This window comes from Hylobates moloch, unplaced genomic scaffold (genome assembly GCF_009828535.3).
Source record: "Hylobates moloch isolate HMO894 unplaced genomic scaffold, HMol_V3 SCAFFOLD_20, whole genome shotgun sequence".
Taxonomy (NCBI): Eukaryota; Metazoa; Chordata; class Mammalia; order Primates; family Hylobatidae; genus Hylobates; species Hylobates moloch.
The window spans coordinates 41301362-41436627 of NW_026652295.1; the positions used below are offsets into that span (position 1 = coordinate 41301362).

The 135266-nt window shown below is 51.0% G+C and overlaps 9 protein-coding genes across 20 annotated transcripts; 5 read left to right on the plus strand and 4 right to left on the minus strand.

Annotated features, from left to right (window-relative positions):
* The first annotated feature begins 20909 nt into the window (after nucleotides 1–20909).
* On the plus strand, nucleotides 20910–24138 carry GNMT (glycine N-methyltransferase). 2 transcript variants are annotated; one of them, XM_032141664.2, is made up of 6 exons: nucleotides 20910–21372; nucleotides 22609–22736; nucleotides 23158–23274; nucleotides 23469–23611; nucleotides 23707–23828; nucleotides 23914–24138. In XM_032141664.2, exons 1-6 carry the CDS (start codon nucleotides 21167–21169, stop codon nucleotides 24083–24085), a joined length of 888 nt encoding a protein of 295 aa, XP_031997555.1. In that variant the 5' UTR covers nucleotides 20910–21166; the 3' UTR covers nucleotides 24086–24138. The 2 variants fall into 2 exon arrangements, with proteins under 2 accessions (XP_031997555.1, XP_031997552.1); XM_032141661.2 differs by having other exon boundaries at nucleotides 21255–22736.
* Nucleotides 24139–24356: 218 nt separating this feature from the next.
* On the minus strand, nucleotides 24357–40259 carry PEX6 (peroxisomal biogenesis factor 6). 3 transcript variants are annotated; one of them, XM_058432556.1, is made up of 18 exons: nucleotides 39154–40256; nucleotides 35537–35700; nucleotides 34664–34747; nucleotides 30235–30337; nucleotides 30017–30150; nucleotides 29221–29332; nucleotides 28637–28845; nucleotides 27725–27920; nucleotides 27153–27229; nucleotides 26896–27028; nucleotides 26613–26818; nucleotides 26415–26476; nucleotides 26052–26160; nucleotides 25624–25740; nucleotides 25447–25524; nucleotides 25164–25303; nucleotides 24669–24846; nucleotides 24357–24581 (listed from the first exon to the last, which is right to left on the minus strand). In XM_058432556.1, exons 1-17 carry the CDS (start codon nucleotides 40033–40035, stop codon nucleotides 24710–24712), a joined length of 2943 nt encoding a protein of 980 aa, XP_058288539.1. In that variant the 5' UTR covers nucleotides 40036–40256; the 3' UTR covers nucleotides 24357–24581; nucleotides 24669–24709. The 3 variants fall into 3 exon arrangements, 2 of the variants coding, with proteins under 2 accessions (XP_058288539.1, XP_058288540.1); XR_009211365.1 differs by lacking the exon at nucleotides 24357–24581 and having other exon boundaries at nucleotides 24834–24846; nucleotides 25451–25524; nucleotides 39154–40259; XM_058432557.1 differs by lacking the exon at nucleotides 35537–35700 and having other exon boundaries at nucleotides 24358–24846; nucleotides 39154–39291.
* Nucleotides 40260–46195: 5936 nt separating this feature from the next.
* On the plus strand, nucleotides 46196–73794 carry PPP2R5D (protein phosphatase 2 regulatory subunit B'delta). Of its 2 annotated transcripts, none has more exons than XM_032141658.2 (16): nucleotides 46196–46331; nucleotides 51233–51310; nucleotides 68179–68395; nucleotides 68617–68816; nucleotides 68900–69010; nucleotides 69118–69210; nucleotides 69644–69774; nucleotides 69910–69969; nucleotides 70076–70184; nucleotides 70398–70451; nucleotides 70765–70935; nucleotides 71033–71160; nucleotides 72165–72266; nucleotides 72361–72433; nucleotides 72578–72694; nucleotides 72846–73794. In XM_032141658.2, the coding sequence occupies exons 1-16, from the start codon at nucleotides 46305–46307 to the stop codon at nucleotides 72981–72983; spliced, it is 1809 nt and encodes a 602-aa protein (XP_031997549.1). In that variant the 5' UTR covers nucleotides 46196–46304; the 3' UTR covers nucleotides 72984–73794. The 2 variants fall into 2 exon arrangements, with proteins under 2 accessions (XP_031997549.1, XP_058288541.1); XM_058432558.1 differs by having other exon boundaries at nucleotides 46209–46331; nucleotides 68179–68320; nucleotides 68638–68816.
* On the minus strand, nucleotides 73788–75733 carry MEA1 (male-enhanced antigen 1). Of its 2 annotated transcripts, none has more exons than XM_032141671.2 (4): nucleotides 75483–75643; nucleotides 74809–75086; nucleotides 74620–74722; nucleotides 73788–74315 (listed from the first exon to the last, which is right to left on the minus strand). In XM_032141671.2, exons 1-4 carry the CDS (start codon nucleotides 75508–75510, stop codon nucleotides 74164–74166), a joined length of 561 nt encoding a protein of 186 aa, XP_031997562.1. In that variant the 5' UTR covers nucleotides 75511–75643; the 3' UTR covers nucleotides 73788–74163. The 2 variants fall into 2 exon arrangements, with proteins under 2 accessions (XP_031997562.1, XP_031997563.1); XM_032141672.2 differs by having other exon boundaries at nucleotides 73921–74315; nucleotides 75594–75733.
* Nucleotides 75734–75917: 184 nt separating this feature from the next.
* KLHDC3 (kelch domain containing 3) lies at nucleotides 75918–83601 on the plus strand. Its single transcript, XM_032141674.2, has 11 exons — nucleotides 75918–76044; nucleotides 78833–79045; nucleotides 79218–79394; nucleotides 79552–79667; nucleotides 79842–79913; nucleotides 80040–80253; nucleotides 80612–80698; nucleotides 80842–80950; nucleotides 81071–81144; nucleotides 81267–81345; nucleotides 82975–83601. The coding sequence occupies exons 2-11, from the start codon at nucleotides 78892–78894 to the stop codon at nucleotides 83039–83041; spliced, it is 1149 nt and encodes a 382-aa protein (XP_031997565.1). The 5' UTR covers nucleotides 75918–76044; nucleotides 78833–78891; the 3' UTR covers nucleotides 83042–83601.
* Nucleotides 83602–83889: 288 nt separating this feature from the next.
* On the plus strand, nucleotides 83890–91181 carry RRP36 (ribosomal RNA processing 36). Its single transcript, XM_032141675.2, has 7 exons — nucleotides 83890–84061; nucleotides 86741–86888; nucleotides 87019–87085; nucleotides 87793–87897; nucleotides 88892–88966; nucleotides 89064–89181; nucleotides 90668–91181. The coding sequence occupies exons 1-7, from the start codon at nucleotides 83962–83964 to the stop codon at nucleotides 90802–90804; spliced, it is 750 nt and encodes a 249-aa protein (XP_031997566.1). The 5' UTR covers nucleotides 83890–83961; the 3' UTR covers nucleotides 90805–91181.
* A 6463-nt stretch (nucleotides 91182–97644) lies between these two features.
* On the minus strand, nucleotides 97645–114676 carry CUL7 (cullin 7). 5 transcript variants are annotated; one of them, XM_058432059.1, is made up of 26 exons: nucleotides 114271–114676; nucleotides 112600–113283; nucleotides 112100–112251; nucleotides 111458–111958; nucleotides 110774–110912; nucleotides 110477–110673; nucleotides 109921–110176; nucleotides 108951–109188; nucleotides 108767–108872; nucleotides 107506–107733; nucleotides 107137–107227; nucleotides 106862–107033; nucleotides 106611–106716; nucleotides 106201–106296; nucleotides 105838–106013; nucleotides 105360–105493; nucleotides 103742–103924; nucleotides 103368–103474; nucleotides 103096–103278; nucleotides 100968–101128; nucleotides 100583–100799; nucleotides 100219–100480; nucleotides 98899–99044; nucleotides 98623–98749; nucleotides 98324–98529; nucleotides 97645–98068 (listed from the first exon to the last, which is right to left on the minus strand). In XM_058432059.1, exons 1-26 carry the CDS (start codon nucleotides 114344–114346, stop codon nucleotides 97745–97747), a joined length of 5268 nt encoding a protein of 1755 aa, XP_058288042.1. In that variant the 5' UTR covers nucleotides 114347–114676; the 3' UTR covers nucleotides 97645–97744. The 5 variants fall into 5 exon arrangements, with proteins under 5 accessions (XP_058288042.1, XP_058288043.1, XP_031997570.1 ...); XM_058432060.1 differs by having other exon boundaries at nucleotides 114193–114676; XM_032141679.2 differs by lacking the exon at nucleotides 114271–114676 and adding an exon at nucleotides 114104–114190.
* A 22-nt stretch (nucleotides 114677–114698) lies between these two features.
* MRPL2 (mitochondrial ribosomal protein L2) lies at nucleotides 114699–119985 on the minus strand. Of its 2 annotated transcripts, XM_032141686.2 has the most exons (7): nucleotides 119773–119985; nucleotides 118555–118723; nucleotides 116798–116936; nucleotides 116572–116687; nucleotides 116388–116498; nucleotides 116044–116117; nucleotides 114699–114948 (listed from the first exon to the last, which is right to left on the minus strand). In XM_032141686.2, exons 1-7 carry the CDS (start codon nucleotides 119866–119868, stop codon nucleotides 114736–114738), a joined length of 918 nt encoding a protein of 305 aa, XP_031997577.1. In that variant the 5' UTR covers nucleotides 119869–119985; the 3' UTR covers nucleotides 114699–114735. The 2 variants fall into 2 exon arrangements, with proteins under 2 accessions (XP_031997577.1, XP_031997578.1); XM_032141687.2 differs by lacking the exon at nucleotides 116044–116117.
* A 7-nt stretch (nucleotides 119986–119992) lies between these two features.
* KLC4 (kinesin light chain 4) lies at nucleotides 119993–135165 on the plus strand. 2 transcript variants are annotated; one of them, XM_032141683.2, is made up of 17 exons: nucleotides 119993–120183; nucleotides 121257–121308; nucleotides 121811–122093; nucleotides 123419–123649; nucleotides 126143–126224; nucleotides 126817–127036; nucleotides 127500–127587; nucleotides 130459–130560; nucleotides 130797–130970; nucleotides 131355–131454; nucleotides 131647–131699; nucleotides 131933–132003; nucleotides 132226–132334; nucleotides 132903–133043; nucleotides 133302–133417; nucleotides 133981–134044; nucleotides 134699–135165. In XM_032141683.2, the coding sequence occupies exons 2-17, from the start codon at nucleotides 121298–121300 to the stop codon at nucleotides 134747–134749; spliced, it is 1896 nt and encodes a 631-aa protein (XP_031997574.1). In that variant the 5' UTR covers nucleotides 119993–120183; nucleotides 121257–121297; the 3' UTR covers nucleotides 134750–135165. The 2 variants fall into 2 exon arrangements, with proteins under 2 accessions (XP_031997574.1, XP_031997575.1); XM_032141684.2 differs by lacking the exon at nucleotides 121257–121308.
* Nucleotides 135166–135266: the final 101 nt, after the last annotated feature.

The window sequence follows — 135266 nt, forward strand, 5'->3', positions numbered from 1 at the left end:
TTGTATCGAACTGGTTTGGTTTCTTGGCCTTAACCTGTCACCACCACTAAGATTCTTTTTTTTTTGTCCTGTTTTGTTTTTGAGACGGAGTCTCATTCAGTTGCCCAGGCTGGAGTGCAGTGGTGCGATCTCGGCTCACTGCAACGTCTGCCTCCCGGGTTCAAGCAATTCTCTGCCTTAGCCTCTCGAGTAGCTGGGATTACAGGCGCCTGCCACCATGCTCGGCTAATTTTTTGTATTTTTCGTAGAGACGGGGTTTCACCATCTTGGCCAGGATAGTCTTGAACTCCTGACCCGTGATCCATCCGCCTCGGCTTCCCAAAGTGTTGGGATTACAGGTGGGAGCCACTGCGCCTGGCCTAACCACCACCAAGATTCCTAAAAGGCAAATAGGAAGCAGCTGTGACTTATTGGGAGGAAAGAATGGCAGCAAGTCCTGGGGGAGCTGTGCCTGCACCAGATCTCCCGTGAGCACCCACACTGCAACCCTACCTCACACTTCCAGGCCAGGCCCAGTGGGTAGGAGGGATACACTGCTGAAGCCTCCCTGCGTCCATTGCAGCGGCTCTGGGGGCCGAACTGGGAGTGAGGGGCCCTCTCATAGCCTGGTCCCAGCCTCTCTCCCTCTACCAGGTTAGGGCAGCCAAGGCCATAGAGAGTGGAACAGAATGGAATCTGTCTCTCCTTAGGCTATTGAGGATGACGCCAGGTCCTGGGAAAATGATACTGTCTTGGTCCAGCCTCCACCTCTGCGTCTCCAGAACTGATGTTCCCCCTGTTAAAGGAGCTGGTGAGCAGTGAGATTCCAGTCTAGATGCAGGTCTTGTCCTGGACTTTGTTCTGAGCATAGAAGATGGCTGGGGGTGAGGTGGAGGGGCTGGCACCCAGGGCAGGGATCTGTTTCCTGCCCCCTGAACTGTCTAGGATTTGGTAGCCACTTTCTGATTCCCGCATTCTATCACTAACAGCATTTCAAGGCCTGGCTTGCTTCTGTCCCCAGAGCTTCATTGATTTTTTTTTGTTTTTTTGTTTTGTTTTGGGTCTCTTTTTTTTTTTTTTTTTTTTTTTTTTGAGACAGTCTCACTCTGTTGCCCAGGTTGGAGTGCAGTGTCACAACCTCAGCTCACTGCAACCTCCGCCTCCTGGGTTCAAGTAATTCTCTGCTTCAGCCTCCCAAGTAGCTGGGATTACAGGTACCCGCCACCACACCCGGCTAATTTTTGTATTTTCAGTAGAGACAGGGTTTCGCCATGTTGGCCAGGCTGTTCTCGAACTCCTGACCTCGAGTGATCCACCTGCCTTGGCCTCCCAAAGTGCTGGGATTACAGGCAGGAGCTACCATGGCTGGCCCTTTCCCCCACCTTTCTTTTTTGGAACAGGATCTCCCTTTGTCACCCAGGCTGGAGTGCAGTGGTGTGATCATGACTCACTGCAAGCCTCAACCTCTCAGGCGCAAGTGATCCTCCTGAATAGTTGGGACCATAGGTATGTGCCACTGTACCTGGCTAATTTAAACATTTTGTTTTTTTTGTATACCACGTGTGGAGGCTCATACCTGTAATCCCAGCACTTTGGGAGACCAAGGCTGGAGGATCGCTCGAACCCAGGAGTTTGAGACTAGCCTAGGCAACATAGTGAGACCATGAGTCTAAAAAAAGAAATAATTATTTAAATACTTTTTTATTTGTTTGCAAGGGTCTCTCTCTGTCACCCAGGCTGGAGTGCACTGGCACAATCTTGGCTCACTGCAACCTCTCCCTCCCGGGTTCAAGTGATTCTCCTGCGTCAGCCTCCTGAGTAGCTGGGGTTATAGGCACACACAACCATGTCTGGCTAATTTTTTATTTGTAATAGAGACAGGGTTTCACCATGATGGCCAGGCTGGTCTCGAACTCCTCACCTCAGATGATCCACCCACCTCGGCCTCCCAGAGTGCTAGGATTACAGGTATGAGCCACCGTACCCGGCCAATAATTTTTTTAATTTATTTTTTGGGCCTGGTGTGATTTCAGCCTCTTATTCGGGAGGCTGAGGCAGGAGAATTGCTTGAAACCAGGAGGCGGAGGTTGCAGTGAGCCGAGATTGCACCACTGCACTCCAGCCTGGGCGACAGAGTGACTCCATCCCCCGCAACCAAAAAAAAAAAAAAATTTGTAGCAACAGGGTCTCCACATGTTGGCCAGGCTGGTCTCAAACTCCTGGACTCAAGCAATCCTCCCATCTCGGCCTCCCAAAGTGCTGGGATTACAGGTGTGAGCCACCATGCCTGGCCTCATTAATTTTTAAAGTAGGACAAGGTAAAGATCGAACCCCTAAGCCAGGCGTGGTGGCTCACGGCTGTAATCCCAGCACTTTGGGAGGCCGAGATGGGCAGATCACCTGAGGTCAGGAGTTCGAGACCAGCCTGACCAATATCGAGAAACCCTGTCTCTACTAAAAATACAAAATTAGCTGGGCGTGGTGGTGCATGCCTGTAATACCAGCTACTTGGGAGGCTGAGGCAGGAGAATCCTTGAACCCAGGAGGTGGAGGTTGCAGTGAGCCAAGATCACACCACTTCACTCCAGCCTGGGTGACAGAGGGGGACTCCATCTCAAAAACAAACAAAAACAAAAACAAAAAAAAAACTCCTTACTGAGGTGTTGGCCCAGTGGCCCAATCCCAGGCCCTGGCCCAGACGAGGGCAGGCAGTGTTGTCACTGCTTTGCCCTTTGACCTGTGGTTACTGCCTCCCAAGGGCCAGGCTTGTTGCATACTCACTAGCTTTCACTCAGCCCACCCAGCAGCAGCTTACACTGGCCCTGCCTAGAAAGGCGGAATGCAGGAAACCTGGTTTTCTGGGTTTTTTCTTTCCCTTTTTTTTTTTTTTTTTTTTGAGATGTAGTCTCGCTCTATCGCCCAGGCTGGAGTGCAGTGGCATAATCTCGGCTCACTGCAAGCTCCACCTCCCAGGTTCGCACTATTCTCCTGCCTCAGCCTCCTGAGTAGCTGGGACTACAGGCGCTTGCCACCACGCTCAGCTAATTTTTTGTATCCGATCTTTCGTGCTCGACCATAGTAGTGGTGGGGTTTCACTGTGTTAGCCAGGATGGTTTCGATCTCCTGACAACGTGATCCACTTGCCTTGGCCTCCCAAAGTGCTGAGATTACAGGTGTGAGCCACCACGCCTGGCTTTTTTTTTTTTTTTTTTGAGACAGGGTCTCCCTCTGTTGCTCAGGCTGCAATGTCGTGGCATGATCATGACTCAGTGCAACTTCAACCTCCCAGACTCAAGCGATCCTCCTACCTTAGCCTTCCGACTAGCTGGGACTGCAGGTGCAGAGGCGCACGCTACCATGTGCAGCTAATTTTTTCTGTTTTTTTTTCTGCTGCTTTTTTTTTTGAGATGGAGTCTCGCTCTGCCACCCAGGCTGGAGTGCAGTGACGTGATCTTGGCTCACTGCAACCTCCACCTCCCGGGTTCAGGCAATTCTGTCTCAGCCTCCCGAGTAGCTGGGACTACAGGCGTGTGCCACCACGCCTGGCTAATTTTTAGTAGACACAGGGTTTCACCATATTGGTCAGGCTGGTCTCAAACTTCTGACCTCAGTTGATCCACCCGCCTTGGCCTCCTAAAATGCTGGGATTACAGGCATGAGCCACCACGCCCAGCCTATTTTTTCTGTTTGTTTTTTTTTTAATAGAGATGGGGTTTTGCCATGTTGCCCAGGCTGGTCTCACACTCCTGAGCTCAAACAGTCCTCCCACCTCGGCCTCCCAAAGTTTTGGAATTACAGGTGTGTGGCTCTGCGCCCAGCCCAGGTTTTCTTCTCCCCACCACACAAGCCTTTCCGAACTTGGGCATTGCCTCCCACTTTCCTATACCCCTTCCTATCCATGGCTTGTTTTTGTTTTGATTCAGAATAGGCAGAAATTAATCTACCTGATATACACAAATTTATATAGATGAATTTCTACCTGTTCTGAATCAAAACACAAGCCATGTGCAGTGCATGCCTGTAGTCCCAGCTACTTGGGAGGTGGCTTGAGAGGATTGCTTGAGCCCAGGAGTTCCAGTCCAGCCTGAGCAACACAGTGAGACCTTCATCTCTAAAAAGCGAATAAAAACAAAAAAACACCAAAACAACCAGGATGTCTCCCATTTGCACTCCCCTTAAGTGTGGAGACTTAGGCTGATCATATCACTGCACTCCAGCATGAGTAACAGACTGAGACCCTGTCTCAAAAAACAAAATGAAACAAAAAACCTGCTCGTAATAAAGTGTGAAATTGTAAAAAGAACCTCTGTTTTTAAAAGTTTTCTATTTGTATAAATTTATAGGGCACAAGTATAATCAGGTAAGGGTACTGCCTGCACTCAAGTTAACCTGATTTCCGTCCTCCTGTCAGAAGCCTCATTAGAACAAGATTCTAAACTTAACTCACCTGGACATGAGAGTCGCCTAGAATACTTGCTAAACATACAGATGTCTGGGCTTGCCTCAGACTTGCTGGGTTGAGACCTGGGAGTCTGCATGCTTAGCAAACACCTCTCACGGTCCTTAAGAGGAGGCAGCTAGAACTCACTTCACCTAGATAAACCCAGGATGTTGTCCTAAGAGGGGGCAGGACATCAGTGAATTTACATTGGGTCAATGTCTTGTCCTCAGAAACACAAACAGCAGAATGGCTCCATCTCTGTTGGAGACTTCCATCAACTAGAACCACGAGGACTGATGGACAGACCACAAGGCCAGTTTGTTCCAGTTCAATGATTAAAAGAACCACAGATGACCAGACACGATGACTCAACGCCTGTAATCCCAGCACTTTGGGAGCCCAAGGTTGGTGGATCACGAGATCAGGAGTTCGAGACCAGCCTGGCCAATATGGTGAAACCCTGTCTCTACTAAAGGTACAAAAAATTAGCCAGGCGTGGTGGTGCAGGGCTGAGGCAGAAGAATGACTCAGGAGGCAGAGGTTGCAGTGAGCTGAGATCATGCCATTGCACTCCAGCCTGGGCAACAGGCAAGACTCTTGTCTGAAACAAAACAACAACAACAACAAAACATCCTCAGACAGTAAAATCTCACGAGTGCTGCATCAGGGCTTCCATATTCATTTGAAAGGGCAGGTCCTAGGAGGCAGGCTCCTCTCCTTACTTTGAGACTGCTGGGTGGCATTTCCATAGATCTTTATGCAAGTTAGGAAAAGGTGCTCTTCACACCTTTAACTTAACATCTGTCAGAAAATTGTTTTGCCAGGTGTGGGGGCTCACATCTGTAATCCCATCTCTGGGAGGCTGAGGCGGGTGGATCACCTGAGGTCAGGAGTTCAAGACCAGCCTGGCCAACTTGGTGAAACCCTGTCTCTACTAAAATACAAAAATTAGCCTGGTGTGGGGGCATGTGCCTGTAATCCCAGCTACTTGGGAGGCTGAGGCAGGAGAATTGCTTGAACATCCTGCTACTGCACTCCAGCCTGGGTGACAGAGTGAGACTCTGTCTCCAAAAAAAAAAAAAAGAAAATTGTTTTAATTACATTTGTTAGAAAAAGACACTTGACTGAATGCCTGCCAGAAAATTATCATCATAAATCTGTAAACCCATGAGGTTTGTCCTGTGAATGGGAGCCCCACACTCCCCTCTAGTGTGGAGACTTATGGTGTCCAGATGTTGACCGCAGCCCTGCATCACTATAGTTCCCAAGTATCAACAAAATTCCCCTTATTTTTTGATCTTGAAAGAAAAGCCTGTTTTTTATGACAGATACATGGGTCCATGCTAAGTCACTCGTTTCAATGAGATGGACCCTACTGCCAGCTCTGGTAGTAGCAACATGTATTAGCACCAACTGCCCGTAAGTGGAAAAGATTGCCCAAAAAAGAAAAAAAAAAAAAGACATTAAAAAGCCATATTGACCGGGCATGGTGGCTCACGCCTGTAATCCCAGCACTTTGGGAGGCTGAGGCGGGCGGATCACGAGGTCAGGAGATCGAGACCATCCTGGCTAACATGGTGAAACTCCGTCTCTACTAAAAATACCAAAAAAAAAAAAAAAATTAGCCGGGCGTGGTGGTGGGCTCCTGTATTCCCAGCTGCTCCGGAGGCTGAGGCAGGAGAATGGCGTGAACCCGGGAGGCGGATCTTGCAGTGAGCCGAGATCGCACCACTGCACTCCAGCCTGGGCGACAGAGCGAGACTCCGTCTCAAAAAAAAAAGCTACAGAAAAAACGTTACTAAGAAGGTCATAAGAAAAATATATTTACTGTTTGTTAAGTGGAAGTGGATCATCTTAAGGTCTTCATCCTTCTCATCTTGGGAGAAGCTGATTTTGATGTCTCAGGGTGGCAGAGACGGGAGAAAATCCACATATATGTGGGCCCACATAGTTCAGCTCCATGTTGTGTGTGTGAGGGTCAATGGCGATCTGGCTTTTTTTTTTTTTTTTTTTTTTGAGACGGAGTCTTGCTCTGTCTCCCAGGCTGGAGTGCAGTGGCACGTTCTCAGCTCACTGCAAGCTCCCCGTCCCGGGTTCACGCCATTCTCCTGCCTCAGCCTCCCGAGTAGCTGAGACTACAGGCGCCCGCCACCACGCCCAGCTAATTTTTTGTATTTTCAGTAGAGACAGGTTTCACCATGTTAGCCAGGATGGTCTCGGTCTCCTGACCTTGTGATCCGCCCGCCTCAGCCTCCTAAAGTGCTGGGATTACAGACGTGAGCCACCGCGCCCAGCCTCTATAGCTTTGATGTAAGATTACACTATATAATACGCATACAAGGTACATGTTATTGGCCTGGCGTGGTAGCTCACCCCTGTAATCCCAGCACTTTGGGAAGCTGAGGCGGATAGATCACCTGAGGTCAGGAGTTCAAGACTAGCCTGGCCAACATGGTGAAACCCCGTCTCTACTAAAAATACAAAAATTAGCCTATGTGCTGGTGCATACCTGTAATCCCAGCTACTCAGGAGGCTGAGGCAGAAGAATCGCTTGAACCCGGGAGGCAGGGGCTGCAGTAAGCCGAGATCACACCACTGCACTCCAGCCTGGGCAACAGTGAGACTTGGTCTGTCTCTCAAAAAAAAGATATGTATTATCAACTTTATGTTATAGGTAAGGGTTCTGGTCCGTAGTAGGTTATTAGTAATCAAGTTTTTAGGGAGTCAGAAGTTATACATGGGGGCCAGGCACAGTGGGTCACGCTTGTAGTCCCAGCATTTTGAAAGGCTGAGGCAGGCAGATTGCTTGAACTCAGGAGTTTGAGACCAGCCTGGGCAACATGGCGAAACCCCATCTCTACAAAAAAATAGAAAAATTAGCCAGGCACGGTGGTGCATTCCTGTGGTGTCAGCTACTTGGGAGGCTGAGATGGGAGGATCACTTGAGCACAGGAGGCGGAGGTTTCAGTGAGCTGAGATCATGCCATTGCAGCCCAGCCTGGTTAACAGAGCGAGACCCTGTCTCAAAAAAAAAAAAAAAATTACACATGGATTTTCAACTGTGTGGGGAGTCAGGGCCTCTAACCCCCAAGTTGTTCAAGGGTAACCTGGACTCACCAACCCAGTCTTGGTGTTTTAGATGTAATGGCGTGTGCTACATCACCTGTTTCAATAAGCAATGCTTAGCCTGTTATCAGGGCCTGAAATAGCATATCATATTTATGTTGAATAATAATAGCTCAGTGAACAGATCTGTGTGTACTGAAGAGATCTTACTGGAGGTTAGCACTCCTTAAAACCGCCTTTTTTTTTTTTTTTTTTCCTTTTGAGATGGAGTCTCACTCTGTCACTTAGGCTGGAGTGTAGTGGCACGATCTAGGCTCTCTGCAACCTCCGCCTACCAAGTAGCTGAGACCTACAGGCACGCACCACCATGCCTGGCTAATTTTTGTATTTTTTAGTAGAGATGGGGTTTCATCATATTGGCCAGGCTGGTCTCGAACTCCTGACTTCGTGATCCACCCGCCTCAGCCTCCCAAAGTGCTGGGATTACAGGCGTGAGCCACTGTGCCTGGCTAAAACTGCTTTTAACAGCCAGGTACAGTAACTCACACCTGTATTCCCAGTAGTTTGGGACCAGCCTGGGCAGCATAGTGAGACCTCATCTCTACTAAAAAAAAAAAAAAAAAATTAGCCATGTGTGATCCCAGCTACTCAGGAGGCTGAGGTGGGAGGATCACTTGAGCCTGGGAGGTCGAGGCTGCAGTGAGCATCTGTGATCACACCACTGCACTCCAGCCTGTTTTTTGAGACCCTGTCTCAAAAAACAAAAGAAAAAACCCTGCTTTTTTTTTTTTTTGAGACGGAGTCTCGCTCCGTCGCCCAGGCTGGAGTGCAGTGGTGCGATCTTGGCTCACTGCAAGCTCCGCCTCCTGGGTTCACGCCATTCTCCTTCCTCAGCCTCCTGAGTAGCTGGGACTACAGGCGCCTGCCACCACTCCCAGCTAATTTTTTGTATTTTTAGTAGAGACGGAGTTTCACTGTGTTAGCCAGGATGGTGTCGATCTCCTGACCTCGTGATCAGCCCGCCTTGGCCTCCCAAAGTGCTAGGATTACAGACTTGAGCCACTGCGCCCAGCCAAAACCCTGCTTTTAATAAAGTGTGAAATGGTGAAAAGAACCTTTTTTTTAAAGTTTTCTATTTGTATAAATGTATAGGGCACAAGTATCGTTTTGTTACCTGCATAGAGTGTGTAGTGGTGAATTCAGGGCTTTTTGGGAGAACCTCTCTTCTTACACATCAGTGGAGTACTCATTGATAACACTAAACTTAATAGTAATGTCGCCACCATTATTAGTGTTAACGACCCACTGATATAGAGACCTCTTTCACACTTAACTAACAGGACTTTCTTAAAAGTCCAAAAAAGGATCTGCTTTGATAATTCTGCTAGGAGATCCAAGTGGGTGGGTGGATCTGCTAGCACCACTCCTCAAGTGTTTCAGTGTTCAGTCTGGGGTAGATCCAATTAGCAGAGAAGAGTTTTATGCAATGGCTTGGACTAGAGTTTGGAATTTGGCAGTCATCACTGGAAAAATGAATTTCTACCTGTTCTAAATCAAAACAAAAACAAGCCATGTGCAGTGCACACCTGTAGTCCCAGCTACTTGGGAAGTGACTTGAGAGGATCACTTGAGCCCAGGAGTTCCAGTCCAGCCTGAGCAACACAGTGAGACCCTCATCTCTAAAAAGCAAATAAAAATAAAAAACACCAAAACAACCAGGATGTCTCCCATTTGCAGTTATTGTATCTACATAATTCACAATTGCAGGATTTTAATGTGTCCTCAAATAGAACTTGGAGTTTATCCAGTTACAGCCACATTCCCAAGATGAAGTCTTTTTGCAAACATGTCACACATTTGGGAATGAAGAATTTAGTCTTTTCAGCCAATTCCAAATAATGTGTCCCACATTTAAAATATCACCTGTTCTTCTTTTCTTTTTTCTTTCTTTTTTTTTTTTTTTTTTTTTGAGATGGAGTGTCACTCTGTTGCCCAGGGAAGTGCAGTGGCGTGATCTTGGCTCACTGCCACCTCCACCTCCCAGGTTCAAGTGATTCTCCTGCCTCAGCTTCCCAAGTAGCTGATTACAGGTGTGCGCCACCACACCCGGCTAATTTTTGTATTTTTAGTAGAGACGGGATTTCACCATGTTGGCCAGGCTGGACCTGTTCTTATTTTCAATGAAGTCAAACAGTAAATTGATTTATATTCTGTGATCTTTTCCATGGCCCAGGGCATCTAAAATTTACAGAGAGATGGCCAGGCATGGTGGTCATGCCTGTAATCCCAGTACTTTGGGAAACCGAGGCAGGTGGATTGCTTGAGCCCAGGAGTTTGAGACCAGCCTGGATAACAAAGTGAGACTGTCTTTACAAAAATAAAACTTACGGAGATGAATTAAATAAAAAGCAGTTTTAATATATTTTAGTGGGCAGGACATGGACAATTTGTAGATGAAGGATTGCAATTATTTGGTACATTTTGGCAGTAATTAAGATATAATAGATATAATTAGATACAATATTCTACCTAATGAAATATCAACGAATAATATGTAAAGAAGAGTTCAAACGTGCCAGGTGAGATGGTTTATACCTGTAATCCCAGCACTTTGGGAGGCCGAGGCAAGAGGATTGCTTGAGCCCAGGAGTTTGAGACAAGCTTGGGTGACACAGACATACCCAAAAAAAAAAAAAAATTAGCCAGGCATGGTGGTGCACCCCCGTAATGGCAGCTACTCAGGAGGCTGAGGTGGGAAGATCTCTTGAGCCTGCAAGTTCGAGGCTGCAGTGAGCTATGATCACACCACTGTGTTCCAGCCTAGGCGACAAAGCAAGACCCTGTTTAAAAAAAAAACAAAACTAAATTTTAAAAAGGAGTGACCCTACTACCTCCTTCAGCATTCCTTTCCCACACAAAGCAAATGGAAAAGAAAGTAATAATAAAGGGAAAAATAATAAACTGCCATAAGCCACTTAACATTTCAAATATTGTATATATATAGCCAATCTATTTGTAGACAGTGACAAAGAAATTATTCCTGTATCATCTTGGTTATTATTCCAATTTAATATCAGTCTTCATTCTCCAGACTTTTTTTCTTTTTGTTTTTTTTTTTTTTTTTTTTTTGAGGCAGAGTCTCCCTCAGTCATCCAGGCTGGAGTACAATGGCACAATCTTGGCTCACTGCAACCTCTTCCTCCTGGGTTCAAGCGATTCTCCTGCCTCAGCCTCCCAAGTAGTTGGGATTACAGGCGCCTGCCACCACGCCCAGCTAATTTTTGTCTTTTCAGTAGAGACAGGGTTTCACCATGTTGGCCAGGCTGGTCTCCCAACTCCTGACCTCAAGTGATCCACCCACCTCAGCCCCTAAAAGTGCTGGGATTACAGGTGTGAGCCACCGCTCCCAACCAAGAATGCACTTTTAAGGCCGGGCAAGGTGGCTCAAGCCTGTAATCCCAGCACTTTGGGAAGCGAGGCAGGTGGATCACGAGGTCAGGAGTTCGAGACCAGCCTGGCCAACATGGTGAAACGCCACCTCTACTGAAAATACAAAAAAATTAGCTGAGTGTGTTGGCACATGCCTGTAATCCCAGCTACTTAGGAGGCTGAGGCAGGAGAATCACTTGACAGAATCCCACTCTGTCGCCCAGGCTGCAGTGCAGTGGCTTGATATCTGCTCACTGTAACCTCTGCCGCCTCAGTTCAAGCGATTCTTGTGCCTCACCCTCCCAAGTAGCTGGGACTACAGGCGCGTGCCACCATGCCCAGCTAATTTTTTTGTAGTTTTAGTAGAGACAGGGCTTTGCCATGTTGGCCAGGGTGGTCTGGAACTCCTGACCTCAAGTGATGTGCCCCCCTCGGCCTCCCAAAGTGCTGGGATTACGGGTATGAGCCACCACGCCCAGACATGATAATTAACATGAGATTTAAAAAAAAAAAAAAATCTAAGGGTAGTGGAGTAAATTTTCCGCAGAATATTCTGTAAAATAAAGAGTGGATTTACTTACAATTCTCCAGTTCAGGCTTTTTTTTAGACAGAGTCTCACTCTGTCACCTAGGCTGGAGTGCAGTGGCACGATCTCAGCTCACTGCAACCTCTGCTTCCCAGATTCAAGCAAATCTCCCTGCCTTAGCCTTCTGAGTAGCTAGGATTACAGGTGCCTGCTACCATGCCCAGCTAATTTTTGTATTTTTTAGTAGAGATGATGTTTCACCATGTTGGCCAGGCTGGTCTCAAACTCCTGACCTCAGGTGATCCGTCTGCCTCAGCCTCCCAAAATACTGGGATTACAGGCATGAGCCACCATGCCCGGCCCCAATCCAGGCTTTCTAAACCTGTTGCCAAAGATGCATCTGTAGGATCAGAGTGAGCCCAAGGTTTCATTACTTGGGTATGGACAGCCCCATTTGAGGCAGTCTGTGTGCTAAAAATAAACAGTTAAGAATGATTACACATCTTTAGGGTTCTTCCAGCTCTGAGATTCTATAGACAATAAAAGGGTTTGTGGAGAGGAAGCTCCTTTGTTCTAAATTCCCTAATTCACTTTTTGATGCCAGAACAGAGATGGTCAGGGTACGGAGAGGTTGGGTGGCCATCTACCTGAATCCACTTCTGTCCAGGGTCTTATCTTTGGGAGAGAAATCTGGGAGGGGAAATTGTCTCCTCTGGTGGACATACACTAACCAAACCAAACAATGAATTTATGATGTGATGGTGAGCCATAGAATAGCAAGGACAAGGACGGGTGTGGTGGCTCACGCCTGTAATCCCAGCACTGTGGGAGGCCGAGGTGGGCAGATCACCTGAGGTTGGGAGTTTGAGACCAGCCTGACCAACATGGTGAAACCTTGGGCTCACTCTGATCCTACAGATACAAAAAAAATTAGCCGGGCGTGGTAGTGCATGCCTGTAATCCCAGCTACTCGGGAGGCTGAGGCAGGAGAATCGCTTGAACCCAGGAGGTGGAGTTCGCAGTGAGCCAAGATCGTGCCATTGCACTCCAGCCTGGGCAACAAGAGCAAAACTCCATCTCAAAAAAAAAAAGAAAGAATAGCAAGGACAACAAGCACCCCCATTCCCGGCCCTGGACTTTGTCCATGTGTTAACGGTGGAGGGTGTCCACGTTCTTGGCATCTTGAACAAACACTTGGACAAAATGCACAAACAAATCAAGGAAGGAATGAAGGGTTTTATTGAAAATGAGCCAGGTGCAGTGGCTCATGCCTGTAATCCCAGCACTTTGGGAGGCTGAGGCAGGCAGATCATGAGGTCAGGAGATTGAGACCATCTTGGCTAACATGGTGAAACCCCATCTCTACTAAAAATACAAAAAAATTAGCCAGGCGTGGTGGTGGGCACCTGTAGTCCCAGCTACTCTGGAGGCTGAGGCAGGAGAATGGTGTGAACCCAGGAGGTGGAGGTTGCAGTGAGCCAAGATTGTGCCACTGCACTCCAGCCTGGGCGACAGGGCGAGACTCCATCTCAAAAAAAAAAAAAAAGACAATGAAAGTACACTCCACAGCCTGGGAGCGAGAATGAGCACAGGGGCTCAAAGGCCCTGTTAACAAAATTTTTGTGAGTTTAAATAAACCCTCTACTTGGGGAATGCCCTATGTAAATGAAGAAGATGAAGTAAAGTTAAAATTGCAAAGTTATTAACGATGTATGCCCTAAGGAGAGGATATTTCCTGTTATAGCTGAAGTGTGAATTGGCCTTAGGTTACCTGCCCCCAGACCCTATTTTGCTGCCTCATCTGCCCCCTGAGATGTGATCCCCATAAATCTTTATGGGAGGCAGAGGGACGGATGGTCTTTTTTCTGTAACTGCTTCATGCTGGCTTGGGGGATGGTCCCCACCTATTAGGGATCATGGAACTCTCACCCTGCTCTGTCTAGTGGAGGCAGGGTAGCTTTTTGATGGCCAGGGGTGGTGTCATCACCTGGAACTGGCTGGAACCTTTGTTGCATGATAGCTGAAGCTTGATGGTCTCTAGGCAAGAAGAAATGAATTTGGTTAAAACATTTAATGGGAACTGCAGGGGGTGGATACCTATGCTGTTAGAAATGTTTGTTATATCGACCAGGCGCAGTGACTTACACCTGTAATCCCAGCACTTTGGGAGGCTGAGGCGGGCGGATCACGAGGTCAGGAGTTCCAGATCAGCCTGGCCAACATAGTGAAACCCTGTCTCTACTAAATAGAAAAAAATTAGCTGGGCGGGGTGGCGCAAGCCTGTAATCCTAGCTACTCAGGAGGCTGAGGCAGGAGAATTGCTTGAACCTGGGAGGTGGAGGTTGCAGTGAGCTGAGATTGAGCCACTCCACTCCAGTCTGGGGGCGAGGGAGTGAGATTCCGTCTCAGAAAAAAAAAAAAGAAAGGTTTGTCATAGAGATTTGCGGGAGAAAAAAACAAAACCTGGTCTGTTTTAGAATCTATGTGTTTCCTTAAAGTCCTAGCATGAGCGACTCCATTTTGGTTTGGTTTGTTGAGGCCTAGTGCATGAGCCTAGTCCAAAACAGTGGCCTCCCATAATTTTGCTTAAAAAATTCCCCCTTTTTGGTTAGGCTGTCATTTAAGTGAGAGTGTGACCAAGCCTTAGGGCCTTAGCGCCACTCTCAGTTACCATCATTTTGGGTTTCCTATCTCAGCACATCATTTATAGCTTACGGTGTCCTTATGGTGGCACATTTTTTTAGCTCCTGTTATTCCAGTTGAAGAGAGACCATTTGACATTCTAGAGATAGCTGCATGCAAGCATTTAAAACCTTTGAGAGAATACAGCGCACCAGGGAGACTATTATTATGACTATTGGGAGGATGATACCAAGAGTTTGGAGTATGCTCCTTACCCAGGTTCCCCATAAACCAAACCACCTAAAATCACATAGATCAAAGAATGAGCTAGATAGAGTTTACTCATGGCCGGGCGTGGTGGCTCACGTCTGTAATCCCAGCACTTTGGGAGGCCGAGGCGGGCAGATCACCTGAGGTTGGGAGTTTGAGACCAGCCTGAGCAACATGGAGAAACCCCATCTCTACTAAAAATACAAAATTAGCCAGGCGTGGTGGTGCATGCCTGTAGTCCCAGCTACTCGGGAGGCTGAGGCAGGAGAATTGCTTGAACCCGGGAGGCAGAGGTTGCAGTGAGCCGAGATCGTGCCATTGCACTCCAGCCTGGGCAACAAGAGCAAAATTCCGTCTCAAAAAAAAAAAAAAGTTTACTCACTTGGCTAAGCAGTCTCTTTGTTAATCCCCTACCACTAAATTTCTATAGTCTTCATGTGATGTATTTCTCCATAGGCCACAAGTGCCAGCAGCTGCACAGATACTTCTCTGTTTAGCCAATTGTATCATAACTTTCACAAGAGAATTAAAAGTCTATTGTATAACTGTAGCCTTTACAGTAGAATTTGCTGTGGAACCCATCATGAGGGATACTTTTTTTTTTTTTTTTTTGAGACGAAGTTTCGCTCTTGTTGCCCAGGCTGGAGTGCAATGGCACCATCTTGGCTCACTGCAACCTCTCCCTCCTGGGTTCAAGTGATTCTCATGCCTCAGCCTCCCGAGTAGCTGGGATTACAGGTGCCAACACCACGCCCAGCTAATTTTTATGTATATATTTTTTAGTAGAGACGAGGTTTCACCACATTGGCTAGGCTGGTCTCAACCTCCTGACTTCAGGTGATCCGCCTGCCTCGACCTCCCAAAGTGCTGGGATTACAGGCGTGAGCACCGTGCCCAGCCCCATTAAAGTTTTTTACCTGCACTGGGCCTTCATTTTTTATCTATTAAAGTATAAAGTTATCCATGTATAAGGTTGGCTTCAAACTACTTCACAAATAAAAGTACATCCCATTAGTGCACATAACAGATGCCTTTTCCACTTTTATTGTTCATAGAGGCACAAGCAAGAACAAATATTCAAAGATAAGAGTTTTATGACAGTAGAAGTCTTAATCTGTGAATTTGGGAAAAGCTTATTCACATCAAAGATGCCATCCTCGGCCAGGCGCGGTGGCTCATGTCTGTGCTCCCAGCACTTTGGGAGGCTGAGGCGGGCGGATCACCTGAGGTCAGGAGTTAGATAACAGCTTGGCCAACATGGTGAAACCCCGTCTCTACTAAAAATATAAAAATTAGCCGGGTGTGGTGACGAGCACCTGTATGCTCGGGAGGCTGAGGTAGGAGAATCGCTATTATAAAAAGTAGAGGTTCCTCTTCAAAGACTTTCCTCCCCATCTAATTAGGAATAAATAGTAACTTCTCTTAGAAGCAAAATTTATTCAAAGACCTGTGGTAACATTGTTAAATATCTGCTAGCCATAATAAAGAAATCAATGTACTTTATGTTCTTAGCTCCCACAATTTAGCCTAAATATTTGCCCTGGCATGCTTATACTGGTCCAAGCAAACATTAGGTGATAGCCTGTTCCTCATCCTTATTTGAAGGTGTTTTTACCTTTCTCAGCATTCCACAAGTTACTTCCTCCTTCCTTTGTTCTCCTCTGCCTTTGCCTCTTTTAAAAGTTCTAAGTTGCTAGCCAATTGGGAAAAATACAAAATGTGATGTCCCGTTCCAGCCAGTGGAAACCGGACACGGCAGTAGGGTGGACGCGTCAGGTTATAAATGACCCTGTCTCCTTTGTTCAGTGTACTCTCATGGCAAAACTGCTGGCGAGGGTACCCTTTCTGCAGAAAGTAAAAATGGCCTTGCTGAGGAAATTGAATTTATGTTCAAGTGCTATTTCTTTACAGCACCGGGGAACAAGCATTTCTTTTTTATTTATTTATTTATTTTTTTATTTTTTTGAGATGGAGTCTCGCTCTGTCACCCAGGCTGGAGTGCAGTGGCGCAATCTCGGCTCACTGCAAGCTCCGCCTCCCGGGTTCACGCATTCTCCTGCCTCAGCCTCTCCAAGTAGCTGGGACTACAGGTGCCCGCCACCATGCCCAGCTAATTTTTTGTATTTTTTAGTAGAGACGGGGTTTCACCGTGGTCTTGGTCTCGATCTCCTGACCTCGTGATCCGCCCGCCTCGGCCTCCCAAAGTGCTGGGATTACAAGCGTGAGCCACCGCACCCGGCCTAGTAAAGTTATACTTAAGTGGACTTGAAAATTGCTTAGACGTATTTACTTAATTACTTAAGCCCTTTTTTTTTTTTTTTTTTTTGAGACAAGAGTCTTGCTCCGTCGCCCAGGCTGGAGTGCAGTGGCGCGACCTCGGCTCACTGCAACCTCCACCTCCTGAGTTCAAGCAATTCTCCTGCCTCAGTCTCCCGAGTAGTTGGGATTACCGGTGCCCACCACAACGCCCGGCTAATTTTTGTATTTTTAGTAGAGACAGGGTTTCGCCATGTTGGTCAGGCTGGTCTCGAATTCCCTAGCTCGTGATCCACCTCAGCCTCCCAAAGTACTGGGATTACAGGCGTGAGCCACTGCGCCTGGCTGAGCCCTCTTTTACTTATAAGTCAATTTGGTAGACACAACATATAGCAGTAAGTGTACATGTAAGTAAATACATCTAGACATGTATACGCACACATAAACGATGACCTGGAACGTTAGCCACGAGATAGCAGTACAAGCTTGAAGGTTTTACTTTGCCGTAGCGGATAATCCAAGGAAGGCTGTGAACCAAACTTTTGGGTAAAGCAGTCTCCATGGCAGTTTTATTTATGTTTATATTTATTTATTTTTTGAGACAGAGTTTCTCTCGTTGCCCAGGCTGGAGTGCAATGGCGCAATCTTGGTTCATCGCAACCTCTGCCTCCCAGATTCAAGTGATTCTCCTGCCTCAGCCTCTCAAATAGCTGGGATTACAGGCATGCACCACCATGCCTGGCTAATTTTGTATTTTTAGTAGAGATGGGGTTTCTCCGTGTTGGTCAGGCTAGTCTTGAACTCTCGACCTCAGGTGGTCCTCCTGCCTCAGCCTCCCAAAGTGTTGGGATTACAGGTGTGAGCCACTGTGCCTGGCCAAAGTAGTTTGATTGATTGATTTTTGTTTTGAGACGGAGTCTTGCTCTGTTGCCCAGGCTGGAGTGCAGTGGCGCAATCTTAGCTCACTGCAACCTCTGCCACCTGGGTTCAAGCGATTCTCCTGGCTCAGCCTCCCAAGTAGCTGGGATTGTGGGCACGTGCCATCATGCCTGGCTAATTTTTGTATTTTTAGTAGAGACAGGGTTTTAGCATCTTGGCCAGGCTGAGCTTGAACTCCTGACCACGTGATCCACCTGTCTTGGCTTCGCAAAGTTCTGGACAGTTTGATTTTTAAAGGCTAAACCTCCCCAGGCTCCAAGGAGCACTGGGGACAAACAGTACCAAAGGAGAGCATCAACCGTTAACCAGGCCCCCTGCTCAGAACAGTAGCACAGACCGGGCGCCATGGCTCACGCCTGTAATCCCAGCACTTTGGGAGGCCGAGGCGGGCGGATCACGAGGTCAGGAGATCGAGACCATCCTGGCTAACATTGTGAAACCCCATCTCTACTAAAAATACAAAAAAATTAGCCGTGTGTGGTGGCGAGCGCCTGTAGTCCCAGCTACTCGGGAGGCTGAGGCAGGAGAATGGCGTGAACCCAGGAGGTGGAGCTTGCAGTGAGCCGAGATCGCGCCACTGCACTCTAGCCTGGGCGACAGAGCGAGACTCCGTCTCAAAAAAAAGAAGAAAGAACAGTAGCACAAAAGCCTGGATGCATGCAATGGCATCCCACTTTCCCATTAGACAGTAAACTTCAGATTCTAAACAATTTGGGGGCCAAGCAGCATAGCAACTGTGAGAAAATTCTAAGGAGAGTGTTTTTTTTGTTTGTTTTTGAGATGGAGTCTAGCTCTGTCAGGCTGGAGTGCAGTGGCGCAGTCTCGGCTCATTGCAACCTCTGCCTTCCGGGTTCAAGCGATTCTCCTGCCTCAGCCTCCTGAGTAGGTGGGACTACAGGCGCGTGCCACCACACCTGGCTAATTTTTGTATTTTTAGTAGAGTCGGGGTTTCACCATGTTAGCCAGGATGGTCTCGATCTCCTGACCTCGTGATCCGCCTGCCTCAGCCTCCCAAAGTGCTGGGATGACAGGTGTGAGCCACTGCACCCAGCCCAGGAGGGTTTAATACTAGACTTCAAAACCCCGGCCAAGGGCATCCCCTTTGGCGAGTTTGAGGTCCCAAGGAGCAGGACCAACAGAGCGTCCCACTAGGGGGTCCAATCTTAGAGCTCCAGACGTCTCTGGTGTTACTTAGATGGGCACTGGTGTCACTTTGCTTGCGTTCCCTCCAGAACCTGCTATGAACTAAGTGTAGTAAGAGCTGGATGCGGGTGGGCCCTTTTGTTCTGTAGCCAGTAGAGTTTGATAAGGGAAGAACTTAGCATAAGAAAAGGTTTAAATCCCCTGAAACAAGTGCGAGTTTGCTCGGAGCTGCACTGCAGGTAGGATTCAGGTACCAAGTGAGGAAATGTTTAAAAAAAAAAAAAATTACTATGCAGAGTTGGAGCGAGGAGAAGGCTGAACCAGAGGTCGGAGATGCAAGATCCGAAACCGCTCTACACAACACGGAAAAAAAAAAAAAAAAAAAAAAAAAGTCCTTACCCCTTCAGGGCAGGGCGATTATTCCCATTTGTTCCTAGGCCTTAAGGCAATACTGGGGACTGACCCCAGCCAATTGGCCTCAATTTCCAAGGTGCTGCTAGGAAATAGCCGCTCTAAGACTGAAAAAGAAAGAGGAAAAAAAATAAGACCCAGATTCCTTAAGCGAACCGGGCAGTGGCAGTTAGGTTTCTCCACATGGAAACCCCTAGTTTCACTGGCTATGACCAGAAACCTGCAGTTGCAGGCCGGGTGCGGTGGCTCACACCTGTCATCCCAGCACTTTGGGAGGCCGAGGCGGGTGGATCATGAGGTCAGGAGTTTGAGACCAGCCTGACCAACATGGTGAAACCCTGCCTCTTCTAAAAATACAAAAATTAGCCATGCGTGGTGGCGCGCACCTGTAATCCCAGCTACTCAGGAGGCTGAGGCAGGAGAATTGCTTGAATCTGGGAGGCAGAGGTTGCAGTGAGCTGAGATTGAGCCACGGCACTCCGGCCTGGCGACAGAGTGAGACTCTGTCTCAAAAAAAGACAAAAAGAAAAAAACAAAAAAACCTGCAGTTGCTTCCATGTTTAGGTGCTGCCCACCACGGGTCCCAAGTTGGAAAGGAAGGAGGAGAGAGAGAGAGAGGGGCAGAGAGAGAGAAGCGCGAGAGCGCCCCTGTAATTGAGCAGAAAGGAAAGGGAGAAAAATGAATCCCAAACTTTGGGCTTACCTCTTTCTGCTGGCTGGCTCGCCAAAATATGTTAACAGTAGAGGGTGTCCAGGTTCTTGGCATCTTGAACAAACGATTGGACAAAATGCACAAACAAAGCAAGAAAGGAATGAAGGATTTTATTGAAAATGAAAGTACACTCCACAGTGTGGGAGTGAGCATGAGCATAGGGGCTCAAACGCCCTGTTACAGAGTTTTTGTGAGTTTAAATACCCTCTACTTGTGGTACGCTCTATGTAAATGAAGAGGATGAAGTAAAGTTACAGTTACAAAGTTATTAATGGCGGGCATATGCCCTATGGAGAGGATATTTCCCATTATAACTGAAGTGTGAATTGGCCTTATCTTCCCTTTCTCTAGACCCTATTTTCCTGCCTCCTGTGAAAGCAGAGGGATTTTTTTTGTTTTTTGTTTTTTGAGACGGAGTCTTGCTGTGTTGCCCAGGCTGGAGTACAGTGGTGCGCTCTGCTCACTGCAACTTCCACCTTCCCGGGTTCAAGCGATTCTCCTGGCTCAGCCTCCCAAGTAGCTAGGACTACAGGCGGGTGTCACCATGGCCCGGCTAATTTTTCCGTATTTTTAGTAGAGACGTGTTAGCCAGGTTTCACCGTGTTACCCAGGATGGGCTCGAACTCCGGACCTCAGGTGATTCACTGGCCTTGGCCTCCCAAAGGGTGAGATTACAGGCGTGAGCCACCGCGCCTGGCCAGGAGAGGGTCTCTAGAAGGGTTCTTAGTGGTCCAGAAATTGGAAGCAAGGCCCAACTTACACCTTAGGAGGCTCAGGGAAAAGCCTGATGGTCACCTACACGACAGAGGCACATCGGCTTCCAGGTGGGCGGGGAGCATTCTTCCAGCCCGGCTCCGCCCGTGGGCTTCGGTGGACAGACAAGCTTTACCTCCAGAGACTCCCCGTCTTCCTTGCGCTGGCTGACTAGACCTACACACTTCAGCTGCACATTCTTTGTTTAGATATGCTGATGCCTGCCTTCGCTGGGAACGGTCCAGTCCTGCCCGCCTGACGCTCAGCTCTGTGGATCTCAGGGGATGGAGTGGCAATCTCATTGCTCCCGCCTCTCCTGGCCCCTCTCGCCTTCTCCTCGAGACCCAGGTTAAGTGGGCAGAGGGCTCCGAGGGTCCCCTCCCGCCGTGGGATTGCTCAGAGGGCTGGGTCCGCAGGCTGGCTAAAAGGACCTAGCCCAGGATTGGGAGGCAGCGCCCTCCCCGCAGCTGGACAGACTCCAAAGCTGGACGCGCCCAAGGCCCAGCAGGGGCGTGTCCGTGCGCTCACCTGCCATTGGCCAGGTGGGGCCGTCGGCTGCCAGCAGTGCTTGTGCTTTAAGTGCGGAGCGGGTGGCTGCGGAGCCAGGCGCTGCGCAGGATGGTGGACAGCGTGTACCGGACCCGCTCCCTGGGGGTGGCAGCCGAAGGGCTCCCCGACCAGTATGCGGACGGGGAGGCGGCGCGCGTGTGGCAGCTGTACATCGGGGACACCCGCAGCCGCACCGCCGAATACAAGGCATGGCTGCTCGGGCTGCTGCGCCAGCACGGCTGCCAGCGGGTGCTCGACGTGGCCTGTGGCACCGGGTGAGCCCAGGCCGGGGCCGGGGGCGTTGCATGAGATCGGGGTCTGGCTCAGCCTGTACCGCGTGGCCGCAGAACCACAGGGCCGGGCACGTCAGGGCGGCCTTTGCCAGCCTGGAACGGGTGGGACACGAGGGCCAGGAGTAGGTACCTGCCCGGCAGAACAGGCACTGCGAGTGCCCCTTGAGGCCAGGGGTCCGGGTAGCGGTGCGCAGGGAGAGGCCCCGGAGAAGGGAGACTGAGTGTGAGTGAGGGTGTGGGCAGAAAAAGTGAGCGTTCCTGAGGCTTTGGAGCCAGAGCCACAGACTGCAAATATTCCTCCTGTGATGGCCTTGGGCAGTGTTAACAGTTAACATTGCTCAACATTCGCATCTGCCAAGTCCAGTGCTAGGAGCTTTTGATAAATCAGTTTTTCAAACCGTCACAAAGCCCCATGAAGTTAAGCAGTGATATTCTCTCATTTACTACTGGGGAAGTAAGGCCTCAGCAAAGTAAAAGTCCCTCATACATCATCCAGTGAAAAGGAGCTAACAGGCCCGGGGCCCGGGTTGGTTAAGGTCTGTCCTGTGCTCTTTCTTTTCTTTCTTTTTTTTTTTTTGAGACGGAGTCGTGCCCTGTCGCCCAGGCTGGAGTGCAGTGGTTCCATCTCGGCTCACTGCAAGCTCCGCCTCCTGAGTTCACGCCATTCTCTTGCCTCAGCCTCCCGAGTAGCTGGGACTAACTACAGGCGCCCGCCACCACGCCCGGCTAATTTTTTGTATTTTTAGTAGAGACGGGGTTTCGCCGTGTTAGCTAGGATAGTCTTGATCTCCTGACCTCGTGATCCGCCCTCCTCGGCCTCCCAAAGTGCTGGGATTACAGGCATGAGCCACCGCGCCCGGACTTGTCCTGTGCTCTAAACCACCATGTTCTACTGCCTTTTGTGTACACGTATTTTAACTTCGAGGAGCCTCAGCTTGTCTGTCTCTCAAATGGGAATGACACTATTTACTTCTCAGGATTGCCATGAGAATTAATGCATATTTGTAGAGTGCCTGGATCTGAAGAGGTGCTTTTAAAAAAAAAGTTGCCTTGTGGTGATAGGAAACAGCTTTGTGAGGTCAGTGGAGAGGGCCTGGGGAGAGGAGGCAGAGGAATGGACTCTGAGAAGTGGACACAAAAGTGGTGCAGGGTCTCCTCCTGGCCCTCCCAGGCTCCCCTGACTGCCTCTCTCTGCCTCTCCTCGCTGGCCCTACTCAGGGTGGACTCTATTATGCTGGTGGAAGAGGGCTTCAGTGTGACGAGTGTGGATGCCAGTGACAAGATGCTGAAGTATGCGCTTAAGGAGCGCTGGAACCGGCGGCACGAGCCCGCCTTCGACAAGTGGGGTATGCAGGTCCAGCCAGGTACCCCCCAGCCCAGTCACCAGGAACACTGTTCATTCTGCCTGGGGCTCCTTTAAGTGGGGGCGGGGGTGGAGTGTTGTGTTTTCCTCGGGGAGACAGAAAAATTACTGTCATTTCTCTGAAAAGCAAGTCTTAAGCTCCAGAATGAGACACCGGGTGTGAAGAGCTGGTTTTAACTGTGTTTGTGGCATCTTGTCCCTCCCCTCAAAGAAAAACCCATAAGCACAGAGCCCTCCTTCCCAACCAGGGTTCCTTCTCCCTTGATCCCTTTTCTCCTCCCCCTAACTGAACAGGGAGCTTGTGTGTCTTAAGAAGAAACCCAGGCAGGACTGCACTTGGTGGAGGTGGCTGCTACTGGTACCATCGTGCCTCCCTGATTCCTCTTTCCTTTCCTGACCCTCAGTCATCGAAGAAGCCAACTGGATGACTCTGGACAAAGATGTGCCCCAGTCAGCAGAGGGTGGCTTTGATGCTGTCATCTGCCTTGGAAACAGTTTCGCTCACTTGCCAGACTGCAAAGGTGAGAGAGAGTGTGGCTTTGGGCATGGCCTCCGCCTTGAGGCCCCCTTCCACATACTTCTGGGCACCTGCTCTCCTGCCAAAGCAGACTCTCTGCCTTGGCTCTGGCACCCCTGAGGAGGGGAGAGATGGGAGGGAGACTGGTGCTGGGGGCCCTGAGCAGATGGAGCCTTTCTGCCCCTGCCTGGAGCTCAGGGGACCAGAGTGAGCACCGGCTGGCGCTGAAAAACATAGCGAGCATGGTGCGGGCAGGGGGCCTGCTGGTCATTGATCATCGCAACTACGACCACATCCTCAGCACAGGCTGTGCACCCCCAGGGAAGAACATCTACTATAAGGTGGGGCCCTCTGGGGTGGGGGTGGGGTGGAGGGAGGGTCCAGTGGCCCCAAGGTGGGTTACAGAGGCTAACGAAGGTTGCCCCACCATCTACAGAGTGACTTGACCAAGGACGTCACAACATCAGTGCTGACAGTGAACAACAAGGCCCACATGGTGACCCTGGACTATACAGTGCAGGTGCCGGGGGCTGGCCAGGATGGCTCTCCTGGCTTGAGGTACCACTTGGCTCAGTGGGGGTGAGGTGGTAGTTGGGGGTGCTGAGGTCACCAGTCCTCATGGTTGCTGGGGGCTCTGTTACAGTAAGTTCCGGCTCTCCTACTATCCACACTGTCTGGCATCCTTCACGAAGTTGCTCCAAGCAGCCTTCGGGGGCAAGTGCCAGCACAGCGTCCTGGGTGACTTCAAGCCTTACAAGCCAGGCCAAGCCTACGTTCCCTGCTACTTCATCCATGTGCTCAAGAGGACAGACTGAGTGTGGCCTCAGCTCCCACAAGCCTCCACCCAGGCACTGCTAGGTTGTGTCTGGAAGATGGGGACCAGCAGCCCCACACCAGGGCCAACCTCTAGAGCAGACTACAGCTGGGGTGCAGGGATGTGGGTTCCACAGATGGAAGGGTAAACAATATAGTCTTTTTCAGTTCCTGCATGCCTAGTGTTTATGTCAGAAGGATCAGGCTCCCATGATGCCCACCACCCCACCCTCTCCCGGGGCTTACTCCTCCCACAACCCTGCTCTTTCTCACTCTAACCTTTCATGCCACAACACCAGTAGGGGGCGGGACACACTTTATTTTCAGCCACAGAACTAGCCCTCTCAGGGCCCAATCCCCAGAACCCAAGGCCCTGGCCCTCCTCCTGAGCAGACAGGCCTTTCTCTTAGAGCCGGCCTGGAAGGAGGGGCAAGTAGGCAGGAGATGTCTCTTGAGCTGTTGCTGCTGTCTCAATGCCACTTTGCACCCCGGGATCTCCTGGAGGGAGGTGGCCTCCAGGTGGGTTGGCAGCAGCCTGAGGAGGAGCCCTTCCCTCCCAGATCTCTCTGTGGGCTATCGAGGTACCTGCAGCCATGCTGAGCGGGGTCCCAGACCCTGGGGGGCTCCTAGCAGGCAGCAAACTTGCGCTGGATGCGCTTGTACCGGAGCAGCTCCTGCTCACTGACTGAGGGTTGCAGCCGGGCGGCAGCCTGCAGCAAATCCTCCATGGTGAGCATCAGTGCTGAGCTCCCTGGCTCCAGCCCTGGAGATGACAAGGTGGGGAGGCTGTGGTCTGTGCCCAGGCAGGGGAGAGCCCTGGGAAGGTGCCTTCCCGCTTAGGGTCTCCTAGATGTCAATGATCTTCCCTCTGGAATCCAGGACTAGGTTTGTCTCCCACTAGTTTTTTTTTCCCTTAAACATTTTTTTTAGAGTTTGGGTCTCTCTGTGTTGCCCAGGCTGGCCTCAACCTGCTGGCCTCAAGTGATCCTCCCACCTCAGCCTCTCAAGTAGCTGGGACTCAGGTGCACCCAGCTCCCCACTAGCTTTTTGGTTGACCTCTCAGGCCGGCAAGTGGCTCACCTTCCTCCAGGTCATGAACCCTGCGTTTGAGGGCAGCTGTCATGGCATCAGAGCAGAGAGAGTAGAGGTCCGCACCCGTCAGCTGGGGAGGGCAGCAATCTAGCACGTTTACCAGGCTCACAGATGGCTCTAGCTTGAATCTGTTGTGGGATACGGGAAGAAACAGTTGGCATCACCTCCTCCCTCGAAAGCCAGTGCTGACCAGCTCATCCTGCATGTTGCACACATCCCCTAAGCATCCCAAGGCCCAAGCCCTTCGCAGTCTTCCTCTAACAGAGCATACTTGCGTGTGATGGCACTTAGAACACGTAGCTGGGAGGCCCGGTCCTCGTTTGCCCCCACAAACACCAGCTTGTCAAATCTTTAGGGAGATAGGCAGGTATAAGTTTCAGGGAGCTCAGCTATGAGGAGTGAAGGAGGCACAGAATGAGGGTGGAGATGAACAGTACAAGGGGCCCACCTGCCAGGCCGCAGAAGGGCAGGGTCCAGGAGATCTGGTCTGTTGGTGGCTCCGATCACAAACACATCCTGAGTGCTATGCAGCCCATCTAGCTCGGAAAGGAGCTGAGACACCACCCTGGAGAGAAGGGAGCAAGGGCAAGAGTCCTTAGTGTCCCCCTTAGACTCTGCCCCTGCCTGTGGTACCTCTCCTTACAGGCAGTCTCAACAGGGCCCTCCACCCAGCTGTGCCCAGTGTGCCCCACCAGGTAGGCCCCCATTCTCCTCAGTGGCCCCTGCCCAATTTCATGGCCCCTTTCAGCTTCCATTATATTATTTCAGAATGGAAACAGCAGGAACTTCTATCTCTGGACTCTGAAGACTGCTGTGAGCTTTCTCATATCCTTCCCACCCTGGACCCCTCAGCTTCCATTCCACTCAGACCCCTACCTGTCCATCACTCCTCCAGAATCTCCACTTCGCCCCCGGCTTGGGGCCAAAGAGTCCAGTTCATCAAAGAAGATAATGCATGGAGCTGCAGCCCTGGCCCTGGCAAACACTGAAGAGAGAGAGGGACCCACAGGAGGGCGAAGCTCAGCTTGTTGGGGGTTGAAGTTAGGCGAGAGCAGGGAGGGAAACTGGGGTCTGACAATACAGCACTGGCACCCCAGGTACTAGACCCAGCTGGGCAGGAACCTGACTTGTAGAAAGAAGGATTAGGAATGACCATGAGTAGCCTGGGAGTAGGGGGTGGCTTGGGGGCCATCAGGGTTTGGGAAGCATGGGATGCCCTGCCCCTCCCTGCTCACTCACCTTCCCGCACATTCTCCTCACTTTGGCCCACATACATGTTAATGAGCTCTGGCCCCTTCACGCTGAGTGAGAGGATGTGAGAAGGTGAGACCCGTCAGATGCACATACACACAATTGACCTCTTGGGCAGCCCCTCCTGCTCCCCAGCCTGCTGTAGCCCCTGATCCACCCGCCATCCCTTCCGGGCCCCCTGGCCACCTGAGGAAGGTAAGGCTGCACTCAGTGGCTACTGCCTTGGCCAGAAGGGTCTTGCCGGTGCCAGGGGGCCCATGAAGCAGAAGGCCTGAGCGTCTCAGGCCCAGGCTCAGTAGCTCAGGGTGCTCCAGGGGGAGCTGAATGGTCTCCAGGATCTCCTTCTTCACCTCTTGCAGCCCACCCACATCATGCCAGGACACTGAGGGGATCTAGGAGACGGAAAGTGCACAGTTGGGATATGCTCTTGGAGGGGCTCCTGTCCCACCTCCAAGGACTTGGTCTCCACCTTGGGGGCTCCGACGGCCTGGGAGTGAGCTGTCTGCAGTTGCTCCAGTGCCTGCCCAAAGTCCTCAGCCAGGAGAGGAAAGCCGGCAGCACACAGCTCCCCCTCATCCTCCTCAGTCAAGCCACCTGCCAAACTGCAAAGAGGAACACAGGGAGGCCTCCTCCCCATCAGCCTCCCATTCCCTTCTCCCTTCCTCACCACCCACCCATCTACATCCATTTCCTCTTTCCGCCTTTCCTGTGCCCAAGTCCTCTTACCCTGAGTTCTTGATCCTGGTGCAGGCTGCCCGGCTGCTGTGGGTCAGAAGGGCATAGAGATCCCCTACCACAAAGCCCTAGGGAACCACAGGAAAGGACACATGAGCAGGGCACAGTAGGCAGGAACCTTCAGGGACCGTCCCCCAGCTGGAGCAGAGACCCTCGGTTGATGCCTTAGGTTTTTTTTTTTTTGAGACAGTTTTGTTTGCTCTTGTTGCTCAGGCTGGAGTGCAATGGCGTGATCCTGGCTCACCGCAACCTCCACCCGGATTCAAGCGATTATCCCACCTCAGCCTCCCGAGTAGCTGGGATTATAGGCATGCACCACCACACCTGGCTAGTTTTGTATTTTTAGTAGACACAGGGTTTCTCCACATTGGCCAGGCTGGTCTCAAACTCCTGACCTTAGGTGATCCGCCCACCTCGGCCTCCCAAAGTGCTGGGATCACAGGCGTGAGCCACGGCGCCCAGGCTGGGTTTTCTACTCTCACTCACAAGGCAACAGGACTGAGTTCTTGTAACAAAAGCCAGGGACCTCCTAGGGAGGGCCAGTACTCTCCCTTGATACTCACTGCACACCGCCGTGCTAGCTGTGCCAAGTTCACCTCCTGGCCCAGGGGAAGGTGGGCAGTGAGGGCCCGCAGGATGCTGAGCCGCTGCCCCTCTGACAGAGCAGGCACCTCGAGCTCATGAGGAAATGCTGTCTGCACATCAGCAGGCAGGACCTGGGCCTGGCTTGTGGTGGCCACAACCATGAGGGGAGGGCAGCTGTAGACAGAGGAGTGGGCACTGAGGGTGAGAATGTGGCTGGCAGCTCTTGTGCACTGCCTTGTCCCAAAGTCGGCACAGAAGGGCAGGGAAGTGAGGTGGGTGCTAAAATGGGGTAGGGAGGTGAGCACCTACCCCAGTTCCTAGATGGGGGAACTGTGTTTCCCCCATCACATTGAGGGCAGAGGCTTTTTCTTTAACTGAGTGTTCCCCAAGAAATGCTAGACCAGACTCCTCCCTCTGGATCCCTCTAAGACACTGAGCTCAGGGCTGTCTAGAGGGCAGCCAAATGGATGGGAGATGACTGAGAAGCCACTGAGGGGTGAGAGAAGGGAGGACTGAAAGGCTGAAAAGTAGGAGGGCTGGCCCCCCACACCCGGTTTTTTTTTTTTAGGACTGAGTCTTGCTCTTGTCGCCCAGGCTGGAGTGCAATGGTGCGATTTTGGCTCACTGCAACCTCCGCCTCCTGGGCTCAAGCGATTCTCCTGCCTCAGCCTCCCAAGTAGCTTGGATTACAGGCGCCCGCCACCACACCCAGCTAATTTTTGTATTTTTAGTAGAGACAGGGATTCACCATGTTGGCCAGACTGGTCTTGAACTCCTGACCTCAGGTGATCCACCTGCCTTGGCCTCCCAAAGTGCTGGAATTACAAGTGTGAGCCACCGCGCCCAGCTGGCCCCCCCACGCTTTGACAGGCCCAGCTCTGTGTAAGTACCTGTTGAGGGGGTCCTCATCGAGGAGGAGGTGACGCAGCACAGCCACCACACGGGCATCTTCACCCAGCCCATCACGGCCCCGGCCCAGAAGGTCCACAGCTGTGAGCAACAGGACTGCAGGCCGGCAACGGCGGGCCCGGGAGAAGATGGCCTGCAGTTTTGTCTCCACAGCCCCACTACTGTCTGCGCAGAGGCTGGAGCAAGGCACCTGGGGAGGGGATCCCAATGGGTCTGTGAGCAAGGGGCAAGCATGACAAGGGCAGGAGAATCAGGGGAGAAGGAGTTGGAAGATGTGGGCCATCTTTTTCTCTGGAGGGCAGGGATGGGGAAGGTACCCTGGCCAAGTCCTACCTCTTTTTTACCCTATCCCATTCCCTGGACTGTCCACCAGTATCTTGCAACTCCCTCCTCCTTGAAAGTACCTCTCCATAGCTGAGCATCATGGGAATATGCCTGACCCACTGGGCTGAAGTGTTAGGGCCTGTGAGTAGACAGAGGAGGGAGGGGAGAGGAAGCAGCAGAGAGGGAGAACATGAGCTGGGGAGGGGAAGTAGCTGGGGTTCTACTCTCCAGAGACCCTCACCTTCAGTAAGTGGAGCCCAAGGTGACTACAGGCAGCAGCAACTACTGTGGTCTTCCCACAGCCTGGGGGGCCCCGTAGAAGGACACTGCTAGTTCCTGTCAGCAGGGCACCCCTGCAACCAGAGAACAGACATTTGTCTCCTTCATTTTGCCCAAACTTTAGAGTCCCCAGTAAAACAGGGTCCCTTGGATCTAGAAAGCAGATACCCTGTTTTTCTCTCCTTGAGCCTCCCCGACCCCAAGCCAGGGCTGTCCCCATGTAGTGAGGCTGTGTCTCCCACACCACTTGTGGTGCCCTGGCCGGGGCATCCAGCATATCCAACAGCCAAAGACTAATTCATTCCCTCTGGCATTGCTGTGCTGCCAATAACACCTCAACTGTTATGACTGGTCTGAACGGTATTGAGAGACATTGCGGTGGCATTGAGGTGGGGATCTGCGTCCACACCTGGGCCACTGGTATGAGGAGTTGTGTCCTTCAGGGCCAGGGCAGTAAAGCACAGGATGGCCAATGAGCTCCCCAAGGGGAAGGGCAGTCTCAGAAACAGATGCCCCTGCTGGAGATTATTCCTCCAGAGCCAACCCTGGAGGACAGAGGTTATCCCAGGAAAGGAGCCTGGGAATTGGCTTACAGAAAGGAGTGGGCTGGTGGCCTGGTGTAGGACATAACTGGTTTGAGGAAGGTCCTCCCAGTCCCACTCTGGCCAGTTCATTAGGAACTACCCATCTGGCTGCTGCTCCTCCAGGGATGTTCTAAGCAGGCTTTTCTCACACCCTGGGGTGATGACCTCACTCACCCTGGCTGGAGGCGAGGCTTCAGGACAGCACAGAGTTCAGACACCAAGGCCTCCAGGCCTGGAGGAGACAAACTGCTCCAGAGAGTGGATTCCTCTGAATGGAGCCATGGAACAGGGCTCAGGGTGGAACCCACCTGTGAAAGGTAGGAAAAAGCTTTCGTTTCTAAAAATCGTTTCTACCCCCTGCGCTGGTCTACACCCATCCTTGGGGGCCTCACCATGTACAAGGAGGTATGGGTGGTGTCGGCCAAGTAGGCGCTGGCTGGCCCATCTGGAGCTTCCCCAACTGTTTTCTTCACTTTAAAAAACATTTCCCGCCACCTGCAGGAAAAAGGCCCAATGAACCCCAGATCCAAAGTCCAAAAACCCCCTCCTCAAGGACAAAGTTTCTCAATCACAGAGGACAAACAAGAGCACCACAAGTGCGTGTCCCAGTCATGGTGGGGAAAAGGAATGCAGATGGTCTTTCTCATCTTCCTGACAGACCATACACACCTTGAGGGCAAGAGCTATGCCTGTCCCTCTGCATCCCCCATGACAGCCATGAGAGCTCTGAGGGGGTGTGTTTCTCCAGGCATGTGGCCTACCCACCCACACCAATGGGAGAAGCCACTGCTGCACTAAGCAATGGATCATCTGATTACTTCTACTGGCTTCAGTCTCCCCCTCAAATACACAGCCATCCAGGCCCCAAAAACCCCAGGGGGAAGGGTTCCTTGGCTCTTACTCAATAATCCACAAAATCTCATTGCAGGCGGAGTCCTTAATAATGCCATCTGATGAATAATGGTTCTGTATTCTGGCTGCACATTAGAATTATCTGTGTAACTTTAAAAACTAAACATTTCTCACATATTATATGATTCCATTCAGTAGATCAGCAGTTGCCATTGGCTAGCAGGGAAGCTACAGGGAATGACTGCTAATGGGTGCAGAGTTTCTTTTTGAGATGTTGAAAATGTTCTGGAATTAAACAGTGATGTTGGTTGTACAACCTTATGAATAAAAAAATTGAATTGTATACTTTAAAAGTATGGTTTTATGGTGTGTGAATTTTATCTGTTTTTAAAATTAACCTTTCTCCTTCCTTTGTGAAGGAAAAAAAGCACAGGCTCCAGCCTCACCCTGATTCTGCTCCAATAGATCTGGGGTGGGGCTTAGGCACCTGTATTTTTTGAAAGCTTCCCCAGCAATTCTGATGCATAACCAGGGCTGCGCAGTAGTTGGCGAGTGTCATAGTGAGTTAGGGTTATTCAACCTACTAACGGGGAAGAGGATGGGTAGCAGGAACAGCTACTAACCCAATTTTCCAGATAACGAAATCATGAACTACTTCCCTCTTTAATCCTCAGGCAGCAAGGCAATGACAGAGCCAGGCTATAACCTAGTCCTCTTTACGGTCCAATCAGGCTGCAAATTCCTCTGCTCACACTGCCCCACAGTCTCAAAGCTGCTCTCTCTAGTAGCAAAGGGGTGTGAGAGTGCAGCAAGGTGGAGGGGGAAGCATACCAGGTTAGTATTATGAAACTCTTCTAAGTACTACAGTAAACCTAGAACATCAGGAAGCCTGAATCTGCCTATAATTAATTATAAATAGGTGACAGTGAGCCTCTAACCTAGGATCTCGATCAAGCTCAACAGCTGAGTCATGGTGTGTATGACTCACCATGGAAGCCCTGCATAGGAATGAGATGGGGGACAGCACTGTGGCGTAGGAAGAGACCACCTTCTTCAGTGGAGGGTGGTTGGACCACCTCAGTGAATAGAAAGGCCAGAGCTCTGGAACCTATATGGACACTGCTAAGGAACACTGAGCTGTGCTCCAGCCAGCCAGATAGGTGATAGTGGAGCTGGCTCCCATGCAGCCTGGTTTGGGGAAGTGGAGCACCAGGGAAAGGATGAAGAGGTTATACCAACAGTGGAATTCCTTTCCAGGGCTCATAGGAACTTCTGCAGGGCTTCCCTTCTCAAGCCCAGTGCAGCTTAAAACACTCATCTGTATCTGTCCTTGGACCCATTGGGCCACTCACTCCAACCCTGCTTTCCTTGGGGGGAAAAGAACTATGTGCTCAGCACTCAGGAGGAAAGCAGGGTTCTACAGAGTTGAGACAATAGAAGTTCAGGAACAGAACTGGCTTGCCAGCCTGTCTCATGAGGTACTAGTGCCTATTTTCCTTTGAGAGTACAAAGAGTGGGCATTCTTTTTTTTTTTTGAGATGGAGTCTCGCTCTGTCGCCCAGGCTGGAGTGCAGTGGCGCAGTCTCGGCTCACTGCAAGCTCTGCCTCCCCGGTTCACGCCATTCTCCTGCCTCAGCCTCTCCGAGTAGCTGGGACTACAGGTGCCCGCCACCACGCCCGGCTAATTTTTTTGTATTTTTAGTAGAGACGGGGTTTCACTGTGGTCTCGATCTCCTGACCTCGTGATCCGCCCGCCTCGGCCTCCCAAAGTGCTGGGATTACAGGCTTGAGCCACCGCGCCTGGCTCAAAGAGTGGGCATTCTGTAGTTTTCCTACTGAAAGCTAGCTCAAAGAGGTTTGCTAAATTTATGATAGGAGAGAGAGGTGGGAAGTGACTGCTAAGTGCCAGCCTGGCATTTTCCACCAGACTCATGGACTTAATCTGGAAAACCTTGAAGAGGTGACATGGAGCCTAAATGGGGTTCCACAGGGCACCACCACCCTGAGATTGGGGGTACTGAGCACTGGCCAGAACCAAGCACTGGATATTGACCAGGGATGAATTAGGCACTCCAGACAAGGACTCCCTCTCCTGGCAGAGGACCCAGGCTGGCTATGCCACAGACCTTGGACATGAAGGCTCTTATGCATGAGTTAGTGCATCTATCAGCTGTGCTCTCCTTCTAGTAAATTGCTACAGGAAATGAGTTCAGAATACAGGGAATGCTGGGATACAGGGCTATACATTTTCCTCCCTACACATAAGGCTAAAGCAGTGTCTCAATTCTTTGCCTCACCATTTTACATGGAACCTCTGTGGTCAGAGTCAACAGGAGGAGAAAAGCTGGATTCTTTATTTTGGGTTCTTGGCTCGGTTATGCTCTATTTCTCATTCTCTGTTGACAGGACAGGGTAGCCCTCTCAAAAACAATAGAAATCCCTGGCGGCGGGGGGGTGGGGGCGGGGTGGCTCACGCCTGTAATCCCAGCACTTTGGGAGAACGAGGCGGGCGGATCACAAGGTCAGGAGATCAAGACCATCCTGGTTAATACGGTGAAACCCCGTCTCTACTAAAAATACAAAAAATTAGCCAGGCGTGGTGGCGGGCACCTATAGTTCCAGCTACTTGGGAGGCTGAGGCAGGAGAATGGCGTGAACCCAGGAGGCGGAGCTTGCAGTGAGCCGAGATTGCGCCACTGCACTCCAGCCTGGGTGACAGAGCAAGACTCTGTCTCAAAAAAAAAAAAGAAAAAAAAATAGAAATCCCTCTTTCCCGTTTTCAGAGATAGGATTGAGAAGTAGCTTGTGCACACTCCATAGTTAAGGCAGAAATCAGAGCCTGTATATCCTTACGTTGAGATATGGATGGTATGGCCCAAGTCTTGGTCCAAACAACACCAAGGCTGAGAATGGAAAGGAAGGAATCCCATCTTGGTCTAGGCCATTAAACTCTTTAAAAAAAATTTTTTTTTTAATTTTACCTATTTATTTATTTTTTGAGATGGAGTCTTGCTGTGTCACCCAGGCTGGAGAGCAGTGACACGATCTGGGCTCACTGCAACCTCTGCCTCCCAGGTTCAAGTGATTCTCCTACCTCAGCCTCCTGAGTAGCTGGGATTACAGACGCCCACCATCACACCCAGCTAATTTTTGTATTTTTAGTAGAGACAGCGTTTCACCATATTGGCCAGGCTGGTCTTGAACTCCTGACCTCAAGTGATCTGCCCACCTCAGCCTCCCAAAGTGCTGGGATTACAGGCTTGAGCCACCACACCTGGCCTAAACTCTTCTTAGTGCTTTGCTTTACATAGGGCCACCAGTCAGTTTGAGGATAAACACCTCCCAAAGCCAGCAGGGAGTGGTTCTTTCAGTTTGCTTGTTTTTTGAGACAGTGTCTAGCTATATTGCCCAGCCTCCCGAGTAGCTGGGATTATAAGTATGCACCACCATGCCTGACTGGTTCTTAACCTTTCTTCAGTCATACACTTGTTTGGGAACTGAAGGACAGGTGAATTTTCTCTCCAAAAAAATGTACACAGGCTGGGGGTGAGTGGTGCACACCTGTAATCTCAGCACTTTGGGAGGCCAAGGCAGGCAGATCACTTGAGCTCAAGAGTTCGAGACCAGCCTGGTCAACATGGCGAAACCCTATCTCTACTAAAAATACAAAAACCAATAGCTGGGCGTGGTGATGTGAACCTGTAGTCCCAGCTACTGGGGCAGAGGCAGTGATGAGGTGGGAGGATCACTTGAGCCATGGAGGTAGAGGCTGCAGTGAGCTGTGTTTGCACCACTAAACTCTAGCCTGGGTAACAGAGCAAGATCCTGTTACACACACACACACACACACAGTACATAACAACGAAATCCTCTTGGGCACAAATTACACATGATTTGCAGGGAGGGGATTGTAGAACTCATGCACCCAGGTTACAAATCCCAGCTATAGGATAGAAGGCAGCTGCATACCTGGGCAGTTTCTCTGGACTTCCTTCCAGGATCTCTATTTGCCCCATTGTTGGCACACATAGAACATCCCCTTCCTGGACTACCCTGCAACACAGCAGTGGCCCTGGTCAGGTCACAATGGGAGTAATGAGCATGTGTTCATTACCACATGCCCACCCCCGACATGCAGACTTCTTCTTGAGTCTACTGCCCACCCAGAGATCCCACGCAGTTCTCCAAGGAACAAGTCAGTCTTAGGATGAGCTAGGGGAAATGGTGGAGAGACTAGAAAGGGGGATCAGAGACAGATGAGTGGCAGAGCAGGATCCTGGCTCTTTTGGAGCCCTCTTTAATCACAGGTGTCTCTGTTTGGAATGTCCAAATTAACCTCATGGTTCAGATTTCTCTTCTGCGGTCTCCCTGATATACCAAGAGGTGCCTACCACAATATGTCTAAAATGTGGTTTTGTTGTTTTTGTTTTTTTTTTTTTTTGAGACAGAGTCTCGCTCTGTCGCCCAGGCTGGAGTGCAGTGGTGTGATCTCGGCTCACTGCAAGCTCCGCCTCCCAGGTTCACACCATTCTCCTGCCTCAGCCTCCCAAGTAGCTGGGACTACAGGCGCCTGCCACCACATTCGGCTAATTTTTTTTTTTGTATTTTTAGTAGAGACAGGGTTTCACCGTGTTAGCCAGGATGCTCTCGATCTCCCTGACCTCATGATCCACCCACTTCAGCCTCCCAAAGTGCTGGGATTACAGACGTGAGCCACAGCGCCCAGCCACAAATGTGGCTTCTTTTAACCAGGGCCTCAGGGGTACCTGGTTCTAAGGCATGGGATAGGAGGAATGTGATGAGGGTGAGAAGCTATCCTCCTTAAAAGGTTAGGTAGCTAACCTGGGTATCTTAAAGTGCTGGTAAAGAACACCGTCATAATTTCCATTAGTGCTATAGTGGGGAGAAGACACAATTTCGATGTGTAACTCTCTGGCAAACGGAGGCCCAGGCAGCAATGAGCAGCTTCCTTTGTCTTCAGGGGCGATGGAGCCTTCCAAGTACCTCTATTAGAGAAATAACCACCACGTTATAACCTTCTCCTAAGGGGGCAGGCTCTAACCTGTCTCTCAGCAGCCAACATGTCTATTTCCATCCTGTCTTTCCCATAACCACAAGGCTTGTGGAAGGTGGGGCCTGAGGTAGCAGACCTGAAAACCTCTCCCTCTAATGGGTACCAGGAAGAGAATATCACCTCCTATCCCGACTCTGGCTCCAAAAAATTTTCTCGGTAAAGATAACCTTTCTGTGACACCTTCAACTTGGCCCGGAGCCAGTGAAATGGTAAAGACATTTATTCCCACAAGACCTATGAGTGACACCAGGCATCCACAGGGATTAACATTAAGTGGTCATTAGTGAGGAAACTGAATTCAGGCTGCGGGAAAAGCTGAAAGGGTTGGTTCAGTCGTTAGTTAGTTCAATGAGCTCTACTCTTGAGTACTCCAGTAGTTTTTCCTCCATTCAAGAGGAAACCTACATCCACTCCCTTTCACATGTATCTCACATGTATCTCTACCTGACATCCCAAAGTATTAACTGGCTACTCTAGTATTGCCCAGTAGAACTCTCTACAATGGAATAGTCTATATCTGCATGTGCTATTGAGCACTTGAAATGTGGCTAAAAAGATAAAAACAAAACAAAAACAAAGAAATGTAGCTAAAGCAACTAAAAAACATGATTTAGGTTTTGTTTTTGGTTTTTGAGACTTAGTTTCACTTCGTCGCCCATGATGAAGTGCAGTGGCACAGTCTCGGCTCATTGCAACCTCTGCCTCCTGGGTTCAAATGATTCTCCTTGTGCCTCAGCCTCCTGAGTAGCTGGGACTATAGGCGTGCGCATGGCTAATTTTTGTGGGTTTTTTTTTTTTCTTGAGATGGAGTCTCGCTTGTCACCCAAGCTGGAGTGCAGTGGCACGATCTCGGCTCACTGCAAGCTCCGCCTCCCGGGTTCAAGGGATTCTCCTGCCTCAGCCTCCAGAGTAGCTGGGACGACAGGCATGTGCCACCACACCTGGCTAATTTTTTTTTTTTTTGTATTTTTAGTAGAGATGGGGTTTCACCGTGTTAGCCAGGATGGTCTCAATCTCCTGATCTTGTGATCCGCCTGCCTTGGCCTCCCAAAGTGCTGGGATTTAATTTTTGTATTTTTTAAAATAGAGATGGGATTTTGCCATGTTGGCCAGGCTTACTTTATTTAGTTTTAACTAATTTAAATTTAAAAAGCCACAAAGTGGCTGGTGGCTTCCATATTGGACAGCACCATCTAAACCATATGTCTAGGTCCTTAATTAAACACTATACTGTATTTGTCCCCCTAAACACAACTTCCATTTTTTTTCTTTTTTTGAGACAGAGTCTAGCTCTGTCACCCAGGCTGGAGTGCAGTGGTGTGATCTGGGTTCACTGCAACTGCCACCTCCCAGGTTCAAGCGATTGTCCTGCTTCAGCCTCCCCAGTTGTTGGGTTTACTGGTATGCACCACCATACTGGGCTGATTTTTGTATTTTTAGTAGAGATGAGGTTTCACCATGCTGGCCAAGCTGGTCTCAAACTCCTGACCTCAAGTGATCTGCCTGGCTCAGCCTCCCAAAGTGCTGGGATTACAGGCGTGAGCCACTGCGCCTGGCCTTCTTTTTTTTTTTTTTTAACACTATGAAGGTTTATTTGTCACTCTTATGTCTGTTATGGTGAACTGATGCCTCTTTACTCAGTAACCCATGGAAATGGAACAACTATTATCTGTTCTACAACTTTCTTCTTGAAGTAAAGGCAGAAACCAAAAACTTCCCTTGGATGTATTTAATAAAATATTAAAATTAAACACCAGGCACCAAAGATAATAAAGACTCCTTTCCTTCAAGGTATTTACAATATATAATTGGGGATTAGACAGATTATGTATGTAATCATAACAAGATAGAATAAAATAAATGCCATAAAAAAGATAGAAAATGCTATAGGAGGAAGTTCTAAATTCGTGGCTGTGAGATCATGAAAGGCTTTGTGACAAAGGTGTCATCTTTAGATGGCTCTTGAGGGAAAGGAGGGTAGAATTTTAACAGATGAGGCTAGAATAATAGGAAACAATTTGAAGTCAAGGATAAGCATGAGCAAAAGCACAGAGACGTCATCCTCCATATTATAAAGCACAATACTGAATACATTGTAGCAATTCAATAAACTAATTAAATTGAGTAGATTAACATACACATCTGAAACCTCACCTTTTTTTTTTTTACACAGAATTTCGCTCTGTTGTCCAGGCTGGAGTGCAGTGGTGTGATCTGGGCTCACTGCAACCTCCACCTCCCAGGTTCAAACAATTCTCCTGCCTCAGCCTCCCAAGTAGCTGGGATTACAGGCATGCACCACCACACCCAAACCTCACCTTTCACCTGAATAGATGAAAGCCTTTCGTATGACCCACTACATTATGGAGGCTTATATTTTGATTACAGAAAATGGATCAATAGGCCGGGTGCCGTGGCTCACACCTGTAATCCCAACACTTCGGGTGGATCACCTGAGGTCAGGAGTTCAAGACCAGCCTGACCGATATGGTGAAACCTTGTCTCTACTAAAAATTACAAAAATTAGCCGGGCATCGTGGCACGAGCCAGTAGTCCCGGCTACTTAGGAGGCTGATACAGGAGAAGAGTTGAAGGAGTGAGTGGGTTACCACATCCAGCCTGGTGACAGGCAAGATCCATCTCAAAAAAAAAGGGCCGGGCGCAGTGGCTCACGCTTGTAATCCCAGCACTTTGGGAGGCCGAGGCGGGAGGATGACAAGGTCAGGAGATCGAGACCACGGTGAAACCCCGTCTCTACTAAAAATACAAAAAAAAAAATTAGCCGGGCGTGGTGGCGGGCGCCTGTAGTCCCAGCTACTTGGAGAGGCTGAGGCAGGAGAATGGCGTGAACCCGGGAGGCAGAGCTTGCAGTGAGCCGAGATTGCGCCACTGCACTCCAGCCTGCTCAAAAAAAAAAAAAAAAAAAAAAAAAAAAAAAAAAGAGTAATGAGGTAAGAAACTTATTTTTTTTTTTTTTTTTTTTTTTTAGAGTTTCACTCTTATTGCCTAGGCTGGAGTGCAATGGTGCGATCTCGGCTCACCGCAACCTCCACCTCCCAGGTTCAAGCGATTCTCCTGCCTCAGCCTCCCAAGTAGCTGGGATTAGAGGCATGCGCCACCACGCCTGGCTAATTTTACATTTTTTAGTAGAGACAGGGTTTCTCCATGTTAGGCTGGTCTCGAACTCCCGACCCCAAGTGATCCGCTCGCCTCGGCCTCCCAAAGTGCTGGGATTACAGGCGTGAGTCACTGCGCCCGGCTAGAAACATTATGTTCAAAGTCCGGGATAATATGGAGCACGAGTCCTAAATCTTCCAATTTACCTAAGACAGAGAAGAGGGTATAAGGAAGAGGAAACACTCCTGACCTCAGTCCTTTATCCTACCTGAATTCTGAGCTCTCCCATTTCCAGGGGGTCACAGCCAAGATTAAAAGCCAAAGTGGCAGGGACGAGCGCCAGTCCGTCAGCGAGGGGCTCTCCCAGCTGCCCAGAGCCGGGTCCCAGTCTATCAGAGAGGTCCCAGCGAGGTTCGAGGACCTCCACCTTGGCCAAGTGCGGCTGTGAAGTGTTCGATGACTCTCTGGCCCGGGCCACCCACACCCATTCGCCCTGGAAGAGGCCAAGGCCACGGAGACAGCTCCGGCTCACCCCTAGTGAATCTCCAGTCCCTCCCAGAACTCCCTGGAGTCGCCGGACTGTGCCAGAAACCGCAAAGGAGGACACCACGGGCGGGGGTGGGGGCCGACTGCTGTCCCCAGACTCTGGGCACAGTCTGGCCCGCCCGCGGAGCTCAGTCACAGCCAGCCGCGTCCCTGGGCCCAGCAGCCCTTGCAACGCCGGCCGCGTCTCCAGCACCCGCGGTCCGGGCACTGGGAGGGTCTCTCCGCGCCTCACCAGCAGCGGCCCGACTCGCGGTCCGAGCCCAGGCCCCAGCGAGGTGCCAAGCAGTGCCCAACCTAGCGCCGGGGGCCGCCGCACCGGCCGCGCCCGCACCCAGGCCCCGGAGCCCAGTGCCAGGAGCCGCAGCAGCGCGCGGCTAACCAGTAGCTGCGGGGGCCCGGGACCCTGCTCTTCGGTGCCCGCGTCCGGCCCCTCCAGGGCTGCCACCAGCAGGGCTGGCCCTGCCGGGCTCTCCCCTGCAGGCCTCAGGGCCAGCACCAGGCCCAGCCTCGCCGCCGGCCACGGGCCCCCGGGTGGCAGCAGCACTGCCAACGGGGGTGTCTCGGTCGGAAAGGGCTCCAGGACCCGCAAGACAGCCAGCGCCATGGTGACAGCAGACCAACGAGGAGGGTGAAGGAGCACGGCTTCGGGAGCCAGCGAGCCAGACGACTAGTGTGCGCGAGTGCAGCTTCCGCTTCCGTCAGGGGAGGCCGGAGGAGAAGGGGAGGGGCGTCGGGTGCCGCGAACTTGCTCTGAGGGGGTTAGCTGCGCCTCGGATTGATCTGCGTCGTGCCTCGACAGGCAGTAACCTTCATCGCTGTGGTTGCGTAGCGTTTACGCATGCGCCCTTTGAACCTGTGCTTAAGGTTTTTATCTTTGCCTTCTACGGAAGTAATGTCCTCTTAACCATCTTTCCCCGTGGCATGAACCTAACAGTTTGTTGACTGATAAATGAACAGTCAGCATGCTCGGGATGACTGGGCCCAGTGCTGGGAGCTCTAGGTGAAATGTTTCGGAAGGAGTCCGCTCCTCTGCGGAACTCCTGCAGCTTCCCCTGTGGAACTGTGAGCACTGAGGTTTGAGGGTTGCAGGAAAGGCTGCAGGAGGGAGTAGCAGGATTAGAAAACTGTCTCACACTTGCTTATAGGTATATAGTGGCTGCTGAGTGAATTACTAGATGTGATTCACACAGCCCTGGAGTGCTTGGTGCTACCACACATGTTCCAGCACATCTGGCACAAAACCCATGTTCCAGGACTTCTTGCCCTGTTTATTCTGTTTGTTTTACTCCCACGAAACTTAAGTTGAAGACAAAACAGCTTCTTTTTTTTCACCCCCCCAAATCCTTGCGGATTGGAAACCCATTCACTTTCTATCCTAGAGCGGGGCAGGCAGCAGAGCAGGCAGCAGAAAAGGAGTTCAAGGCTTCTGTCAGCACGGCACCAACAGTCGACTTCCTGCCTGTGCTGTTATTTAGATTCCATCCTTCTCTTCACCTTCACTGTTCTGTACAAGACACTCAGCTAGTGGTAGGCCACATTTCCTTTTTTATGGGGACAGGGTCCTACTCTGTCACCCAGGTTGGAGTACAGTGGCACGATCACCGTTCATTGCAGCTTCCACCGTCCCAGGCTCAAGTGATCTCCCACCTCAGCCTCCCGAGTAACTGTAGCCAGGACCACAGGCACACGCCACCATACCCAGCTAATTTTTTTTTTTTTTTGACACGGAATTTCGGTCTTGTTGCCCAGGCCAGAGTGCAATGGCACGATCTCAGCTCACTGCAATCTCTGCTTCCCAGGTTCAAAGAATCTCCTGTCCCAGCCTCCCAAGTAGCTGAGATTACAGGTGTGCGCCACCACACCCAGCTAATTTTGTATTTTCAGTAGAGATGGGGTTTCACCATGTTGGTCAGGCTGGTCTCGAACTCCTGGCTTCAAGTGAGCCACCTGCTTAGGCCTCCCAAAGTGCTGGGATTACAGGCATGAGCCACTGCGCCTGGACAAATTTTTTATTTTTTGTAGAGACGGAGTTTCTCTGTGTTGCCCAGGCTGGTCTCAAACTCCTGGTCTGAAGAGATCCTCAGGCCTCAGCCTCCCAAAGTGCTGGGATTACAGGCATAAGCCATCATGTCCCACTGCATTTCCAATTATTAACAATTATTTTCACTTACAATAAATGAATTGGATGGTGGCAGTCTCCATTTTCTAGACTTTACATTCTCTTTCAGCTACTGCTCAGCTTTCTCCATCTCTCCTTTCTTCTCTCCTTTCTTCTTGAGGCAGTCTTCTATTTTGTACATTATACATTCCTGAAAATTTGAAAGACAAATATATGAAAACTATTAGATTTGCATATTATAAGGGGCTAGGCGCAGTGGTTCATGGCTGTAATCCCAGCACTTTGGGAGGCCAAGGTGGGTGGACTGCTTGAGGCCAGGGGTTTGAGACCAGCCTGGCCAAGAGGGTGAAACCCCATCTCTACTACAAATACAAAAATTAGCTGGGTGTGGTGGTGTGTGCCTGTAGTCCCAGCTGCTCGGGAGGCTGAGGCAGCAGAATGGCGTGAACCCGGGAGACAGAGCTTGCAGTGAGCCGAGATTGTGCCACTGCACTCCAGCCTGGGTGACAGAGTGAGATTCCATCTCAAAAAAATAAATAATAGAAAAAAATAAATAAAATAGCATGGAAGAATGTACTAACCAGGAACCATGGCTTGTGTCTATAATCCCAGCTATAGGGAGGCTGAGGCAGAAGGATCACTTGAACCCAGGAATTTGAGGCTATGATTGTGCCACTGCACTCCAAGTGGGTGACAGAGCAAGACCTTGTCTCTTAAAATATATAAAATTAAAAGAAAAAAAAACTAAATAAAGAATGTTCTAGGCCGGGCGTGGTGGCTCACGCTTGTAATCCCAGCACTTTGGGAGGCCGAGGCGGGCGGATCACGAGGTCAGGAGATCGAGACCACGGTGAAACCCCGTCTCTACTAAAAAGTACAAAAAAAAATTAGCCGGGCGTGGTGGCGGGCGCCTGTAGTCCCAGCTACTCGGAGAGGCTGAGGCAGGAGAATGGCGTGAACCCGGGAGGCGGAGCTTGCAGTGAGCCGAGATTGCGCCACTGCACTCCAGCCTGGGCGACAGAGCGAGACTCCGTCTCAAAAAAAAAACAAAAAAACAACAAAAAAACAAAATAAATGTCCTTTTCTCCCAGCAGATAACAGCGGGCATGTAGTCCACTTTGTGTTACCCTGAAATCGTCATTAGTCACCGAAAGCCAAATACTACTTCTGTAAGATCGCCGGACCCTACATTTGCCATCTTCACTTCCTCACCTCTTGATGCTCACTCTTCCACTCACTAAAAAGTCTTCTACTCTCTGAAAAAATCACCCATAATCTTCTAATTGCAGAATCAAGGTGATGCTGTTCCATCTTTTTCTGACACTACTGACAATTGTCATTTATTTCCTTTGCCATTATGACACCAGTTTTCCTCCTACAAATCTGATCAATTCCAGAAATCATCCTCAACTCCTCCCTTTCCGTTACCATCCCCCCCACAATCCAATGAATCACCATATCCTGTTGATTCTACACATTTTCATGCTCCATCCTCTCTTCTCCAACCCCACGGCCACTGTCTTGTAACATTGCTCTCCTGGGTACCTGGGTAAAGGACACAGGTTTTTTTTTGTTTTGTTTTTGTTTTGAGATGGAGTCTTGCTCTCTCGCCCAGGCTGGAATGCAATGGTGCAATCTCGGCTCACTGCAAACTCCACCTCCCGAGTTCAATGGATTATCCTGCCTCAGCCTCCTGAGTAGCTGGGATTACAGGTAGCCACCGTCATGCCCGGCTAATTTTTGTATTTTTGTAGAGATGGGGTTTTGCCATGTTGGCCAGGCTGGTCCTGAACTCCTGACCTCAGGTGATCCACCTGCCTCAGTCTCTCAAAGTGCTGGGATTACAGGCGTGAGCCACCACACCTGGCCTTTTTTTTTTTTTAAGACTAAATATTATATTTTATTTTATATAGAATTTTAAAAATTTATTTTTGTACATGAATAAGTTCTTTAGTGGTGATTTATGAGATTTTGATGCAGCCATCACCCAAGCAGTGTACACTGTACCCAATGTGTAGTATTTTTTTTTTTTTTGAGATGGAGTCTTGCTCTGTCGCCCAGGCTGGAGTGCAGTGGCATGATCTAGGCTCACTGCAACCTCTGCCTCCCGGGTTCATGCCATTCTCCTGCCTCAGCCTCCTGAGTAGCTGGGACTACAGTCGCCCACCACCACACCCGACTAACTTTTTATATTTTTAGTAGAGACGGAGTTTCACCAGGTTTGACAGGATGGTCTTGATCTCCTGACCTCGTGATCTGCCCGCCTCGGCCTCTCAAAGTGCTGGGATTACAGGCATGAGCCACCGCACCTGGCGTATTTTTTTTTTTTTTTTAGACAGTTTTATTCTTGTCATCCAGGCTGGAGTGCAATGGCACGATCTTGGCTCACTGCAACCTCTGCCTTCCAGGTTCAAGTGATTCTCCTGCCTCAGTCTCCCAAGTAGCTGAGATTACAGGGATGTGCCACCACGCCCAGGTAATTTTGTATTTTTAGTAGAGACGGGGTTTCACCATGTTGGTCAGGCTGGTCTCGAACTCCTGACCTCATGTGATCCGCCTGCCTCGGCCTCCCAAAGTTCTGGGATTACAGGCGTGAGCCATCGCAACTGGCCCCAGTGTGTAGTCTTTTATCCTTCATTCCCCTCCCACCCTTTCTTCTGAGTCCCCAAAGTCCATTGTATCATTCTTTTTATTTTTTTATTTTGTTATTTTTTGAGACAGAGCCTTGCTCTGTCGCCCAGGCTGGAGTGCAGTGGCGCGATCTTGGCTCACTGCAAGCTCCGCCTCCCGGGTTCACGCCATTCTCCTGCCTCAGCCTCCTGAGTAGCTGGGACTACAGGTGCCCGCCAACACGCCAGGCTAATTTTTTTTTTTTTTTGTATTTTTAGTAGAGACGGGGTTTCACTGTGTTAGCCAGGATGGTCTCGATCTCCTGACCTCATGATCCGCCCGCCTCGGCCTCCTAAAGTGCTGGGATTACAGGCGTGAGCCACCGCGCCTGGCCTCCATTGTATCATTCTCATGCCTTTGCATCACAGGTTTCTTCTTTTTTTTGGTAGATGGAGTCGCTCTGTCGCCCAGGCTGGAGTGCAGTGGCACGATCTCGGCTCACTGCAACCTCTGCCTACCGGGGTCAAGCAATTTTCCTGCCTCAGCCTCCTAACGGGTTCAAGTGATTCTCCTGCCTCAGTCTCCCGAGTAGCTGGGACTACAGGCGCGCGCTACCACGCCCAGCTAATTTTTGCATTTTTCATAGAGGCATGGTTTCACCATGTTGGCCGGGATGGCCTTGATCTCTTGACCTCGTGATCTGCCCACCTTGGCCTCCCAAAGTGGTGGGATTACAGGCGTGAGCCACCGCACCCTGTCTAATTTTTGTATTTTTAGTAGAAATGGGGTTTCACCACTATGGTCAGGCTGGTCTCAAACTCCTGACCTCATGAGCTGCCCACCTCGGCCTCCCAAAGTGTTGGGATTACAGGCGTGAGCCACCGCGCCTGGCCACAGGTTTATTGTTTTTGTCGTCATTGTTGCTGTTTTGAGACAGGGTCTTGCTCTGTCGCCCAGGCTGGAGTGCAGTGGTGTGATCTCGGCTCACTGCAACCTCCGTCTCCCGGGTTCAAGTGATTCTCCTGCCTCAGCCTCCCGAGTAGCTGGGAATACAGGCGTGCACCACCACACTCAGCTAATTTTTGTATTTTTAATAGAGATGGGGTTTCGCCATGTTGGCCAGGCTGGTCTCGAACCTCTGACCTCAGGTGATCCGCCTGCCTCAGCCTCCCAAAGTGTTGGATTACAGGCGTGAGACACCGTGCCTGCCTGGTTTACATTCTCTCTTAATCCTTTGTTTATACACGTCTGTAATTCACCAGACTGCGAACTCTTTGTGGGCATAAACTGAGTCTTACCCATTAGAACACTGACTTGAGCAGGGTGGCAAGTAAGGGATGGATTTCCTGAGACCCTCAACAATGAAGTTGCTTTTCCACTGCGTTCCCAACTGCTCAAATCTAGCTGGTTCCCCAATCCCAGTACACTTGCAGTAGGAACGGGGGCCCTCTTCCTCAAGTTGCACCAAGACAGGGATTCTCAACTCATTTCGCCCAGGTCCTAGCCCTGACAGGCTTCCCCTTTGCTCCTCTGCAACCCCTGTCTAGGGAGGCGGGTGTCTTGGAAGGTCCTTGGGAGCTCCCTCCATCAATTTTGCATCTGCAATTAGGGCTACTTTACCCCAGTGAAGAAAGGTGCCCTCCGTATTAGGGCTTCCTTCCTCCAATTCCGACTGGACAGGGTAGCAGAGTGGGCAAAGTGTGAGAGCCTTCAGAAGGAAAGAGCAGGGCTCCAAGCGCCGCGAAGAATGGCCGAGGCCGACGCACAGCAAACGCTGGAGTGCAGCACTCCTAGCCAAGCTTGGGTTTCCCCTTATCCCCGCCTCCTTAGCTAAGCTCGACCCACTTTAGGGCGGGACCACCCACTTCAGCCAATTCTGGAAGCCGAACCCTGGCGGTTTGTACTATTTCTTTCCAATAAGAAAAAAAGGAAGCAGCTTGGCTCCAATGACCAATCCGAGGAGGCGGCGCCTGGTTGTCAGGCAGTTTTGTAGGAGTTCGGGCCAATTGGAGGCGCAGGCACCGCTCGACCCGGGCGCAGCGCGCAGGCGGTGGCGAGGAGACGCCGAGCGGGCCGAGTGCGGCCGAGCAAAGCCGGAGCCGGAGCGGGGCCGCAGGAGACGGGCCGGGTCCGGACGGGCCGAGATGCCCTATAAACTGAAAAAGGAGAAGGTGAGCGTGGTCGTTTTTCCCCCACCGCCGCCTTGGAGCCTGCGCGGAGCTCTGGGAGGGGCCGGAGCCAGGCCCGGGACAGCCCCAGACTGACCCTCCCGTCCGGCCCCCGCAGGACTCCTGGGGCCAGCCCTCCGCCCCCGCGGCTGGCAGCACCCCCAGCTTGTGCCGCAGCTAGGACAGCTCCCCCACCTTGCCCCGGAGAGACTCCCCCCACATACACCTCCCTCCCTTCTTCCCTTCTCTTATCCTCGGCCCAGGGTAACCTCCTTCTTCCAGATCTGCCCCATTCCTAGGTCACTGTCCTGCTTTTTCTGTCCCCCCCATCACCCCTGGCCCCGATCCCCCATCGGTTCGGGCAGCCCCTCATCTGAAACTGCACCTTCCTCCAGAATTGCCCCCTCCCCCCGCCCTGAGCAGCCCCTTTTCTCCTCTTCCTACCCGCCTGGGACAGCCGCCCCACAGTCCCCTACGGCCCCTTCTTTTTCCATGCCAAGCCCCTGACCTAGAACAGCGCTGCTTTCTCTCTCCTCCACCCAAATCTGGCCTAGGCCCCTCCCTCTAGTTCTTCCTTCACACACAAACTTGTAAGCAGGACTGAGCCCTTATGTTGATGGAACCTCACAACGTTGGTGCTGGAAGGGACCTCTGAGTGCATGCAGTGCAATCCCTAATGGTACAGATGAGGAGACTGAGGCCCCGACAGGGCAAGGGACTTGTCCAAGGTCACACAACCTGCTGGAGGCCCAGCTGCAATATCAGGTCTCCTGACTTAAAGGCCTCTTTTGTATCAAAGCCCTCCTAACTGTCACCCAGGTGTATCCTAGACCAGTCACCTTTCCTAATCTGAGTAGGCTCCTCACCCTTATTCTTAATCCTAGGATAACCTTTGCATTTTTCCTTTTTTTTTTTTCTTTTTGCACCAGTGCTGGATTTCTGCCTTTCCTAAGCTACACCATCTTCAAATTGGGAATTTGTCCTCACTGTCAGATTATTGTTCCTTCTTAGCCTGCAGGCCAGCCACCCCTGAACACCCATGTCTTTGTCATGATGTCCTGACACAGGCTATTTCTTTTTTTTTTCTTTTTTTTTTTTGAGATGGGATTTCGCTCTTGTTGCCCAGGCTGGAGTGCAATGGTGCGATCTTGGCCCACCACAACCTCTGCCTCCTAGCTTCAAGCGATTCTCCTGCCTCAGCCTCCCAAGCAGCTGGAATTACAGGCATGTGCCACCACATCCAGCTAATTTTGTATTTTTAGTAGAGACGGGGTTTCTCCATGTTGGTCAGGCTGGTCTTGAACTCCTGACCTCAGGTGATCTGCCCCCCTTGGCCTCCCAAAGTGCTGGGATTACAGGTGTGAGCCACTGTGCCTGGCCCACAGGCCAGTTCTTAACGTTGCCTTCTTTCACCTTCCTCATCTACCTCGGTGCTGCCTTCCCCTGTTCCTCATCCGTGCCTTTTTCTACCCTCTGTTTCCTGCTGTTGCTGAGGTCTGACTCAGAGGTGTGGTTCCTTTGAGGTACAGACTCACACAGAGGATGCTAGGATACCAGTTCCAGCCTCCCCCAGCTTCTCCTCTCCTGGGGCTGGCCCTGTTTCATGGGGGCTGGCTCTGGCCTGGTGTTCTGGCCACCTGCTTGATGACCCCAGAGGTATATTGCTTTCATTTGCCCTCTGATTGGCTGGGTTACTGGGCTGCCATCTCTGACCTTTTCAATCAAACTTTTTCTCCTGAGCTGTTCTGTATTTACCAGGCAGCTCTGATTCTGGGTTGTCCCCTTAACCTTTCAGGGCCTGAGGTTCTAAGTACAGGGTTGGTGATGGTACTAGATGGTGAGCCTCCTGGGGGTAGTGAGCTGGACAGGGTTGTGTGCCCCACCCAGGCCCTGTCCTTGGGGAGTGGGCATGCGGAGGTGGTTTGGGTAGCTCAGTTGTAGACAGTGCACACAGAAATCAGCCACAACAGGGGCTAAGGGAAATGGAATTCGGGGAAAGCTGGTGAGGTCCCCACCCATTTGTAATTTTTAGTCTGTTGGACTAGATACTGCCCCATCCACAGAAAGCAATAGCCTACTAGATTGCGAAGGAGAAGACAGATTCTCAGTGAGATTTGCTAGGACCACGGGTGTAAGCATTTGGTTGGGAAAGGGTGTTGGAAGTATTGGGGTGCAGGGAGCCAGGCATAACTGTCACCTCCCTATAAGGTTTTTCTGCTCTTGATTTTCAGTTGCATTTGGCCTTCTTCAATGGTTGGCAGGCTCTAAGGAGCAGGGGGGTTGACAGTGTGACTGAGGTTTGTCTGGATGGCTGTGGGTGGAGGATTTTTATTGCTCATCTATGACCTGTCCCCTCTCTCCTGGCCATCTTTCACAGCTTCCTCTCTAAAGCCTTTCTGAGCCCTCAGTCAGGAGTGAACTCTCCTTTCTTTTCTGGATTTGCAGAACACTTAGTAGGCCACTTATGGTCCTTTTGTGTTTGGCCTTGGATGGGAATTAATTGTGGACAAGCCTTTTCTTCCCCTTTGAGATAATAACTAAGTTTCATTTTGGTTTGGCAACTCCTTTTCACACGGTAAGTATGTGCTTAGTGGATAGGTGCTAAGATAATCTCTTGGCGGGATTCGCATCTCTCCCCTTCCTTCATGTTCTGCTCTGGGACTTACCTCTTTTATTTTCCTGAGTAGGGTGCCCCTGCCCCCTCCGACTTTTTTCTTGTTCATAATAATAGTAATAACATTGACCAGCACTACGGTTTTCATGTGCCTTAACACTGTGCTGAGGGAAGAGGGTATTATGATTGTCATCATCTAATAGATGAGGAAACTGAGGCTCAGAGAGGCTAGTTAACTTGCCTATGATTATATAGCTAGTAAGAGTTGGGCCCAAAACACAGGGCTGAGTCCAAACATGTTCTTTTAACCTCTGTGCTACACAGCATTTGACTGCTGAGCTGGGCTGAAGTGTGTGTGCTTCACCTGTTCTGCAGGAGCCAGGGAGCAAGGGTGGTGGGCCTGGTTCCTCCACGCCCACTCACACCCACACACTAAGGCAGCTGGATCTCTCTTAGGCTCATTCTTTGAAAGATATGTCTGAGGCATCATGCTGAGTGCTGTAGGGTGGGTGGAGGGGTACAAAAAAGAATAAGCAGCTTATGATCTAATAGAGAGATTGGAGATGTATGAAGATGGGTCAGCTTTGTCCAAGGGGTTCATGTCTGGGGTGTGTGCAGACACCTCAATGTTGTGTCCTGCCTGCACCCTGCCCCCAGCCTGTTTCTCTCCACCCCATGCTCTCAGCCACTGACAAGGGTCAGTGTGGCCAGCTGGGTTAGTATACAGCAGGAGTGTGCTCAGGCCAAAGAAGGAACTCCTTCCCCCTACTGCATGGAGCTGCTCTACACCACACCTTTCTTCCTCCCCGCCTCCAAGAAGCCTTCCCCCTACTCCAGCCCACACAGAGCTCTCTTCTCCCTGAAATCCTTTTGCCCCCATAGTCACAATAACTTGATTTAACACTTCTCACTGAAGGGGCTTGGCTGCTATTGATTGCACAATCTCAGAGCTGGAAGTGATTTCCAAGATCCTCCAGTCCTCATTAAAGGCTTGAATTTCTTTTGCAACATGCCTTACAGGAGGTCACCCAGCCCCTGTTTGAATGTTCTCAGGGGTTGGGGAGCTTTCGGCTTCACTAGGTGGCCAGTTTTAGTGCAATTGCTCCATGATAAAATTCTTCCTTGTTTGGAGCTTCAGCCTGGCTTGCAACTTCAGCCCATTGCTCTCGTGCCTCTGGTCCATATGGACAAGTTGCATCCAAGGCAGCCCTTCATTTGTTTAAGATCCATCTTGCTTCTCCATCCCTCATGACTCCTCCCTTCCATTATTAACTATCCCAGTTCCTGCAGCTGTTGGTCTTGGGACATGCCTTTGAATCCACTCCCAGTATGGGTTGCATTTCCCTCTAAGAAACACTAGGATTTGTCATGGCCCCTCCCAAGCCTGATGCTCATGACTGAACCAGATCCTCCAGGATAGCCCTGTCAGTGCCAAGCAGTCTGCACAGGTCTGTTAACAAGATGGAAGGTCACGTGAGCTGCACATGGATGATTTGTGTTGAGCTTGCAGTCAGACCTAAATCCCCAAGTCTTTTTCACATTTTCCCTATCCTGTCCCTGTGCAGTTGCTTTTTTTGGCTCGAAGCATAGGAAGAGATGCTGGGCAGGCCAGGGCTCTGAGCCAGCTGCCAGGTTCCCAAAGGAGACTTCAGACTAGTGCTCACTCTTTGTAACAGTTCAGACAGCTCACTGTCTCAGTGCTTGTCAACTGAGGTGCTCTTGGCATTTTGGGTGGGACAGTTCTGTACCTGTTAGCATTCCTGGGCCTTACTGATTAAATGCCGAGTAGCACCTTCTTGTCTGTGCGCTATTTGTGACATCCAAAAACTGCCTCCCAGTCTTTCCAGGTGGCTGTGAGGGGAGAGTGGTGACTCCCTGCACTCCAGCATGAAAGCCTCCGGCACGCCTTTGACCACTTTAGCCAGAAGCCAGTGAGCAGCTGTTCCCTGATGCTTTTTCCTTAAGCCTCCTCACTCTGGTTCTGACCTGAGCAAAGACCCTCCTAGGCCCAACCTCTGCACCAGCCTGATGAGGTGAAAGATGAAGGAGCATTCTCACGCTGAATTAGTGTGTGTTTGGGGTGACTTCCTAACCAGATTCTAAACTCTTTGGAGGGGCTGAATCTCCTTCTGTGTAGATCCCTCCACCCACCCCAGCTTGGCACAAGGTAGATTCTGATTGATTGATTCAACTGGACAGAGGATATTTGCAACAAAGATCTAAGGGAGCCAGATAAGACCTCTCCCTTCCCCTGGCATCTGCTAACTTTACGTTCATCTTTTCCTTTCAGGAGCCCCCCAAGGTTGCCAAATGCACAGCCAAACCTAGCAGCTCGGGCAAGGATGGTGGAGGCGAGAACACTGAGGAGGTAATGAATGTAGGCATAGCCTTAGATGTGGTGCAGGTGCCACCTGCAAGTCCATGGTGGCTAGTTGGGTAGGGGATCCCAGGGGGTGAGGCAGAAGGGAAGGCTTCCATATTCTGGGAGGGACCTGGACAGCCCATCCAGACTGACCTCAGGCAGGATTTCCCTTTGGTTGGTATAGACCAAATACGTTCTCTAGTTCTTCAGACTCCCCAGAGATTCCTATGAAAGTTGTTTCTCTGCTTACCAACTTGGAATGTTGAGAATTCCTTTTTCTTAGGGCAAAAAGCTGGAGGTTCTGGGATCCTGGGCAAAAAGGGAAAAGTCCACAGACACTTGATGGGGTAACAAGTGACTTCAGCATGGCTCTGGGTGGGGCAGGGGATTGGGAGGGGCTGGTGTCCCTGAGTTGGGCCCAGCTGGGCCCACTGCCCTTGGTCCTGATTGAATGGGAGCATGACTAAAAGACAGTCCTGAGCAGAGTTCAGCGCAGCTTAGCAATCTCGGGTTATAAAGCAATAAACAGCAAGCCGAGAGAACACCAGAAGAGGGAGAGATTTAAGGAAGTACACAGTATGTCCATGAAAGTTTGCGAGTGTGCACAGTGGGATGCTCTGGATGGTGAATGATCCTGTGAACATATACAGCGAGCATCCACCACATCCTACCTGGAAAGTGGTGTTTGGTGCTTTCTCTGCTGTCTCCCTCTGCTCTAAACTGTTCAGAGGGATGGAGGAGAACTGGAAACAGAGCTCTCTAGTTATGGACAGGTCTTACGGTTTTTTGGGAGAAGAGATGGATGAGCAAATGTTTGGGATTAACTATGCATTTAGATGTTTCTCAGTACTTCTGGTGATAGGTCACCTCTAAAGAGGTACAAGCACTTTTCACACCTCATTTTAGGCCTCATTTAAGTAATCAGAAGCTGAGTAGGTTTTCCCCATTTTATAGGCATGGAAGTCGAGGACCACAGAAGAGGAATTATTCTTTCCTCTGCACTTATGCAGTATTCTACTTTTTTTTTTTTTTGAGATGGAGTCTCTCGTTGCCTAGGCTGGAATGCAATGGTACGATCTCGGCTCACTGCAACCTCCACCTCCCGGGTTCAAGCAATTCTCCTGCCTCAGCCTCCTGAGTAGCTGGGATTACAGGCACATGCCACCATGCTCAGCTAATTTTTTTGTATTTTTAGTAGAGACGGGGTTTCACCATGTTGGCCAGGCTGGTCTTGAACTCCTGACCTCAGGTGATCCACCCGCCTCGGCCTCCCAAAGTGCTGGGATTACAGGTGTGAGCCACTGCGCCCGGCCCTTATGCGGTATTCTAAATGTCTCTTTAATAATCCTTATCACTCAGCTCTGTGACCATTTGTCCCCATCTGTGTCTCTCCTCTCAGACTGTGAACTCCAAGGGAAGGAGCTGTGTTATTCTGCATTGCTTCTTTCCTACCTCTGTGTACTCGTGCAATTGGTTCATAGTAAATGCTTCTGGAAAGACACACTCTGGGCTCAGTCTCCCTTTCAGGAATGGTGATGTTTGTGGGACCCACAGGGAAGGTGGTTGGAAGCTGGTAACTTGACATTTAGAGCAAGAAACAGGATTTTCTAAGTCCTGAAAATCCTGGGAGAGGAAGGAAAATTTAATGGGGAGTTCCCACCTTTTGCCTAACTCCTACTTCTTTAGTTCTTAGATGGGATGTCGTTTCCTTAAAGCAGCCTTCTTTGACCACCCACCCCTATCCCCAGGACCTTGCGAGGGCTCCTGTTAGTTGCTGTTTTGGCACTCAGTACCTGGTAGCGCCAGTAGCACCTAACCACAACTGTAATGAAATAATTCCTTGTGAATTCACTGTTTTATCGGCTGTCTCTTATGTTAGCACGGGAGCTCCATGAGGCTCTCATTCACCCCTGAAGGGCCTGACACAGCAGAAGCACCCAGCATTTGAATGCATTAGTGAGTGAATGAGTGAACAAGTGAATGAACAAATTCACCAATTTCACATTAGAGCTGAAAAGGACCTTAGGGTCTAACGTTATCAGTTCATAGATGGGAAAATAAAGCCTGAACAGGTTAAGGAGTATGCTGAGACCAACTGCTATGATTTATCCACTGCCTTTTGAACAAATACGCCTAAGACAATGGGTCTATTACAAGCAATCTGGGAAAGGAGGGTGTTGAGTTCACCTTGGGCTGTTTGGTGAAACACTGCTCAGGGTTCACAGGTATGAGATGGCAGCAAGAATTATCCACGATTTTCTAGAAATGTACCCACGTCTGGGATGGCAGGGGTATGCTGGAAAAGTTGGAGCTAGGATGTGAGGCTGTGGTCTTCAAAAGCTGTTTGGCACAGTCCTTCCCTTGCCCTTTTTCTTTTTTTTTTTTTTTTGAGACGGAGTCTTGCTCTGTCGCCTAGGCTGGAGTGCAGTGGCGCGATCTTGGCTCACTGCAAGCTCCACCTTCTGGGTTCACGCCATTCTCCTGCCTCAGCCTCCCGAGTAGCTGGGACTACAGGCTCCCGCCACCACGCCCGGCTAACTTTTTGTATTTTTAGTAGACATGGGGTTTCACCGTGTTAGCCAGGATGGTCTCGATCTCCTGACCTCGTGATCCACCCGCCTCGGCCTCCCAAAGTGCTGGGATTACAGGCGTGAGCCACCGCGTCCGGCCCCCTTGCCCTTTTCTTGTTCGGAATTTTGGGCTCTTCTAGCTAGCTTTGCTCTGTCAGGCATTTGCCAGAGGCTTTCTAATTGATCTAATAGTTATAGCAGCTGATGTTTATTTTATAGAGCAGTTACTTTGTGTTAGTTTCCTAAGGCAGCCATAATAAACTACTACAAATAAGCCAGGCGTGCTGGCTCACACCTGTTATCCTAATGCTTTGGGAAGCTGAGGTGGGAGAATTGCTTGAGGGCAGGAGTTTGACACCAGCCTGGGCAACATACAGAGACCCTGTCTCTACAAAAAAATAAAAATAAAAAATTAGCTGGATGTGGGGGCATGTGCACCTGTACTTCCAGCCACACGGGAGGCTGAGGCGGAGGATCGCTTGAGTCCAGGAGTTCAAGGCTGCAGTGGGCCATGATCATACCACTGCACTCCAGCCTGGGTGACAGAATGAGACCTTGTCTCAAGAAAACAAAACAAAACAAATTACTACAAATTGGGTGGCTTAAAACAATAGAAATAGGCCGGGTGCGGTGGCTTACGCCTATAATCCCAGCACTTTGGGAAGCTGAGGCAGGTGGATCACCTGAGGTCAGGAGTTCAAGAGCAGCGTGGCCAACATGGTGAAACACTGTCTCTACTAAAAATACAAAAATTGGGCTGGGCATGGTAGCTCACACCTGTAATCCCAGCACTTTGGGAGGCCGAGGCAGGTGGATCACCTGAGGTCAGGAGTTCGAGACCAGCCTGACCAACATGGATAAACCCAGCTCTACTAAAAATACAAAAATTAGCAGGCGTGGTGGCACATGCCTGTAATCCCAGCTACTAGGGAGGCTGAGGCAGGAGAATCGCTTGAACCCAGGAGCCGGAGGATGCAGTAAGCCGATATCGCACCATTGCACTCCAGACTGGGCAACAAGAGTGAAACTCCGTCTCAAAAAAAAAAAACAAATACAAAAATTAGCCGGGCGTGGTGGTGGCGCACCTGTAATCCCAGCTATTGGGGAGGCTGAGACTGAAGAATTGCTTGAACCCAGGAGGCGGAGGTTGCAGTGAGAGGAGATCGTGCCATTGCACTCCAGCCTCAGCGACAAGAGGGAAACTCCGTCTCAAAAAACAAAAAACAAACAAAAAAAGAAATACATTCTCTCTCAGCTCTGGAGGCCAAAAGTTGTAAAATTAGTTTCGGCAGGGCCGTGTCCTTCTGAGGTTCTAAGGAAGAATCTGTTCCACATCTCTCCTAGATTCTGGTGGCTTTTGACAATCTTTGGCATTCCTTGTAGATGCATCACTTTAATCTCTGCCTCTGTCTTCACACAGCATTCTCCTCCATGTGTCTCTGTCTCTGTCCAAATTTTCCTCTTGTAAGGACACCAGTCATATTGGACTTAGGTCTCACTCCAATTCAGTATGATCTCATTTTAACTTGATTACATCTGCAAAGACCCTGTTTCCAAGTAAGGTCACATTCACAGATTCTAGGTGGACATGAATTTGGTGGGGGGAGGGGGTAGGGGACAGGATACTGTGCAACACTATGTACCAGGCACTGTGCTAAGTACTTTGCATGCATTGTCTCATTTAACCTTCACAGTACTCCCCTGAGATCCCTTTATTATTATTATTCCCATTTCACAGATGAAACTGAGGCTTAGAAATGTTAACTGGGCACAGTGGCTCACGCCTGTAATCCCAGCATTTTGGGAGGCCGAGGAGGGCAGACCACCTGAGGTCAGGAGTTCGAGACTAGCCTGACCAACATGGTGAAACGCTGTCTCTACTAAAAATACAAAAATTAGCCTGGCATGGTCCAGCTACTCGGGAGGCTGAGGCAGGAGAATTGCTTGAACCTGGGAGGTGGAGGTTGCAGTGAGCTGAGATTGTGCCACTGCACCCCAGCTTGGGGGAGAGAGCAAGACTCTGTCTCAAAAAAAAAAAAAAAGGAAATGTTAAGTAGCTTTTATTCAGCCAGTAAGGCAGTAAGGCAGAGCTGGAATTCAACCCAGGTCTGTGTGACTCTGGAGTCTCTTGTGGTCTTGAATGAAGTGATACTGCTGGCTCTAAGATTCTAGAAGTGAATCCTAGAATGGAAAGGAGCCTTGAGAGATCAGGTGAGACCCCATTGACCTGCCTCTGCAGGTAAAGGTCTTTCTTGACCTGTCCTTGGAAAAAAAAATTCAATGTCCTCACACCTGTAATCCCAGCACTTTGGGAGGCCGAGGCGGGCGGATCATCTGAGATTGGGAGTTAGAGACCAGCCTGGCCAACTTGGTGAAACCCCATCTCTACTAACAATACAAAAATTAGCCAGGCATGGTGGGGCACGCCTGTAATCCCAGCCTGTAATCCCAGCTGCTCGGGAGGCTGAGGCATGAGAATCGCTTGAACCCAGGAGACGGAGGTTGTGGTGAGCCAAGATCACGCCATTGCACTCCAGCCTGGGCAACAAGAGCAAAACTCCATCTCAAAAAAAAAAAAAAAAAATTTAATGTCATGGACTCCTCTACGTGCTGAGGCCTGTCCTGAGTCTGGGAGTAGGGACAGAGGGAGGAATAAATTTTCCCCCACTTCAGCTTATCCTCTCTGAGGCCAGAGTTATTACTCTAAAAACCTTCTTGGTCTTATCAGTCCTCTACTTAAAAACCGTTTTTGGCATCTCACTGTTTACAAGTTAAAATCCAAACTCACGGGCCGGGCGCGGTGGCTCACGCCTGTAACCCCAGCACTTTGGGGGGCTGAGGCGGGCGGATCACGAGGTCAGGAGATCGAGACCATCCTGGCTAACACAGTGAAACCCCGTCTCTACTAAAAATACAAAAAATTAGCCGGGCGAGGTGGCGGGCGCCTGTAGTCCCAGCTACTAGGGAGGCTGAGGCAGGAGAACGGCGTGAACCCCGGGGGGCGGAGCCTGCAGTGAGCTGAGATCGCGCCACTGCACTCCAGCCTGGGCGACAGCGAGACTCCGTCTCAAAGAAAAAAAAAAAAAAAAAAAAAAAAAAAAAATCCAAACTCACTAGCATGGCACCCTCAACCCCTCTGAGCTGGCCCCACTCTTCTTCTAGCGCCAGTCCTGCCTTTGTGTCCCATCGAACTTCCCATATTTTTATTTATTTATTTATTTATTTATTTATTTATTTATTTATTTATTTTTTTTGGAGATAGGGTCTCACTGTGTTCCCCAGGCTGGAGTACAGTGGTACAATCATGGCTCACTGCAGCCTCAACCTCCTAGGTTCAAGGGATCTTTTCACCCCCTGAGTAGCTGGGGCTGCAGGCACGAGCCACTGTGCTCAGCTAAGTTTTGTATTTTTTGTAGAGATAGGTTCTTACTATGTTGCTAAGGCTGGTCTCGAACTCCTGGACCGAAGCAATCCTCCTGCCTTGGCCTCTGAAAGTGCTGGGATTACAGGTGTGAGCCACTGTGCCCTGCCCAACTTCCTACCTTCTGATATGACAACCCCTTTATGACTCAGGGTGCTCACAGATGCAGTTCCACTGGCCTAGACTGCTTTATTTCTCCTGTGTCTTTTTTTGACTATTAAACTCATGTTTATTTTATTTATTTATTTTGTTTTTGAGGCGGAGTCTCGTTCTGTCACCCAGGCTGGAGTGCAGTGGCGTGATCTTGGCTCACTGCAACCCCACCTCCCAGGTTCAAGCGATTCTTCTGCCTCAGTCTCCCAAGTAGCTGGGACTACAGGCACGCACCACCACGCCCAACTTATTTTTCTATTTTTTTTTTTTTTAATTAGAAACGAGGTTTCACCATGTTGGCCAGGATGGTCTCTATCACTTGACCTCGTGATCCACCCGCCTCGGCCCCCCAAAGTGCTGGGATTATAGGCATGAGCCACCGCACCCGGCCATTTAAACTCATGTTTATTTTTTAAGAACCAAAAAAGGGGGGCCAGGCACGGTGGCTCACACCTGTAATCCCAGCACTTTGGGAGGCCGAGGGGGGCGGATCACGAGGTCAGGAGATTGAGACCATCCTGGCTGACATGGTGAAACCCCATCTCTACTAAAAAATACAAAAAATTAGCCAGGCGTGGTGGCGGGTGCCTGTAGTCCCAGCTACTCGGGAGGCTGAGGCAGGAGAATGGTGCGAACCTGGGAGGTGGAGCTTGCAGTGAGCCGAGATCATGCCACTGCACTCCAGCCTGGGCGACAGAGTGAGACTCCATCTCAAAAAAAAAAAAAAAAAACCAAAAGTCACCTCTTCAGGGATATCTTCCCTAATTCTTCCAGGCAGAGTTTGCAGCTCAGCCTTCTCTGTTCTTGCATTTTCCTTGTTCAGTTAGCTGCATTTGTGTCTGTCCTGCCTAGTGGACTGTGAGCTCTTTGATGGCAAGGGCCATGTCTTAGTCACCTTTTAATCTTTTTTTATGGTATAGAATTTGCATATAAACTTTTAATCTTTAATGCTTAGCATGATGTTTAGTTAATAATTGAGGAAGGAAAGAATTAAGCAACACTAGATGGAGCTCTAGATGTCACCACTGGAGAGAAGGCCTCTGTGATTTTTGGGATTTTAAACTGTAATGATCTTCATTTATTAGGCCAGTTAATTCATTATGCAAAAGAGATATAATATTTAATCTTTGCATTTTTTCTGTTAATTGTATGTTTCATCTTTCTCTTATATTAAATACTTTCTATAGTGCTTAAATTATATTTCCATCTCTTTATTTATTTATTTATTTATTTATTTATTTTTGAGACAGACTCTTGCTTTGTTGCCCAGGCTGGAGTGTCTTGGCTCACTGCAACCTCTGCCTCCCGGGTTCAAGTGATTTTCGTGTCTCAGCCTCCTGAGTAGCTGGGATTACAGGCACCCGCCACCACGCCCAGCTAAATTTTGTATTTTTATTTATTTATTTTTATTTATTTATTTTTTGAGGCGGAGTTTTGCTGTTATTGCCCAGGCTGGAGTGCAATGGCGTAATCTCAGCTCACTGCAACCTCCGCCTCCCAGATTGAAGTGATTTTCCTCCCTCAGCCTCCTGAGAAGCTGGTATTACAGGCATGCACCACCACGTCTAGCTAATTTTGTATTTTTAGTAGAGATGGGGTTTCTCCATGCTGGTCAGGCTTATCTTGAACTCCTGACCTCAGCTGATCTGCCCATCTCAGCCTCCCAAAGTGCTGGGATTACAGGCGTGGGCCACCATGCCCAGCCGTTTTTATTTTTATTTTTATTTTATTTTATTTTTTGAGATGGAGTTTCGCTCTTGTCGCCCAGGCTGGAGTACAATGGCACGATCTCAGCTCACTGCAATATCCACCTCCCAGGTTCAAGCAATTCTCCTGCCTCAACCTCCCGAGTAGCTGAGATTACAGGCGCCCGCCACCATGCCCGGCTAACGTTTGTACTAAAAGTACATTTTGTACTAAAAGCTAATTTTGTATTTTTAGTAGAGACAGAGTTTCACCATGTTGGCTAGGCTGGTCTCCAACTCCTGACCTCAGGTGATCCGCCCACCTCAGCCTGCCAAACTGCTGGGATTATAGGGGTGAGCCACCATGCCCAGCCAACTTTTGTATTTTTAGTAGAGATGGGGTTTCGCCATATTGGCCAGGCTGGTCTTGAACTGGCCTCAAGTGATCTGCTGCCTTGGCCTCCCAAAGTGCTGGGATTACAGACATGAGCCGCCGTGCCAGGCCCCTATCTCTTTATTTATATTTGAATATTTGGGTTTAATTTTTTTTTTTGAGACGGAGTCTTGCTCTGTCACCCAGGCTGGAGTGCAGTGGTGCGATCTCAGCTCACTGCAACCTCTGCCTCCCGGGTTCAAGCAATTTTCCTGCCTCAGCCTCTTGAGTAGCTGGGAATACAGGCGCGTGCCACCATGCCCAGCTAATTTTTGTATTTTTAGTAAAGACAGGGTTTCACCATGTTGGTCAGGCTGGTCTCGAACTCCTGATCTTGTGATCTGCCCGCCTCGGCCTCCCAAAGTTCTGGGATTACAGGCATGAGCCACTGTGCCCAGCCTGGGTTTAAATTATTAATGGCAGCCGTGTTCGGAATAGGCTGGACCAGGATAGGTTCAGAGTAGGCATGTTTAGTTGGAATTTTCTGAGTATGAGTGTGGTGTGGAAATTCACAGTGCCACTTGATTGCTGGAGGCCTGAATCTAGGAAGGCTTCTTGGAGTATGGATCCTGTTGAGAGTTTGGAAGTGAAAGTAGTAGTACTTCAGGCAGAAGAGATGGCCTCTATGGAGTCCCAGAAGTGAGGGCCAGGTATGGTGGCTCACACTTGTAATCCCAGCACTTTGGGAGGCTGAGGCGGGTGGATTGCTTGAGCTCCAGAGTTTGAGATCAGCCTGGGCAACATGGTGAAATCCTGTCTCTACAAAAACTGCAAAAAAGTAGGCCAGGCGCGGTGGCCACGCCCCTAATCCCAGCACTTTGGGAGGCTGAGGCAGGCAGATCATTTGAGGTCAGGAGTTCAAGACCAGCCTGGCCAACATGGTGAAACCCCGTCTCTACTGAAAATACAAAAATTAGCCAGGGCTAGTGGTGCACGCCTGTAGTCCCAGCTACTCAGGAGGCTCAGGCAGGTGAATCCTTTGAGCCTGGGAGGTGGAGGTTGCAGTGAGCTGAGATTGCACCACTGCACTCCAGCCTGGGTGGCAGAGTGAGACCCTGTCTCAAAATAAATAAATAAAAAAAGAGTCCCAGAAGTGAAACCGGGCAGGACAAAGTAGCGAGTAGAGGACAGATTAGCCAAGTTGCCTTTGGTCAGTGTCCACCCCTGCTTTGATGGCTGCAGAAGCTTCTCAGGGGACTGACTTGCCTTCTATCCCTAACCCAGGTGAATGGAAAAGTTAGTGGCTGGAGCTTTTAGGAGAAATGGTTGAATGCCCATGAGTAGTTGACATATAGTGAAGGGTGAATAGACAGCGGATACCTCATTGGGGCTTGGCAGCCAGGGGCTTTGCTGGCAGGAACAGCTGTCTCTCAGATGCTTCTTGTGTCTGGATCTTGGGAGCCAATGGTCCTTATAAACCAGGGCAGCTCAGTGGGGTAGGGGGCAGGGCAGACTAAGCCCACTCAGCTGCTCTCCAGCCACTCCAGCCTTCAGTAACGCAATACTAGTATAGAAAAGACCTTAGATATCAGCTCTTTGGGTGGGTTTTGTTTTGTTTTGTTTCATTTGTTTTGTTTTGTTTTTTTCTGAGATGGAGTCTTATTCTGTCGCCCAGGCTGGACTGCAGTGGCGCCATTTCGGCTCACTGCAACCTCTGTCTCCCAGGTTCAAGTGATTCTCCCACCTCAGCCTCCTGAGTAGCTGGGATTACAGGCCCCCACCATCATGCCTGGCTAATTTTTTGTATTTTCAGTAGAGATAGGGTTTTGCCATGTTGGCCAGGCTGGTCTCCTGACCTCAGGTGATCTGCCCGCCTCGGCCTCCCGAAGAGCTGGGATTGCAAGCATGAGCCACCATGCCCGGCCATTGGTGGAGCATAAAACCCTCTGTTCTCTCTAAACCTTACCGGAATAATGGTTGGGAAACCACTGATCTAGTCCTGCCACCTCTTTTTTTTTTTGAGATGGAGTCTTGCTCTGTCGCCCAGGCTAGAGTGCAGTGGCGTGATCTCGGCTCACTGCAACCTCCGCCTCCCAGGTTCAAGCAATTCTCCTGCCTCAGCCTCCTGAATAGCTGGGATTACAGGCACCCACCACCACGCCCAGCTAATTTTTGTATTTTTAGTAGAGACGGGGTTTCACCATGTTGGCCAGGCTAGTCTCGAACTCCTGACCTCCTGATCTAGCCACCTTGGCCTCCCAAAGTGCTGGGATTACAGGTATGAGCCACCGCGTCTGGCTACCTCTTTTTTTTTTTTTTTTTTTTTTGAGATAGAGTCTTGCTCTGTATCCCAAACTGCAGTGCAGTAGTGTGATTTTGGCTCACTGCATCCTCTGCCTCCCGGGTTCAAGCAATTCTCCCATCTCAGCCTCCTGAGTAGCTGGGGCTACAGGCATGCACCACCACACCCAGCTAATTGTTTTTTTGCATTTTTAGTAGAGTCAGGGTTTCACTATGTTGGTCAGGCTGGTCTTGAACTCCTGACCTCAAGTGATCCCCCCGCCTTGGCCTCCAAAAGTGCTAGGATTACAGGCATGAGCCACCGTGCCTGGCTACCTTCTTGTTAGCAGAAAACATTGAGGCCTTCCTTTTCCCTTTCTGGGAAGAATGCCTCTCTCTGGCTGCCTCCTCAGTGTGAGGTTTCTGGAAGTACAGGGTGTCTGCATCTTACCTGAAAGGATGGAGTCTTGTTGTCCAGTTGGCACTGAGCCCCTCCCCCTAGTATCACTGATGTTTCTCCTTCCAGACTCTGCTCCTAATGCTGTATAGCACCCTGTTCTGAGGATTCCTGAGTTGGGGCAGGAGAGGAAGAGCCTGTGGGGAGGAGCCTGGGCAGGAACTGAGAGCTTTGGCTCCTGGTCAACCAACCAACCAAACCTTCATTGAATTCCTATTAGGTGTTAGTGCTGGGGGTACCCAGAGGGGTACAAACAGGGTCCTGGCTTTCAAAGGACTTGCTATCTAGTTTGGAGAATGACACATGAAGAGACTAAGAGGTGTCACTAGAGGGTGAGCAGTCACAGAACCAATGGAAGAGACAAATGGTATCAAAAAGAGGGGGTGACACCCAAGGGCTGGAAAGATCTGAGAAGACTTTTTGGAAGAAGGTGGGACTTAAACTGAGTCTTAGAAGATGCAGTGATTTCCTAGGTCCCCCATTTTCTTTCTTTTCTTTTTCTTTTTTGAGACAGAGTTTCACTCTTGTTACCCAGGGTGGAGTGCAATGGCGTGATCTTGGCTCACCGCCAAGATCAAGCAATTCTCCTGCCTCAGCCTCCCGAGTAGCTGGGATTACGGGCATGCGCCACCTTGCCCGGCTAACTTTGTATTTTTAGTTGAGTTGGGGTTTCTCCATGTTGGTCAGGCTGGTCTTGAACTCCCAATCTCAGGTGATCCACCTGCCTCGGCCTCCCAAAGTGCTGGGATTGCAGGCATGAGCCACCGTGCCCGGCCAGGGTCCCCCATTTTTAAACGAGGATAATGGACTCAACGGAACCTTTGAGTTGTGCTAGCATAGGAAGGAAATTCTAGGCTGCATTCCTAAAATCTGGGTATGGGAAATAATAGTAATAGTAGTGGTGGTACCTCTTATAAAATGCTTCTTTAGGGCGGGCACGGTGGCTCACACCTGTAATCCCAGCACTTTGGGAGGCCGAGGTGGGCGGATCATGAGGTCAGGAGATCCAGATCAGCCTGGCTAACATGGTGAAACTCCATCTCTACTAAAAATACGAAAAATATTAGCCGGGCGTGGTGGCGTGCACCTGTAATCCCAGCTACTCTGGAGGCTGATGCAGGAGAATTGCTTGAACCCGGGAGGTGGAGGTTGCAGTGAGCCGAAATTGCGCCACTGCACTCCAGCTGGGTAACAGAGCCAGACTCTGTCTCAAAAAAAAAAAAAAAAAAAAAAAAATGCTTCCTTAGTGCGAAGAACTGTTCATCTCTATCCTTACAATAGCGCTATAAGGTAGGTATGGTTGTTATCCCATTTTATAGATGAGAAAACTGAGGCGCAGACTTTCTGGATATTACTCAGCTAATAAGTGGTGAGCCAGGATTGAACCCAGGCAGGCAGTCTGGCCCAAGGTGTTATTGAGCACCAAGCTCCACAGATAAGGGTTTGGTTGTTCTTTTTTTATTTATTTGTATTTTTTTGATTCGGAGTCTCCCCCTGTCACCCAGGCTGGGGCAATGGCGTGATCTCAGCTCACTGCAGCCTCTGCCTCCTGAGTTCAAGCGATTCTCCTGCCCCAGCCTCCCAAGCAGCTGAGATTACAGGCACGTGTCACCACGCCCAGCTAATTTTTTGTATCTTTAGTAGAGACAGGGTTTCACCATGTTGGCCAGGCTGCTCTCAAACTCCTGACCTCGTGATCTGCCCGCCTCTGCCTCTCCAAGTGTTGGGATTACAGGCGTGAGCCACTGTGCCTGGCCTAGTTGTTCTCATTCTTTTTCTTTTTTTTTTTTTTTTTTTTTGAGACGGAGTCTCGCTCTGTCCCCCAGGCTGGAGTGCAATGGTGGGATCTCTGCTCACTGCAAGCTCCGCCCCCTGGGTTCATGCCATTCTCCTGCCTCAGCCTCCCAAATATCTGGGACTACAGGCGCCCGCCACAACGCCCGGCTAATTTTTTGTATATTTAGTAGAGACGGGGTTTCACCGTGTTAGCCAGGATGGTCTCGATCTCCTGACCTCGTGATCCACCCGCCTCGGCCTCCCAAAGTGCTAGGATTACAGGCTTGAGCCACCGTGCCCGGCCGCCTGGCCTAGTTGTTCTTAAGGCAGGGAAATGGAGGTCCAAGGCAGAGGAGTGTCTGGATACACACCAAGTGCTGGCCCCCAACCTGCTTTTCTCTTAGTACCACTTCCCCCACCCCAAGGTGTGACTCATCTGCCATATGTAGAAAGGGAGACCCCAGACTCCAGATGCCTTGCCATGCCTAACACACAGGACCCACAGGCTAGACCCGGTGTTCCTCTCCTGTTCTCTCATCCCTAGATAGGTGACAAGTCCACATCGTTTTTATAAAAAATTCAGAGGATACAATTAATAACATTTCTGTCTTCCTCCCCTCCCCCATCCCAGAGGATTTCAAGTTCTATTATTATGGTAAGGAGTAAGAGTTTGGGAGGGGAGCTGGAGAGGAGCAGGGGATGGCAGGTATGAGGCCAAGAGGTCACCTTTCCCTTTCCCTGTGGTCAGGGTACCCAGCTGGACATGGCCTCTGCCTGGTCCTGTTGTAGTCTGTGGTTGGGGGGCAAGGGCTGTCCTGTGGTTTAGCTTCTTTCCTCTCCCAACAGGGGGCTGCCTTCTGAAAATGGACTTCATGGGGCTGTAACACCGTGTCTGGGAGCTATACCTTTAAAAAGGGATAGCTTTTAGGCTGGGCATGGTGGCTCACACCTGTAATCCTAACACTTTGGGAGGCCAAGGCAGGTGGATTAATTGAGGTCAGGAGTTCAAGACCAGCCTGGCCAACATGGAGAAACCCCATCTCTACAAAAAATACAAAAAGTAGCTGGCATGGTGGCGGGTGCCTGTAATTCCAGATACTCGGGAGGCTGAGGCAGGAGAATCACTTGAACCTGGGAGGCACAGGTTGCAGTGAACCAACATTCTGCCACTGCACTCCAGCCTGGATGACAGAGCGAGACTCCATCTCAAAAATAAATAAATAAATAAAATAAAAAGGGATAATTTTAATTTTAAAAATTAGCTGCATTTCTCCCATTATAAAAGCAGTATCATACTACATAATGGAAGTAAGGCAGAAAAAAAGCAGTGTCAGCCTGTAGAAAATTTAGAAATGCAGAAGTAATCTCATTCTACTACAGGAGATAGTCATTAACACAGTGGTGGACTTGGGCTCGTTCTTACCTTTCCTGAACCTCGTTTTTGGTTCTGTGCCTGTGTTTTAATGTGAGTGAGCTCATTTTGTGTATCTAGTTTTGTACTGTATTTATTTTTTTTATGTATGTATGTATGTATGTATATATTTATTTTATTTTTTTGAGATGGAGTCTCGCTGTCTCCCAGGCTGGAATGCAGTGGCGCGATCTCGGCTCACTGCAAGCTCTGCCTCCTGGGTTCACGCTGTTCTCCTGCCTCAGCCTCCCAAGTAGCTGGGACTACAGGTGCCCGCCACCACGCCCGACTAATTTTTTGTATTTTTAGTAGAGACGGGGTGGATGGTCTCGATCTCCTGACCTCGTGATCTGCCCGCCTCGGCCTCCCAAAGTGTTGGGATTACAGGCGTGAGCCACCGCGCCCGGCCTATGTATTTACTTTTTGAAGACGGAGTCTCGCTGTTTCGCCCAGGCTGGAGCTGGAGTGCAGTGGCATGAGCTCAGCTCACTGCAACGTCCGCCTGCTGGGTTCAAGCAATTCTCTTGCCTCAGCCTCCCAAGTAGCTGGGACTACAGGCACCCACCACCATGCCCGGCTAATTTTTTGTATTTTAGTAGAGACAGGGTTTCACTGTGTTGTCCAGGCTGGTCTCAAACTCCTGAGGTCAGGCAATCCACCTGCCTTGGCCTCCCAAAGTGTTGGGATTACAGGCGTGAGCCACCGCACCTGGCCTTGTACTATCATTATTTAACTTAGCATAGGAAGCAATTTTCTGTCATTATGTAGTTTTAGGCCTTCTGTTTTATTTCAAAATTTCATCAGTATGATAACACATACATTGTTCAGATATTACTACTATTGGGGTTGGAATGCAACTCTTAGCTCTTTCCTCATTAGATTCCTTTAGATTTTCACATTAGATTCTTTTCCTACTTTTTTTTTTTTTTTTGAGATTTAGATGTTATCTATTGACTTTCTACCATGGAAAATAAGTCCTCATCATTCTTATGCCTTTCTGCAGACATTTCCCTTCCTCCAAAAATACCACCATTTTGGGCAAATTACTATGAACATGAAAGTATTTTTTACAACTAAACTATGTATTACATAGTTTTCTTTTTTCTTTTCTTTTCTTTTTTTTTTTTGAGGCAGAGTCTCACTCTGTCATCCAGGTTGGAGTGCAATGGCGCAATCTTGGTTCACTGCAACCTCCACCCCCTAGGTTCAAGGAATTCTCCTGCCTCAGCCTCCCGAGTAGCTGAGATTACAGGCATCCGCCACCACACCCGGCTAATTTTGTATTTCTAGTAAGAGATGGGGTTTCACCTTGTTGGCTAGCTGGTCTGGAACTCCTGACCTCAGGTGATACACCCACCTTGGCCAAAGTGCTGGGATTACAGGCATGAGCCACTGCACCTGGCCCATAGTTTTCATAAACATAATATTAACTCCTGATATTCCATTTATTCATTTTCTGTTATAAATGAGGTTGTTAAAAGTATTTGTGCACAAAGCTTTTTTTTTTTTTTTTTCTTTTTGCCTGGCTACCTCTGCCTCCTCCAAAGCTTTTTTTAAAAAAAATTTAGGATTTTTATTAAGCTAAATTTCTAGTAAAGTACTAAGACATGGGAATGAATTTCTTTCTTTTACCTTTTTAAATTTGAAAATTTTTATTTTGTTCAGGCTGGAGTGCAGTTGGTGTGATCATAGCTCACGGCAGACTTGAACTCCTGGGCACAAGGGATCCTCCAACCTTGAGTAACTGGAACTCCAGTAAGCTTCCTGAGTAGCTGGAACTGCAGGCATGTGCCACCATACCTGGCTAATTAAAAAAATTTTTTCGTAGAGATGGTCTTGCTATGTTGCTCAGGCTGGTTTCAAACTTCTGGCTTCAAGTAATCCTCCTGCTTTGGCTTCCCAAAGTGTTGGGATTACAGGCATGAGCCACTGTGCCTGGCCTTTCTTTTACCTTTTTTTTTTTTTGAGACAAAGTCTCGCTCTTGTCCCCCAGGCTGGAGTGCAATGGTGTGATCTCGGCTCACTGCAACCTCCACCTCCCGGGTTCAAGCGATTCTCCTGCCTTAGCCTCCCAAGTAGCTGGGATTACAGGCGCCTGCCACCACGCCTGGCTAATTTTTGTATTTTTAGTAGAGATGGGGTTTCACCATGTTGGCCAGGCTGGTCTTGAACTCTTGACCTCAGGTGATCTGCCCCCCTCGGCCTCCCAAAGTGCTGGGATTACAAGTGTGAGCCACCGCGCCCAGCCTCTTTTACCTTTTGATTGAAGACTGTCACACATTCAGTAAAGGATCTTAAGTGTACTGCTCAATAAATTTTAGGTATGTATCTGCCATGCACCACCTTGCAGGTCCAGTCAAGATGCAGGATGTTTACATTACTCAGAAGGCTCCTCATGTGTCTTCTTAGCAATACCCACCCCATTTCCCCTGGCAACATACTCACTTTTTTGACTTCTGTCACCATCAATCCATCAATTAGCTTTACCTGTTCATGAACTGGAATGAACGTTTTGAAGGCTCCTGATGCACAGGCAGTGGGCGTCTCTTTGGGAGATGTGACTTCTTGACTGCTCCCTGCCAGGGCTACAGCACAGGTAACTCTGTAACCCTGGCCTTAGCTCCTTCCGGGCAGGAGACAGCTGCTCACTGCCCAGGCCTGTGCAGGCATAAACAGACTTGGGGATGGCTAGGCCCAGGATGGGAGGCATATCTTGGGAAGTGGATTTCAACAGGTGACTTGTTCCAGGCCCAGCCGCAGCCCCAGCCCCAGCCCCAGCCCCAAGCCCAGTCTCAGCCACCATCGTCCAACAAGCGTCCCAGCAATAGCACGCCGCCCCCCACGCAGCTCAGCAAAATCAAGTACTCAGGGGGGCCCCAGATTGTCAAGAAGGAGCGACGGCAAAGCTCCTCCCGCTTCAACCTCAGCAAGAATCGGGAGCTGCAGAAGCTTCCTGCCCTGAAAGGTACTTGGCAGTTGGTCACAGGGGCTGTTTTACCAGGTCTAGGGGGCATCGGGAGTTGGTGGAATGGAAGTTTTGGGGGGAAGGGAGTTCCAGAGAATGCGGGAAGGGGGTGCCAGGGAGCAGGATGGTGGCAGGGTGGGGTAAGGGAAAGCCCTTGAAGGCAAGCAGGGCATCGCAGTGAAGGACTACAGAGGAGAACCTGACTGCTGGGGCCCCCACAGATTCACCAACCCAGGAGCGGGAGGAGCTGTTTATCCAGAAGCTACGCCAGTGCTGTGTCCTCTTTGACTTCGTGTCAGACCCACTCAGTGACCTCAAATTCAAGGAGGTGAAGCGGGCCGGACTCAACGAGATGGTGGAGTACATCACCCATAGCCGTGATGTTGTCACCGAGGCCATTTACCCTGAGGCTGTCACCATGGTGGGCACAGGGAAAGGACACGGGGGACTGGTGAGGGTCTCTGGAGAAGCCCAGGTGGAGCTCTAACTGGCCCTACCCCTCAGTTTTCAGTGAACCTCTTCCGGACGCTGCCACCTTCATCGAATCCCACAGGGGCTGAGTTTGACCCAGAGGAAGATGAGCCCACCCTGGAAGCTGCTTGGCCACATCTCCAGGTACCAGGACAAGGGGGCAGATTGGCCGTGGCTGCAGGGAGTGGGGCACTTGGAGGCCTGCAAGTCCGTGGGAACATCCCCTCAGTGGCGTGCCTTTTTCCCTATAGCTCGTGTATGAGTTCTTCTTACGTTTCCTTGAGTCTCCTGATTTCCAGCCAAACATAGCCAAGAAGTACATCGACCAGAAGTTTGTACTTGCTGTGAGTCCCCGAGTTCCTGTCCTTGCCCTCTCTCTTTCCATTCCATGCCCCCTTCATCTGTGTCCCAGCGGCTCTTTCCCCTTAAGCTGAATATATTGGGTTTCATCCATGTCTGGTACGAGGAGGCTATAAAGGGTAAAAAACAAAACAAAACAAAAACCCTACTCTGGCCTCAAGAAACTAACAACATAATGGTAGGAAACAAAAAAGCAACAGAGTACCTCTCTCTGGTCAATACTGAGGCATCGCTTTGGAAGTCTCTGTACAAATACAATAGTATCAGCAATACAATAGAATCACTCTGCTTTCTAAGACTTGTTGGCCCCCACTCCAGGGGACCTCTGCATTTCCCCTGGCAGGACCTATGTCACCCTGGCCACTGCCTTCCCCGGCTGCTGCCTCACTGGCTGCTTTCCCTCCCTTGTGCCCCCAGCTCCTAGACCTATTTGACAGTGAGGATCCTCGAGAGCGGGACTTCCTCAAGACCATTTTGCATCGCATCTATGGCAAGTTTTTGGGGCTCCGGGCTTATATCCGTAGGCAGATCAACCACATCTTCTACAGGTGAGGCCAGGAGCCCAGGCTTAGGAGCAAAGCATTCTGCTACTGAGGTGGGGTGGGAGCAGGGAGGTGGGGGGACTGTATAGAATGCTGGAGAGACATCAGAGGTTGTCAAGAGAGCCATTTTTCTTCCCTCAGGTTCATCTATGAGACGGAGCATCACAACGGGATTGCTGAGCTCCTGGAGATCCTGGGGAGGTAAGAAGCTGGGTGGGGGCACAGATGCCTGAAAAAGGTTGGTAGGATTGGTGCACTGAACTTGGATCTGACCCTCTGGTCCTAACAAATGTCCTTTAATTCCTAGCATCATCAATGGCTTTGCCCTGCCCCTTAAAGAAGAGCACAAGATGTTCCTCATCCGTGTCCTGCTTCCCCTTCACAAGGTCAAGTCCCTGAGTGTCTACCACCCTCAGGTGAGCTGCCTTCCTCCTGATAATGTCCAACTCAGGCAGCAGAGAAAAGAGCCGGCAGGAAAGTGTTCCAGCTGGGATAGGGGAAGCATAGGGAGCAGGTGGGATAATTCCTTCCCTCCATCTCCCCCTTCTGGGATCTTGTTTCTATCACTGACTTCTCTGAGAACTTCTAGGACCTACACCTCACCTCCCTTCTACCTCACGCTTTTGCAGCTGGCATACTGTGTGGTACAATTCCTGGAGAAGGAGAGCAGTCTGACTGAGCCGGTAATTCCCCTTCCAGGTCCCAAGGTCCACCTCTTACTGTCATCAGCATCACTTGCCAGTCTGTACCTACTGGGGGTGCCATAAGGGGGAGCTCAGGAGGGCTGTGACCTGACCAGTAACATGGTTTCCTCTCTGAAGGGAAAGCGAAACCTATATACACCTAGGAAACAGATCTAAGGCAAAGAAATGGGTAGTTGGCTGAGATCACCCAAACTATGCCCACCAGGGTGGGGGAGAGAACGGGTAGGAAAACTTCCTGGTGACCTAGGCAGGTGCAAAGAATTTTCATCCCCATGCCCTCCTTGTCTCCCAGGTAATTGTGGGACTTCTCAAGTTTTGGCCCAAGACCCACAGCCCCAAGGAGGTGATGTTCTTGAATGAGCTGGAGGAGATTCTGGACGTCATTGAACCTTCCGAGTTCAGCAAAGTGATGGAACCCCTCTTCCGCCAGCTGGCCAAGTGTGTCTCTAGCCCCCATTTCCAGGTGAGACTCCAACCCAGCATATCCCAGCCCCTGCCAGAAACTGAGAAGGTCTTGAGTGAAATGAGCAGCACCCACCGAGTCTGCCTCTCCCCACCAGGTGGCAGAGCGTGCTCTCTATTACTGGAACAATGAGTACATCATGAGCCTGATAAGTGACAATGCTGCCCGAGTCCTCCCCATCATGTTCCCTGCACTCTACAGGAACTCCAAGAGCCACTGGAACAAGTAAGGCGCTGGGGTGGGGATCCAGTTTGGGAAACTTTGAGGGTATGGAAGAACTAAAGAGCCAGAGGTCTCACCTAGTCACCCAGCAAGTGGGGCTGGGTGTTGATAGGACCTTGAGGGGCTGACTGGAGCAAAAAGATGCCCGTGTGCAAGATCTCTGTGATACCAACAGCAGGGCAGCGGCCTGTTACACCACTCCTTGGGTTCACCTATTCTACAGGTCCTATCACAGCTTTGGAGATGTAATTCTATGCAGTGAGAAGCTGATGTGACCTTTTTTGAGAGTATGTGTAAACAATCCCAGGGTTTTAGGCCGGGCATGGTGGCTCACACCTGTAATCCTAGCACTTTGGGAGGCTGGCGAGGTGGGTGGATCATGAGATCAGGAGTTTGAGACCAGCCTGCCCAACACAGTGAAACCCCCATCTCTACTAAAAATACAAAAATTAGCCGGGTGTAGTGGCGGATGCCTGTAGTCCCAGCTACTTGGGAGGCTGAGGCAGGAGAATCACTTGAACTTGGGAGGTGGAGGTTGCAGTGAGCCGAGATCATGCCACTGCACTCCAGCCTGGGTAACAGAGTGAGACTCCATCTTAAAAAAAAAAAAAAAAACTCAGGGTTTTGAAAAGACTTTTCTGCTACAAGCAAGCACATTGTGGTGTAGATGCAGTCTGTCATGCTGCATCTACATGCCCATCATGCTGCTGGGAGGCCATTAGTGTAGGTTGGAGAGTGGGAAAGGATGGGAGGTAGGCAGACCTTGGAGCATGGGGTGAGGGAAGGATGGACAGGTGGACCGGTATTTGTGAAAACCATGAAATGCCAGTCTCAAACCAGGTGATTTGGCCAGAGCTCTCTTCTGATACTGCACAGAGGTTTGTGAACTGGGAAGTAGTAAATGACAAAGCTCTTAGCAGAGATACCCCTGCAAGAGAACAAATTGGGTTCCTCACGCTAAGGGCAGCCTCTGGCCTCCTACACCTCATCTTTCTTCTTGGTGGCAGGACAATCCATGGACTGATCTACAATGCCCTGAAGCTGTTTATGGAAATGAATCAGAAGCTGTTTGATGACTGCACACAACAATACAAGGCAGAGAAGCAGAAGTGAGTATCTCTCTCCCCAGGAGACTTTCATCTTCTACCACCAGCTCACTGTGTTTCTCTCAAGCCCAACCCCAATCCTACTTTTGCTCCTCAGGGGCCGGTTCCGAATGAAGGAAAGGGAAGAGATGTGGCAAAAGATCGAGGAGCTGGCCCGGCTCAACCCCCAGGTGAGGTTTTCCTGCCACTGTTGTGAACTGAGGGGCCAGCCCATCTTGAGCCGGGGGAGAGTTTGTTGGGGGAGGAATATGGAGCACACAGGCCCCCAAGCCTCTGAAGTGCCTCTCACCACTTGTCCATGTCTCCTCACTCAGTATCCCATGTTCCGAGCCCCTCCACCACTGCCCCCTGTGTACTCGATGGAGACAGAGACCCCCACAGCTGAGGACATCCAGCTTCTGAAGAGGACTGTGGAGACTGAGGCTGTTCAGGTGGGAGGGCAATGTAGGGGGATGGAGCAGAAATAATAGCTCTGGAAGGGAGAGGAGACGGAAACAGCAGAGCCAAAGAATAAGGGGACGGAACAATAGAATTCACTGGGAATTGGTCACCGTTCCTCACCTTGTCCCTATTCACACACAGATGCTAAAAGACATCAAGAAGGAGAAAGTGCTGCTGAGGAGGAAGTCGGAGCTGCCCCAGGACGTGTACACCATCAAGGCACTGGAGGCGCACAAGCGGGCGGAAGAGTTCCTAACTGCCAGCCAGGAGGCTCTCTGACCCCTCACATTCCTACCACAGGGCCACAGCCCACACAGCCCTGGGACACTGCCCTGGCCCTCCACACTCTGCTCCCTACTGGCTGACTTGGGGGAAGGCAGCGCCTCTCTAGCTACTCAAGGGAGGGGGATGTGGGCACTTGAAGCAGGGACACCCACAGAGTGGTCCCTCTTCTCCCCAAAAGGTGTTCATGCCTCCCTGTGGCTAGTACAGGCTGAGCACTAAGATGCTTAGTGCTCAGACAACCTGGGGATGCCTGTCCCCTACCTGCTTCTCACCCACAGCTACCTGAGGCTGCTCTGAGAAGTACACACAGGAATACATATGCTCCTCTATTCTTCCCTTCATCCTCATTTGAACACCAGGTATCTCCCCTCCTCTCTCTCCCCTGCAGAGGCATGTAGGGAACAGCAGGAGATTATTCTCACCAAAGTTATGTCAAGCCCCATTGGCCCCTGGAGTAGCTGGAGGGAAGCCAACCCCCCTGCAGCACAAATAGGCCCCCCAGCCCCAGCCGTGTGCTGGCAGATAGGGTTGTATTATTTCTTCTTACCCCATGCCTGACCAAGGGAGGTCAAAAGGAGAAAAGTATAGGCTGTGGACAATAACTGATGAATATAGGGCCCAGATGGACCAAGTGGGGCCGGGGAGGGATGAACACCCTACCCCATGCCCTGTCTTTGGTGAGCAGCAGCCCTGGGGTCACAGACATGGAAGGGACCACCCTGGGGCTGACTGCTTTGCTGTGCTGTTGGTTCCCAAAACTAGAAAGAAGGAAGCAGTGAGCAGTGCCCCAAGCATGGCTCCTGTCAACACCTATTTATTTCCTTGTTTGTGCTATGCTGGGCAGGCCTTCTCTTGTCCCTTGTAGGTACTTTGGAGGGGCCAGGGGCTGAGGAGGGCTGGACCCAGGTTCCACGGGCGCAGGCAGTGTGGCTTTTGGCTGTGTACATAGGGTGCTTTATTCTCCACAGAGTGATACATGCTAAGGTGGGTTGGGCTTGGACCGACGTCCCCATATGTACAGAACTGAATAAAGTGGGTCTCTGAGAAGTCTGATGTGCCTTGATGTGGAAAGGGAGATGGGGAAGATGGAAATGGACATTACAACCAGGGATGTGTTCAGTCCTGTGCTGGTTCTGGCCTGGAATGTAGGAAGATAAGGCAGCTCTCACTGTGGTCACTTCCAGGCAGGGGATGCCTGCCAGGCTTGGAGGGCTTTCTGTACCACATCTTCCCACTGGGCATCCGATATGTCCCGAGCCCAGGCAGGAACCCCTGGCGCAGGCAGGCTTACTCCAGCCATCGTCCTCTTCACCAGCTCTACATGTTCTGAAATCAGAGCCAGAGGCCAGTCAGGCACAGAAATAATGGGACCAGCTCCCCTCCCCAATCCCTGAATCAACCCAGAGCCCTTGGGCTGGTAGGGTCACCAAATCCACCTTGTTACTTTAAGGCAAGCCTGCCCATCCCCAAAGCTAGCAGAAGAGCATTTCACTTGGACTCTGAAGTCTACAAAATCTTAGTTTACAAACTATCTTTTTAGGATAGGGTCTTCCTCTGAAACTTCCTTCTACTGACTCATGCCAGTTCATTTCCTTAGTAATTATTCCAGAATGAAAGAATGATCTTTTACCTGGGTCCATGGGAATAGAGCTGTGGTTGTTCAATGCTGTAGCTCCCTCCTCATCTTCATCTTCACTCTCTAATGGTGGGTCTGGCAAATGAAGCCCCAGGGCCTGCAGAGCCAGAGAAGACCGTTTGGGTCTAGGCTTTCAGGGAGCCCAGCTTCACCTGTTCAGGAACCATCCCTCCTCCTCCTTACCTGGATTCGATCCTGGATGTCAGCAACTACATCTCCATCCCCCACTGGTGCCAGTTCCACCTCCTCTTGTTCAGGATCTTGGTTCAGGGGCTGGTAGGAGTAGCCAGCTGGGCCTGACCCCGTTTCCTCCTGCTCTTCCTCAGGCTCCTCACTGCTCCAATCCCCAGTGCCTTCTGAAGGGCCCTGATGTGGTCCCACTTCCTCAGTCTGATTGGGGAAGATACGCTCAGGGCCCATGGTGTCTCCTCCTAGAACTACTGTTGCCATCCGGGCAGGGGCTGCAAGAACAGGGAGGCGGTAGGACAGGGATCGGATGAAACCAGGCCCATCTTCATCCTCTCATCATCTCTTTGTAGTCTCCTGCGCGCAAAAAACCAGCTCCTCCCCGAGGCTCCTGCATCCTCCACCCCTCCGCCCCGCTTGCAGCCTCTCGTTCCTCCCCCTCTTAAGTCGGGGCTCTTATCTTGAACCAGGCCCCACCGCCTTGCTCCGCCACTTCCTAATTAAACGCCCAATCGGAGGCCCTGCCACCTCCTAAAAGACACCCCTTCCAGAACCCCGGCTCCCCCCGCCACGCCTCCCCCGCGACTTGGGAACTCTGGGTCATCAGACTCCCCTAAACAGGGCGGCGTACCCGCCCCCTTCTCCCCTCTCCTAGAGGACCCCCTCTGTACCGCCTGACAGATGCCCTTCAGGCCCCATGGTCTCCCCTCAAATGGCCCCAGCTGCGGCGTCCGCCCCCGCCCCCATCCGAATCCCGGCGCCGGTGTTTCCGCGCGCCTCACCAGCTCAAAGCCCTTGGCCTCCACTTCCGGCGGGGCAGGACGTGCAGAGGCGCCTAGTCCTCCAGCCCCGCCCCATGTCCATGATTGACGCTAACGAAGACAAGGAGTCCGCCCCTTGCCCCGCCTCCGTCATTCCCAGCCTAGAAAACAAAGGACTGCATTACCCAGTGGCCTCCTCGGTCTTGACACATATTTGCACATGCGCAGAATCTCTCCTACGCCCCTGCCCACTCCTCAGCCCTCTCGTCACTCAGGAACCGTGTGGACTACAAGTCCCGGAATGCCTCGGGCACTTAGCTACGACTGCGCGTGCGCGCACAGCTGCCCGCCGGAAGAACCGAGCTTGGCTGTGTTTATCTCGTTGGGGACTAAGGCGTCGGTTGGCGCGCGACGGGTTCTAGGCTGCAGGCAGCGCGAGGACCCGCGGCCCCGCCCCGGCTCGGCCTGGCAGGTAGCCTGGGATGGGTGGAAGGGCAAGGAAGAATTAGGGGGCTGAGGACGTGCTGTCTAGAGCTGGAGTGACGAGGGAGGGGCCTGAGAGTGATGAGGTGGGGGTGGGGAGGGAGCTAGGGGGATGATGGGAAAGGAGAGTGTTAATGGGGAAAGCAGGGCTAGGGGAGGATGGCGAGGAGATGGGTAGGAGAGACCTGGTGTCTGGAGGAAGCAATGAAGGAAATGGGAAGGAAGACTGGGCCATGAAAACAGGGAAGCTGAGCATAATGGAAGGGGAGGGGTGTCTGGCGTGGTGGGCTAGGGGAGGCCGGAATGTCTGGAAGAAGACAGGGATAGAGTCTTATGCAGGGAGGGGTATCCGTGGTCAGTGCATGCTAATTTTTCTTTCCTTAGTGGAGGTGGGAAAATGGAGGGCTGTTGGGTGGAGCTTGGAATGGTAGGAGAAGGAAAAATGAGAAAACTGCAAAGCTCTCACGAGATCAAGAAGGGCGAGAAATGGGGAATAAAAAATGCAAGAGACCAGGCGGGTAGATACATTAAGGGAATAGAAGAAGTTTGAAAATGCTTGGTGGTGATGGAGGACTGGGGAGACCCAGGGATAAGAGGAGCCCCTGAGAGCCTGGAGGCTTGTTCTCCTTGAATTTGAGTTGTTTATATGGCAGAGAAACTAAATTTTTTTTTCTCCACCTTTGGCTGGAATTGCTTATCTCCTCTCCTGTGCATAGTTTACCTTGACATATGTGAAGAGAAGAATAGAGGATATAAGGGAGGATGGAAGACTTCCATTCTTAAGCCCATCGACCTCCTAACAGTCTCCACAAGCCCAGACCCAAGATATTTTGGAGAGAGGGAGTTATGAAGTGAGAGTAGCTTCCTGCTGGGGCTATTTCAGGATGGGCCCCATGGCTATTTAAAGCTTAGGGTGTGGAGTTGGGGGAGGTTAGGTGGGTGGGACTAGCAAGCCAGCTGAAAGCCATGTCTCTTTCCTGCAAGGGGCCTCCCTTATTTGAGCTGTTTTTGTTCCTGAGGTTTTGCCTGGCTCTTTCCTCTGCCAGGGCTTCTTAAACAGGGAGCAGATGACGATCCACCCAAACTTAGGAGATGCCTGCCAGCAAAAGCATTGTCAGTTGCAAGGATTTGCCTGAAAAAACCCTCAGATGTACCCAGGTGTACGTGCCACTAGGTTGACAGGTTGTGTTTAAGAGACCATGACTAGCCGGGCGCGGTGGCTCACGCCTGTAATCACAGCACTTCGGGAGGCCGAGGAGGGCGGATCACCTCAGGTCAGGAGTTTGAGACCAGCCTGGCCAACATGGTGAAACCCCATCTCTACTAAAAATACAAAAATTAGCTGGGTGTGGTGGCAGGCGCCTGTAATCCCAGCTACTTGGGAGGCTGAGGCAGGAGAATCGCTTGAACCCAGGAGGCGGAGTTTGCAGCGAGCCGAGATTGCGCCATTGCACTCCAGCCTGGGGGCAAGAGCGAGACTTCATCTCAAAAAAAAAAAAAAAAAAGACCATGACCTCTCATGCTGGATCTTTCTCTTGTCCTGCCCAAGGGCATTTTTTGCCTCCCTTCCCCTTTCTTTTTCTTTTTTTTTTTTTGTGAGATAGAGTCTCGCTCTGTCGCCAGGCTGGAGTGCAGTGGTGCAATCTCAGCTCACTCCAACCTCCGCCACCTGAGTTCAAGCAATTCTCCTGCCTCAGCCTCCTGAGTAGCTGGGACTACAGGCGCGCGCCATCATGCCCAGCTAATTTTTGTATCTTTAGTAGAGATGGGTTTCACCATGTTGGCCAGGATGGTCTCCATCTCTTGACCTCGTGATCCACCTGCCTCGGCCTCTCAAGGTGCTGGGATTACAGGCGTGAGACATCGTGCCCAGCCCCTTCCCCTTTGCATTGCACACTCCCACCTCTATCCGCCTTTCAGGAACCTAAGTCATGGAAGAGCTTGTTCTCTCTTTTCTACTGCAAATGGCTTGTTCTCTACCACAGTAGCAGGGATGGGGAAGTGGCAGGAAGAGAAAACCTCTCTTTCTATCCCCATCCCCCAAGCCTAAGCATACACATACCTTTCTGGCTTAAGTCCTGGCAGCATACCAGGCACAGCTGTCAAAGGAACTCCTTGTGCCTGTGGGGGGCCCTGGGTGACCCCAGTGACAACAACTCAGCTTGACAGGAGCTCCCTGTGAGGGGCTAACCAACCGTGGTAACATGGAGGTCCCTGTCCTGGATCAGTCCCGCCCTGTCTTGGGTAGGGGGATTGTTCCACTCTAAAAGCCTGAAAGCTTTTCTGCTTTGAGGCACTCATGCCAGCTTTCAATGGACTGTCTGAGGCTGGCTGGGCTATTAATAGCTGTGAGTATTTTGAGATCCCTTTCCCCACCTTAAAGAACACAGATTCTTAGAGAGGTGGCAGTAAGCAGAGCAGAGACAAGAGAATATACCGTTTGGGAAGGGGGCTTCAAGTTTGTGCCAAGCCAGGGACAGAGTGGAGCCTCCATGAGTAGGTTGTGACCATGATCAGCAGATTCTGAGCTGGCAATCAGGTGGGGGCAGCCCCACCCTTCACTGTTGGAGAACACTGGGCCCAGGCTAGTTCTCTGACCTCGGCAGCTCCCTTGGGGCAGGGCCAGCCACCTGAGCTGTGACTAGTGTCCCTGTGGAGGGGTAGTGTGGGAGGGCCCCCAGGGTGACACTTGGAGGCAAAGGCTGGTTCTGGGCAGAGTCACAGTGAGCTGGGCAGAAGCCTCGCCTGAGGATCCCGTGGCCCCAATTTGTGTGCAGATAGCAGAGGCAGCAGGCCGTGCCGGGGGGGCATGTTGCTGTAACCAGTGGCCCAGGGGATGTTACGGTGGACAGTGCACCTGGAGGGCGGGCCCCGCAGGGTGAACCATGCTGCAGTGGCTGTCGGGCATCGGGTATACTCCTTCGGGGGTTACTGCTCTGGTGAAGACTATGAGACACTGCGTCAGATAGATGTGCACATTTTCAATGCAGGTAAGCCAATGCTGAGGCTGTCCCTGGGTCCCCACATCAGGGTGGGAACGGGCTGCTGATGAGGTTTGGCTGTGGTCTCTGGGACCAAGGGGACTGGGGACAAACATCTGGTTTGGGAAAAGTGGACAGCCTGGAGGGAGGTTCCCAGGGCTGAGCAGAGCTGTGCCCACAGTGTCCTTGCGTTGGACAAAGCTGCCCCCGGTGAAGTCTGCCATCCGTGGGCAAGCTCCTGTGGTACCCTACATGCGCTATGGACACTCAACCGTTCTCATCGACGACACAGTCCTCCTTTGGGGCGGACGGAATGACACTGAAGGGGCCTGCAATGTGCTCTATGCCTTTGACGTCAGTGAGTATGGATCTCAGAGAGGTTATGTCCTTCCAGATGTTGCCTCAGTTGCCTGAGAAAGGTTTGGGTTGGGGGTCTTGGGGAGTAGAGTACTCCAGAGCTCAGGAGGGACTGTCATAGAGGGTGCTTAGTTGAGCCATTTTCTCATCTCCTTCAGATACTCACAAGTGGTTCACACCCCGAGTGTCAGGGACAGTTCCTGGGGCCCGGGATGGACATTCAGCCTGTGTCCTAGGCAAGATCATGTACATTTTCGGGGGCTACGAGCAGCAGGTAGGTCTGGGAATAAACTAAGAGGTTTAGGGTGGGACTGAGAAAGAGGGGAAGGGCAATTTAGGATGGTGAAATGGGAGGCTTTGGCTTGTTTGCAGGTTTTGAGGGGAGGGATGGAGGGTCAGAGTGACTGTTGGCTCCCTCTTTTCTTCCTCCTTTTCTCTTCCTACTCAGGCGGATTGCTTTTCCAATGACATTCACAAGCTAGATACCAGCACCATGACGTGGACTCTTATCTCTACAAAGGTCTGCTCTTTCTTTTTTCTCCCAAATCCCCACCCTCCATTGAAGAAATGATAGGAAGTTCAGTCAGAGCAGATCCTCTTCCAATCTTTGTGCTGACCCCTCCACCATCTCTCTGCCTCTGCCCAGGGCAATCCTGCACGCTGGAGGGACTTCCACTCAGCCACAATGCTGGGAAGTCACATGTATGTCTTTGGGGGCCGTGCCGACCGCTTTGGGCCATTCCATTCCAACAATGAGATTTACTGCAACCGCATTCGAGTCTTTGACACCAGAACTGAGGCTTGGCTGGACTGTCCCCCGACTCCAGTGCTGCCTGAGGGGCGCCGGAGCCACTCGGCCTGTGAGTGTTTGTTACTTCCCTGTGAAGTTCCCTTCCTGCCCTCTTCACACTCTTTTTTTTTTTTTTTTTGAGACGGAGTCTGGAGTGCAGTGGCGCAATCTCGGCTCACTGCAAGCTCCGCCTCCCGGGTTCACGCCATTCTCCTGCCTCAGCCTCTCTGAGTAGCTGGGACTTCAGGCGCCCGCCACCACGCCCGGCTAATTTTTTGTATTTTTAGTAGAGACGAGGTTTCATCGTGGTCTCGATCTCCTGACCTCGTGATCCGCTCGCTTCGGCCTCCCAAAGTGCTGGGATTACAAGCGTGAGCCACCACGCCCGGCCCCTCTTCACACTCTTGACGCTTCCTCTCTCCTTCCAGTTGGCTACAATGGGGAGCTGTACATCTTTGGTGGCTATAATGCAAGGCTGAACCGGCACTTCCATGACCTCTGGAAGTTTAATCCTGGTAAAGAGCACTGCATTTAGGGCAGGAACAAGGAACAATTGAAGTGGGAGGAAAAGAAAAGAATCCTGAGGCGGTGAGGGATGGGGGTGGGGAAGAAACCTGAACTAGGCGGATATTGAACTTCCATATAAATTTCCCTTCAGGGTCCTTTACCTGGAAAAAGATTGAACCGAAGGGGAAGGGGCCATGTCCCCGCCGGCGCCAGTGCTGCTGTATTGTTGGTGACAAGATTGTCCTCTTTGGGGGTACCAGGTTAGAAGGAGAGAGGGAAGGGGCTCAGGGAAGTGACTAATGGGAGAGTGGGAGGTATTTGAAAAGGGGGTCTCGTGGGTAGTTTCTGTCCTACTTTCACATCTCTTTTGATCCTGACAGTCCATCTCCTGAGGAAGGCCTGGGAGATGAATTTGACCTTATAGATCATTCTGACTTACATATTTTGGACTTTAGTAAGTATAGTTATTCCTGAATTGCTCCTGCCATCAAGCTCCCTGTCTTTGGGTGGTGATATCCAGGACTGGATCCTTTCCTCACCTTTGACCGTCTCCTTTCCACAACTTCTCCCTTAAAGGCCCTAGTCTGAAGACTCTGTGCAAACTGGCCGTGATTCAATATAACCTAGACCAGTCCTGTTTGCCTCATGATATCAGGTACAGCGAGTGGTTGGAAGGGAGGGATTGGGTGAGGGTGAGTGAGCAGCACAGGTGTGACCTGATTAGCTTGGTTTCAGTATGGAGGAGACACATTTTTGTTCTGCTGGAGATGTAGTGTACTTGTGGGAAATGAGATGGAAGGAGGTGAATTGACAGCCATCATATAAAACTGTCAGCAGAATAAATTATATGAAAAAAAATCCAGCTCGGCAGCATCACTTTCTGAGACCTAAGCTTATACAGTTATTTTTGTGAACATGCTGAGAACAACTGATTAAATCTTAGAACCTAGCTGCAAAGTAAAGACAAGTTTAGGAGCCTCTGGATCACATTGGTTCCAGAAGATCTGGCTGCTTCCCTTTGAATTTCATTCTTAGGTTCCAGTTAATCACCAGATGTTACTTTATGTATAATTTTTCAGGTTCAAATTAACCACCAGATGTTACTTTGTATATAATTTTTCCTGTCTGGGTCATTCTGAGATACTTCGTCTCTTTTTTTTTTTTTTTTTTGTGAGACGGAGTCTCGCTCCTTCACCCAGGCTGGAGTGCAGTGGCGCGATCTCCGCTCACCGCAGGCTCCGCCCCCCGGGGTTCACGCCATTCTCCTGCCTCAGCCTCCCGCGTAGCTGGGACTACAGGCGCCCGCCACCTCGCCCGGCTAATTTTTTGTATTTTTTAGTGGAGACGGGGTTTCACCATGTTAGCCAGGATGGTCTCGATCTCCTGACCTTGTGATCCGCCCGCCTCGGCCTCCCAAAGTGCTGGGATTACAGGCGTGAGCCACCGCGCCCGGCCTACTTCGTCTCTTTGTATCAGTTCAGTTTAACTCTTGCTGGCTGGGCATGGTGGCTCATACCTATAATCCCATCACTTTGGGAGGTTGAGGTGGGTGAATCAGTTGAGGTCAGGAGTTCGAGACCACCCTGGCCACATGGTGAAGCCCTGTCTCTACTAAAAATACAAAAATTAGCTGGGCATGGTGGCAGCCACCAGTAGTCCCAGCTACTTGGGAGGTTGAGGCAAGAGAATTGCTTGAACCCGGGAGGCGGGGGTTTCAGTGAGTCAAGATTGTGCCACTGCACCACTGTACTCCGGCCTAGGTGACAGAACAAGACTCAAAAAAAAAAAAAAATCAATATGGTTGGATGGGTGGAAGGCCTCAGGAAGGATAGGAGTGCTGAGTCAGAGCCTTAAAAGGATGAGAGTTAAGAGCAAAAATGAGTATTCCTGGTGGGGGTGAGGCATTCCTGGTGAGGGTAAAGTTGAGGGGCTGCCTGGTTGGCTCTAAGCAAAGCAGGAAAGGCAGGTTGGGATGTTGACTGACATGTATACACAGATCTCAGGTGCCTGGACACTACAATATACATACATATATAAACATAAACCGGAAATCCATATGAGCTTGGAGGTAGAGGAGTGGGTGGTGTTGGATTTGGTGGTGGGTAGGTTCTGATTGTTAAACCTAGTAGGTCTCTTAAGTAAGGTCTCTTAAGTAAGAGGTGGCTGTGGGTGGTTGACCTTTAGGAAGTTGGAGAGACTGGTGTGTTTATAGCTTGGTTCAAACATCCCTGAGCTTGGGCTGAGGGCCCCCTCTTCTTTCTGTCTGTTATTGTTGGCCTTCCAGGTGGGAGCTGAATGCCATGACCACCAACAGCAATATCAGTCGCCCCATCGTCTCCTCCCATGGGTAGGAGGAAGTTTCTGCCACCTCCCCTCCTGAGCCTGCTGTCATCTTCACTGCCCCTGCCCATCTGTCACCCACCTGCTCCTTTGACCCCTGGACTTGGTATACCTCCATGTGGAGTTGTTGGGCGAGAGGTGTTCTCTGTGCTGTGAATTCAGTGGGGAGCTGTAGCGGGGTGGGGGCCAGGTTCCTCCCCCCTTGGGCCGAGGGCCCCTTCCCCTTGGTGCTCTGTCCCCATCCACCTCCTTTCAGCTGCTCCTGGGCCTCAGTTCTGCCCAGGGCCAGCCAGGTTCTGCTGGGAACGGAAGGGAATGGGGAGAAGGGAGAAGCAAGCAGTGTCTGAGCCTCAGGAGCTTCCCCCTCCCCCTTTGCCTATCCCCTCCCCTCTGCTTGAGCCTTGAGCCTTGACTGAGAGCTGAAAGGAGTTGTAGCTGTTGGCATGAGACCTCCTTCTCTCCGTCTTGGGGAGGCGGGGACCAGCAGATAATCCCACCCTTCGTTGAGCTGTCGCTGTACCCTGAAGCTCAGCCAGCTCAGATTTTATAAAAATTAATCAAAACCTCCAAACGTGTCGTGTGTTTTTGTGGAATACGGTGGAGAAGCCTGGAGTTTGCAGTGGGGGCAGGGTGCTGAGGACAAGCACCCTGAGGTTCTGGTTTCTCAGCCAAGGGTATTAGGAAACCAAATGCCACTAAGGCCTGGCCCAAGCTTCTCGGGCGTGGAAGCCAGCGCCCTGCGACTCGGGCAGAAGGTTGCGACAATCTCTCCAGAGCGGGCTATCCTTTGGGCCCGGCTCCCTGGCCCCCGGCCGCACAGTTTTCTGCCCATTCGTCACCACGTTGAGACGGGGAACGCCGGAAGAGGCGGGGCAGGGGCTGCCGTGAGCGGAAGCGGCGCCATTCGTCTTCCGAACGCTACTGCCAGCTAATGCCGGGAGCTAACTGCCGCGCCGGGGCCGGGGCCCGGGACCGCGAGGAGGACGGCGGGGGCCTGGAGCCCGCGGCCGCGGCCCGCGACCTATTGAGGGGTGAGGGCATGGGGCAGGGCGGGCTGGGGAGGGGAAGGAGATTTCCCAGGCGGGGCCCTGAGCCTGCAGAGACTGCCGGTAAGACTGCCAAGTTTTCTAAGAGGCAGACGCTACACTAGGGGCGCCCCCAGTGCAATGGAAAGTGGGGGTGAGAGGAGATGCTTCCGGGATTAAGACATCCTGAGAAGTTTATTCACGGCAGGATGAGGGTTTTCGGCAATGGGGAACGTATGTGCAATAGCATGGAAGCAGGAAAAGGCATGCATGGCTGCTGAAGGCTTAGTAGGTCAGAATTCAGCAGATTCCGTAGACTTTGTTTTTTTAATTTTTTTTTTTGGGGACGGAGTCTCGCTGTGTCGCCAAGGCTGGAGTGCAGTGGCGCGATGTCGGCAAGCTCCGCCTCCCGGTTCACGCCGTTCTCCTGCCTCAGCCTCCCGAGTAGCTGGGACTACAGGCGCCCGCCACCACGCCCGGCTAATTTTTTGTATTTTTAGTAGAGATGGGGTTTCACCGTGTTAGCCAGGATGGTCTCTATCTCCTGACCTCGTGATCCGCCCGCCTTGGCCTCCCAAAGTGCTGCGATGACAGGCGTGAGCCACCTCGCCCAGCCAGGTCTCATCATGTTACCAGGTGCCAGTGCTGGTCTCCAGTTCCTGGGCTCAAGTGATCCACCCGCCTCAGCCACCCAAGGATTACAGGATTACTGTGCCCAGCAAATGCTGCAGGCTTTTTGTTAAGGCACAGTTCTAGCTGCTGGAGATACAGTTGTGAATAAAATAGTCAAACACTCCTATCCTGGCCGGGTGTGGTGGATCACACCTGTAATCCCAGCACCAGGGGAGACTGAAGCAGGAGAATCGCTTGAGCCCAGGAGTTCAAGACCAGCCTGGGAAACATAATGAGACCCGCTTTTCTACTAAAAATAAAAAAATTTAGCCACAGTGGTGGGCCCACGTCTGTATGACCAGCCACTGAGGAGGCTGAGGCATGAGGATAGTTTGAGCCCAGGAGGTCGAGGCTGCAGTGAGCAGTGATTAGGCCACTGCACTTCAGCCTGGGCAACAGAGCAAGACCTTTTTTCAAAATAAATAAAATTTAAGGCCAGGTGTGGCTCATGCCTGTAATTCCAGCACTTTGGGAGGCCGAGGCAGGCTGATCACAAGGTCAGGAGATCAAGACCATCTGGGCCAACATGGTGAAACCCGTCTTTATTAAAAATGCAATAATCAGCTGGGCTTGGTGGCGCGTGCCTTAGTCCCAGCTACTCGGGAGGCTGAGGCAGGAGAATCGCTTGAACCTGGGAGGTGGAGGTTGCAGTGAGCCGAGGTCGCGCCACTGCACTCCAGCCTGGTGACAGAGCGAGTTCAGCTCAAATAAGTAAAATTTAAGGCAGACAAGTAAATTATTACGTTAAAAGGCAATAAAACACTGAATTGTAGACTTTAGAGAACTGGATTTTGTGGAATATGAATTATAGCTCAATTCTTTTTAAGGTGATAGAGGATATGGAAAAAAAATAAAGCTTAGGAGAGGTTGCATTTTTTTTTTTTTTTCCGAGATGGAGTCTCGCTCTGTCGCCCAGGCTGGAGTGCAGTGACGTGATCTCAGCTCACTGCATCCTCCGCCTCCCAGGTTCAAGCTCTTCTCCCGCCTCAGCCTCCCGAGTAGCTGGGATTACAGGCACCTGCCATCATGCCCAGCTAGTTTTTGTATTTTTGTAGAGACAGGGTTTCACCATGTTGACCAGGCTGGTCTTGAACTCCTGACCTCAGGTGATTGATCCCCCTCGGCCTCCCAAAGTGCTGGGATTACAGGCGTGAGCCACCACACCTGGACGAGGGGTTGCAATTTTAAATAACTTAAAGAAGACCTCTTTGGGAAGGTGATTTGAATAAAGGCTTGAAGGAACTGAGGGAGGATCTGTACCTATGTACAGCTTCTGGGGGAAGTGTACCAAGCAGAGTCAACATGTGCAGAAGAACTGAGGTGGGAATATGCTGCTAGGAGACACATTGAGAGGAGTGAGAGGGAGATGAGTAGATTAGAGATATGACAGGGGCCAGGTCACTTGGGGGCTTGCAGGCCATTATTAAGGTACATGGCTTTTACTGTGAGCGAGATGGAAGCCATTGGGGACTTTTACCTGTAGGAGTAACATGATCTGAAGTTTATGTGTGGGAGTGATAAGATCTGATTTTATTTTCGATGCCTCTCTCAGGCTGAATTGAGGTGCGTAGCTTTGAGAGGAGTGAGACAGGCGGTTGGGAGACTAGGAGGCTAGGGCATTGATTGACGTGAGAGATGCTGAGCATATGGACCAGGACACTGGCAATGGTAACTGAGCAAGGGAGGCAGAGGCCCTTGTGGGGAAACCTGTGGATGAGTAAAAGAGAGTAAAAGAATGACTAAAAGAGAAAAAGAAGGGACTCTGGTTTGGTCCACCTTTGACCTTACGTATACACCTTCCTTAGCAAGATGAGGCCCCAGGTTGCTGAAATAGTTGGAGAGTTAGGTGTCAGTTTAACACTATCACAGCCTCTACTGCCTAGGACTTGTAATAATGATTGGTCTGATGGAGTATTAGAAAGGATTAGCTAGTTAAGGAATGGGGATGGGAAGATGTCTTTTCTACAGTGGGACATGCTGAGCTGAATTGTATGTCCCTCCCCACTTCCACAGGCACATCTAACATGTCATTTGAGGAGCTGTTGGAATTGCAGAGCCAAGTGGGGACTAAGACATACAAACAATTAGTAGCTGGAAACAGCCCTAAGGAACAAGGTTCTAGACCACCTATCCAAAATGCATGTGTTGCAGATAAGCACAGGTAAGCAAGGCTTGCCCTAGAAGTTGGAAGATAACTGGGACCTTGAATAGGTATGTTGTCTTGGGTGACAGGTGGGAAGCCTTTAACCAACACTGGAGTCCTCTTGACTTGGCCTTTAATTTCTCCATAGGCCTCTGGAAATGTCAGCCAAGATCCGAGTACCATTTTTACGTCAGGTTGTTCCCATCAGTAAAAAGGTAAGGAAGAAGGCCAGGCATTGTGGCTCACACCTGTAATCCCAGCACTTTGGGAGGCCGAGGTGGGCAGATCACCCGAGGTCAGGAGTTCCAAGACCAGCATGGTCAACATGGTGAAACCCTGTCTGTACTAAAAATACAAAACTTAGCTGGGCATGGTGGTGTGCGCCTGTAGTCCCAGCTGCTTGGAAAGCTGAGGCACAAGAATCGCTTGAACCTGGGAGGTGGAGGTGGTTGCAGTGAGTCAGGATCACTGCCCTACAGCCTGGAGGACAGAGTGAGACTCTGTCTCAAAAAAAAAAAAAAAAAAAAAAAAAAAAGAGGCCAGGCGCGGTGGCTCACGTCTGTAATCCCAGCACTTTGGAAGGCCAAGGTGGGTGAATCACGAGGTCAGGAGATTGAGGCCATCCTAGCTAACACAGTGAAACCCCGTCTCTACTAAAAAGACAAAAAAAATTAGCCGGGCGTGGTGGTGGGTGCCTGTAGTCCCAGGTACTCAGGAGGCTGAGGCAGGAGAATGGTGTGAACCCGGGAGGCAGAGCTTGCAGTGAGCCGAGATTGCGCCACTGCACTCCAGGCTGGGCGACAGCGAGACTGTGTCTCAAAAAGCAAAAAAACAGAAAGGTGAGGAAAAGACAGGAAGCACTTTTTCTCAGTGAAAGGAGATCGAACAGTTGTGTTTTATATTCTCTCTCTTCTCTCCAAAGGTAGCCCGGGACCCTCGCTTTGATGATCTGTCAGGGGAATATAATCCTGAGGTGTTTGACAAAACATACCAATTCTTGAATGACATCCGAGCGAAAGAGAAAGAGGTATACAGCTTGAGACTGGTTTCCAGGGAATTTTGTGGGGTGGAAAATGAGGGCACAGGTTAGAGAGTTGGGCAGGGGGAGCGGGAAGTATAGTGGTGGGCAGACTTAACTCTCAAATTCAGTTCATATTCAAATCCTGGCTCATCAGTTTACTAGCTGTGTGACTACTGGCATGTTACTTAATCTCTCTATGCTTTAGTTTTCTAATCATAAAAAAAATAATAATAATAATTACTGTCTTGGAGGCGAGATGTGGTGGCTCACACCTGTAAGTAATCCCAGCACTTGGGAAGACTGAGGTGAGCAGATGATTTGAGGCCAGCAGTTCAAGACCAGCCTGGCTAACATGGTGAAACCCCATCTCTACTAAAAACAGAAAAATTAGCCAAGTGTGGTGTTGCACGCCTATAGTCCCAGCTACTCAAGAGGCTGAGGCATGGGAATCGCTGGTGCTCTGGAGACAAAGGTTGCAGTGAGGCAAGATCGCGTCACTGCACTCCAACCTGGGCGGCAGGGCAAGACTGTCTACAAACAAACAAACAAATAGTTACTGTCTTGGTGTTATCAAGTTAATATATGTGAACTTCTGGCCGGGTGTGGTGGCTCACGCCTGTCATCCCACCACTTTGGGAGGCCGAGGCAGGCAGATCACGAGGTCAGGAGATTGAGACCATCCTGGCCAACGTGGTGAAATTTAATCTCTACTGAAATACAAAAAACAAATTAGCCGGGCGTGGTGGCATGTGCCTGTAGTCCCAGCTACTTGGGAGGCTGAGGCAGGGGAATTGCTTGAACCCAGGAGGCGGAGGTTGCAGTGAGCTGAGATCACACCACTGCACTCCAGCCTGGTGACAGAGCAAGACTCCGTCTCAAAAAAAATATGTGTGTGTGTGTGTGTGTGTGTGTGTGTGAACTGCTTAGGATAATGCTTTACATAAAATTTCAGCTAACATTTGCAGAATGCTAACCATGATACTCATTTTCCAATGTGGAGCTTGTGAAAAAACAGTTGAAGAAGCACCGTTCAGGAGAGGAGCATGAGAAACTGCAGCAACTGCTTCAGCGAATGGTGAGTGGGTAATAATTGTGGTGGGTAATGAAAGCAGTTAAAGGTGGGGAGATATTCACAGTCCCTCCTATTCACCCATCTCATCTTTGCTCCTCAGGAGCAGCAAGAAATGGCACAGCAGGAACGAAAGCAACAGCAGGAGCTGCACCTGGCCCTGAAGCAAGAACGTCGGGCTCAGGCCCAGCAGGGCCATCGGCCATACTTCCTGAAGAAATGTGAGTTGGACACAACTGTTACTAACAGGGACAGGGGTGCAGGGGCCATGGTGGTAGATTATTGTGTTGGGGTGTCCCTGATTCCCTTTAAGGAAGGTATGAAGGTTGGATCCCCTGGTAACTTGGAGGAAAGTAGAAATAGTAGGGAGTTGTTGTTTGCAACCAGTCTTGTATCCCTAATTAGATCATGGCAGGGATTGTCACCTTTATCTCTTGGTCTACACTCCCCACTTCCCAACCCTCCCCCCCAGTGAGTTTTATCTCTTGGTCTACACTACACACACACACACACACACAGAGTCAGTTTTATTTCTTGGTCTACACACACACACACACACACACACACACACACACACACACACATATGCTGGGCCAGGCACATAGGTGTTCATAGTTGGTTGAATTAAGTAGGATTTAGATCATATAAAAAATCATCAGCTGGGCTGGGCACGGTGGCTCATGCCTATAATCCCAGCACTATGGGAGGCCAATGTAGAGGGTCACGAGGTCAGGAGTTCGAGACCAGCCTGGGGGCCAACATGGTGAAACCCCGTCTCTACTAAAGATATTAAAAAATTAGCTGGGCGTAGTGGTGTGCACCTGTAATCCAGCTACTCAGGAGGCTGAGGCAGGAGGATCACTTGAGCCTGGGAGGCGGAGGTTGCAGAAAGCCTAGATTGCACCATTGTACTCCAGCCTGGGCAACAGGGTGAGACTCTGTCTCACAGGAGAAAAAAAGAAAAAAAAAAGTCACCAGTTGGGCCGGGCGCAGTGCCTCACACCTGTAATCCCAGCACTTTGGGAGGCCGAGGAGGGCAGATCACGAGGTCAGGAGTTCAAGACCAGCCTGGCAAACATGGTGAAACCCCATCTCTACTAAAAATACAAGAATTAGCTGGGTGTGGTGCCGTGCATCTGTAATCCTAGCTACTCAGGAGGCTGAGACAGGAGAATCGCTTGAACCTGGGAGGCGGAGGTTGCAGTGAGCTGAAATCGTGCTGCACTTCAGCCTGGGTGACAGCGAGACTCCATCTCAAAAAAAAAAAAAAAAAAGTCACCCGTTGGCCAGGCGCAGTGGCTCACGCCTGTAATCACAGCACTTTGGGAGGCTGAGGAGGGCAGATCACCTGAGGTCAGGAGTTCGAGACCAGCCTGGCCAACATGGCGTAACCCTGTCTCTACTAAAAATACAAAAAAATTAGCCGGGTGTGGTGGCGCGCGCCTGTAATCCCAGCTACTCCGGAGGCTGAGGCAGGAGAATCACTTGAACCCAGAAGACGGAGGTTGCAGTGAGCCGAGATCGCGTCACTGCACTCCAGCCTGGGTGACAGAGCAGGACTCCATCTCAGAAAAGAGATAAAGAGGCACCAGTGAGCTTTAAAGAACTCATGTATCCAGCATAATGGCTTGGAGTTACTGACCTGGTTTGGGAAAGAATAGGGGCTTCCTTCTTTGTTCACCAACTTTCATTCTCCCTGTCATTTAGCTGAGCAGCGCCAGTTGGCACTAGCTGAGAAGTTCAAGGAGCTGAAACGCAGCAAGAAATTGGAGAACTTCTTGAGTCGAAAGAGGCGACGAAATGCAGGCAAGGACAGGAGACATCTCCCTTTGAGCAAAGAGTAATAAGGAACTATCCTCTGCTCTGCCACTGCCCCAGGGAGACATGGATCTGTGAGGACAGATTTGGCCACGGCTGGTTTCCATTCAAGGGCAAGGATCACAGCTGCCCTTGAATCTCATTGCCTCAGAGAAGACTAGAGGGCTCTTGGACTATCCCTAGGGCTACACAAGAAGAATAGTTCAGCTTTCTGCCATGCCACACAGCCTCAGCTTGAATCTGGTTCATTGTATCCTCATGTTCTTTTCTCATCCTTGACTTAAACCAGGGATTCTGATACCGAAGAAGAGGGGCCAGTGAAGACCATGGAGTCTGTTCATGACTCCCAGGGCTCGGACATTATGTAGGAGCCACTTCATAAACATTCTTCTTTACTCATCTTTTTATTTTGTTTTTTTGTGGCCTTCTTTTTGTGTTTCCCCCCCGCCCGCCGCGAAACAGAGTTTTGCTCTGTCACCCAGGCTAGAGTGCAGTGGTGCAATCTCGGCTCACTGCAACCTCCACCTCCCAGGTTCAAGTGATTCTTGTGCCTCAGCCTACTGAGTAGCTGGGATTACAGACATCCGCCACCAAGCCCAGCTAATTTCTTTTGTATTTTTAGTAGAGACAGAGTTTTGCCATGTTGGCTAGTTTGGTCTTAAACTCTTGGCCTCAAGTGATCTGCCTGCCTCAGACTCCCAAAGTGCTGGGATTACACGCGTGAGCCACCATTCCCAGCCTTAAGGCCTCTGCTTTTATGTGGGATTTGTGGGTAGCCTAGAACTACTTTTTCAGTGGGCCACATATTGGGATAGGCAATAAAGCCTAAGGCAACTACAACTGGGAAATCAGATTAGAAACCCCTCCCACTTAAATCTGGGCCCCCCAAGAATGACAAGATCATTTAATGGGTGAACCAATCCCACAACTCCCCTACTTGGCTTTGGTTTTGGATGCAAGGGATGTTAAGAGGTAGGGATATAAAGCTTCCATAGTAATATACAAGCACAGCTGGCCTTCAGTACTGTTTGGGACAAGAGTTTATAACCCATGTGGTCTGGAAAATCCTCAGGCTGATAACTTAGTTTAAAATGGTCTCTTGGCCGGGCGCGGTGGCTCACGCTTGTAATCCCAGCACTTTGGGAGGCCGAGGCGGGCGGATCATGAGGTCAGGAGATCGATACCATGGTGAAACCCCGTCTCTACAAAATTAGCCGGGCTTGGTGGCGGGCGCCTGTAGTCCCAGCTACTCGGAGAGGCTGAGGCAGGAGAATGGCGTGAACCCGGGAGGCGGAGCTTGCAGTGAGCCGAGACTCCGTCTCCAAAAAAAAACAAAATAAATAAATAACAAAATGAAGATAAAACAAACACGAGGCTTGACAATCAAAATTTCAAGAAAGAATATTTCAAAGAGGCTGGGCATTTTCTAGAATTTTTTTGAGATGGGATCTCCCTCTGTCACCCAGGCCGGAGTGCAGTGGCACAATCTTGGCTCACTGTAACCTCTTCCTCCCAGGTTCAAGCTATTCTTCTGCCTCAGCTCCCTGAGCAGCTGGGATTTCAGGTGTATGCCACCACACCTGGCTAATTTTTGTTTTTTTGTAGGGATAAGGTTTCACCGTGTTGGCCAGGCTGGTCTTGAACTCCTGACCTCAAGTAATCCACCCGCCTAGGCCTCCCAAAGTGATAGGTTTACAGGTGTGAGCCACCGCACCCGGCCTAGATTTTTTTTTTTTTTTAAGACTAGATAAATCATAAGCTATGGAACATTTGAAAGTCAATCCAGCCTGGGCAACATGGTGAAACCATATCTCTACAAAGAATACTCAGGCGGCTGAGGCAGGAGGATCACTTGAGCCTGGGAGGTCGAGGCTGCAGTGAGCCGTGATTGTGCCACTGTACTCCAACCTGGGTGACACAGCAAGACCCTTTTTTAAAGAATGCCTACCTTAAAAGCAGCTCTATGCCCCCAGTTAGGAGATTGAGGTGGGACAATCACTTGAGGCTAGGAGTTCAAAGCTGTAGTATGTAGTGATTGCGCTTGTGAACAGCCACTGCACTGCAGCCTAGGTAACACAGTGAGATCCTGTATCTAAAAAAAGGCAGCTCTTGGGCTGGGCACGGTGGCTCACACCTGTAATCCCAGCACTTTGGGAGGCCGAGGAGGGCGGATCATGAGGTCAGGAGCTAAAGACCATCCTGGCTAACACGGTGAAACCCCATCTCTACTAAAAATACAAAAAATTAGCTGGACATGGTGGCACGTGCCTGTAGTCCCAGCTACTCAGGAGGCTGAGGCAGGAGAATCACTTGAACCTGGGAGGCGGAGGTTGCAGTGAGCTGAGATCACGCCACTGCACTCCAGCCTGGGCAACATAGCAAGACTCCATCTCAAAAAAAAAAAAAGAAAAAGAAAAAGGTAGCTCTAATGAAAAGGAAGAGAAGTAGAATCAGAAGTTAGGACATGTATTGCTTGATGCTTCTGAGATGGGGAAGATGTAGTTCTGGTGATAGAAATTGAAGCTACAGCATAATGGGAGATAAAGGAGAAACTGCTGTTCTGGTGATTTTAACCCTAGGGATGTAGCTACTGGGACAGGAGGAAGTGAGGGACCTGCTGTAGGGTCCCTATTGTCACATATGTCAATCCTACTTTAAAGTCAAATAATGGGTTCTGGCTGATAAAGCCTATCAGAATCATGGTGTTGATATGAAAGTGTCACATAGCCACCAAAATGTGTTCTCTACTTTCTTGCTTTGCTTTGATTAGCTAAGTCTTGGTCACATGGCTTTACAGCACTGGGAAAACCAGGATCTGGTCTTTTACAGGGTAGGAGGTGTGCCCTATCTTTTGTGTAGATTTGTGGTGGGGAGTTTCCCAAGCACGGGAAATGGACTCAGATGATGTGGTTATAACATGTGAATGTCCATTAAAAGGCAGTCAGTGTTGGCCACCCTAAGCCTTCAAATTGTTGCTTTCCCCCTTCAACAAGGACCAAGGGGAGATACTGGAAAGCTCTGAGCTTCAGCTGTTGGTTTTTGTTTTTTGTTTTTGGTAATAGTTTTATTGAGATACAGTTCACTTAACTATACAGTTTACCCATTTAAAGTATACAGTGTTTTTTAGTAAATTTACAGAATTGTGCAACTATTAACCACAATTTTGGAACATTTTTGACACCTCCCCCAAAAAAAACCCCTATGCCCTTTAGCAGTCATCCTCAATCTCCTCAGCCCTAGGCAACCACTCATCTACTTTCTGTCTTTATAGATTTGCCTATTTGGGACATTTCATGTAAATGGAATCGGTAGGTGGTCTTTGCTTGGTTTTGTTTTTGGGGAGGTGGGGGCTGACTACTTAGTCTTGACAAGCCAAGGTCCCAACCCAGCTGTAGAAATATAAGGAGTCACGGCTGTGAGGATGGCCTCACAATGGGCTCAGGGTAGTGAACTTCTGTCCCCTGAGTTATCTTAAAAATGAGGCCAACTGTCTGCCTTCTAGAATGGATGGCCTTGAGTGAGAGAAAGGTTCATGTCCTTCCTGGCTGGTGACAGAAGGCTGGACTGTGCCTGAAGTCAAAGCTTCTCACCTGGATTTGGGCAAATCAAGCAGGCCCGAGTCTTGGGGTGGGGTGAGATGTGTGCTGAGGAGGGCAACACAGGAGCTGCACTGCAGATGGCGACATGCAGCGTTTCAAGGCCAAAGCTGGTGTGTTCTTCCCTTAAGAATTGCTGTAGGCTAGGTGTGGTGGCTCACACCTGTAATCCCAGGACTTTGGGAGGCCCAGGTGGGCGGATCACCTGAGGTCGGGAGTTCGAAACCAGCCTGACCAACATGGAGAAACCCCATCTCTACTGAAAATACAAAATTAGCCGGGCGTGGTGGCGCATGCCTGTAATCCCAGCTACTCAGGAGGCTGAGGCAGGAGAATTGCTTGAACCCCGGAGGTAGAGGTTGCAGTGAGCCGAGATCGCACCATTGCACTCCAGCCTGGGCAACAAGAGTGAAACTCCATCTGAGAAAAAAAAAAAAAAAAAAAGCCAGGTGCAGTGGTTCATGCCTGTAATGCCAGTGCTTTGGGAGGCTGAGGCGGCTGGATCACCTGAGGTCAGGAGTTTGAGACCAGCCTGACCAATATGGTGAAACCCTGTCTCTACTAAAAATACAAAAATTAGCTGGGCGTGGTGGCGGGTGCCTGTAATCCCAGTTACTCGGGAAGCTGAGGCAGGAGAATCGCTTGAAACTGGGAGGCGGAGGTTGCAGTGAGCCAAGGTCGTGCCACTGCACTCCAGCCTGGGTGACAGTGAGAGTCTGTCTAAAAAAAAAAAAATTATTGCTGGAGACTTTTTCCATCACAGATGAGCAGGAAGGTACCCCATGGGAGACCAGCAGGGTGACTGAGTAGGATGCCCAGGGGCTGATGAGGGCAGTAAGTTCAAGGCATAGCCTACAGCTCAGCCCATGGGGAGGCCTCGGGACAGTAGCAGAACGGGGCTGTAGTGCAAGTCAATCCTATCATCTGCCCCTGTATGCACTGCATGCTGGCCTGACTACTGGACCCCACAGCAGGAAGCTTCTTTGAGTTTCTGGTGGAGAAGGATAATCTTATAAAAAGCAAGAAAGTCCAGAGAAGGGCAAAAAGCTCTGGCACTTGAGAGCGAGCACAAGAATATTGGGCCTGGGCCAATAAAAGCCTATAATCTCTGGTACCAAGGTAAAGAGGCACTAAGTGACCAGCTGCAGCAACCCCAGTGTGCCTGGGCCCACTGTGGCCCCAGCCTGCTGCTGCTGCCTGTCTGGACTCTGCCCCAAAGGGCAGCTGTTGCTCAGCAGGCTGGCCCCTGCTGTGAGAGCCACCAACACCATGGGACCAATACTGCAAAGCAAGCACTAGGGGGCCCCTCTGCCCTCTGTATTATAACCTCATCCTGAGCAGCCTGACTCTCCCACAAGCCATAGCCTTTATTCCCCCTAGACTCCAAATCTCAGTCCTGGTGGCACTCAGTTCTCTCTGTCTGGCTTCAGTGCCCTCCTTTACCACCTGACTCTTCCTCATCCCCCTCCCCCTCTTTCCATAGCTTTTTCTGTCACCTCTGGGCTATGAGCCTCGGGATGCCTGGGTCATCCCTCCTTTCCTCCTCCCCAGTAGCCCTGCCAAGACACAGAGCTGCACCTTTGGCACAGGATCCCCTGGCCTGACCTGAGCTGCCCTGCTTCAGCAGGGGTGGTGCCAATGGAGCCCATTATAGTAGCACAAGCAAACCTCTCCAACAGCAGCAGGTAGAGGCTCGCCTATGGGGGTAGTTAGGGGCAGGAGTTTTTGCCTTTTCTGAAATAGAGACAGGGTCTCTGTCGCCTAGGCAGGAGTGCAGTGGGTATTCACAGGCACAGTCCCACTACTGATCAATCAGCATGGGAGTTTTGAGCTGCTCTCTTTCTGACCTGGGCCAGTTCGTTCGTTCCTTCCTTCCTTCCTTCCTTCCTTCCTCTTCCTTCCTTCCTTCCCCTTCCTTCCTTTCTCTTCCTTCCTCTTCCTTCCTTCCTTCCTTCCTTCCTTCCTTCCTTCCTTCCCTTCCTTCCTTCCTTCCTTCCCCTTCTTCCTTCTCTTTCTTTCTCTCTCTCTCTTTCTTTCTAGATGGATTCTTGCTCTGTTGCCAGGCTGTAGTGCAGTGGTGCGATCTCGGCTCACTGCAACCTCCGCCTCCCAGGTTCAAGCAATTCTCCTGCCTCAGCCTCCCAAGTAGCTGGGACTACAGGCGCCCGCCACCACGCCCGTCTAATTTTTCGTATTTTTAGTAGAGATGGGGTTTCATCATGTTGGCCAGGATGGTCTCAATCTCTTGACCTCATGATCCGCCCACTTCAGCCTCCCAAAGTGCTGGGATTACAGACGTGAGCTACCACGCCCAGCCGCCAGTTCACCCCTTCTTAGGCAACCTGGGATCCCCTGCTCCTGGGAGTTCACCATATTGTTGCTGAACTTGGTGCAGATGCCCGAATGGCAGAGCACACTGCAGCCCAGAACTCCTGAGCTCAAGCGATCCTCCTGCCTCAGCTTCCCGAGTAGCTGGGACTAAAGGTGCATATAGCGCTGTGCCCGCACGGGTAGGAGTTTTTCTTTCTTTCTTTCTTTTTTCTTGTTCTTCCAAATCCCTCATTTTGAGAATCAAGGGGTAGGAGTTTGATGACAGTGTGTGCAGCTCTGCAGGGACAGAGAAGGGGTGGGGGCACAGGAGGGGAAGAAAGGGGCAAAACGGAGGAGCTTGTGGAAGTAAGAACTGTGCTAGAACAGTTCTTTCTGGGCCTATGCCATCAGATGGAATACACATTCAGGTTGCTGGGTGCCTGCAGTGGCCACAGGGGTCACTGACCTCACCTTCATCATGTCAGTCTTACTTAGGGAAGGCACCAAGGAACCACATTCACTGCTGGCAATGGTGGCCAAAATAGAGACTCACTGGCAATCCCTTCATTCACCACGTCAAATGCTTCCATACCTGTTACTTGTCGGAGTCCCACCGTGACTGGGCCAGTTCCACAAATGAGAATTAAACCCTGCTCAATAATCTGCCCAAGTTACAAACCATCTGGTGAGTGGCCAAGTTGGGCTTGGATCTCCAGCCTGCCAGATGAAAGCACTTCTGACCACACACCCTCTGAGAAGGATGGCTGAGTGCCATCATCCTGCCTGGTCCTCTCAATCTCTCTGCCTAGAGGAGGTGCTAAGTCGCACCTGACTCCCTCTGCCTTTCTCCCAGTCTACCATCCTCACCCTAACAGGACCCTTGGCATATCAAGTGACAGCCTCAGTGCCAAGGGCTCCTTCCCCACCAGCCAGGAAAGCCCTCCCACCTCCCCACTCAACTCTCTAGCAGTTGCCAAACACACACGTCATATAATCAAATTCTTGGGTTTTATTTCTGTAAAAGCTCCAGCTCTACCTTCCCCTGACCCCAAGTCTAGGGCTACCGGAAGGTAGAGAAGCTCTGGGTGGCAGTGCAGGAGGCATAGGGCACACCCCGGGAGCGAATCTGCAGGGTATGGAAGGTGAGGGGTGGGTTGGGGCCTGAGGAGCCTGGGTTCAGGGACTCAGTGTGAGGCTCCATGACAGTCACAGGGACTGCATAGGACAGCACCTGGGGCCGGTCATCATGGCGTCTCAGCGTGCCCTTGCCCAGGAGGTGTAGGATGCAGGAGAGGACGTCAGTGCTGCTGCAGGCAGACCCCTTACCAAGGCTGCTGACCAAACCCCTGGGAGGACACGGGCCCTTCTGCCAAGCCTCCAGCACCTGGTGTGGGGGAGGAAGGGAGAAGCGGTAGTTTAGAGGCAGCTGACCCCTCCTTGCTTGAGCTTCCACTCCAACCACAAGCTGCTAGGACAGGATGCCCCAAGGACACCAGGTACATCCCGACCTCACTCCTCACACTCCTACAGGCTACATAGTGAACCAGGTGCTTCACCACACGTGGACCCACCTTGTCCTGTAGACTGCTCCCGCAACCCCAGCAAAGATCCGTTACCCATTGTGCCCACCCCTGCCTACCAGACAGACAAGCTGGTCAATGTGCAGCCCCTCATCCCCATGGGCCTTGAGGATTCGGACGATGAGGCAGTTCAGAAGATTCCGTCTCTTCTCCAAGTTCCGGCCCTCTTCACCCTCAGCTTGCAGGTACGTCTGAGGTGGGATGAGCCGCACAATGTCCCATCTCGACCTGGGTTCCTTGCTGCCATCTCGAATCTTGAGGACCCCTGAAATAAACGCTGATCACTCACTCAGTGGAAAGCCCACGAGGAGCCTGGCCCTGCCTCAGAGCAGAGGCCCCTCTGGCCCTAAGTGCATACCTCCTGGTATATCCTTTTGCTCGTGAAGGTCCAGGGGGCCTCTTGAAGAGGTGAGGGGCCCAATCGCCTGATTGAGCATGTCTGCGGAGAGCCCTGAGAGCGCCAGCAGACTCTCCACAGAGACCGCCTTCAGAGAAGAGATGAGAGACATTCAGGGCCTCCCCAAGGAGTGGAGAGAAGAGGATGGAGGGAAGAAGCAGAGGGAGTCAAGGTTTCGGGAAGAGAGGCAAGGGACAAAGTGGGAGACAGGAAAGAGGTGCAGCGGGGCTGGGCCACCTTCAGGTCGTTGAGATACAGCAGTAGCCACATCTGCACGGTGGACACATGCAGGGTCTGGTTCCCAAACTGCAGCTCAGCCCAGCCCAGCCACGTCCACTGCAGGCGCCTCTGTGAGCCTCGCTCAAGGGCAGGGTGGCTCTGACCTGGAGATGTACCAGGAAGGGGGAGGGAGACAAAGAGCAGATGAAAGGAGGGAGTTGGTGTTGGAGGGAGGGTGCACGCTGGTCAAGCTCTGTTTATCTCTGCAGGGCGTGTGACCCCAGCATTTATGGACAATGGGGCTTCTGGTCTGAGCTTCCAGATCTCAGCCTTCTCTGGGCCTGCCTCCATGGCAAGCCTCAGGTATCTGGGAGCTATCCTATGCCTAGCCTGGTGCCAAGCAGGTTTTCATCAGTGCCTTCGAGGATTGCCCCATGTGTTTTTAGGGAGACAAAACCATGAAGGGAGGAAGGACTGGGGCTCTTATCAAGCTGGAATATTATGACAGGAAACAATGTCTCCCCTGTTAGGGGGCTCCCTGACCACAGGTCTGAGCTTCTTCCCCCTCCTGTGTTGCTGCCAGCTCAGGGATCAGCCCCCAATGGGGAGTTTAGGATGACAGGTGACTGACCAGAAAAGAACCAGACACCTACTCATATCTGGTGGCCTCAGGTACCTCCTACCTCCATCCTCCCTGTCACCCACAAAGAGATTCCCGGGTCTTATTTTAGAACAGAAAAGGCAATGGTCTGGGGATCAGGTATCTGACAGCACCTGCCACCCCCAGCCACCAAGCTCCTGCCCTTTCTTCTCAAAACCACTGTTTTTCCCATGGCCTAGGGAATTCTTATCCCTAAAGACTATCTCTCCCTGAATCTGTAAAAACAAAAATTAAAAATTTAAATTAAAAGACCAACTCTTTTTTTTTTTTTTTTTTTTTTTGAGATGGAGTCTCGCTGTCGCCCAGGCTAGAGTGCAGTGGCACGATCTCGGCTCACTGCAACATCCGCCTGTGGGTTGAAGCGATTCTCCTGCCTCAGCCTCCCGAGTAGCTGGGACTACAGGCACACACCACCACACCCGGATAATTTTTGTATTTTTAGTAGAGATGGGGTTTCACCATGTTGGCCAAGGCTGGTCTTGAACTCCTGACCTCAAGTGATCCGCCCGCCTCGGCCTCCCAAAGTGCTGGGATTACAGGCGTGAGCACCGTGCCCAGCCAAAGACAATCTCTTTTTACATCAAGCCTCCCAACATCACGGTCTGCCCCGAACCCCAGGTCCTTTCCTAGCAGCCCACCCTCTCCCCAGTCCCCAGTCCCTCTGTCTGGCTGCTCACTCTTGTTGTAGAAGTTGGAGTATCTGTTCAAAGTGCCCCTCAGGTATGAGGGCAGGCAGGTTCTGGGGTTCAGTGTGTGGCAGACTGAGGCAACAGGCCAGCAGTGTCGGGAGAGGACAAGCACAGACACTTCTGGCATTGCCCCTTCATAGTAGAGGTCCTCATTCTCCTCCTCTTCCTCCTCTCCCTCCGCCACATCCACCGCTGCTGCTGCCCCAGCTTCCTCTTCCTTCTCGCTCTTGCCACTGGCCCCATGGCCCACCTGAAGGAGCACAGGGTTCCCAGATGCCATGGCCTCCTCCAGTCTGCTCCACGCCCCTCTTCCCCTTACCCTTCATTTGCTCATCCCTTCCAAGGCACTCACCTGTATTTTCTTCTCTGTATCCTCCAGCTTTAGGAGTTCCTGATCCAGCTGCTGGAGCTGGTAGACGTGGAACTGGCGCTGCAGCTCCTTAGAGGTGCTCAGGCTCTGCAACATCTGCTGGGGGAGGCGGTTGGGGAAGCAGGGACCAATCTGCTCCAGCACGGCCCCCTCCAGCCAGCTCGAGACCACGCCCAGGAGACGGTCTGCCATGTAGTGCCTGCAGTGCATGCAGCCCAGGCCAAGCCTCAGTGTAGGCACCAGTGTGGCCCAGCCTCCCACTCCAAGGCTCCAGCCTGCCTCTATCCCAGACTTCCAGGCCCATGAGCTGGCTCTGCCACCATCATCCTGCCTCCCGCCAGCTCCCGCTCCCTAGGTCCACACTCACTGGTAATAATGCTCAAAGGTGGTGGCTATCTCCAGGCCGGAGAAAATCAGGACAGCTTGCAGGCATTGCTGCAGCTGTGCCAGCCTCTCCATTTCCTGGGCTCCACCGATCCGGCTGCCCTGGATCTGCTGGTCAATGTGCCGGGCGAACTGCTCACTCACCTGAGCAATGGCAGAGCACAGGAAAGCCGTGAATGAGTGAGCAGAGAAGGTAAGTGGGGAGGAAGGACGAGGGTCTGGAAAGTAGATATGAATGCTGGCAGCTTCCTAAGGTGGTTGGTGCTTTCATACAACTATTTTATAAGATCATTAACCATTGTACAAATTAGCAATATTAACAATTATAGAAAGTGTCTTTTCACATTGTGTCTAAAAAATCAAACTAATAATAATCATTCAAAATGAGAAAATAAGGCCAGGCGCAGTTCACACCTGTAATTCCAGCACTTTGGGAGGCCGAGACAGGCAGATGGCTTGAACCCTGGAGTTGGAGACCAGCCTGGGCAACATGGCAAAACTCCATCTCTACTAAAAATACGAAAAAATTAGCTGGGCATGGTGGCACACGCCTATGGTCCCAGCTACCCAGAAGGCTGAGAGGACCACCTGAGCCCAAGAGGTTGAGGCTGCAGTGAGCTGTGACTGCACCACTGCACCCCAGTGTGGGAGACAGTAAGACCCTGTTAAGAAAGAAGGAAAGAGCCGGGCGCGGTGGCTCACGCTTGTAATCCCAGCACTTTGGGAGGCCGAGGCGGGTGGATCACGAGGTCAGGAGATCGAGACCATGGTGAAACCCCGTCTCTACTGAAAATACAAAAACTTAGCCGGGCGTGGTGGCGGGCGCCTGTAGTCCCAGCTACTCGGAGAGGCTGAGGAAGGAGAATGGCGTGAACCCGGGAGGCGGAGCTTGCAGTGAGCCAAGACTGCGCCACTGCACTCCAGCCTGGGCGACAGAGCGAGACTCCATCTCAAAAAAAAAAAAAAAAGAAGGAAAGAAAGAGAAAGAAAGAAAAGAAAGAAAGGGAGAGAAAGATAAAGGAGAGGAAAAGAGGGGAAGAAAGGGAAGGGAAGGGGAAAGGAAGGGAGAGGTGGCTCATGCCTGTAATCCCAACACTTTGGGAGGCTGAGGCGGGCGGATCACGAGGTCAGGAGTTCGAGACCAGCCTGACCAATGTGGTGAAACTCCGTCTCTACTAAAAATACAAAAATTGGCTGGGGGTGGTAGCATGTGCCTGTAATCCCAGCTACTCGAGAGGTTGAGGCAGGAGAATCGCTTGAACCTGGGAGGCGGAGGTTGTGGTGAGTTGAGATCGAGCCACCGCACTCCAGCCTGGGTGACAGAGCGAGACTCCGTCTCAAAAAAAAAAAAGGAAGAAGAAAGAAGGAAAGAAAGAGAAGGAAAAGAGAGAAATAGAGAAGGAAGGAGGGAGGGAGGGAGGGAAGGAGGGAAGGAAGGAAGGCAGGAAGGAAGGAAGGAAGAAAAGAAAGAAGGAAGGGAGAAAGACAAAAAGAAAGACAGACACAAAGAGGTAAGTTACACAAAGATGGTCCTGATGCAGTGTCACTGATAAACTAGGACTGGAGGCTACACAAGGAGACTCATGCTTCTGCTGCTGTGTACCCAGCTTTCCAGGGTGCTTCTTGCTAAAATGCTCATCAATTGTGGTTTTTTTTTTTTTTTTTGATGAGTCTAGCTCTGTCACCCAGGCTGGAGTGCAGTGGTGCAATCTCGGCTGACTGCAACTGCAACCTCCACCTCCTGGGTTCAAACCATTCTTCTGCCTCAGCCTCCCAAGTAGCTGGGAATACAGGCATGTGCCACCATGCCTGGCTAATTTTTGTATGTTTAGTACAGACGGGGTTTGGCCATGTTGGCCAGGCTGGCCTCAAACTCCTGACCTCAGGTGATCTGCCTGCCTCGGCCTCCCAAAGTGCTGGGACTACAGGCATGAGCCACCACACCTGGCCATTATTTATCTTTTTCAATTTTTTAAACTTCTTATAACATGGCTATATACTAACATATGTTCATCATAGAATGGGAATGGAAGGGTGCGTCATTTGAAGGAGGTGAGGAAGGGAGAGTTTGTAGGAAGAGACCCAAGGATGAGGCAAGGGTAGAGGCTTACGTGGGCAGCTTTGAGAAAAGGGAGCTTCAGCAAGGCTCCCGCACAGCCATTTTGCAGCGCCAGCAAGAAGGCTGCCCGAGGCCCAAACAGTTCAGAGCTTGAGTTCTGCAGAATATTAAAGTGCTCACAGTAGCGTGGCACAAAGTCATCATCCCGCCAGGATGAGGTCAGAAAATTGTTCACCTGGAAGGAAGGGGCAGGAGCATGAAGATACAACCCAACGTGCCACCATTATGGTGTCCCCTCTCTCCCCCAGGCCTGCTCCTGCCCACCTGCTTCTCCACCACGGCCCGCCAACAGCGTGTCAGGTTTCTCATGATGCTGCTTGGAAGGCCCCGGGTAGCCAAGGAGCTCCAGTCGTGGCTTCTGTTTCTGCCTTCTGTGGAGACCAGGAAAGTGGCAGAGGCAAGGAGGGGGCAGCCCCTCCACTCCCAAGTCCCCATCCAAGGGGGTTCCCTGAGGCCTTTCCTGACATGCTGCCACCCAAAATGATGTTCATGGATGGAGGTGACACAAACCTGGAAGATGAACAGGCTGAGTCCATAGGGAGGGGAAGGATGGGGATGGACAGAAGCCTGTGGTGTACACGTGGGGCCCAGGAAAATGCTCCTGACTAGAGCTCCCCACCTGAATCTCCACTACTCACTGGGTCGAGGAGTGGCCGCCACAGGAGGAGGTGCCTCGCAGGGCTCGACATGCACCAGCAGGTGAGTGAGACGGCGCACCCGCGAGAAGAAAGCTGGGCCGCGGCTCTGGGGGTTGAAGACAGCTTCCTGACACTCCAGGTACTGGTCCAGCAGCCAACCCAGGGGGCTAATGCCATCCTCATCTAGAGGGTGAGATAAACAAATCAAGGCACAGCCATGTCTGCAGGGAGGTGGGAGAGGTTGGGCTGAACAGGAATGTGGAGATAGAGCAACTGGACGGAATGATACAAGGGAGGGGGCCAGGTAGGGTGGTTTATGCCTGTAATCCCAGCACTTTGGGAGGCTGAGATGAGAGGATCGCTTGAGGCAGGAGTTCGAGACCGGCCTGGTCAACATAGCAGGACCCCACCTTTAAAAATAAGAAATAAACATAAAAAAATAGAAAAGGCCAGGCGCGGTGGCTCATGCCTGTAATCCCAACACTTTGGGAGGCTGAGGTGGGTGGATCACCTGAGGTCGGGAGTTCGAGATCAGCCTGACCAACATGGAGAAACCCCATCTCTACTAAAAATATAAAATTAGCCAGGTGTGGGTCAGGCGCGGTGGCTCATGCCTGTAATCCCAGCACTTCGGGAGATTGAGGTGGGTGGATCACCTGAGACTGGGAGTTCGAGACCAGCCTGACCAACGTGGAGAAACCCCTTCTCTACTAAAAGTACAAAATTAGCTGGGCAGGCTGGGCGCAGTGGCTCAAGCCTGTAATCCCAGCACTTTGGGAGGCCGAGGCGGGCGGATCACGAGGTCAGGAGATCGAGACCATCCTGGCTAACACGGTGAAACCCCGTCTCTACTAAAAATACAAAAAATTAGCCGGGCGTGGTGGCGGGCGCCTGTAGTCCCAGCTACTCGGGAGGCTGAGGCAGGAGAATGGCGTGAACCCGGGAGGCAGAGCTTGCAGTGAGCCGAGATTGTGCCACTGCACTCCAGCCTGGGGGACAGAGCAAGACTCCGTCACAAAAAAAAAAAAAAAAATTAGCTGGGCATGGTGGCCCATGCCTGTAATCCCAGCTATTTGGGAGGCTGAGGCAGGAGAATCACTTGAACCCTGCAGGCGGAGGTTGCAGTGAGCCGAGACCACGCCATTGCACTCCAGTCTAGGCAACAAAAGCGAAACTCTGTCTCAAAAAAATAGAATAAAATAAAATAAAATTAGCCAGGCATGGTGGCGCATGCCTGTAATCCCAGCTACTTGGGAGGCTGAGGCAGGAGAATTGCCTGAACCTGGGAGGCAGAGGTTGCAGTGAGCCGAGATCATGCCATTGCATTCCAGCATGGGTAACAAGAGCGAAACTCTGTCTCAAAAAAAAAAAAAAGAAGAAGAATGATAAAGGGAGTGGGGTAACAAGGCACCTCCTGCACTTATGGTGTCCCCTGACGCTTGAGAGACATGGGAAAGGGGGCATCCCCTGGGCTGTGAGAAGACAGCACTGGGATTACAAATGCTGGTGCCAAAAGGGCCAAGACATAATCCAGGTGGTTCTAGGGTAGAGCAAGAAGGAGCTAATTAGCGGAGCCAAGCCCTGAGATAGTAATGGGTCCAGACGTCAGGATAGTTACCAGGGGAGGTGATGTTCTGCACCACAGGGCTGACCAGGGCCTCCCAGCAGGTCTTGCCCAGAGCTTGGGCAGCCTCGTCATCAGGGAGGAAGCGGTCAGCAAAATTCTGCTCCTGGCGCAGAGCCCCATTGAGTCTGGGGGTAAGAATGGAGGAGGAAGGTGTCAGGGGCTTGAGGCGTATGTTATCTCAGTGTCCACCCTTCCTAAGACTGCCAGCTAACCCCCAACACCCAAACCGAAGGCCCCCCTGGTACTTCAGAACTGCCCTGTGCTAACTGGTATATCCCATTCCCAGCCCACTGGAGAAATCTTTTCTCTTTATCCTTTCTTCCCCTCCCACAGGTCAGAACACTCCAGCCCCCTCCCCACACATATTAAACCTCCATCTCACAGCTTCCATGGACCCCCTGCCGGCCAGCTGTTTGCAACAGCCTTGCCCTTCTCACAGACACAAGCATACACGCACACTCTCACACACCTAGAACTCAGGTGCAGGAGGCTCCTGCGGTCCTCTGCCATGTCCTGGCTCCAGGCCTGCGCCCGAATCATGTAGAAGAGGCGTGTGTGACGACACAGCTGCTCCCGGAACACTGGCCAGAACGTGGGCTTGGGGCCTAGGATCTCTAACCCCCGAATGCGCGTATCAATGCCACCCTGAAACACACACAGGACTATCTTCACTCGCCCCACACCTCCTTGGGATGGGCTGGGGTCAGCTACACCCTCGAACCTCATCCCTGGAGCTGCTGGAGACCCAGGCTGGTCCTCTGGCTCAAGATCTGCCCGTTTATGGGGCTCAGAGCCCCCTACCCAGGGCCACACCCCACATCCCTGGCCCCACCTGCTGGCAGCGCTTTATGCGGATCTGGATGATGGGCCAGAAGCGGGTCAGGTTCTCCAGGAGGATCACCCGGCTGGCAGAGGGCATCACATTCACCTGGCAGGGGGCAGAGAAGGCTGTCACCTCCACATGTGCAGATGGGAGTGCTGAGCTGAGTTGGCTCTAGGCTCCAGTCCCCTCACTGTTTCCCTCCCTTCCCCAGCCCTGGGATGTGTAGGGTCCTGACAAAGCTGTCCTCATGCCACCCTCATTGTTCAGGGCCTGGTGGCACAAGTACAGGGATAAAGGACACTACTTTCTGCGGGGCTCAAGACAGGTGGGAGTAGAAAAAAGTAGGATAGGGCCAGATCGAAGCAGGAGGGCAGATCCTGTGAGGGGTGGAGTAATGGCTAATGGCCCTGGGGTCCTACCGAGTTGAGTTCCGTGTGAAGAGAGCTAGTGCTATCACCCCCGCACACCACCACTCGAGCCGGCATGTAGCTCGAGTCCTCGCTAGCCACAAGCAGAGTCAGTTGCCTGGGAGTGCGGAGGAAAAACCATTTGGAACTTGTAGACAGGGCCCATGGCCAAGTCCAGGGGGGTGGTGCTTCCCCCAAAACAAACACAGGGGCGTCACAGGAAAGCGTAGGTGTGTGGCAAAGCACACGCGTGGGAGCGTCACCTGATGAGGATGCCCTGGCACATGTGCAGGGTGATGTGGTGGGAGCCGGCGCTGCCGTTGGACTCCCAGTAGGTCTTGGGGTTGTGGTCCGTCAGCTTGCTGGCGCGGTGCGGGTTGGAGGACACCTCCATCTTCTCCCAGCACTTGTCCTCCTTCACTTCCACACTGGAGCCTGGGGGCAAGTGGGAAGTGGTGGTGGTCACAGCCAGGTCGGGTGTAGAGGGGAAACAGACATAGGTGTGGGGAGGTGGGGCAACACGGCAACAGGCACGAACCCTGGCACAGGTATCTGAGGAACACATCAAAGAAAGGGATGTTGATGGGCCGGTGGGTTCGTCTGTGGTCTTCGATCTGGCCCAGCACCATCTGCAGCCGGAAAATCAGAGAGAAGGGGCACAGGGGCAGGAGGAACACGGAGAGACACATGGAAACACGGATGAAGGATAGACCAAGCAGCAGTGGGACTTCCTCTACAGCACCAGCAGAGCAGGCCCAGATGGGGAAGAGGGGCAGGGGAACAAATGTCCCAGGGTCACTAGAGTCACCTGTTGTTCCCAGCCATGGGAACACAGCCCTTACCCGCCACTGCTGGGGTTTCATATTCTGATGCCACTCTAAGCCCACAAGCTCCCCTTCCTCCTGACCTGGATGCTGCCTCCCAGGATGTTGGTGATGAGTTTGCGGTAGAGGTGGGCGTGCTTCTCACACTTGAACACCATGTCCCGCAGCTCCTGAGCCAGCTCCAGCTTTCCCAGGTGCTTTTCCAGGGCCTTGGAGATGGCGTCTCTTGCTCCCAGCTGATTCAGCACCACGGCATAGTCCCTGCTCACTGAGGTCAGGCGGTGCAGGAAGAAAATCAGTTCCTGGAGCACCTGGGTGGGGACATAAGGGAGGAGATGAATGAAGACAGGGCGAGGGCCACAAGCGCATCTGCAGTAGCAGGTACCCACCGTGTACTCTGTGTACTGGGTGCTGGGGGTGCTACAGTGAGCAAGGCAGAGTGAGGAAGTGAAAAGACAGGGATGGGGAGACACAAGAGCCAGGTGGTTAGAGAACCAAAGACAAACCAAAATGGAAAAGGGCACAAGATGCCTTGCTACTCTAGGGTTCTAGGCTGCTGATTATATTGGCAAAAACTGCAGAGAGCATCCCTGGGTTCTTTCATCCAGGCCCCACTGTCCCAAAAACCAGTTGTAGGGCTGTTTTGAGATGTTCAGGCACAGACACCTGGATGGCCGGGAAGGGGCTGACAGGGACTGGGTTTGTGTGTATACCCAATGAGCCTGCCTTAGAAAGTAAATTCTAGGTAATGGCCAAAAATACAGCCACACTGCAAATACCTACTGTCACCATGACCCTAGTTCTCTGAGCCCTTCTGAAGCCTTCTGTGCCCAGGACTTCTCTGTAGCTCTTGCAGGGGACTCTGGTATGTGATGGGCCCTCTGCCTCCTTCATCCCCCTTTCTCCCACAGGCCTAGCCAAAAATGGAGCTATTGAAGCTCTTAATGTTTTATGTAATAATATCTCCATATCCTTTTGTGTAAAAAAGAGAGTGGCAAGATCACACATTTGGGTTTGCTTATATTTGCATAAGGGAACACGAGAAAGATACATAAATTAATACAAGTAGTTACCAGTAAGGGGTGTGTGGGGGACACTGGGAGAACAGAGATTTGGGTGAGAGCAAGAATTCTCAGTGTATACCTTGTTAGAGCGTTTTGATTTGTGAACCATGTGAATGTATTACCTATTTAAAAAAAATAAAATTCAATTTTAAAAGCGAAACTCAAACCAAGAGCCCAAAGGCTCTATCACGCCCTCCAGAGCCTTGCCCAGCAGGTGTGCCTTGCCAGTGGCTGCCTTTATCCTCTCCCCCAGCCTCTCCCCAGAGCAGGGCAGGGGTACCTCTCGATCAGTGTTTGGGGACCGCAGGCAGGCCATGCAGGCATCCACGGCCTCGTGCCAGGGGAGCAGCAGTGCCTCGGGGAAGTCCACCAGCTGCTTCAGGATTCTGGGGGCAGAGAAATGTGCAGCCAGCCTCATGGACCCCCTTTGCCCTCAGAGATCCCACCTGTCACCATGCTCTCACCTCAGCACGGTCAGGTGCAGGGTCCTGTTAGTCTCCGGAGTGTCCAGGCTCTGCATCAGTGCCAGGAAGGGCTGTGGCTGCCGCTGCAGCTGCAGCAGAAGTGGCTTGACCTTGTTCTCCTGGGTCCCCTCCGAGCTGAGGGCTTGCTCTAGATCCAGGAGGATTTTCACAGCTGGACCATAACCCTCCACCAGACGCTGCAGGGGAGTGTTGGGACTCTGAGATGGGGGTTCTTTTGCTACAGGAAGGGGAGAGTCACAGGAGTTGGCCATTGTTAGTAATGTGAAGGCTCAGAAATAGATTCATAACTCTCAATCTTTTTCTCTAATTTCTCCTAAAAAATGTTTTAAATTTTTTTTTTTTTTTTTTGAGACGGAGTCTCGCTCTGTCAGCATGATCTCGGCTCACTGCAACCTCCGCCTCCTGGGTTCACGCCATTCTCCTGCCTCAGCCTCCAGTAGCTGGGACTACAGGTGCCCACCACCATGCCCGGCTAATTTTTCTTTTTTGTAGTTTTAGTAGAGACGGGGTTTCACCGTGTTAGGCAGGATGATCTCGATCTCCTGACCTCATGATCCGCCTGCCTTGGCCTTCCAAAGTGCTGGGATTACAGGCATGAGCCACCGCGCCCGGCCTTTATATTCTTAAAATAGCAAAGTAGCTTCATCTGAAAACAGGAGAGCACTTCCCTTTATTTCAAAGCATGGAATATGTTTCTGTACAAGAGAAAAAGCTAAATGTAGGGGCTTTTTTAAGTCTTCAAAATTCTCTCGCAATTTTCTAACTTTACATCTTCCTTCATTCTTTGAGGGAACACAATGCCTGCTTCTCCATTTGTTGCTTCTCTCTAAGTTGCAGATTCTAAGGTGGCATCACTTCCAGAAAGGATTGCATAAAAATCAGCACAGACATCTCTCCTGTGCTAATGCCCTGAAGATGTGTCAGCTCAGCTGCTGTGTCTGGCACCCACCTTCCACTTCGGCTGCATTTTCTGAGTCCTTAGCCTGGGCCTGAGCTTCCAGCAGGAGGACATCTTCTTGGGCTTCTAGAAGGGATGGGTAGGCTGGGTTCCCTGCTAGGGCTTCAGGCCCGTACTTCTTGTAGACATGGCAGTTGATCAGGTCCCTCAGGGCACTGTCATTGAGTCGCCGTGGCAGAGTCAGCAGCAAGTCCTGGGCCAATTCTATGGGCACAGCCAGTTCAGCTAGGATCTCATCATCCAGAATCTGCCATCAAGGAGAAGCTCTCACTGCAGACAGCCCTGCCGACACAGAGGCCCCAGGGAGCACTTGGTAGGGGTGGGGGTCTCTCTGCACACATACCCTCCATCCTGATCCTCTCACGGCTGGCAGCTGGCTCCTCCCAAACAGCTCACCCTCCCACCTCTGAAAATTCCAGACCCCTCCTATGCAGCCCCTTCCACTCTCTGACCTCCACTTTTCATCCTGAGCCTTCCAAATGCTCTATACAGTCCAGCCCTTGCAATAGAGCCCTCCAACCTCTGAGTGTCTCCAGGCTGGCTCTACCTCCCCATCTAGGTTCTCCTGGAGGATCTGGAGAACCTCCTGATGGTCAGGTCCATCCAGCTTCTTGATGAAGAAGAGGAGTTCCCACCACTCAGCCAGGGTCAGATGTTCACACTCCTCAGTGTCCTCATCCTCAGGCAGCACGTAAGGCACAGCATAGAGTTCTGTCATGGGCCTCCAGCGCCAGGCAGGCAGGGCTGTGGAAATGGGCCGAGAGGCACAAGGATGTCACTAGCAACTCAGCAGGACCACCGTTCCTCTGCTCAGAGCTGACCCTTGCTTCCTCCCTGAGCTCACCTCTACCCAGGACTCTACTGGCCACTGCCCCTTGGTACTCATCAGCCTCAACCATGTCCTCAATGTCTTCCTCAAAGCCCAAGATCTCCAGCATGTGCCAGTGCACCCAATAGGTGCGGCCTGTTGACTCCCACAATACCTGGAGGATAGGGAAAGAAAGAGAGGGAAGGGAGGACTCACAAATGACTGGCTGTGGCCCAGTACTGAGGACTTATAGCCCTCAGGGTGACCACCTGGCCAGGTTTTAGAAAAACCTCCACATAACAAAACAGCAGCATATGGAGAATACAAACACACACACACACACACACACACACACAAAGGATGCCTTCTCCTTTGGGGGATGGGCCTGTCTCTCCTCTCACCCTACCTTTCATGGCTTATGCCCCCACACTTCCTTCTGGCCTCCACCACTCCATCTCCCTGACCCTGACCTTTGGAGGAGTCTGGCTATATCAGTTTTTTCCTGGGTGTGAGTCTTCCTGACTTCACAGCCTCCTAAACCCAGATTTTCCCAGCTCTCAGAATGGCCCCCTTCTCAACTACTGACTCTTTTTCACCATCCCAATCTTACTGAAACCTTTCTCTTTGGGTGGCCTGCTGGAGCCCCCCCGTATGGAAGTCCCAGCTCTGCCCCACCCCAAACAGACCCCCAACAGCGTCCCACCACCGTGTGCCACTCACCTGCACAGGAGGCACACCGTTGTTGCTCTGCCGAAACTCGCCCTCATCCCCGGCACTGATCTCCTCATAATCATTCAGCATCCGCACTCGCATCCCCGGCTGCAGTGTGTCCCGCACATACAAGGCATAGGTATTGCCACTTGCGAACTCAGAACGAGGGCGAAAACGTCTTGACCTCCTGAAGGAGGGCTGAGCCTGGGCGGCGGGGAGCCCTGGACTCACATCTGCCAGCTGAGGCTGGAAGATGGAACCGGGGGACCGTGCTGAGCTCCTTGGTCTGTCTGAGGCCTGGTCCCAGCGCATGGCTTGCACCAGCTCTGAGATCAGGGTGCCCATGGCCATACTGAACTCCAGCTCCAGTTGACCCCTCTCCCCACTCAACTCCTCAGGAGCAGAGGTGTTCTGGGCTCCTGGCTCTGCAGCACTGTCGTTCAGCTGATCCAGGAGCGAGGTGACATGCAAATACCGCTTCACCAGGGAGAAGAGCACCCTTCCTGGGACCTGTGGGATACAACCTTTGGCCTATATCCACCTTGTCCCAGTTTAAGCCCCTCTCCATACCATCCTCTGTAGATAGGTGCAAAGGCCTAGTCCCTAGATCTTGTTCACAAGATCCCCCCACCTTACACCCCCAAAGGTTACCTGTGGTAGCTGAATGCCCTCGAAAGACATGGGGTGTTCAGAGAGCGTGGCCTGTGCAAACAGTGCTAGCAGAGCACAGCGGCTGTCAAAATCCAGGTGTTTCTCAATGGCTTCTTGTTGGCTCAGTGACAGAAGGATCTGAGTCCGGGTCCCTGTAACCCACACCCCAATCGGTAACTTCTCCCTAATCTCACCCTTCCTAGAAATCTTAGACCCTCTACTCTTTCAATCCAATCCTTTTGCCACCACACAACGGGAAAGAACTGATTTGCTTCAAAAGCTAAAATTTGCTAACTTATACGCATACACACACACACGCACATAAACACGATCTACAATAGTCTAGATTCTAAATTCTTCCTTTGCATAAAAAGCAACTAATTAATATGAGGTTCTTGAAGACAGTCTTTCCTCTTTTGGCAGATAACCCCACCCTCACTCCCATTCCCACCTCCTTTCCTTCCAGCTCTAAGAGAAGGGCAACAGAATCATTTACGTACTGATGAGATCAGAGGCTCCTGCCACAGTGTCCTGTGAGTCCCTGAGCCGACCCAGCCCTTCTCCTGCTTTCCCTTCCTCCCCACACTGCCCCTCACCAGCGTCATGGGAGGATAGGGCTTGTATCATCCGGCCTGCACTCCAGCGAATTTGATAATCGGGACTACTCAACATGTGCATGAGCAAGTCCAGGACCCTTGGGTCCTTGAATACCCCAGTGAGGGGCTCAATGCTGGCATAGGCGCTGAGCACGTGGACGGTGTGAAGTAGAGGAGCAGGAGGGATGGTGCCCACACACTCCTCCAGCTGCCGAAGGGCTCTCTGAATGAGGGACTTCACATCGGTTTCCATCTCCTCCAGCACAGATTTGTCCAGGGCCCCAACATCCCCTGCAGACTGCTGGGAGGGCCCGATGACCTGGCCATCCTCGCCCAGCATCTTGTGGCAGTTGGCATAGATCTCATCCTTGGACATCCACAGCAGGATGTGCTCAGCCTTGCAGTCCACTTGGCCAGAGCCTCCGTCCCCCTCATCGCCACGCCGCAGGATGAGCCAACGGATCTGGTACTCAGGATGCCCATCATGGCCCACTCGCTGGCGGATCAGCTCATCAGGATAGGCATGTAAGCCGGGCCCCAGGGGCACCCTGAATTCCCTGTAGCGGAGTTCCCCCACCATCCTGGCACCTGGAGCACACAAGGAAAAGAGAAGAAACAAGCTAGAGTAAGGAGAGGTCAGAAAATCAAAGATATCCAGGAGGTAGGGAAGCAAATGGCAACAGCTGTCAGGCGGGGTGGGGTAAAGCCAGGCCCAGGAGTTCCATGCTGCACGCCGGGTGGGGGCAGGCCTAAGCAGAGAACACTGGGGTGTTTGTTGTGAAAGAACACAAAATTTGGGGGCTAAAAGGTCCCCAAGACCCTGCGGCCTGGAGTGGGTTGGTTTAGAACAGTGGGCGGACTAGTGGGGGCAGGGCAGCCTTGGAGTTACAAGTGAATCCCAAGGCCTTGGAACAGGCCACAACCCATGGGGTATGTGAAACCCAGAGGGGTATGTTTGGGAGGGAGATTGTGAGTGTGTGTGAAAAGGGGTGCTGTCTCTAAGGATTGGAGCATGGGAGTGTGAGACCCGAGTTAAGAGTCCCGAGATCGCAGAGTTAAGAGACCTGAGAACTGGTGGTGGAGTGGGAGGGCAAGGCGCGATGGACTAGGAGGAGGCACTGGTGGGTTGGAGGCGTCTCCGACTAGAGCAACTGGAACAAGAGGGCTGGTGGGGGCGCCGCGAGACCCAGGGCAGGGTGCACAGACCAGGTAGGTGAGGGGCTTGGGGGAACGAGGTTGGAGACCGGAGAAGCCAGGGGCGCGCGGTAAGGTAGGGGAGGGGGCATTAGGGCCCATAAGCTAGAACCCCGAGGCACGGTAGGATGGGGGACCGAGATTGGGTGAGGGCGAGGCTCGATGGGCAAATGGGCAGGGGAGAAGCAAGGGGCCGCGGTGGGGCTCTGGCCACCTCAGAAGTCCACTGGGGTCCTGGCGCAAGGCCTGTCCTTCACAGAGCAAGGGACGCGGCACAGACGCTGGCGGCGACTTGGGCCCCACCTGGGCCCCGCGAGGGTGTCGAGACGGAGAGACGAGGGGACGCGCCTTTGCGGAACAGAGCTGCACCCGCGTGAGTACCTTTGCGGAACAGAGCTCTACCCGGGTGGGGCCCGGTCCCTGCCAGCGGCTCCGCCAGCCAAAAGCCACGGCTCATTTCCGCCGGACCCAGCGGAAAGCTAGGGGCCCTGGGAGAGCGCTGGGGCGGAGCCGCGGGTGCCACCTTGGCGACGCAGCACCTCCTTCTCTGCGCCGCCCTTTCCTCTTCCTTTTGTCCTCCCTCCTGCGGAAGTGCCCTCCCCGTTTCCCAAAGTCAGAACTGGAAAAGGCCTTGGACGTCATTTATTTCCATTCCCGGCTCCATTACCTGTAAGGGAATTGGGGTGGGGACAGACCCAGTGTCCTGTACTTTCTCTTCCACACTTTTTACTTCTTTTCCCCACGTTTAGTCTGTACCATCCCCTCCCCCGCAAAAACAAAAAAACCCCAAAAACATCAACAGATTAAAACAGGAGTGGGGGGGCATTTTATTAGAGTACAGGGATATCAGCTTTGGGCAGCAGCAGAAGGCAGCTTCACGTAACTCTTCATGGGGGGTAGTGGCCGAATCTTTCGGCCAGCCCAGCCCCCCTTGCGGTGCCACCGCCCACTGTTAGGCCTCTTGCCCAGCCAGCGGTTGCGACCTGCCTTGCCAATGACCCGTTTGTTATGATCAACGTTGGATACTCGGCCTACTGTTGCTACGCATGTTTCCAGCACCTGACAGAGAAAACAGATGGAGACTCTGTACAATGTGGGGGAAAGAGCTTGACAATGTTGACAGCACACCCTTGGGGGGCTTCTTAGACTCAAGGAGAGAAGGGAGAGGAGAAAGGAAAAGCACCAGATGGTTGACGCTAAGTGAAGGTCCTATAGTGGGAACTAAGTAGTTGAAAACAAAGAGCTCACGCCAGTAATCCCAGCACTTTGGGAGGCCAAGGCTGGAGGATCACTTGAGCTCAGAAGTTCGAGACCAGCCTGGGCAACATAATGAGACCCCATCTCTACAAAAATAAAAAATATTTTTTATTTTTGTAGAGCTATTTTGTAATAAATACAAAAGGGCCAGGTGCAGTGGCTCACACCTGTAATTCCAGCACTGTGGGAGCCTAGGCAGGCAGATCGCTTGAGCTCAGGAGTTCGAGACCAGCCTGGCCAACATGGTGATACTGTCTCTACAAAAAATATGAAAATTAGCCTGGTGGAGTGGTGTGCGCCTGTAGTCCCAGCTACTTGGGGGGCTGAGGCAGGAATGCTTGAACCCAGGAGTTTGAGGCTGCAGTGAGCTGACTGTGCCACTGCACTCAAGCAATAGAGTGAGACCCTGTCTCAAAAAAAATTAATTAGGGCCAGGCGCGGTGGCTCACTCCTGTAATCTCAGCACTTTGGGAGGCCACGGTGGGTGGATTACGAGGTAAGGAGTTCGAGACCAGCCTGGACAACGTGGTGAAACCCCATCTCTACTAAAACACAAAAATTAGCTGGCTGTGGTGGTGCGTGCCTGCAATCCCAGCTACTCGGGAGGCTGAGGCAGGAGAATTGCTAGAACCTGGGAGGTGGAGGTCGCAGTGAGCCGAGATTGTGCCATTGCACTCCAGCCTGGGCGACAGAGCAAGACTCTGTTTCAAAAAAAAAAAAAAAATTAATTATGGCGCCAATCCGACAAAGCACACCTAAGTCATGTGGCAGAAAAGGACAGCCTCAGCTCAAGGCAGTTCCTTGCATCACAAGACACCTGGGAGCTATCCCAGACAGGAAAGTTACATTCCAAAAATTCCTCCTTTGCTGACCTCTCCCACCCATACCCATACACACCTGCATCTGCCTCTTAGAGGGCAGCTGGATAATGGCTGTGCCATTCACCTTCCGCAGTAGCACACCACACGTCCCTGGGGAAAGAAGCCGATTTGCCACCCTCCACAAAACGGGGGTGCAGAGGGACTTACATAGGGGACATACCCCACATGCTGCCCTTGCTTTGCTCTTTAGGAGCACAAAAAAGGGCGCATGCTATGTTTTAGGTCAGAACACATGCATATCTTCATCCTCATGTTTGTTTTTTCCTTAATTTTCTCTGCCAGTACCAGATGTGGAACCATGGGTTCAGACTCTCCTTGCCTTTCCAAACTCTAGGACCCAGGCAACTCCTTTCCCCATACCTGCAGCTCGGATATATTGGGCACCCCGGCCTGGCTCACTTTCCACGTTGTTGATGAGGGTCCCCACAGGCAGAGCCCCAAGAGGATGCGCATCCCCTTCCCGAGCAGCAACTAAAAGACAGGATTTCATTAGCTCTAGAACCTTTGCTGCCTCCAGCCCACACACCTGGTAGCCATCTCTCACCTGCCATTCGGCCTATGTGGTTAGAGTTCAAGATTGTGTCTCCAGCCTGCATGTTTTCCGTGGCAATGATCCAGCGTTTCCGGCTGCCCCCAGCAACCAGAGCTATGTCTGCTGACCTAATCAGGGTGAGGGACAGGTAAGCAGACCATCTAGGCAGCCCCACATCTTCTGAGAAGCTATGCAGTTATTCAGACCATTCCATCATCATCCCAAATCCCAAACTTGCCTACAGGGATCATAGCGGACTTGGATAACCTTCTCCTCAAAGGGTCCTGACTTGGTCTCCTCAGGCCGGAAACGCAGAAAGTCAATCATGCGATAACGTTGTTTGTGGCCCCCGCCAATACCATGTACCCGGATTCGGCCTGTGGTTTAGGACAGTTGGGGGATATGATTCAGGTCAGAGTAGTTTAGTTTCCAGCACTGGGAACTGGCCCATTCTTTGCCAGACAGCAGTGCTTAGCATTGTGGCACAAGCAGAAAATGATAAAAATTTGCACAGCACACTGGAGTAAGGAGGGGCAACACCAACATGAAGCTTGGTGAAAAAACATTATATGATTATTGAAATTGTATAAAACTTCCAAATAAAATATTTTCTTTTTTTTTTTGAGACAGAGTCTCGATCCGTTGCCCAGGCTGGAGTGCAGTGGCGTGATCTCGGCTCACTGCAAGCTCCGCCTCCTGGGTTCACGCCATTCTCCTGCCTCAGCCTCCCGAGTAGCTGGGACCATAGGGGCCTGCCACCACGCCCGGCTAATTTTTTGTATTTTTAGTAGAGACGGGGTTTCACTGTGTTAGCCAGGATGGTTTCAATCTCTTGACCTTATGATCCGCCCGCCTCGGCCTCCCAAAGTGCTGGGATTACAGGCGTGAGCCACTGTGCCCAGCCGAAATATTTTCAAATTACTGAAATCAGTAAGTTTACTGAGAGCCGTGTAAATCATACTTAAATAATTTCAACTGTTACAAATTTTTTGCATGCGTGTGATGGGGTCTCACTCTGTTGCCCAGGCTGGATCCTGACCTCAAGTGATCCTCCCGCCCTAGCCTTCCAAAGTGTTGGGATTATAGGCAGGAGCCACCACACCCGGCCTGTTATAAATATATATATTTTTTGAGACGAGTCTTGCTGTGTCACCCGGGCTGGAATACAATGGTGCGATTTTGGCTCACTGCAACCTCCACCTCCTGGGTTCAAGCGATTCTCCTGCCTCAGCCTCCTGAGTAGCTGGGATTACAGGTGCCCACCACCACACCTGGTTAATTTTTTTTTTTTTGAGACAGAGTCTTGCTCTGTTGCCCAGGCTGGAGTGCAGCAGCGCGATCTTGGCCCACTGCAGCCTCCACCTCCCGGGCTCAAGTGATTCTCATGCCTCAGCCTCCCAAGTAGCTGGGATTACAGGACTGCACCATTACGCCTGGCTAATTTTTATATTTTTAGTAGAGATGGGGTTTCACCATGTTGGCCAGGCTGGTCTTGAATTCCTGGCCTCAAGTGATCTGCCTGGCTTGGCCTCTCAAAGTGTTGGGATTACAGGTGTGAGCCACTGCGCCTGGCCAATTTTTATAGTTTTAGTAGAGATGGGGTTTTGCCATGTTGGCCAGCCTGGTCTTAAACTTGTGACCTCAGGTGATCTGCCCGCCTCGGCCTCCCAAAATGCTGGGATTACAGGCGTGAGCCACCTTATCCAGCCTGTTATAAATTTTTGAAGGGTATGAAGGAAAATGTCATGGCACTTCCTGTGTATGGCCCATTTTCTTCAATTACCCAAATTGTCTTTAGAAGCATAGACCAATTACCTATTGCTTTATATTCTACTCTCTGGCTCCTGTGCACATACTACATGCAAAAGGAGCCAAATAAGTGCTTTTTAATTACATTCCTCTGACTTACAAGGTATAAGTGTGTCAATATACAGGTCTAGGGTCTTAACATGTTTTTCCCTTTGACTGCTTAAATCCCCCTGTCCTTGTTCCCACCTGTGTGGTCTCGGCCCCCAGACTTCCTCATCTTCACTGGTGCAATGGTGTACTTGGTACGACTCTTCCAGGACACAAAGTTGGCATTAAGGGCCACAGAAGTAAGGACTGGGCGGCAGGGGAGCAACATCAAGGCAGAGGGCTGTTGGAGGAGGCCATTGTTCATCATCTAGCGATAAAAAGACATCTCTTTCATTTGAAAGCCAATTGAAGGCAAAGCATCAGAGAACCAAGGCAGAGGGCACAGATCAATTTTAGCTTGTAGCCCACTTCCTCCTGGATGTATCCCAAACCAGCTATCCAAAAACTCCACCCTTCACAGCTTGCACAGTAATGTTCTCCCCTTGGTAATCTTCCAAATTTGGCTCAGAACTCTCCATCTCCAGGAATCTGTTTTTACCTAAATAATTCCCTTCTCCAGAGCTGGTAACTTCCACACATCCATGTACCACCATCAGTGCCAATTCCTTTTGCCCTCTGCATTGTTTCTGGGAATTCTTCACATATGAATGGAGGGGAGGGGTCATTTCACTCTTGGTCTTTGCTGTATTCCCAGCATTTCAGAGTAGGTTGATTTGGATTTGAATTTTAAACATGCATCTGCCAAACTCTACCATAAGCAGCCTGAAAGCTCCAGAGGAGCAAGACTTACTTCTCTTTTGTGTGACTCACCAGTCACCCACTGGGACCTCAGGATACCCTCCCCTGAGGCCACTGTTCTTGGTATCTTGCCCTGCATTCTCTAATATCAGCAGTAACTCATCCTTGTAGGTATCATATCATAATGGTTAAGAGCACAGGCTCTGAAAGACAGACTGCTTAGCTCTGATAGTTGGTGTGTGACCTTAGACTCCTTATTTTCCTCATCTATAAAATGGGAATAGTAACTGCCTTATAGAGTATTTGAAAGGAGTTCATTTATTTGAAACGTCTATTACCTATACCTGGCTTATCATAGGCACTCGAAACGTTATTACTGAAACCTGTACAACCGGTGATCTGCAAAGCACTTTCACCTTAAGTACCTCGTCTGAAGAATTTCGCCCTATGAGAAAGCAACACTTGTAGAGGAAAAAGCTGAGGCTAAGTGTGCCTTATCCAAGGTCACGGACCTGCCTGACTCCTGACCAGACTCGCAACTCCCGCCTCGCATCCCCGCAGACCCCATCTCCGGCAGCCCGAATTGAAGCAGCCTTCTTCCCGGGTAAGATGGATTACCTGGGCGGCGGGGAACACACTCGGGGCAGGGGCGGCGACGGTCGGGGGCGCCAGGCTCAGAGAGCGCAGAACGCGGGTCAGTGCCCACAGGGCCATCAGCACGCCACCCTTACTTTCAGCCAAACTGCTCGGTGCTCCTAGATGACGTTAACTGTCCGGCGCCGTCGCTCCGCAATAACGTAAAAGGAGGCGGGCAGAAAACTGGAGCCCAAGCTGGATACACACCTCCTTTCCTACCTGAACGCCGTGAGAGCCAATCCGCGGGCAGCTCTAATGTCGCGTGACTAGGAAACAGGCCCCGCCCCCCAGACCCGTCAAAACAATTGCCTCGAGCGGCAGCCATCATGGATTTAAAGGGGCAGTACCGGCAAGAGCGGCGGCAAGAGCGGCAGCCAGACCGGCAGATTGCAGGTGAGTCTTTGAGGGTACCCTGGGGCTGAAGGTTAAGGTCTCTGCCATCTCTTATTCTCGCACTCCCAGAAAGATGAACAAACCCCCTCCAACCAACCTTACAAAACTCCAGGCTCCAAAACTCCGCCCTTCGCGATTCTTCCCCGCCCCTCGGCGTCCAGACAGACAGACAGACGGCCTGCCCCGCCCCCTGCGCCACCGACTGACTCAGTGACCTCGGGGTCGTTAGGCCTCCTCGTCCTCGCTGGAGCTGCGGACCTCAGTCGTCCATCCACACTTCCCCCCTACCGCCCCCGCCCATCTCACTCTCCCAACCCTGGGCCCCAGGGCAGGTCGACAGCCCGAGGCACTCCTCTACTGCGTTTCCAGGCCCAGGAGACCCACTCCAGCGCCGCGGTTCCTTGCGACCCGGCAGCCGTTTAGCAGACCTCCCATTCTTTCCTGCATCATCGGGCATTATGGAGGCACCCTACGGTGATTCCTCTCAGAGCCTGTTTGTAGGTGACCGTGACAGAGACAAAGCCATGGAAGTGACTGGGTTTGGAGTGACCAGGTGTTCTTCCCTCCCCTTTCCCAGACACGCCTCTTGCTGTAGGTGTCTGATTAAGTCTCTCTCTCTCATTCCCTTCCTGGGAGACAGTAGCTCCCCAGGCCTGCAATGAGGGAGGCTGGCTTGGGGAAGGAGAAGGGAATTGGGCGTCTTTGAAGACCTGTGGGCAGAGGGAGGGAGGGAGGGTGTTTGTCCTGGGTGGGACTCTGTGCCAGGTCCTCTGGGTAGCTGTGAAGTGGTGAGAGAAGGGGTGGGAACGCTGGACTTCTGGACTTTGGGCAGGGCAGATCCTCTGACTCTTTCTCTGGCTGCTGAACAGTTTCTTCCGGGCTCTGGCCTGAGTGCCACAGCCAGGGCCTCTGCTCTGTACACAGGTAAGAAGACTTCAAAGATGAGAAACAAGACCCTTCTGAGGAAGTGGGAACACAGTCTGAGTCCTGGGGGGTGGGAAGTATGGGTTGAAGGTTAGTGGGAAAATATGCAGGGCTGACCAACTTTGGAGATGCTGGGCTTGGTTTTGCAGGTGACGCAGCCTGAAGACCTTGAGCTTTCTGGGACCCTGTAATGTGGATCCTGTAAGGAAGGCTCCTGTTTTCTTCTCTTCTCTTTCTTCCCTGATTTAACTTTGCAGAGATTCCTTCCCTTTTTTCTAGACCCCTGCATTATTTTCTGCATATCTCCCACTTTAATCCTATGCCATTTGCAGCTCTCCCACAGACCTTCTGTGATCCCCATAGTGCTCTCTCATCCCTTGATTCCTTTTCCTAACTCAGGCTCTAACTGCTTTTTTGTTCTTTTCCTAAGTCCTAAATGCTTCTGCTAGTTCTAAGCACCTTTGTTCCTACTATAGTCTTCCTTTATTTAAGTCAATTCATCTCCCTCTCACTTTGCCCACAACCTTAGCTTTGAGTTTAGTGATCTAGGCTCCCTGCCTGCTGGTCACTCTCTCTCTCCAACTAAACCACAGGGTCACTCTTACTTTTGTCCCTTCACTTGGATTCCCACCACCCTCTGAGAAAGTTGCTCAGCTTCTCTGTCTCATCTTTACACCAGCCAAACTCTGTTGTTTCTCCCTAGACCCGGCAAGGTCCCCCCGGCCAGGATGTCAGGCCTGGTGTTGGGGCAGCGGGATGAGCCTGCAGGCCACCGGCTCAGCCAAGAGGAGATCCTGGGGAGCACACGGCTGGTCAGCCAAGGGCTAGAGGCCCTACACAGTGAACACCAGGCCGTGCTGCAAAGCCTGTCCCAGACCATTGAGTGTCTGCAGCAGGGAGGCCATGAGGAAGGGCTGGTGCATGAGAAGGCCCGGCAGCTTCGCCGTTCTATGGAAAACATTGAGCTCGGGCTGAGTGAGGCCCAGGTGAGCGGGCAAAGGTGGTGCCAAGTGGTCCAGGGTGGATGGAGGAGCAGTTATCTGATTGAAGGTTTGGGGCTGCTTGGGATCACCTCACTCTAGATGTTTGCATTCATTCATTATATATGTATTAAGTCCCTACTGTGTGCCAGAATGCTTTTGGACACTGAAGAGATACATCATTGAACAGAACTGTAAAAATCTTTGCCATCTTGGAGCTTACCTTCTAGCTGGGGAAGACAGACAATACATAAATAAATAATGATTCGGTATGCCAGAGTGATAGTTGCTAAGCATAAAAGGATCAAAATAAAGCAGGGAAGGAAACTAGGGACTGTGGAGAGAGGGTATAATTTTAGATAGGGTGGTCAAAAAAGGCCACCCTTTTTTTGAAAAGGCGACATTTTGGCAAAGATGTGAAGGTGAGGGGAATGAGTCATGCCATAAACAGGGGAAGGGCGTCCTAAGCAGAGAGAGCAGCAAGTGCAGAGGCTCTGAATGGAAGTCTGCCTGGTGAGGTCAGTGAACAGCAAGGGACCAGTATGGCTGCAGTAGAGTGAATGAGGAGAAGCAAAGTAGAAAATTAAGTCTGAGGGGTAATGGGGTTGGAGGGGAGGGAGATGGATCAAATGGAACTTGTAGGCCACCCCGAGGACTTTGATTTTACCTTTTTTTTGAGACGGAGTCTCGCACTGTTGCCCAGGCTGGAATGTAGTGGCACAATCCCGGCTCACTGCAACCTCTGTCTGCCAGGTTCAAGCGATTCTCCTGCCTCAGCCTCCCGAGTAGCTGGGACTACAGGCGCGTGCCACCACGCCCGGCTAATTTTTTGTATTTTTAGTAGAGACGGGGTTTCACCATGTTGGCCAGGCTGGTCTTGAATTCCTGACCTCGTGATCCGCCCACCTTGGCCTCCCAAAGTGCTGGGATTATAGGTGTGAGCCACTGTGCCCGGCCCTGATTTCACTTTGAGTGAGATGGAAACTATTGGAATGTTTTTAGAAGAGGAATGTTGTGGTCTAACTTGGCATCATCAGGTTGCTGGGTTACGAATAGACAATAGGGGAACAAGGGCAGAAACAAGGAGGCCAGTGAGGAAGTTATTGTAGTAATTTGGGTAGGAATTGATAGTGGCTTGGCCCAGGGTGACGGCAGTGGAGGTGGTGGGAAATTGGATTCAGGGTGTTTTGAAGGTAGCGCCACTGCTATACCCCCACCTTCTGGCTCCTCTGTGCCCCTGCCAGTTTTGCCACGTCCCAGTAGGCTCCCCTTCCACCTGTTCCTGAATACTCCCACCCAGAATCTGGAGCTCAGGGTATGTGCCCACCTAGGTGATGCTGGCTCTAGCCAGCCACCTGAGCACAGTGGAGTCAGAGAAACAGAAGCTGCGGGCTCAGGTGCGGCGGCTATGCCAGGAGAACCAGTGGCTGCGGGATGAGCTGGCTGGCACCCAGCAGCGGCTACAGCGCAGTGAACAGGCTGTGGCTCAGCTGGAGGAGGAAAAGAAGCACCTGGAGTTCCTGGGGCAGCTGCGGCAGTATGATGAGGATGGACACACCGCGGTGAGTGTGCACAGGCGAGACTGGCTGAGGGGTGGGCAGCCGGGAGTTACCACAGACATGGGGGCAATTGCCCCATCATCCTCAAGGTCCATCAGCTCTACCCAACCTGCTCTCACTTGAAAGAATTCCTTTTTCAGCCCTGACACCAACTCCAGGTGACAGCAAGGGGAAAAACAATATTCAGGTAATTCAGTCAACATTTAATGAGATGCCTACTGTGTACCAGGCATTGTGCACTGCGCTGGTGAATGGGGCACACAGAGTTCCTGCTCTCACAATTACAAGCTTGTGAGGGAGACAGATAAGCACCTGGACAATTCCAATCCAGAATTCTACGTGGTACAATTAGAGAAAGCATAGCCCAGTTGAGCATGACCCTCCTAAAATTTGCTTTCAAAATGTGTGATTTTTTTTTTTTTTTTTTTTTGAGATGGAATTTTACACTTGTTGCCTAGGCTGGAGTGCAGTGGTACAATCTCAGGTCACGGCAACCTCCGCCTCCCGGGTTCAAGCAATTCTCCTGCCTCAGCCTCTCGAGTAGCTGGGATTGCAGGCACCTGCCACCATGCCTGGCTAGTTTTTGTATTTTTACTAGAGACGGGGTTTCACCATGTTGGCCAGGCTGGTTTTGAACTCCTGACCTCAGGTGGTCTGCCCGCCTGGGCCTCCCAAAGTGCTGGGATTACAGGTGTGAGCTACCGTGCCCGGTCCAAAATGTGTGAAATTTAACCCTCACTCAACAGAGTGCAGTGATGCCATCTCAGCTCACTGCAACCTCTGCCTCTGGCTTTCAAACAATTCTCATGCCTCAGCCACCCAGGTAGCTGGGATTACAGGCGTCTGCCACCACACCCGGCTAATTTTTGTATTTTTAATAGAGATGGAGTTTTGCCATGTTGGCCAGGCTGGTCTCAAACTCCTAGCCTCAAGTGATCTGCCTGCCTCGGCCTCCCAAAATGCTGGGATTACAGGCGTAAGCCACCGCGCCTGGCTGAGAGTGTGTGTTTTCTTGAGATGTATCTGTAGGGAACAAGTCTTATCCAGGAGAACGCATATGTGACAAAATACAAAGCAGCAAGTGCTCAGTGCTTGATGAGTGGTTCAGTCAGCGAGGGAAGAATTTCACGGAGATATGTCTCTGAGGGCTGGAATGGTCTAAGAATTCATAGAGGAAGCAGGAAGCCTGGGCAACATAGTGAGACCCTGTCTCCACAAAAAATTAAAAAATTAGCCTGATGTGGTCGTGTGCACCTGTAGCCTCAGCTACTCTGGAGGCTGAGGTAGGAAGATCGCTTGAGCCCAGGAGGTGGAAGCTGCAGTGAGCTGTGATTGTGCCACTGCATTCTAGCCTGGGCTGTTGCCAGACTAGAGACTCTGTTTCAAAAAACAAACAAAAAAATAGAAGGAGCAGGATACAGGGATGGGTAGGATATAGGTCGGATTTCCCATTTGAGTGGGTTAGGAGTTGAGATGGATTTTCAAAGTTCATGATGAGGAAGAGGGAGGAGCTTTTTAGACTGGAGTGCAGGGTGTCATTGATAAGGCTTACATCCTGGAAAAGTTGGTCTGTCCCAGGGAAAGTGAGTAGAAGAATTGCATGGGACACATTGGTGAAGCTGGGTAGGAGGGTTGGTGTTTGGATGAGGCTGCAGTTCCTGATGGGGAAAAGCAGATTTTCCTAGTGCGGAATAGGTTGGACGGTGAGGGAGGGTTATGTAGTAAGTCCAGAATGAGCTGTGCAGATGATGGGCACTAGGCTGAGCTAGACACTTTCTGGGTACATGTCAATAAGATCGGACACACTCCCTTCCCTCAGGAGAGACAGGACAGACATATAATCAACGTAATCACACAGAGATCAGCATAGGGCCATAATTACAAGAGTTAAGGCGAGATTGGGGGTGGTTAGAAAGGAAACTTTTTTTACTTTTCTTTTTTTTGTTTGTTTTGTTTTGTTTTGTTTTGAGACAGAGTTTCGCTCTTGTTGCCCAGGCTGGAGTGCAATGGCGCGATCTCGGCTCACCACAACCTCTGCCTCCCAGGTTCAAGCGATTCTCCTGCCTCAGCCTCATGAGTAGCTGGGATTATAGGCATGCGCCACCACACCCGGCTAATTTTGTATTTTTAGTAGAGATGGGGTTTCTCCACGTTGGTCAGGATGGTCTTGAACTCTTGACCTCAGGTGATCTGCCCACCTCGGCCTCCCAAAGTGCTAGGATTACAGGCATTAGCCACCACACCCGGCCAGGAAGGAAACTTTCTGTATGAGAAGGAGGGGGAAGTCTTGAGATTTTGTCTAAAGCATCTCTGGCTGTTACAAACAAGAGGCCTGAGCTTGGCTGGGCCACTTGCTAGCCTTTCCAGGGGCAGAGACAGGAACAACAGTCTTCTCCTAGGTCCCATCTGTCTGTGATTTCATGGCTTAGAGGGGTCACTGAGAAGGCTACTAGGTAGGGATATCTTGGCCCTTATATGTTGCTTCTTCCGTTCCAGGAGGAGAAAGAAGGTGATGCCACCAAGGATTCCCTGGATGACCTCTTCCCTAATGAGGAGGAAGAGGACCCCAGCAATGGCTGTGAGTCTGCCTCTGGAATGGGAGGGTGAAAAGGGGCAGCAGGAGGCTGGCCCTAGCTGTGGCCTACCCTGTACACAGGACAGTCACCATCTAGAAATAGGTTCTCCACTTTCTCTGGAGACAGGGCAGGGGCTGGGTTAGTACTTCGATTTCCTCAGCCTCCCCATTGAACGAACATCTATTAAGCACTGAATATGTGCCAGGTACTCTGCTAGGCACTAGGAGTACTGAGATGGAAATGGCATAGGTCTCACCAGTAAGGAGTTCACAGTCTAGTGGGAGAATAAACCTGAGATAGGGAGACCATGAGCCCCTCAAGGGAAAGAACCAGATCTTTCTTACCTTTGTACTCCTGGGACATACTTATTAAATAAATGTTTGTTGAATGCATGAATTACTGGGTGAACAACTGAGGTTGTGATGGGTATAGGTCAAGGGAGTGGATAAAAGAACAGCACTTGAGGCAGGTCTAATATTGAGAGCCCACGTTGGGGTGGGCACAGGTGTGGAACAAGACATGCAATGGGGAGTGGAAGGGCAGACAGCAAAGGGGAGAGGAAGAGTCCTTTGTTTATGTTCTGTGATGGTTTAGTGTCCCGTGGTCAAGGTGCTACAGCAGCTCAGCAGGGTGGATATGAGATCCCAGCAAGGTTGCGGACGTTGCACAACCTGGTGATCCAGTACGCAGCCCAAGGTCGCTATGAGGTGGCCGTGCCACTCTGTAAGCAGGCACTAGAGGACCTGGAGCGCACATCAGGCCGTGGCCACCCTGATGTCGCCACCATGCTCAACATCCTTGCTTTGGTGTATCGGTGAGGACTTCCCTCCTCCAGTGCCCAGATCTTCCCCCACATTCCCACCTTGGTCCTCCTTTGGCTTTCATTTTTCCTCTTTACAGGGTACCTCTCCTCCCTGTTGGGCCTCCCAGATACACCCCAACAGGTGTATGGGAAAAGAACTCTCACTTTTCCATACCTAAGCATTTGCTCATCCCTTGGGATCCTTGTTCCTCTCATCTCTCTTTTGGGGAGTGCTCTCTCCCTCTCTTCCCCCTGCCCCCTCGCTTCCTATAACTTGTGGCCTCCTCTTGGGATGGCAGTGCCCTGCATTCTGGTATGAGTATGTCAGTGAAGCCCCCTTACTGTCCACACCAGGCTTCCTGTCTCCTCATGGAGGTCTCCAATCCTTAAATGTACTCAGTCCTTCCAAAGGGAAAGAGGGAAGGAGAAGGCTTGCAGATTCAGGGTAATTCCTGTCACTTTTATCTTCTTCCAGGGACCAGAATAAGTATAAGGAAGCTGCCCACCTGCTGAATGATGCCCTCAGCATCCGGGAGAGCACCTTGGGACCCGACCATCCTGCTGTCAGTATTCCTTGCCCTCCCCGCCCCACGCCCTGCACCCACCACCACTGCTGTTTTGGCCTCTCTTAGCTCATCCATCTGCTGCCCTCAGTCCACTCACTAAGAGTGCTGAGGAAGGAGGCATAAGAAGTCCTTTCTTCCAGGCACTGTCCAGTGATCCTAATGCTTCTCAATTCTCTGAGACTCAGTGACTCCTTTTTATAACAAATATTTTGCTTGAATTTAATTAATAGATAAGTCATAGGTAAATCCACATATGATTTCTACAAAAGTTAATATGCTACTCTAATAAATATAAAAGAAAAACAAGAAACGTAATTTGTAAGGACAATATATACAATGTAATATAATAAGGTAAAAATACAAAACAACAGTAGCTGTACTGAGTACAACTTTGTTAAAAGAAATAGCAAAGTGGCCTGGGCACGGTGGCTCGTGAGTGTAATCCCAGCACTTTGGGAGGCTGAGGCGAGCGGATCACGAGGTCAGGAGATCGAGACCATCCTGGCTAACATGGTGAAACCCCATCTCTACTAAAAAAAATACAAAAAATGCCGGGCATGGTGGTGGGCGCCTGTAGTCCCAGCTACTCGGGAGGCTGAGGCAGAAGAATGGTGTGAACCTGGAAGGCAGAGCTTGCAGTGAGCCGAGATCGCGCCACTCTACTCCAGCCTGGGTGACAGAGCGAGGCTCCGTCTCAAAAAAAAAAAAAAAAACTGAAAATATAGGTGGACACTTTATTAAAGTACAGTATTATAAGAAATCACAAGGGTCAGGCACAGTGGCTCATGCCTGTAATCCCAGCACTTTGGGAGGCCAAAGTGGGCAAATCACGAGGTCAGGAGTTTAAGACCATCCTGGCCAACATGGTGAAACCCCATCTCTACTAAAAATACAAAAATTCGCCGGGCGTGGTGTCGGGCACCTGTAATCCCAGCTACTCAAGAGGCTGAGGCAGGAGAATCACTTGAAACCAGAAGGTGGAGGTTGCAGACCACTCTAGCCTGGGCAACAAGAGCGAAACTCTGTCTCAAAAAAAAAGAAAAAATGACAGACCAGATTTATTTGTGTATAAGAGAAAGAGACTGGGCTCGGTGGTTCACGCCTGTAATCCCAGCACTTTGGGAGGCCAAGGCAGGTGGATCATCTGAGGTCGGGAGTTTGAGACCAGCCTGGCCAACATGGTAAAACCCCCTCTCTACTAAAAAAAAAATTATAAAATTAGCCGGGCATGGTGGCATATGCCTGTAATCCCAACTATTTGGAGGCTGAGGCAGGAGAATCATTTGAATCCGGGGGTTGGTGGTTGCAGTGAGCCAAAATCGCACCATTGCACTCCAGCCTGGGCAACAGAGCAAGACTCCATCTCAACAAAATAAAAAGCGGCCCAGCGCTGTGGCTCACTCCTGTAATTCCAGCACTTTGGGAGGCAGAGGTGGTCGGATCACCTGAGGTCAGAAATTTGAGACCAGCCTGACCAACAAGGTGAAACCCTGTCTCTACTAGTAATACAAAAATTAGCCGGTTGTGGCGGCGTGCACCTGTAGTCCCAGCTACTCGGGAGGCTGAGACAGGAGACTTGCTTGAACCCAGGAGGCTGAAGTTGCAGTGCACCAAGATCGCACCACTGCACTTCAACCTGGGTGATGGAGCGAGACTTCATCTTAAAATAAATAAATAAATAAAAATAAATAAAAGGAAAGAGAGAAACAACCTTAAGTAGAGATATCACACCAGGGCAAATGATAGAGTTGTCAATGTACAGAAAATGAAAAATGAAAAGTTTGTTTTGTTTTGTTTTTTGAGACGGAGTTTCGCAGTGTCACCCAGCCTAGAGTGCAGTGGTACAATCTGGGTTCACTGCAACCTCTGCCTCTGAGGCTCAAGTGATCCTCCTGCCTCAGCCTCCCAAGTAGCTGGGATTACAGATGTGTGCCACCATGCCAGGCTAATTTTTGTATTTTTAGTAGAGATGGGTTTTCACCATGTTGGCCAGGCTGGTCTTGAACTCCTGACCTCAAGTGATCCACCTACTTCAGCCTTCCAAAGTGCTGGGATTACAGGTGTGAGCCACCACACCCAGCTGAAAAGTTATTTATTTTTTGTTGAGATGGAGTTTCATGCTTGTTGCCAGGCTAGAGTGCAACATGGCATGATCTTGGCTCACTACAACTTCCACCTCCCGAGTTCAAGCAATTCTCTTGCCTCAGCCTCCTGAGTAGCTGGGATTACAGACTTGCCACTACACCCGGCTAATTTTGTACTTTTAGTAGAGACGGGGTTTCTCCGTGTTGGTCAGGCTGGCCTCGAACTCCTGACCTCAGGTGATCCCCCCACCTTGGCCTCCCAAAGTGCTGGGATTACAGGCGTGAGCCACTGCGTCTGGCCAAAAAGTTATTTTTGAATGTGATCTGTGTGAAAATAATTCCCTATGGTATGACATATGATAGGCAGGGATGATGTATCTCAGAAATCATACTCCTATCTTGATATCCCATCAAATATCAATGTTTACATTTAGCGTTTGGATGTCTGGCAGGACATTAAAAAATTGGCAGAGCTGTCCCACACATGCAGAACATCTATAGCGTTCTTGCCTCCTCAAAGGTAATCTTCATGGCAACAACAACAACAACAAAATTTCTCCAGAAATTTCTTAAAATCCCCTAGAGGGCGATACTGTCCCTTAGCCTCAGAGCCATCCTGTTCCGCAATCTCCCCTCCCTTCAGCCCCTGGCTCCAGGGTAGTAGAGTCTTTGTCTCTTAGAGTTATGCAGTGAGTGTTGGGCCCTGCTGGGAGGTGGGGAACCTCAGATTCCCATAGGTCTTTTGCAACCCAAATGTCTGATGGGGACAGGCCTGTCTTCATAGGTGGCTGCCACACTCAACAATTTGGCTGTGCTCTATGGCAAAAGGGGCAAATACAAGGAGGCAGAGCCTCTGTGCCAGCGGGCACTGGAGATTCGAGAAAAGGTACCTATGCCCTCTCTCCCTTCTTCCCTTGTCGCTGTGACCCTTCTCTACATGGCTCCTCTGGTCTAACCCTCCTCTTTCACTTTTTTTTTCTCACCCCCATCTCTGCTTTCTTCTCTCTTCCTTCATTCCCTTTCCTCTGCTTTCCACATGTGTGTGCCTACATGCAAACACACACATGTGCTTGTGCACACACATAATCATAGTCATTTATCCACTCCTTTGTTCCCTTTCAGGTCCTGGGCACTAATCATCCAGATGTGGCAAAGCAGCTGAACAACCTGGCCCTCTTGTGCCAAAACCAGGGCAAGTATGAGGCCGTGGAACGCTACTATCAGCGAGCACTGGCCATCTACGAGGGGCAGCTGGGGCCAGACAACCCTAATGTAGCCCGGACCAAGAACAACCTGGTATGGGAGGAGGGACAAAGTAGGTGGAAGGAACGGGGGGAGAGGCCACTTGGGTCCTAGAGTTAGGAAGCATCACAATCTGGCACACTGCTCTCATCAACTTTGTGCCCATGTCTGGGGCTGCCTTTGCGGATGAAGGATCTGCTTCATTCCAGTTATAGAAGTTCCACAGCTTCTTGGGAGTGGGCTGGGAATACCCTTGACCCTACACCTGGAGAAGGAGGTGTGAGAAAGATCTCTGGGGAAAGTCAGAGAGACACCGAGAAGTGGAACTCCCTGAGCCTGGTGAAGACCTTGTCTGAAAAAAAACCAAAAAACAGACAAAAAAAAACCCTTGCCTCCCTCCATGTTTTGTTCCTGTATTTTTGCCTTTCTGTCTTCCAGGCTTCCTGTTACCTAAAACAGGGCAAATATGCTGAGGCTGAGACACTATACAAAGAGATCCTGACCCGTGCCCATGTGCAGGAGTTTGGGTCTGTGGATGGTGAGTGGTGAGGGCCTGGGGAAGGGGCTGTGGGGAAGAAAAGAAATGCAGACCAAAGGTCGGGGGTTAGGCCACAGTGGTTCCCAGGGGGAGCCAGACCCCTTCAGTCCAGCGTGTCAGCTTCTGGGTCCTGGCTCTCCGACACTGTCTAGCTCCCATCTCTAACCTCCCCACCCCATGTATCACCCCCAGATGACCACAAGCCCATCTGGATGCATGCAGAGGAGCGGGAGGAAATGAGCAAAGTGAGTGGGGGGGAAGGGGGGCCAGCCTGGGGAGCTCAAGGCTACCAGGGTTTCTGTCTTACTCCTTGCATTAGCCCAACTCTCACTTCCCACCCCAGCACCAGCCCCGGATGCATGGTGTCCTCCCCAGCCCAGCCTACACCCTAGCCCCATGCCACCTTGCATCCCAGCATCTCTGTATTCTTATATTTGGCTCTCCCTGCCCTTCTTTCTGGCCTCTCTCTGTCCTGCAGAGCCAGCACCATGAGGGTGGGACACCCTATGCTGAGTATGGAGGCTGGTACAAGGCCTGCAAAGTGAGCAGGTGAGCTGCCAGTGAAAAGCCAGTTTGGCCTCCGATGCCCTCCATCCAGTCCCTGCTCCCAGCCTCCCAGACCTTTTCCTTTCCTCCTGTAGACTTTCCCTCAGCTTTAGCTCTGTTCCCTCTCCTATTTTCTTATTTTTTTTCCTCTTGTCTTGCTTGGAAGACAAATGTTTTCTTTTCTGAACTTTCTCTCTTCCTTCTCTGGTCTCTTTCTCGCCACAGCCCCACAGTGAACACTACTCTGAGAAACCTGGGAGCTCTGTATAGGCGCCAGGGAAAGCTGGAGGCTGCTGAGACCCTGGAGGAATGTGCCCTGCGGTCCCGGAGACAGGTCAGAAGCCCAGAGGGGAAGGAGGTCCTAGAGGGAAGGGCCCTGGGGGTGAGAGACTGCCGGAGTTTCTTGGGAGTCTCCTAAGAATAAGCAGAAAGGCTGATGAAGCCAGGAGGGAGAGGAAAGTGAGGCAGTGTTGGGATTGTGGTTGTTTTTAAGCATGTTCTTACCCCCCACCTGCACTTTGTGGTCAGGACTCTAGTTTCAAGATTCACTAAATGGGGATATGAAGGAGAAACCCTGCCCTTTCATAAGGAGGGGGCCTGGGTGGTGTGGGTGAGAGGAGTGAGGTCAGGGAGAGCCTAAGTCAAGAATTTCTTAGATTGTGGGTCTCAATAGTAGGTTGTGAAATCAATTCAGTATGGGCCATGGGGCTAAAAATATATACAGATCTATATATAGCAATGCATTGCAAATAGAAAAGGTAAGTATTGTTCCAGTAGGTATAAACTGAGACATCACAAGGAAAAATGTTTTCCTTCCAGTGGCTGATGGTGAAAAAAATTTGAAAGCCCCATCCTGAGGAGTTAAGGAGTAGGAAGTCCCAGGTCCTTCCTTTTCCTTCCAGGGCAGTGACCCTATCAGCCAGACCAAGGTGGCAGAGCTGCTTGGGGAGAGTGACAGTAGAAGGACCTCCCAGGAGGGCCCTGGAGACAGTGTGAAATTCGAGGGAGGTGAAGACGCTTCTGTGGCTGTGGAGTGGTCCGGGGTGAGTCTGATCATTGCCTTTTCATCTCTCCTGCCCACTCCTGCTGGTGGTGGTGAGAGGCTCTTGGCCATGCTGTCCCAGTCTAGGTAGTGTATCCCTTCAGAGGTATCTCTGGGAGCCAGTTTTTGACAGGACTTTTATTTCCAGTCACTGGGCCTTGGGGGTGGGGGATGTGTGCAGAATAAATGCTAGGAGTAGACTCAGAAACCCATCTGTGTGGGATCCCTATAGCTTTCATTGCTCACCCCTTTCTGCCAGGATGGCAGTGGGACCCTGCAGAGGAGTGGCTCTCTTGGGAAGATCCGGGATGTGCTCCGCAGAAGCAGTGAACTCCTGGTGAGGAAGCTCCAGGGAACTGAGCCTCGGCCCTCCAGGTACACATGGAAGTCAAGATATGGTAAAGTGGCTGGGTGCGGTGGCTCACGCCTGTAATCCCAGCACTTTGGGAGGCCGAGGTGGGTGGATCACCTGAGGTCAGGAGTTTGAGACCAGCCTGGCCAACAAGGTGAAACCTCATCTCTCCTAAAAATTCAAAAATTAACCGGGCGTGGTGGCGGGTGCCTGTAATCTCAGCTACTTGGGAGGCTGAGGCAGGAGAATTGCTGGAACCCAGGAGGCGGAGGTTGCAGGGAGCCAAGATCATGCCATTGCACTCCAGCCCAGGTGACAACAGCGAGACTCCGTCTCAAAAAAAAAGAAAAAAAAAAAGATATGGTAAAGCAGGCAAATGAAGTAAGCCCTTGCTTCCAACTCCTCTTGGCTCCTGATCTCTGGAGAAGTATCTTGGAGAGAAACAGGGAGGAAGTCAATGGGACAGCCACGGAGAGAGAGTTTAGGTAGAATGGGTGCCCAGTGTGGCAGTGCTCAAGAGGCCCACAGCTTTAAGGCCACTCAGGAGGAAGAGAGGAGGCCTCAATTCTTCCGTTTTCCATTATAGCAGCAACATGAAGCGAGCAGCCTCCTTGAACTATCTGAACCAACCTAGTGCAGCACCCCTCCAGGTGAGAGCAGTGTTTGTGAGCATATCGGTGGGTGAGGAAAAAAGGACAGCCAGTGAGTAAGCCCAGTGGAGTAAGGGAAGAGGGAAGGGAGAGGAGTCATCTGGGATGAAGATGAGCCAGGGGATTGCAGTCATTAAGGAATCAGGCAGATAGCTTGTGGTGAGTGCTGACCACCAAGGGACAGTTTCACCCCAGACATAGTAGCAAATAAGTTAATAAGGAGGGAAATAGGAATATTTTGTAAACTGGTACTTTGGAATTATGAATAAGAATTATTTGGAGATACTAATTATTTTTTCATCCTGCAGCCGCCTTAGTAGTAGATGAGAATGGAAAAAGAAAAGTATTAAATAATCCCCATCTGAGAAAACACTAGTGATATTTTAATGGCAAATGACTTCTTGTATCAACACACTCAGAGTATATGCCAGTATTCATGTGGTTCTTCCAGGTAGCTTCTCCACCAGATTGTGGCCTTCTGGAAAACCCTAGCAGAGGCTAAACAAAGTCCCAGGTCCAGAGATAGACTGGTCCAGAGATAGATGTGATCCTAGGTCCAGAGATACCCTGTGACCATGGGATGGATGGACTCCAGGAGACAGTCTTTGGGAGGCCGAGGTCCCTGAGCTGATGGGGTAGTGTTGTCTGTTTCAGGTCTACCGGGGCCTCAGTGCCAGCACCACGGACCTCTCTTCAAGCAGCTGACATTCAACCCGGCCCCCAGGTCTGCTGGGTCCCCCCACCCCCACAGCCCTCACAGCATTCCCCATTGCTCCTGGCTCTTCCCCACCCCTAGGTGGGACAGTGAAGGGGAGCAGTTTAACCAGAAGATTGCTGCTGCCCTTAGGCTCTCAGCTCCCTCCTCAGGAATCCCTCTTAGGAAGGACCCTCAGGACACCCTCTCTGCACCCTGTGGTCCTCTCGAGTAGCGCTCTGAGGCCCCAAGGTGGGTACAAAGCAGGTATGGCCGTCAGAGATACAGCCTGCTGCTGGCTTTTCAGTCAGAGGGTTGGGGGCCGGCCAGCCAAGCTGCCTTGCCCTGGCCGCTCTTATTCCCTCCCTCTGCTGTCTCACTTCAGGTCCATGTATTTCACTTTTCTTAAATAAAAGAATCAGGTAACCTTTCTGTGACTTGAGTCCTGATTGAAGAGGGTATGAAGCAGGGCTTGTGTTGGGGCCCTTCACAGAGAGTGAGGGGCAGTGATGGATGGGGCAGCAGGAG

Excerpts from the sequence above, each read along its gene's own strand:
- KLHDC3 (XM_032141674.2), top strand. The coding sequence starts at position 78,892 with ATGTTACGGTGGACAGTGCACCTGGAGGGCGGGCCCCGCAGGGTGAAC. Across the intron at positions 79,914-80,039 it reads GGACTCTTATCTCTACAAAG|GGCAATCCTGCACGCTGGAG; the intron begins GTCTGCTCTTTC and ends GCCTCTGCCCAG. Across the intron at positions 81,145-81,266 it reads CTTACATATTTTGGACTTTA|GCCCTAGTCTGAAGACTCTG; the intron begins GTAAGTATAGTT and ends TCTCCCTTAAAG.
- PPP2R5D (XM_032141658.2), top strand. The coding sequence starts at position 46,305 with ATGCCCTATAAACTGAAAAAGGAGAAG. Across the intron at positions 68,396-68,616 it reads GAAGCTTCCTGCCCTGAAAG|ATTCACCAACCCAGGAGCGG; the intron begins GTACTTGGCAGT and ends GGGCCCCCACAG. Across the intron at positions 69,211-69,643 it reads ACCAGAAGTTTGTACTTGCT|CTCCTAGACCTATTTGACAG; the intron begins GTGAGTCCCCGA and ends TTGTGCCCCCAG.
- MEA1 (XM_032141671.2), bottom strand. The coding sequence starts at position 75,510 with ATGGGGCCTGAAGGGCATCTGTCAGGCG. Across the intron at positions 75,087-75,482 it reads TGAAGGGCATCTGTCAGGCG|CCCCTGCCCGGATGGCAACA; the intron begins GTACAGAGGGGG and ends CTGTTCTTGCAG. Across the intron at positions 74,723-74,808 it reads ACATCCAGGATCGAATCCAG|GCCCTGGGGCTTCATTTGCC; the intron begins GTAAGGAGGAGG and ends CTGGCTCTGCAG.
- MRPL2 (XM_032141686.2), bottom strand. The coding sequence starts at position 119,868 with ATGGCCCTGTGGGCACTGACCCGCGTTCTGCGCTCTCTGAGCCTGGCG. Across the intron at positions 116,937-118,554 it reads TGGGGGCCGAGACCACACAG|GCCGAATCCGGGTACATGGT; the intron begins GTGGGAACAAGG and ends CCTAAACCACAG. Across the intron at positions 116,688-116,797 it reads GTCCGCTATGATCCCTGTAG|GTCAGCAGACATAGCTCTGG; the intron begins GCAAGTTTGGGA and ends CACCCTGATTAG.
- RRP36 (XM_032141675.2), top strand. The coding sequence starts at position 83,962 with ATGCCGGGAGCTAACTGCCGCGCCGGGGCCGGGGCCCGGGACCGCGAG. Across the intron at positions 84,062-86,740 it reads GGCCCGCGACCTATTGAGGG|GCACATCTAACATGTCATTT; the intron begins GTGAGGGCATGG and ends CCACTTCCACAG. Across the intron at positions 86,889-87,018 it reads TGTGTTGCAGATAAGCACAG|GCCTCTGGAAATGTCAGCCA; the intron begins GTAAGCAAGGCT and ends ATTTCTCCATAG.
- PEX6 (XM_058432556.1), bottom strand. The coding sequence starts at position 40,035 with ATGGCGCTGGCTGTCTTGCGGGTCCTGGAGCCCTTTCCGACCGAGACA. Across the intron at positions 26,477-26,612 it reads TGCAGCCTTACCTTCCTCAG|CGTGAAGGGGCCAGAGCTCA; the intron begins GTGGCCAGGGGG and ends CCTCTCACTCAG. Across the intron at positions 25,741-26,051 it reads TCTGGAGGAGTGATGGACAG|GGTGGTGTCTCAGCTCCTTT; the intron begins GTAGGGGTCTGA and ends CCTTCTCTCCAG.
- KLC4 (XM_032141683.2), top strand. Across the intron at positions 127,588-130,458 it reads TGGGACCCGACCATCCTGCT|GTGGCTGCCACACTCAACAA; the intron begins GTCAGTATTCCT and ends CTGTCTTCATAG. Across the intron at positions 134,045-134,698 it reads CTAGTGCAGCACCCCTCCAG|GTCTACCGGGGCCTCAGTGC; the intron begins GTGAGAGCAGTG and ends TGTCTGTTTCAG.
- GNMT (XM_032141661.2), top strand. The coding sequence starts at position 22,385 with ATGCATATTTGTAGAGTGCCTGGATCTGAAGAGGTGCTTTTAAAAAAA. Across the intron at positions 23,275-23,468 it reads TCACTTGCCAGACTGCAAAG|GGGACCAGAGTGAGCACCGG; the intron begins GTGAGAGAGAGT and ends CCTGGAGCTCAG. Across the intron at positions 23,612-23,706 it reads GGAAGAACATCTACTATAAG|AGTGACTTGACCAAGGACGT; the intron begins GTGGGGCCCTCT and ends CACCATCTACAG.
- CUL7 (XM_032141676.2), bottom strand. The coding sequence starts at position 113,991 with ATGGGCCCTAATGCCCCCTCCCCTACCTTACCGCGCGCCCCTGGCTTC. Across the intron at positions 111,959-112,099 it reads AGGGCATTCAGCTACCACAG|GTCCCAGGAAGGGTGCTCTT; the intron begins GTAACCTTTGGG and ends TGTATCCCACAG. Across the intron at positions 100,800-100,967 it reads ACCTTTGAGCATTATTACCA|GCACTACATGGCAGACCGTC; the intron begins GTGAGTGTGGAC and ends CATGCACTGCAG.